This window comes from Spea bombifrons, chromosome 3, assembly GCF_027358695.1.
Source record: "Spea bombifrons isolate aSpeBom1 chromosome 3, aSpeBom1.2.pri, whole genome shotgun sequence".
Lineage (NCBI taxonomy): Eukaryota > Metazoa > Chordata > Amphibia > Anura > Pelobatidae > Spea > Spea bombifrons.
Window position 1 is genome coordinate 17,024,384 of NC_071089.1, and position 144,179 is coordinate 17,168,562.

General features: G+C 34.3%; 1 protein-coding gene across 2 annotated transcripts; it reads left to right on the forward strand.

Moving 5' to 3' along the window:
* Nucleotides 1–8,004: 8,004 nt before the first annotated feature.
* LOC128483352 (synaptosomal-associated protein 25) lies at nucleotides 8,005–48,514 on the forward strand. Of its 2 annotated transcripts, none has more exons than XM_053459520.1 (8): nucleotides 8,005–8,163; nucleotides 27,239–27,367; nucleotides 28,858–28,899; nucleotides 32,243–32,291; nucleotides 43,132–43,249; nucleotides 45,785–45,910; nucleotides 46,716–46,860; nucleotides 47,198–48,514. In XM_053459520.1, exons 2-8 carry the CDS (start codon nucleotides 27,296–27,298, stop codon nucleotides 47,264–47,266), a joined length of 621 nt encoding a protein of 206 aa, XP_053315495.1. In that variant the 5' UTR covers nucleotides 8,005–8,163; nucleotides 27,239–27,295; the 3' UTR covers nucleotides 47,267–48,514. The 2 variants fall into 2 exon arrangements, with proteins under 2 accessions (XP_053315495.1, XP_053315494.1); XM_053459519.1 differs by lacking the exon at nucleotides 43,132–43,249 and adding an exon at nucleotides 43,379–43,496.
* The last annotated feature ends 95,665 nt before the right edge of the window (nucleotides 48,515–144,179 follow it).

Genomic DNA, 144,179 nt, shown 5'->3' on the forward strand with positions numbered 1-144,179 from the left:
GTCTGTGCTGTGGCATCAGGGAGCCTTGGAATCTGCTCTATGATGTCCTTGGCTCTGATGAGCGTATTAAGCACCCTAAGTGGGCCACAAGTGCCAGTTGGTTTTCCTTCAGAAATCTGATAACATCCAGGTAAAATCAGAGAGTATATCAGTTGTAAAGAATTGGGGCTGTCCCAGTTGTCCCATTTTCAGATTCTTGTTGCTCGCTAATCCACTGGAGGGTCCTGAGCCTCCAGACAGCTGAGCCAAGTGCTCTCTTCTAGCCATTAGAGTCTTTATTAGATCCATTTATATATATATTTAATAGTACCTTCCATGCACCTTGTGTCCTTAACTCGATTTGTTCACCTTGAATCCTTATCAGGATCAAAAACTCTTGTTTTTGGATTATGAGCAGGTTTTTTTTAGACATACCCTTTCTGGCAGAAGTGGTTTAAGTATATAAAATCCAGAGGGCTCCCATCCTTACCTTTTCACTATAGTTGATTACTGACATTATCAGATTTACATGCAGGGCAGTTATTTCTTTACAGCATCAATGAGATTGAAACTGTACGTTGGTGAAACTCTCTGGCTTCTGCAATTTCACTTTGCATGCCATCTCCATAGACAAAAATTGGCAGTAGAATGGGTCGTACAGAAGAGCTCAGTGACTTTAAATGCACTGTGATTTTTCTGCCCTACTAGATCTGCCCCAGTCCACTGTAAGTGCTATTATTGTGAAGTAGAAACATTTAGGAGTAACAACAGCTCAGCCACAAAGCAGCAGACCACGCACACTCATCGAGTTGGGCCACCGAGGGCATGTAAAAATCACCTGTCTTCTGTAGCATTACTTACCACAGAGTTCTAAACTGCCTCTGGAAGCAACATCAGCACAAGCACTGTTCACCGAGAGCTTCATGAAAACGGTTTCCACGGCTGAGCAGCTGCACATAAGACAAAGATGGTTGGATATGGTTGGAGTGGTGTAAAGCATATCGACTCTGGCCTCTAGTGCGGTGGAAACGTGTTCTCTGGAGTGATGGATCATGCTTCACTATTTGGAAGTAGAGTGGACAAATCTGGAGAGAACACTAGTTGCCAGAATGCGTAGAGCCTACTGGACGTTTGGTGGAGCAGGGAATGGTATGGGGCTTTTTTTGTAGGGCCAGTGCTAGTTCCAGTGACGAGTAAATGTAATGCTTTAATATACAAAGAAATTTTAGATGTATGCTTCTAACTTGACTGTGCACAAAGCAAGGTCCATAAAGACATTATTTGACAAGTCTTGTGGGAAGGAACTTGCGTGGCCTGCACAAAGCCCTGACCTTAACACAACTGAACACCTTTAGGATGAATTGGAACTCAGACAAACCTTCTTGTCCAACATCGGTGCCTGACCTCACAAATGCTTTTTTTGGCTGAATGGACACAAATTCCCACAGACACAGTTCAAAATATTGTGGAAATCCTTCCCCGGAGAGTGAAGACTGTAATATCCCCAAAAAGGAGGAGGGGGGCAGCTCCATATTAATGCCCACGGTTGTGGAATAGGATGTCCAACAAGCTCATATACTGTAGATGTAGGTAGGGAATCGAAAAGTGGCTTGCCGTGTATTTTTATCTACACTTAAAATCTTTATTGGAAACTTTGCATATTTTGAATTCAAAGAAGTGCTTCCTGCACTGCGGAGGGTTTTTCCTCACTCTTTTGCTCATCATAATATCAGTAACTTCACTCGCATTTCTTGCATTTGAGGACCTCCTGTTCATAAATCTCTAAGCTATTATTAGTAATGACCATCTGTGGGCTAATAATGTTATTTCTTTGTGGCTAAAAAATGAAAACAAAAATGAGTTCACCTTTTTTTTGGTTACCTTATTAAAATATTTTTTTCATTGCCTTCCTTGGGATGCTCATCAGTGCAGTGATAATATTTTATTTTTTATTTTTTATTTTTTATTTTTAAGTGTCTTTGTCCCATTGCCAATGAATCCTTGGACCGTTCTAGTGTTCTCATTAAGCCTGGGCACATAAAATACTATATCTTGCCATGGGTACAGTGGATAACTGAGGAGGCATGAAAGGGCGCACCACTGAATTGTGTTTGTGTGTGGCTTTAGAGGCACTACTGATTTCGAGTCCAACAAATGAGAATTTTTATTAGTCAAATTAAAACAGAATTATATTATATAGAGTTATAGAATTATTGCTTTGTTTCTGGAGTGCCTGTTTAATTGTGTTATATTGTATTTTATGAATAGTAATTTATCTGAAAATATGGTTGTAATTGTAATGAATGAATGAATAAAATAATAAAAAAAACACTATATCTTAAACAAATAAAAAAGTAACCCAGTCACATCCACAGCCTATCCTCGTTTCCCAGTTTTATAATGTCGTTTTCTCTACTTGTTTCATTAAATTGAAACATATTGCAGGTTTAGAGCATGTGTTTCGTAGAGCTGGATAAATATTGATTCCACAGGATTTACCACAAAAAGATGACTTTTACTCCCTCTTCTGCAATAAATTGGGGACATACCCACTAGTTCCCATCCACTGATTTCACACCACACGTAACATTTCCCCTTTCTTATTGTTTTTACTAGTAGAATTTCCACAGAGATGGGCATTTTTTTGTTTGTTCAGTTCGGCTTTTGGGACATTAGTGAAAATGTCAGCGTTGCTGCTAACTAGGGTTATTTTTAACTGAACCTTGAAGAAAAAGGAGAAGAAGAACTAAACTATTCTGTATCATCCCATTCTTAATTTGTACTGCTAAATACAAAAGTTACATGTTTTCCGTTTTCGCTTAAGTATCCATAAGCGTCTTTTTTGTGTTGTATGTAAGAGTTGCCTACTTGCTGCCAAAATGTAAAATTGCTGCTTCACCCTAAGATTAAGTGGAAAAAGCTTTATAGAGATATATATAGTAACATGGTAACATAGTAACATAGTTCATAAGGTTGAAAAAAGACCAAAGTCCATCAAGTTCAACCTATATACATATTGTGTCCCTACTGTGTTGATCCAGAGGAAGGCAAAAAAACCCTTATGAAGCAGATGCCAATTGCCCCATACCAGGGGGAAAATTCCTTCCCGACTCCAAATATGGCAATCAGAATAAATCCCTGGATCAACGTTCTGTCCCTATTAATCTAATATCCATAACTTGTAATATTATTGCTTTCAAGAAACACGTCCAGGCTCCTTTTGAACTCTTTTACTGAAAGTATGTGGTTGTTAACATTCTTACAGAGTACAGAAGGTATGTTGCAAATTTCTACTGACAGTAGGGTTCCCAAGCAACGTTCTCTAATGGATTATGGGAAATGGAGGATGTTTTACATGGACGTCTGGAAAATACATTGCTTGAATACCTAAAAATATGAATATAATTATACCGTATTTGCTCGATTATAAGACGACCCTGATTATAAGACGACCCCCCAAAATCTGAATATTAACTTAGGAAAAAAAGAAAAAGCCTGAATATAAGACGACCCTAAAGGAAAAAAGTTTTACCAGTAAATGTTAATTCATGTAAACTATTTTTTTTAATAAAAGCTATGATTGAGAAAAAGATTTTTTTTGTTTTTATTCCTTGTATTTTCCAACCTGCCCCCAGTTACGCACATCTGCCCCCAGGCTTGCCACACCAATATGGCACTGTGGCCCATGATATGCCTTTTAACCCTCTATATGCCACTGTGCCCCATGGTATGCCTTTTGACCCCCTATGTGCCACTCTGCCTCCAGAAATGCCTTATACCCCTATATCCCATTCTGGCATTTAGGGGGTTAAAATGCATATTATGGGGCAGAGTGGCATATAGGGAGGTATAAGGCATTCCAGGAGGCAGAGTGGCATTAAGGGAGTTAAAAGGCATTATATAGAGCACTCTGCCTCCAGAAATGCCTTATACCCCTATATGCCACTCTGGCACTTAGGGGGTTAAAAGGCATATTATGGGGCAGAGTGGCATATAGGGAGGTATAAGGCATTTCAGGAGGCAGAGTGCACTATTAAATGCCCCCTTAACGCCACTCTGCCTCCTGAAATGCCTTATACCTCCCTATATGCCACTCTGCCCCATAATATGCCTTTTAACCCCCTAAGTGCCAGAGTGGCATATAGGGGTGTAAGGCATTCCAGAAATGCCCTACACACACACACACACACACACACACACACACACACACACTTACTTACTTACCGGTGCTTCCAATTTCCTGGTGTATTGCCGGGGCAGCGGGTTGACGTCTCATTCCGCGGCAGCCGGAAGGAGGTGGAGTTGGCAGCGGGGGTTTGTATGCGTCCGTCGCAAATACCTTCCCCGGCTGTCAGAGATCAGGAACTCTGGAACAATGATCTCTGACAGTCGGGGAAGGTATTTGCGACGGACGCATACAAACCCCCGCTGCCAACTTCACCTCCGGAAGCACCGGTAAGTGTGTGTGTGTGGGGGGGGCGACGACAGGAGGATCCAGGTCCCCTGCAGCGGTGCGGGGGATCTGGATCTTAGTCTCCTAATCAGACCTCTATTTGAGGTCTGATTAGAAGACGACCCCGATTATAAGACGAGGGGTATTTTTCAGAGCATTTGCTCTGAAAAAAACCTCGTCTTATAATCGAGCAAATACGGTAATTAATACCTAAGAATATTAAATAAATAATAACAATAACACAGATGGCACATGATTACCAATAATGAATTCAGTTATGGTTTTATCTCACATTAGAAGGTTCCTGTCAGCCAAAAGCTGTTGGAAAGTAACAAATATGAATAAAAAAAAAAACATTTTTGCAGTAAAGACTACAGAAATGCATATTTTAATTATGTGGCTCAAAGCAAATTGTTAAAAATAGAACCTGTTAAAATATGGATTTGTGTTTTTTTTTTTTTAGCAGAGACGGGTGATAGTAATTCGAGGCCAGAGTGGCCATTTGACACACCGGGTTTGCCACTCCAGTGGATACACATGGCTACATTTCACATACAAAAATATAACATGCAGACGGCGGTTCCGTGTACATCATCTGGAGGCCACTAGCCTTAAAGTGCAGTCTATATGAAAATATTACATATATATTTTATATTATGAAAAAGTCTTTACTCATATCAGCAATAGCATTTTATGGGGATCTTCTTTAGCAGCTACCTTCTTGATGTTGCTTGCCTGATATCAGTGAAATGTTATAAAATAGAATCTCAACATAGAAATTCTAAAATGTATAACAAAATGTATAATGTTGATTCTTAGGGAAGGAATGTTTTAACATGAATCCATTGCTAAAAGAGAACTCCCCCTTTCTTTTCCTCTCCCCCCCCCTCTCTCCTTCTCACTACCATTCTCTTTCTTCTCTCTTTCTTCCTTTAAACTATTTTTTACTTCTCTCCCTTCCTCCTCTCTAACTCTATTTTCTGTAGGAATGATCCAGCAGTCCCTCTCCTCCCCAAACGCTGCACTAATCTTCCTTCGGATTTCCGGTCATGCTGAGAAGAGTATACAGCGAAGGGCCGCTCATAGTACATGCCCTTTCTCCTTTTCTATGTATAGAGATTTTAACTGCCAGATGCTGTGTTTCGTTTAGTAATGTTGTTTACTTTTTTATTTAAAAGAAAATAATGCAGGAATTTTAGAAATGTTTCCAAATGAAATCCAAAAGCAAATGAAAATAAAAGATTGTGTTATATGACTAATCTGCATTTAGTTTGAGTCATCCGCTGATCAAAACACAACTGCTTGATAATGAGAGAGTAGCATAAAATTGGCAAGATGATGCTGGCAATAATTATACATCTGAAGGCATTAAACTGCATTACATCCAAGGGCACCAAATGAACTGAAGGCCTTCTACGCATTTAATTAGCCCTTTTATTGCTAGTAGTTCTTAGTGGCCTAGATAGATAGATAGATAGATAGATAGATAGATAGATAGATAGATAGATAGATAGATAGATAGATAGATAGACGAAAGAAAGAAAGAAAGAAAGAAAGAAAGAAAGAAAGAAAGAAAGAAAGAAAGAAAGAAAGAAAGAAAGAGGCAGAAATATACATGAGCCAAACATTTACAAATAACAGTAATTGAGATTTAAGTTTAGTTTCCATGTGTTTGGAATGCTAATACAGAAAGAAAATCATATATATTTTCTTTAATGTAAAGTAAATCAATAATCTAAGTTTAGCCGAGAAGGAAAGACAAAGTGGACGACATGTGTGAATATTTTATTTCCAAATATAAGCAGGAATTTATTTTACTCTTTAAATTGTGCTGGAATACTCAGTTTAAGAGACGTTCATGTTGTATAAAATACAGACGATAATTTTATGGCAGTGAGATGTCTACGTATAAAAGAATAATAATATAGATAGACAGACAGACATGTGGTCGTATTATCTCAAAAGGACATTTAGCCAATATTGACTATTTGTGTACAATATAACTTAGGAAAGTTTTACCAATTATATTGTTTGTAATTTGTAGATGTCTCTTTCAGAGTTTCACAATCATTTTGGTAAAACTGTACCTTTTGTACCTTGTATCCTGGGTAATTGCTAAAAACAGCACTATATTTCTGGTATTATCTGGTATTAATATACCTGGGAACTTTACAGGCCCCCTAGCGGTCTCCCACCGACGTTCTTTATGGGAGACAGAAGAGAACCAAGGCCAAGTCGAGGGAGGGGGGTAGGACTAGCCATGCACATAGATGGACTAACCGAAACATATATTATAGATAACAACTTCTCAATGGGCCAAGTTGGCCCTTAGTGAGTAGACCCCCTGATGTAATCGTCTTGTGGGACTTGCTACAAAGTCTTTCACGAGTTCTTCAACTTGTGGTAACCTTTTAAGACCATGGCAAAACTCAGAACCAACAAGTAAAGTAAGAAAGTTGGCCAAGGATTCTGTACGCAATAATGGGCATCATCCATACTCATCTGCTTGTTGTTGGACATCAGTTTGTTCCCATGTAATATCTGACATTATTAATATTACCAATGGAGTTACTTGATACTTTACAGTAAATAATGTAAAAATAAAGTAAAATAACTATAATCATAAAAGTCATTTTAAGAAATAAAGGGTGATTTATAAAGATGTATTGCAGTATTAAAAAGGGGATAACCCCCCCCCAAAAAAAATACAGCAACTATGATGATGTATTAATGCTTTTGTGAGAGAGAGGAGAGAGAAAGAGAGAGAGAGAGTTGATTATATGATATTACAAATTATTATACTGCAAGCATCATTGTAGGCATTAATCAACCCCATTGTGTCAGGAGCCATGCAGCAGAGACACTGTGGTCATGAAGAAAATGGTGCAGAATCATTCATTTCTAGCATCAAAGTGATGCTGAACCTCGTATTTGTAGAAAACCTTCCATATAAACAGGAATCAGCGGCCAAGGACATCTGATCACATGTGTGGTGTGACCATGCAGGTGTATGCTTAAAAGGCAAATACTAAAAAATATACTTCTATATCTTATAAAACATACCTGCTATGAAAACCCCAGCTGACTAGTATGTAATGATGGGATTTTCTAATGCTCGGTTACAGTGTTTCAGAGTGTTAACACTGTCTGGATACAATCAGGCATAATTCCTGCATTGCTCAAGCACATCAAATACATCAGGGAATAGAAAGCACTTAAGAAGCTCATCTATGTCGCCTGCCCACGTAATTTGACCATATATGGAGCGAACACGGGGCAGGGATCCCCCTTTGCACCATCGCTTTGGCGAAAAGAAATCAGTGCTGCATTCACTCATTTTATTGCTCAAAAACAGGGAAGAGAAACACAAATCAATACATTAGCTAAATGAAATTGCAGTTTTTCACTATTTTTGAATGTCCTTTTGCAGACAGCTACTGGAAACCGTACATGTTTTAAAATGCGAAGGATTGCAGCATTATACGGCAGACGATGACTCAAGCTCCCCACCGAGCCTTTGTGCCTCCCCTCCCCACCAAACCCCCCGCCCCATGATAGATGTCTATTAAAAGCTGCTGACGTCAAGAAGGACGGCCATCTTTGATGAGGGCAGAGCTCTCTTCCATTGAAGAAGAAGACTCGAGGAGGTCAGGGACGGTGGTTCTCGCCTCCTGCAGCCACAGCCTCAGCCAGGGTTATACGGCAGACTGCATCGGCTGAAGCCGGTGACGGTAAGGAAAATGATTACTTGTATCCCTCTAATTTTTCCCCCCTCATCGTTGCTATTTTTCTATACATTGAGAGGAGGAAGTGCTGGATAACGGCAGCTGCAGCCAGCAAATCCGCTCTCGCTTGTTTAACAAGAAGGCAAAGCTGCTTCTTTTTTTTTTTGCTTGCAAACGCAGGCAGCTTGGAAGCGGTGATCTGAGCAGCGGCTGCCCGGATTTATGCAGCAATCGTTGCGCTGCTCGGTGTCCCCCGGTGGGGCTGCGGGCTCCGCACGCTGATTGATGATGATCTGCGAGCAGCCGGGAGACTGTGCTGGTGGGCGGATTCAGCACCACGGACAGCGCTCCAATGCAGCGTACGTGAGATCGCCCTGCAGCGCATAATCGGTGCCTTCTACCCCTCACTGTGCGGACGGGGGCAATACCCGCCAATCTCATACCCCTCACTGTGCGGACGGGGGCAATACCCGCCAGCCTTATACCCCTCACTGTGCGGACGGGGGCAATACCCGGCCGTCTTCTACCCCTCACTGTGCGGGCGGGGGCAATACCCGACAGTCTTATACCCCTTACTGTGGTGGACAAGGGCAAAACCCATCAGCCTCCTACCCCTCACTGTGCCTAAAGGGGCAATACCCACCAGCCTCATCCCCCTCGTTGTATAAATTGCTATAGCTACACAGAATAGAAGGTGATCATATAGTGCAGATCTCTCCTGCAGTAAAAAAAAGTCAGTTGGTATTTATTGTGGTGCTAAAAATATGTGTCTGTAATATATGTGGATGTATGTGCGCGGAACACATATATGGGACGGTATGTTGGAAGCTGACTGTATTTACATACACATAGAGGTTGATAACCACAGTTCTGATTATAATAGATGTTGTCCTATGTTGGGGAGTTTCTATATGCCGTGCGCAACAATTATGTGTAATATATATATATATACATATATATATGTGTGTGTAATATACATATATAACTGGCTATAAGGACAGGATTCGTTATAGCCCATTGACTCAGTGGGAAATTACATTGCTGTTTTGGAGTCAAGAAGGAATTAACCCCTTTTGTAGGACAGTGGGTTTTTGCCTTTGGGGTCAACAGTGGGGTCGAACGTGATGAACTGTCTTTGTTGAATCTAAATTACCATGTACCAAATATTTACATCTACAGTATTTCTCTACATCGTGTTCTTCCTTCTGCAATCGGGAACTCCAAGCGCTGTAGGATTTTTGCACGTCCAGACAGTTTTGCGTATTTGCGTCAAAAGGCTGCCTTTGAAGCTGGCAGTTACGTGATGGGGCATTAGTAATTACTGCTGGTTTTGTTACCCGCTAGTGAGAAAGCAGAGGGGAGGGGGTCTGCATTACAGCTCGAGTAGGGAGGGAGGCAGGGCGCTTTCAGACCATTATCTCCAGAGGGAGCGCTGAGAGGATTCAATGCCAGCGCCTGCAGAGCTGTTTGCAAAGCTTAGGGGCTTTGCTGGGTATTCACATGAATATTATTGTTATCGTTTTTTATATAGCGCCAACAATTTACGCAGCGCTTCTTACAGTCCGTACATTCAAAGGGTCCGACAAAACCAGAACTGACGGACTAAGGCCAACCCATACATTAGGTCACGAGGGCCCTGCTCCCAGGAATAGCGGAGAAGTCCCGCAGGGCACCTCTATGTTTGTGATATTTAAAAATAAATCATCCAACTTGAACAAATTGAATTCAGGTTCTTCTAGTGGGGGTAAATATAGCATCTATATACCCCATCTATGGCGCTAATTACCTGTAATTGGTTGCAGAACCCAACTTGTAATCAGCCTACAGGGTAGTCATTACCCCAACATTAAAGAATTAGAGTTGTTTGAACGTTACCTGCTAGATGCCAGCTGTCCGCCTGCCTAGAAATGAAAAGCAAGACTGGGATATATTTACGTGACTGCAAACAGAAACCTGTGCCATGAAAAGGCTAGCACTGTGATTTATTCAGGGCAGACAGGAGAGCCGGAGAACCCCACCCCGTTACTGCGCTTCTAGAATAAGCGTACATGTTGAGGATGCAACTCCAAGGGGGGGGGTTACATTTACTGCTGCAGCATGGATCAAAAAAAGCAAAAACACCACCAAAAAGCAATTCTAATTCTTAACAAAAGTGAACGCAACAGCCATGAGCAATCATGTTTTTCATATACAGTATATATTTTATTATTATTATTATTATTATTTTTTATTTTCGTATTGATTGCCAGCCTTTGAGCCGTCATACAGCTTCATCAGCTAAGGTCAACCGTGTTGATTGGCTTATGTAACAGTTTGGATTTAATACGTAGCGATGCCGTAATACAATATATAAAATGGCATCTGTGGTTTAATAACAATCGTGAATTCTTTTGGGAAAAACATTTCGTGACGACCTTGTTGCGTCCATTTTAAAAGATGAAAATCTATATTTTTCTTGTAACGCGTGGACACATCAGCAAATTGAAAAGGTTTCTGTACCAAGATACTCGGCGAGGAGGAGGGGCTGGAAGCAAGAATAACGTTAAAATAAATGATTGACCTGAAATGGAAATGTGTAAGCGTGTAGAGACATTTTCAGTTATTTAACTAATGGGTTGTTATGAACGTGCATACATAAATCATGAGAATCCTGAAACAGATGGTATCCGTGTCAATGACAGTAAAGCTATAGGTGCTAGTCTGTATTAATGGAGGCTGTTCGGAGTGCCGCGTTATATATATATATATATATATTATTATGTTATTAAGTGGATCTATTGCAGAAACTGCTATAATTTATACCATAGTTATATGCAAATTGTTGAATTTAGATGAAAGTGCAAGATCTTTTGTTGGTTTCTCTGTCTCCAAGTCGAGATCAATAGGTCAGCAGCCTATGGGAATTCCCCGGGGTTCATTAAATTACAATAACTCAATAAATACGGGGATTGCTTTGGTCAGATAATGAATATATTATCTATAACGGTATTAAACCAAGAAGGCAAATCACAACTACCATTATTTTGGTTGTTAAATGTTAAATAACGTTTGCTTTAAACAGCAAATCTGCAGATGCAGTCTCCTGTGTTCTGATAACATTTTTCAGCTATGGTAAAGTGGACGTCTCCAACCAATATGCACCTGAGATCGGCTTCAGGTGACAAATGAAATTTTAAGGTGCTGTTCCACTTAGTCAAAGCATTCATTCAGCTCCCATTTAAGCAAATAAACCTTAGCAGCTTTTTGATTTATATTTAATCACATAGAAACCAGACTGACCTTTAAGAAGCATCATTAAGCAACCTTAATGCCCGCCTTTTTAATCACATGACAGTAAAGTGTTCCCTTAAAAATTATATGTGATGCTAAATTTTACATGATTTAAGGATTTCTTTTTTCTGGAACAGGGTATAGACAGATGCTGAACTAGAATTTTTTCTTCAAATTGTGTATTAAGCTTTACAATGAGCCAGCTAAATAATATATAATGTCTCTATAATTATAGACATGTAATGTACTGTGGGCCGGGAGTGTGTCGACACAATGTATTTGTCACCATCCTGTAATGCATTCTGGGAGCATCCAAAGGATATTATGGCTGTACACGATGATGCTTCACTAGCTGTTTATATGGATGCCTTTAAGTCCTCTTTAGGGTATACCAATGAAATGTTGGCATGAAATATGAATACATTAGTAGATTTTAACCTACCTGGTCAAGTGGATTAATGATCTAGTTCCAGTTACCTTTGTTATGATCTACACCAGGTGTAAAATGAAGCTTTCAAAGGACACACAGTGATAAAGCAGGGATAGTTTGTTGGGGGTTAGTAAATATAATTTTTGCTCTGTATTAAAGGCACGGTTTAATGTCCCTTTAAAGAAGAATTCATATTAAAGTATTCTATGGGAAAACTCTTACCTGACCTAGAAGCTGCAGCCCTGATGCTGCAGGTGATGGAGAAATGCATATTGCGGAACTCAGCATCATAGTGCAAAAGATGGCTGGAGTGTCCCTTTAAAGCATTTTTTGAAAGCTACATGACTATTTTGAGAAAACCATAATTTCCAGTCGACCCCACAGAGACTTCATGAGCAGTTGTTTTTATTGAGTGGCCCAGGCATTTTTAAAATTCATGAACTGGGGTTGGGAACCTATTGAATTAATGAATTAATGATGAGGTATGATAAAGATGTTACATTTCCTATTCAACCGGGGGGGGGAAGGTGCATTTGATGGACCACATCTACCCTTCTAGCCTGTGGAACTAACGGTATATAAATACATTGTGGCAGCACAGGGTATTGGTTTAGGAGACATGGAATCTTAAGTTACGTGTAATAGTATAATGTGTGTAATGATATTATTATATGTCTTTATCCTCGTCATAAGGATCCAATAATCCAGTTGCTCAAAATGCTTTGAAGTGATTTTAAATATTATTCCTTCTAAATCGGAAATAATTGTCAAACGTCTGCAGATCCTATTTGTGTTGCATCAGTGTAATTCAGAAAGCTAGAAAGCAATACCGTATGGGTTTCATTAGGGAATGGCTGATAATGCCCTCTCTGTTGATTTACGCATCATATTAAGATGTCAGGAAAGCAACTTCTTAAATATTTAATGACCCACATGAAAGTCATTGGAAGAACATTATCTGGAAACAGCAAAACTAAAGATTATTCTAGTTTCATGGGTCATAGCTCAGGAGCTGAATAGTGTATTAATGATATTCCTTAAAATCAAGACATCTAGTGAAAAGGAATCCGTTACTGAAACACCTGGTATTAGCTTAACGTTTCAGCAGCATGGATCGGAATATTAAATATTGGATCATATGAATCTGGTCCCACTAAGTTTTATTGACTTGTGCATCAGTGGTGGACAATTGAATTGGCAACGGAATAAAATACATATATTATATACGTTACCCAAAGATTGCCCACGACAGGACAAGCTACCAGTTTTTTAATATGGTGCCCTACTTTAAATCCAATAAGTCAAATACAAATCAATACATCATATTGATGAAAGGAACACAAACACATCTTACTGCCTCATTTGTTTTCACATTTTTAATGTAGCAGTATGATACGGAGTAAGTGTGTTTATATTATAGATTGGGAGACAATAACAGTGTTAGAAACAATCATGATGTGACAAAACCTCTTAGTTACCCTTAAGAGGGTGAATAAATGTCACATTTCAGGATCTTAACCACAGTCCTCGTAGACAATAAGGCTAAGGAACACTACATTTCAGCATACATTGCATTTTTATTTACAGGTGCACAAAAGAAAAAAATCCCCAAAACAAAATTTCTGGATATACTTTGCTGGCCCAAGTTTGCTAGCCTTAACACCCACTAATGATACCCCCTGGTAGACCCAGCTAAGCCAGGCTCTGGAAAACCACCAGAAAAAAAACACACAATTCCACGCAGGTAACACACACTTGGCTCGGGGATGTTCGGGCCTCTTCTTTCCCTTGGAGCACACGGGGACTTCCTCTCCCATCAGCAGTCCCTCCTATTGTGAGGTCTCAGGGTGTCCCTGGCCTGCATCTGTTGTAGGATTCATGGAAATCGCCTGGATCGTACAAACCCGGCTTAGGCATCCAGTCTCTTGAAAATTTGTAGTTGGTGCATTGGCCCACCCTGCTCTCCAAACGCTCCACCCCAGGGACCCATACATAAGACTTGCACATCATTTGCGCTCCAGATACACACAAACCATCTCCCTGGGGCTGTAGAGTGTAACAATGACAAATAAGCAAATATTGTGTTGCCTAAAATGTTGTTTGATGTGATAATTGTAATAGATACAGAATCATCAAACCTTCGTTATATGGACAGTCTAATGTCCCTCACACCCCCTTTAAAGAAGAATGTATACCGAAGTACTCTGTGAGTAACCGTAACCCTCTGTGAGTACTTTAATATGCATTCTTCAAAAACAAAACAAAAAGATAAAGTACTTAACCTGACACAGAAGAGGCTGCCCTGCTGCAACAGATGCCCTCCTTCATGGTCTCACCATCCACTTTGAAATCAATGGCAGCACTTTCCACACATGCGTACTGGGGTCTGAACGGACACCGCGCTTCCAGCGCTCACTAAGCCAGCACTCAGGCTGACTGGAGGTGAGTACATAACGCGTAAGGAGTTGTGTTTGTCCAAACATATCTCTCATACGGTATTTAGCCGGGGAGAGCGAAAAACGGGCAACTGTAGAATCCCCATGCATATGACGGCTGGAGTGTCCCTTTAAAAGATATACAAACAGAGCACCACTTACTTCCAATCTTAATGGTGGATCTTACAGGGTGCACCCTCAGCAACTTTCTCAAAATATAAAGTGCCCTATAGCTGCACAAGTGTTATAGTGAGGAAATGGAGAACAACAACCACACCGCTTAAAAAAAGAGACGATTAATGAAGTCAGTTCCATTAGGCACATGGAAGAAATCTCGCAATGGATGCTCTACCACATATGAGAAGGTCTGGAATGGGTGGAAAAACCTCTCGATATAACCCAGAAAAAGAAGAGTGACATGTTAACTAATAATAACGGTATTGGAGAAAGAGACAATCTGGAATGCTGTGGGGAGGTCGTGATGTATTATGTAACGCTATTTTGCATTTGTTACATTTGGATAAATACAACATAAGGAGTTATGCGCTTGAGTTATGCACCCAGTCTGTCTGGTCTATGTACTAGATAGCGTTCTAGAAAGCTTTCAGACTGATAAAAGTAAACAGATGTATATTCTATTCCCTATGGGATACAGGATGAAGGGGTTGTGGGTGTCATACATATATGTTTAACTCGATACGTCACGGAAAAAGTGTATAAGCTGATGAAATGTGTAATGCAAATCGCTTGATGTGGATTTAAGGTGTTATATTTTCTGTTCTTTTCATTTTGTATGTATGCCTTCTTTTCTCTTTGGAAAAACAAAAACAGGAAAGTTAAAAGAAAATACATCATGCCCTGAAAAGTTTGATTTTAATAAAACTCAACACAGGTGTCTAACTCCATCATTCATAACACAGAAGGCAAATTGTTTGTAGCTTGCTGTCAGAATCGTAACATCACTGGAAATGTACAGTATGAGTTCTGAAAGCATTGAGGAACTGCCAGAAAACATTAAGAATATCAACGCCGATGCATATCAAGGAGGCACATTTAAAAAGTAAAAGGTGGCCATGGTAGCCCAGAAGAAGGTACATGGAATTAAACGGATGAGGGAATGTGTACAAAGACAACTGGTTTAAATCACACAACAGAGACACAGTAAAGTGTCCGAAGACAATTAACATTTCTGTTTAGAATTAATTGCAAAATAGGACCCTCTGATGACACTTGAAAGAACGTTTTTAATCATTTAACTGATATGAAAATATTTAATAGTGAAATACTTTTATGTTTCACCACATTCTAATTTCATTTATAAATATACATTTTTACGTGTTAGGATAGATTACATGGAATAAAAAGTTGAGTTAATCAATCATTCAGCACCAGATGTTTTGGAAAATGCATTCTTTACATTTATAGAATACATTTTTTCCAAAGGAAGAAAATGGGCTGAGAATTTAAGTGAAGCCTTATAAGCTTTTTTTATGAAAACAGTAGTTTTTATGAAGCTATATGTTTTTACTGTATGTCTTAATAAGCTGATTTCTTAATCTTTCTATTTTGTTTTACTGTAAAGAAAACTGAAATAGCATGCTCTAAAATGAAAACTAGCTTGGTGTTCTTAATCACCCCGCTGTTAACATTATATCCAAGTTTTAAAGGAAACATCTGGCATAAAATTAGTAGTAATGGGTTTGTGCTCTTGAAATGCATGCACTCACAACCCTACAATCTCTACTGACATCGGCAGAAAGTCTATGTCTTTCCAGCTGTTAGGGGGATAGGTGTAAAAATATGAGAGATATTGGGTTTGACTGATCAATGCTTCAGTAAAGATGGCACATGTTTGCCACTTATCACGTTGACATCCTTTATGTCCCAAACACGCTCTATTCCTTGATGACTTAATTTAAACCCTGCTTGCTCACTACAAGGCTGTGTTGGGTAAAATGTTGGAAATGCTTTTGGGGAATAGATGGACAAATAGATAGATAGAGAGATAGATAGATAGATAGATAGATAGATAGATAGATAGATAGATAGATAGATAGATAGATGATGGATGGATAGATAGACATCGTTCTTAATACTTGGACAGTTGGCATACCATGATGTATTAGACATACCGGGCACACGCAAATTAGTTAAGGTTTAAGCTGACCTGCACATTTCCTATCAGCTTTGCCTGCACATTGTAGACTGTGGGCAATATATAATCTTTATGTTTGCTCTAATTGTGTTGTTTTCCCATGGCAGTAATTGTTGTGCATGTTTTGTTTTCAACAAATGCCTTCCTTTAATTGCATTTTATAACTAAAAAAAAAAAACTGCAATGCACGGAGAACGAAGGTCTGTCTTTGGATCTGTATAGCTTTGCCCCAGAGTACCGAAGAGCTTAGGTGTGGCGTGCGGTGGCAGGATCCTCTACAAACCTGCATTGTAATCCACTAGACACACAAACAGGCACGGATCACCTCTCTCACATTGGTCCACTTTAATGTATTTTCCTAGTTCCTCACACTTAAGACCATGAACTTAAACGTTTACTTTACCTTATCTTAGTGAATCGTCTGACAATTTTGAATGGCTTTGTGGACACTACAAATAAGCCCTTAAGTTATGATTTTAATTGGTTCAGTTAACACAAAAATGAATGCAAATTGTATAATAAGAGATATGGCATTTTAGTGCATTAATGTGTGCATTTTTTACTCTTACAATGCAGCCAGTTATTAGTTCCATAATGAGATTTTCCTTTTCATATTTTTTAGGTTAGAGAAATTAAATATGGTATTAATGAGCTTTGATTGGTTGATTTGAGATTTGCTTGAATAACATTACTACTGCGCTATAGCTACAAGAATATCCAGTCTGTGCCAAAGGTTGTCATTACAGATCATGTGCATAGAAATCATAAAATGTCTTTAAGGGGTGAAAAGCTGAATGCTACATAAAATAAAAAAGAAAACGCATCAGAGGGCTTTTCATATCCCTACACAGTATGTGCTAGTCCACCAAAAATAGCAACTTCTTAATCTCCCTGTAGCCATTCCATTGAAGTGTTACTCCTTGGACATTGTTAGTAACAGCGCACTGCTTGTGATTCTTACGAGGATTGGTATGATGGATTAATCAGGGTGCTGGTGTTTGTTTGGAAGGAATAGCAGTGGCAGGTTTTCTAATGACTACTTTTCTTGTGTTGTATTTACAGTTTTGAATTTATATTGATAATCAATCAATATGTTGATAATCTAGCTGTAGACTTAGTGCCTATTGCTATAAAGCACCCGGTTAGTATATTTCACAGGGCTTTACATGATGTGTACTGTGCGAGAGGTCAAGGAGCTAATGGTGTTGCTGGGAAAGACATTGCAGTCTTGGAGTAAGGCTTACTATTGTCTCCGTATCTTTACCTGAATTCTGGAATTTGATAGAAATAAGTCACATAATTCACACATTTGGATGCCCACAGACCTACATGCAAGTAGTCTTGTTACCAATCTCACCTATCAAAGTGTACTTCTTATTAATGGCACTTTTCCCTGTAACCCCAGTCTCTCCTGATATTGCTAAATAATCACCGTAGCATCTTCTGGGTTTGTCCTACGCATGTGACCTGGTGTTACATCCAGCATTTCAGTCCATGATGACTACATAACCCAGACACCGGCAAGTCTTATTTGTCCATGTAGTGAGCCACATTGGTAGTCTTTCGTGTGTACGTTTTATTATTCTTGTCCTCCTGGTTTTTGACCTTGCAATGCATGTTGATTTAATTTGATCTCTGTCTGCCCTGACTTTAATTGACTTCAAGTTAACATTTACCCTTAGTTCTTCGGTTCTCAAAGTGTAGCAGCTATGTCCTGGCAGTCATGGTAACTGGAGGTTTATCCAAAGAGGCACATCCAAACATCACTGTTATAGGCAGAAAACCAGCACTGTTGGGGGTTCTAGGTTCTGAGAAAAATTTCACTTCATTCCAGAAACGTAATCTATGTACCCTATAAACAAGATGTGCCACTTGATGCTAGCATCTGCCTGATACCTCTAGCACCGTCAATCATCCTTTAGACCCTTTGTTTCTCTTTTCACTTTGTGTGTTTCTTTGTGTGTTGTCTGTTCAAAGTTCCCAGATGCATCTCCCATACCCTTACTTTGCCTCATATATATATATATATATCACATCCCTTTTTCCATAACCCATGCCACATGGTATACACCTATGGAGCTAAAACAACACAAGAACAATCTAAAAATTTCATTTATGGAAATATTAATGCCGTTTAATCCCTAACACACTGGTAAGAAGTGAAGTTCTGTGCTACGATTGTGAATGCTGACTCATTTTCTATAGTAAAGCTGTAATTACAGGTAATTCAAATTCTTCCTTGTATAGCTATTTAAGGTGTGATTACCATATTAGCCGTACAATATAAAATGCAGATTAATCTGGATAATATTTACATTATTTAAATTGACATTATATTTAATATAATTCATATATTGCAGTCCCATGATTTTCTTATTGCTTCCTACAATACATACATTCAAGGAGTATAGAGGGACTGGAAAGTGGTCAATTTTTATAAACAATATATCTATATAACATGGTCTAGATGGCCAAGGGAGAGGGACCCACCTTTATCTTCAATCAGAGCGCCATTTTTCCTTTACCTCTGATATATTTAAATCCACAGAACTGTTCCAGATTCACTTGCTACCAAACATTTTACTTTATAGTTTAAGTATTCAGGCACCATGATATGCTGTGAAATACAAAGGCAGAAAATTTGTAAGGGTCTTGTGTTTAATGTCATTCGTTCATTACTGTTCAAACATTTATGGATCTCCCCTCTAGTGTTCGTTTGTATACTTGAGCGATGGGAAGAAATGCTGTAAAAGCTTTAACAATAGCGTGAGCAATAGCACGCAGTAAATGTGTTCAGCTGAACTCATCTCCTGTAAGCCAAGGAGCTGAGCCAAGGAAAGAGGCAAATTCACAGGGGTTCTCCTTAATCCCTCCATGTATTTGTAAGGTGAGAAAAAAGGAGACAAACAGCTATCATACGCGTTAAAGTGCATACAACGGATGGCGTGTATATAAAGTCTATAGGGTGGTGCTTTCTATAAAATCAGTTCTATATGTCTAATTTCTCAATAGTGTCTACAGTAGTATGGCCTGTATAGTACTGTTAATCTTTTCAGGAGAATTAAACATGCCTTGCGTGGTGACTAGTTCATTATTACTACAGAATGAGTTGCTTCCCCTAAACATTAGATTTAGTTTTATCTTTTGAATAAATTCACAGCTAGAAAAAATATTATATTTGTAACCCATACTTATGGCTAATTCAAATGTATGATTTTGCAGTCAGAAAAACTATATAGCTGTCATATAACCCCATTGCTAATGTGTTTGTTGAATAAATTAAAGATTAAGGGGTATAAATTATACTGCCAAGTTGTGCGTACTGCACCGTTCTGCAGACCTACAGTTCTAGAACAGTTTACCAGCTCTGGAATAGTTACTTGAGCGATGTACAATGAGAATTGAAGGCAACCTATATTGGACAAAGAGTAAGGAAACAAAAGTCCACGTCCTTCAAAAGTTAGTTTGGTTATGTCGAACTTTGAGTTGTCCATATGTTCAGTGTTTGATGTCGTTATCATAACGTCTTTCCCAGATGCTTAAATATAGTTGGACAAGAGGCTTTTTCTAACCAGAAATTCAACAAATATTCAGAAAAATCTTGCAGTTTGCATTGAAATATAGGTTACAAAAGCTAAAACTCAAAGCTTAGTGAATACTGTAGGTGACTTTGCCAGACTAGAATAGATGAATGTTTATTTAGTATCATTGCTGCCTTCCTTTAATGGTCCTAGTAGAAATGTTTAATAACATACCTTGTAAACGTTCTCCTACACTATGTTTCATAATATGTGCTCCCTCTTGCTAACTGGAATCATAATGTTGCAGAACATTGGCATCACACTTTAAAATCTATTTGGTGGCAAAGAACAGATAAATCAGCAGATCTATAATGCACACACCTTTTTAATGTTAAAAGTCCCATTCAAGCTATTTAATAGCTTTTTTCCACACTGGCCAAATGATGAAAGTCATGATATGGAGCTTTGACTGAAGCAATTGGGGTCTTCACTGCTGTGTGCACTGCTCAGCTGGTTTGGGTGGTGAGATCCTGGTTCCTTTAGTGTTTTCCTTCAGAGTTTGCTCCAAGTGAGATTTATGATCTGAAGCTTCAGTTAGAATGTTAAAATGAAGGTGCACTTATGGACCAAAGTGAAAGAGTCTGTACAATTTACCTATATGTCACATATCTCTAGATATTTTTGGTAGTTGTATCCAACAATTGAAATGCCTGTACCTTGATCCCAAGGCAAAAGTCAAAGCAACATAAATAAATAACTGTTACACTGACAACAAAAGCAATGTATGTTGGCACAAAAGGCTAAAGGTAATTAAAAATGGGCTTCTTATTTTATTCCAAGTGGCATCTGTTGCAGCATATGGCCAACTACTTAAATTTATACTAAGACAGTTGGTATGCATTAGAAAATTCAACATTAAACGAATAATGCTGTCATCATAGACTAGAATTGGACGTTATTAATATATTTTCCTTCAAAAAATGGCCTAAATAAGTAACTTATTGCAGATAATAAGTAGTATAAGTAATAAGTAGTATATGTGGTTGGTATTATTAGTAAAGAGTAATGCAGTTTAATGGCTTAATAATATATATGTATTTTTTCTATATGTAGAACCTGCAAAGTTTGCCATTAAACTTGAAGATATGACACAAAACTATTGACAACCCTTTCTCTGCCTGATTTAAGAAAAAGGCCACCTGCTGAAATTTCAAAAATGGCGCTCTTTCACAGATGATATTTCATAAGGAAACATCTGAAAAGATTCCTAAACCTGCTTAAAGTTAAAAAAAAAAAAACAGACCCTGATGGTTCATACCTGGAAACTTTGATAATCAGTTAGAATGAGAGCAGACAGGTGGTTGGGAACATATTATCAATAAACTCTTTTTTTATGCACTAAATTTGAATCACTAATAAATTAGTACTGCAATTTCAGTACCTTTATTTTTTACATTTGGCCACACTTAGATGAACAGTATCTTTACTTACGTAAGGGGTCAAGTCACAACATTTCCGTGTCTCAGCTGGAGTCAAGACAGGTTGCTAAATTATCAGAGGAGGACAAATAGCAGAGGTTGTCTAGCCCAAGCATGACGTTTATGATAAATAACTGGGGAATTGCTGAGAATGAGTGAAGAAATATCTAATAGTCAAAGGTGTTCTTATGGGAAAATATGATCGTAGGTCAGAAGAGATGCTAAGATTGGAAAGTAGGTCAAACAGAACACATATAGAGGAACACAGAGTGTCTATGAAGGGAAAAACAGTGGTATAATAAAGTGAGTACTCAGGAGGCTTACATCTCTGGTTGACAACCCAAGACTCTACAAGCATCAATTGTTTAACAAGACCCTTGGGGTTTGTCTTTCCAAAGAGCCTGATGATCGTGCTCAGCAGAAGACATGGAAAAAAACACCAAGTAGGCAACCCAGGAATATACAGTAGCACATCTTGTAATTTACTCTTTCGGTCACTTTAGACTCTTTGTGACTTCATGGACCAGCCCACGCCAGAGCTTCCTAGCAGATCCTGGCCCTGTATTATTTCTTCTGTCCAGCTATGTGTTGTACCTGTATACAACTGACAGTGATTAAGTATTAAATACCAGGGAAGCGATTTAGACTGATTGTTTGTGTCATCTCATCATCAGGGGACTCATTGTGAGTGGCATGACGATACAAACAGTTTCCACAAAAGAGTGAAAATTGCTAGAAATAGGAGAGATAAACCATTGGGTTAATTGGGAGAGTTGTCCTCTGCATTACTACCAATCAACTTGGTAGACAAAAAATAATGTTGACTGAGCAGAGGTATGCAAGAATGCAGTATGGTCTTGCCCCCTGGTCATCTTTAGCAAAGGACACCAGACTGCCTCCATTGCATCATTTTCTCCCCCTGCTGTTGTAGAGCACAAGGATATTATGTAAAATCCCAATGCCCAGCCGAAGGTATCATGTAGACTACGGACCTTAACTCAGGTGCAGTTGGACTGGGGTGGCGCAAGAAAGTAATTGGCCCTGGGCCCCTTTATGTTTAAAGACGGCCCAGTCTTACATGGGATCGTATTCGCAGTCTTACATGGGATCGTATGTCCCATTGACACATAGACACATTTTCACCAATGCATATTACAAAAGAAACATTAAGTATGTATATTTTGCAATATTTCTGAATGTTTGTATAGACATACTGTATGTCTGTCATCCAAGGTTCCAAGTCATATATTTCAAAATGTTCCTGTTTGTCAAATCCCTGCTAGACAATTTTAATTAATGCGCTGGTCCCTTTGCTGTCTGTTATTGAGACTATTCCAAAGAGAAGCCAATTGGGGATTCATTTAAATTAACTTTATACATGTTTACCAATAAAATCCCTGTCTTTTTTCTGTTCATTAACAATAGGCTTCTTTCTGATAACATTTCCTCTTTGGGATTTATCTTATTGTGTTAACACTTTATTAGTTGAACAAAACCAATATTCTAATGTAAACAATGTTGGAACTGTAATTAAAAATTGTAATTTATAACGCTAGACATTTTGTAGAACAGCTGAAGAACACTAGTCCAGACTTTCTGCAGGGTCATGCCAGGTTTACAACCCGGCTTCCTTAAAGGGGCTGCTCCGCATAGGGGGGGGGGGTCTTGAAATATCCCCAGATAAAATCTGCATCATCTATAGAAAAATAAAATAAATCATTTTTTATTTTGTTTTTCTCTTAAAAACTGTGTTTTAAACATTTATTGTCATTGTCATTCCACTGTGTGACCACCAGCAGCCACTCCTACCTGCCATTTCATGCTTATACATGTGAAACAGCACAACTTTACAGATCCACCTTTACAATGATGGGCAGTTACTGTGATTGTGTAAGGTGTTCTTATACGTGTAAAGAAAGTTAGTAAAAAAAAAAAAAAAGCTTACAGGTTATGCCCTTTCTGTGATGTCAGAGATGACACAAGATTCAGATGCCCCACTGAAATGTTTTTAACTAGAAAATAAAATGGAATGTTATTTAACGGCATATGCTTATTTAAGTTGCATTCCATAATAGTCAATAATAGTACATAATAATACAAAAACTAGGAATGTTGAGAAAAAAGTCGATGTGGAACAGCACCTTTAACGGTCAGTCAGTCTTGCAGTTGAAGGACATTAAAATATTTTCCTACAACCCAGCCAGACTCACATGTTCCCATCAGTATGGATCAGCCATTATTGTCGTAGGACTGCAGTAATTAAGTAGAAACTGAAGACCTATTCTACCTACACTGATTGAAAGGTCAAAACTTAGCAGCATGCTACTTTTATTCTAGAAAATTACCCCTTGATATGCACGTTCCTGAGAACTCTCTGGATTTGCTCCCATGGATCTCAGCTAACCCTTTGGCCACGAGGCCATTTTTATCTCCCACCTACTCCGTGACAAAGTCCAACTGCTTCCCACCCATTCATGGCTAGCCGCAATGTTCAATGGGGGAACCCTCTCTTCCTTCGAAGCTTAGCAAAAACAAAAGAACGATAGTGAACTCGTAAGTGCAGCATTTACACAAGTAAAGATTGCGTCTCTCACTACCTCCCGTGGTGTATAGATGAGCTATTATGTATGCACACTGTGTAAATAGAATTCAGATGATCTAGTGTGTATTAAAAAGAACTCAGGTTGATCTTGAGGCTGGATTGTTAAGTATTCACACAGCTGTGTCATTGTTATAGCTGGCTCTGGGGGAAAGCTCCATATCTGTTAACAGGTACTGTGAATGAATTAGCAATGTGCAGCTGCAAAAACATGAAAGCTATAATAGCACCCATGCTTTCCTTTACATATGATTAGTATGTGTGCAACCAAGAAATAATAGCAGTAGTGGGTACAAAAAGGTGGAATGATGGGTAACACTGTGCAGAGAGCCTGCGACAAAAATAGTAACACTAATGTATATTTATATTCTATGATAACAAGTTGTGTTATTTATAAATCTATTTTTCTAAGAATAGTAATTATATTTATTGTATAAAAAAATATAAAACAAGTGCTAAAAAAAAGGATTACCTGCATACATGGTCATGAAAATAGGAATGTTTATAGGAAAGAAAAAAATATTTACCAAAGAACAAACTATGATGTCATATTTATTGTACAAAATAATGTGGTGCTATATCAGTGTCTCTATGTATTTTGCTATCTACCGTAATTTAAATAATAAAGAAAATTGTTTATGGTTGGACGATTCCATTTCAAATGAGAAATACTTTAATTGGCCGAGGTAATCCCGGGTTACTGTAAGCACCAGGAGAAGAAGCTCCTTCCTTCAAAGGCTATAAAACGGAAAGGATTTTCTAATGTCTGATTTAATCCACAGATCACGTGACTCCTAAAGCGTAGTGCTTAAAATATCATCCAGCAAGTCACATGGAGCACTCATTTATCTGATTGGTCCATATAAACTGTGCTTCTATGTTTGAGTTCAGATAAATCCTCTTCCTTCATTCGGTTTAATCTTCGCCATGCTGTATAGTACTCGAAACAACAACGGCTAAAATTAAAAAGAGTGAATGGAAAATATTTCCAAACATTCCCCCCACACACAATTGTTGGGTAATAATTCTGTATTCATACTTAGGGGGTATGGTGCAAAATAAAGTGCAACACAATATAACTGTGTTATGAAACAATAAAGATGATTTATTGACTGCTGTAAGGTATTTGACTTCATAATAAAATGTCCATGGATTAAGTTTGTCTACAAGAGCGTAGGGTTAATATCTGATTATGAGATGTCATTTAAAAAGTTATTTGTTCAGAGATTTGTAAAAAAAAAAAAAAAAAAAAAGCAAGGGGGCAAATAGAATTTCCTTTCCGTAGTTCGGAGACAACTTTAACCTATTTAGGTCTTACGGTAGCACGTTCTGCTTCCTAATGAAAAGGGATAAAGGAGGCAGCTGAAGGCTGTTCTAAAGCCGATGTGTGGCAAGTATCAAGATTACCCTAGCTGCAGTTCAAATACTAACGTAGAAAAAATGTTGAACATGCCACGTTTCTTTTTTTCTGCAGTTTATCATATAACAAAATGAGAACCAAAGTGTTTATGCAAGGAAAAATATTTTAAAAGTGAATTATTTGTTGATCAGTATTTTATGTGTTACTTTTAAACTGAGTTAGATTCGTTGATAGATCTGAGCAGTTATGATATAGAATATTTTTATGTATTGGGGTTTTAACACAGGGGTAGAAATAATGGTTCACTAACAGAATCTTGGGTATTTTGGGTATTTTGATGTGCTAACATGACCAAGTCCTACCCAAAGTAACCCATCAGTTACACGCTCCTCTACATCTCAACTGTTGAGCAAATTAAGATTTCAACAACATGTACACAGACCAAGCATTATTTACACAGATGGTATCCCTAGCTCAGGTGCAAACAGAACTAGTCGACAAAAACAGGTCTCCAGGAGGATATACAACACATCGCCCATCAGTCCACATGATATTAATTATAGAAATTGTAAACTATCCCTTTCCTATGATTGTTTTATACCCCTGGTCTTAGGCAGCAGAGCCTAAGCCATAAAGGCACACAATGAACTCAAATTTTTAAAAACATTGCCCTGTAAAATAAATAATATGTAGTGGAAATAGTAAAAAAAATAGATAGATGTTCCCTTGCATGCCTTGAGGAAATCATTGCTTCCACCACCTGTCTGGCTCAGGATGATAGGAGTTGTAGTTTTAATGCTGGTATACCAGAATTGATCAGCTCTTGATATACAGTCAGCATAGTATACAATAATAAAGTACACTTGGATACAGCCACTATTCTTTATATGATACAATATTTATTTAAGTTTTATGATTAAAAGAGAGAAAGAGCTCAATAATGGGACTTGTAGTCCAGGTGTATTTCCAAAGCTTTCATGTGACTGTTCTAGGATAGCCCAGCCTTATTGTAGTATTTCTGTGCAGCTGTCTACTAAATAGGACTGTTCTTGTATTTCTTGTTCAAATATTTACAGAATATTCTCCATTCCTTTTTTTTAACACTGTAAAGATAGTGAATCCAGAATTAATTAGCCTGTGGTATACACGTCTGAGTATAATTACCATTGTGCTTTATGGAATGGATTGAGCAATATTTGCAATGGAATGGCGTGCTATAAGATCAGTTGCTGTGTATGTGATCTAGTGCTGCTCTGCCTATATAGTTTAAAGGGATAACATACGGTATATGCAAATATTTATTTTAGCTAGTACGGAGTTTTAATTTTTTAGATGTTCATATCACGTGCTAACTCATATATAGATCTGAATGATGTGATCGTCCTAATAAATAGAGCTTAAGGTAACAAATAAACAGATAAGATCTCAGTGCAGATGAAGTCCTAATCCTAAATGCAGCCCTATGGATAGGCATTAGGTTATCATGGTATATGTCAAGGCCAAGTACCAAGTCAGAATTGAGGTAGACAAAGTGGGCTCTAGCTGGTACGAATGGCTCTTGTTAGCTATTATATACTATGTTTCTATGCTAATGTGAAATCCAATTAAAATGCCATTGGAATTAAAATGCACAGATCTTTGAGATCATGATAGCTGAAAAACACTTTTCTGAATGTGTTCCATTGCTTAAAGAATATGCGTAGCAATCCGAGTCTCTCTGTCTCTTGTGATTCGATAAACCAGTGTATAATGTGGATGTTTATTTTTTTGTCTGATGTGCGTCACCTCAGCTACGTCATTAAATTTTAATGTCTTATATTTGTTGCATTACAGATCTGAGAATACCTGTACACAGTAATCCCCTAATCCCAAAACACACATCAGACCACCATGGCAGAAGACGCTGACATGCGCAATGAGCTGGAAGAAATGCAAAGGCGTGCGGACCAGCTGGCTGATGAGGTGAGCAAAGCAGACAAAGAAGCTTCTTGACACATTCTTGGGTTGCATATGTGGTTAAAGAGACCCCCAGTGCCCCATGCAGCCCCACAAGAATTAAAGTAATTTATCACTTTAATGCACTGACCTTTAGGAGATGCTTCATCCCCAGAGCTGCAGAGCATCTCCCCTGTCCTTGTCTCATTTCTGCTCCCATTGTGTCTTCTTCAAGTATGGAAGGAACCCCCATTGGCATTAATGGGAGCGTTTTCTGTGTATGTGTACAGGGGCTTTTGTAGACCTCCTGAAATGCTGGGGCGGGTAGGCAGCGAATAAAACACATTTGCACATTGACATGCAGGAGATATATCTGGTAGAAAGCCCAGTAGCTGAAGGTGAAGACAGAAAACAAATGCATGGGGGGATTCTGCCGAATCTATACATGCATTGGCACGTAGGGGAAATGTTTATTTAAAGAGACACTCAGTTATTATATGTATTAAAGAGGCCGAAGTGTCCCTTTAGCACTATAGACAAACTGTCATTTACATATTATATTAAATCCCATTTAAAAACATAATGAAACATATATATATACATTTATATATATATCAGCCCTTCTTCTTTGTCTCTCAATGTTTCCGTTTCTTAAGCCATAATTTACATACATTAATTTTTCTGCAACATTCTGCACATTATACGAGGATGCAGTCATGATGACTACTGTACTTTGTTACTAAGCAGTGTAAAGTAATGTAGTAATATATTTTTAAAGGTGGGATACTAATCCAAGGCACACATTTCATTTACATCTTCTGCCATGTCTGTGTACTCGACTCTATTGTCTTTGTACCAACATGTAATCAAAAAAGATTAAATTCACTGAATTAGCACCAGAAAAAGCATGTAGTTATCCCCCCAATGCAATTTACAATCCCATGTAGTAACCTATTGAAATGCAAGTTGTAATGATTTATATTAATAAATCATTGGAGTAAGAGAGAAAACAAAAATGGAAATTCTAAAGGTATGGGACTAAAAACACGCATGGAGCCTGTAATTCCACATATACCTTTGCTGCTGCATTTCAGCAGATCCCTGTTGTAAAAGATACATTGCTCCCTAGGGCGTTGCAGCTCTCTAACTTTTTTATTTATTGACAAATTAAGATACAGAACTGAAATAGAGAGCAATAAATTCCAAACACCAAAAAATCAGGAACGCTACATCCTAGAAAATCACTCGAGAAGCTGAATGCATAAAAATGCAATGTAATTGGTCTATATGACACGGAAGACATATATGATCCATTGCATGCCCACCTTCCTTTATGAGCTCCCCTCACTTTTACTTTGGGGGGGATAACTGTCTTTGAATAAGTAAAGCAATAGTATGTTTAGCATTATGTCTACGACATGTATTTTATTACTACTATTTTTTGATTAATTTACTACACTTAACAATATTTGTATTCATAGAAACATGTTTCTAATGTATAATATTTTGTTTTTCAGTCACTGGAGAGCACCCGCCGAATGCTTCAGTATGTTGAAGGGGTGAGTGATTCCTTACATTATAAAGTTTAATTGTATACCTTTTTATGTAACTACATTTTTCCTGTATGTGGTGTTAAGCGGTCGATTTCCAGTGTCTTTTATGTAAATTAATAAAATGATGATGTATTAACAATTATTTTCTTAATCCAAACAATTTCATTATTACTTAAATGAAGATTAAGTCAAATAAATGTTCGTATTATAATTAAGCTATTTTTACTTATGAAAAATAATTTATTAATATATAACATGGGTGAGTTTACAATTTTCCATGTTTCTCCTTTTTAAGCATAAGCAATAATAGGTGAAAAGCTTTAAAATGGGCACATACTATATATATATATATATATATATATATATATATATATATATATATATATATATATATAGATAGAGAGATAGCTATAGATATATACATATATCCTATGTATAAGCACATAATACATGTATGTATATACATCCTTCTAAAAGATTAAACATCATTTATCTCCGGAAAAATATCATTTACGGCATGCAGACGCTATTAAATTCTATTAACTGGAATAAAATATACAAGGCTTGGGAAATGAATCATAAAATACCTTGTTTATTACGTTATCCTGTAATTTAATCTGTTCCTATTCTTGAATGCCTTTACGTAAAAACAAAGAAGCTGATTTTATTTGATAATAATAGCCTGTCACCTGGTGGTACCATGGTCATTTGTTGTCCCACAGTTTCACCTGTGGGCCGACTCAAAGCACTATGCAAGCGACAAGAGCGTACCTTGAAAATTATGATCACGGGAAAAATTGCAGCTTGTGGCAATCTTTTGGAAAACAAAGAACAAGTTCCTACTGTGCCCTAAAATATAAGGGTTAAAAATACCTTTATAGGAAACACAATCAGTAATCTCATTTCTCTCATCTACAATTCTCCTATTTAGTAATTTTGGGCTCAAATCAAACATTTATCAAGTTTCTAGACTATTACGGCAATAAAGACAACAGGCCCTAAATTGTTACAAAAGTATTCCACTCCATGCCAATAACATGCAATAATCGTTCATCCACACATACACATTTAGCACATGGTACTTTGTATGCTCTTACAATGCAAACCTCAGGGCAGCCAATTAAGATTACAGCTCAATTAAGATAAACTAGCCCTAACAACGTTATTCTACCCCTTTTTTACTGATCCCAGCTTCTAGGTAAAAGAGTCTAAGAGTCTCTTCCTATTAAACCAAATATCTTTAAAACAATTACACTGGTTTAAAAAGCACATTTCTAATCACTTGGTTAGTCTTAATCTCACTAACTACAACTGAATTTTATACATTCTACAAACCAATTTAGCAAACTAAAGTGTAAAGTACAAAACCAGGTACCTAAAACTAGAAGGCAACATAATGACGCTGTTCTTTCAGTTAAGCTTGTTGCCTCTTAGTAATATAACCCATGTTGAATGTTTTGCTACAGGGCAATCTCAATGTGTATTTCCGTATATTTATTCATTGCCAACCATACAGTCATTATTTCCTTCTAATGGCAGATCCATAGTAGCCATCGTTATAGGCCAAAGGCATTTGCTTTCCCATACTGTTTTCTAAATTACATTGCATGTTGACTTTTATAATGTTTCTGTTGCAGTTTTTTGATGGCTAAAAAGTAATTTACTGATAAGTGGATTGCGCTGTGATTGCTTGGTAGTAGTAGTTTCTCAAGGAAACAAACATATTTTTTACTAGGAAAAGTATACACAGTATGCGTAAATGCACCTTACACATAATGTGCTGTAGGTCAGATTAAATATTCGAATTCCTTGTTACTTGAAGAGTAATAGGAGTGTTTCTTTATGTCAAGTGAATAAGGTTTTTATGATCTGGGGGGGTTTTAGGAAGGAAAATCTACTTAGTGTCTTAAAAAAAAATCTAAACATAACTATATTAGTAAATAAAAAATAATAAAAAGATCACTTATTGTGCCATTAATTGTGTACCCTGACTGATATGCTATTACATACTCTGTGGCATGGAGACTGTTGTATAGACGTAGATGTGGTAAGGGCATTGTGTAAGCTTTATGTAATATTTCATAAATACGTGTGGGGTTGTAGAAGAAGAGAGATTTAATATTCCATGTATTTCACATGTAGAAAACAAATGGTATAAACCATCAAATTACAACATTTCAATGTATGTGTTAAGGGTAAGTCATTTTCAAACCGTTCTTAAATGCACATTGAAAATGTGATGTTACTATATAAAAATGAAACACTAATAATAAACCACTAATACCTGTTATATTCAGTAAGAATATCAGTATGTACGGTATAATTGTTTAGAGTATAGGTTCCTCAGACCTTTAGCTTTCTCTTAAGGTCACTCTTGCAAGAAGAAATATTCCAGAACGTGCTGTATTGATTAGTTGAAGACTAATCATAAGACTTCAAAGAAATGCTAATAACTCGCCTGACATTTTCTGTAATGTGTCCTTTTTTGAGGTGGGCTAAAGATTTGTCCTTGGTATTGACTTACAGAAAAAACGTTTGTGTGCGCAAGGCTTTGAATAGTATAGATTACAGAATATTTATAAACATCCATTATGGAAGGTCAAATTCAGCAGTCAACATGATCTTACATGTCATCCATCACAAAGTCATCTAGGACTATATAAAAGAATATATTAACCACTCATATTTGCCAAGTGTCAGCGTTATAATCCATATCGGTAACAAATATTCTTTCTGCTGTCCAAGCATACTTTTAATTAATTAGGATATTGGTGCATGAATACTAAGAGTGTAGTAAATTAACAAAAACAGGGCTCTTTATCACTTTAATGTATACATCCTGTGCATCAACATATATTGTTGGCCTATAGCTCACATGCTGTGAGTGAGTTAGTACTCTCTACTTAATATTTGGGTAAATTCTCTGGGGATATAGATGTTTCTAGTGAATTTATGCATGCATGGGATTGGTAGAAGGATATTTTAACTTAAGAAAAGGCGAAGACGCAAATAAGGAATGCAGTGTTGCCAATCGAAGTAACATGGGTTGACTCGATGCGTGGAATAGTCACATATAACTACTAGGACACGAAATACATTCTTTTTGGCATTAATATAGGTCAATTGAAATCAATACTACTTGCTAGTGCTTGGAAATGCTATATATATACATGTTATATAAAATCCCAGGATGCAAACACTCAACATATTCATGAAGCACCCAGCAAAATAATGTGAAATGAGTCACCAATAACCCTGTCTATATTTCTTATCTTTTCAAGTTTGACTGTACTTTTTACTGATCGTTCTTTCTGTCTCTTTTCTGTTTTCTATTATTCTGGGGACATAGAGTAAAGATGCTGGTATCAGGACTTTGGTTATGTTGGATGAGCAAGGAGGTAAGTTGAGTTCTCTAGAGTACATATTATGTTATAATGTGTAAGCAACAACAATGTATTTCTATGACTGATTCCTTACTTTAATATGACATAGAAGCATGATCATGAGACTAATCTCTCACTTTAAATGGTCTCATGTGAAGTCATGAAAATAAAAATATTTTCTGAAAAACCTTTTGCTACAATCAATAGCAACCAAAGGGGGGTTGAACACTGAATCACAAAGTCATTTGTCATCCACTACTTTTCATGCAGCGTTATGAGATTTAAAACTCCTACGCGGCTTGTGGTTATAAAAAAGCTAAAAATTATTTGATTCAGGTGATTTAAAATGCCTGCTTCTGTGTTATTATGTTTTGGGGCTGAATTTGTTTAAAGCCACACTGCTGGATTCTGGGGTTACCATGACTACTGCTGGCCTAGACAAATGTTTTTGGCTTTGCTTCTGAGATTTATGTTAAAACAACCCATGGAAACTATTTGTAATACACAATTTTAATATATATACAAACAAGTCACAAAACACCTACACATTGTTGGCTTTTTCTAACTACATATTGTGTAGAAGTATAAAGTGTATCTTCTGATTCTACACTAGTTTGTACATGATTTCAAGTCATTGATGTTTTATTATAACATTTTAGAAATGTGTTCGGCCACTTGTAGTCAGGCTGGGTACATCTCTGTGAGGTAACATAAAATTCTGGTTCTCCTCTGTTTTTAACGAGGTCCTCCCTACCTATGTATTCTTTTTTGATCTGAATGGCTTAAGTGTCTTATAGAACAAATAAACCAATTTGTGCTCAAAATAAGGACAGTTTAGAGATACCTTGTATATGTTATGTAATAATATATTGACATCAACTGATTAAGGCCACTTTTTAAGGGGCCAAGAAATCTTGGTGGCCACCTAAGACCTTGGACCCCATTAGAGGGGTTTGTGTTATGCCCTTGATACATCTAAATTTTTTTCTTTTTAATATTTTTTTTTTAATAATACACATAATGAAAATGTGCTTCTAACTTTTAACATGCATTTAATATTTATTATTATTGTTATTATAGTTGAGTTATATAAATAATTATTTATATTAAATGCAAATTATTATTATTATTACACATATTCCCAGATGTCGTTTGTAAATCCATATTTACTGTCACATTACAACCATGTCAAATGGTTGGTAGAGTAATGTTATGGTCAATGGGTAACTCTAGCCACGGCTCCATTTCTCTACAAAAAAACATAAAAAACATAGAACATAAAGCTGGCCTACTCACCATACAAAAAAAACTGTTAAAAGTCACATTCGCATGATAGATCCTCGCTAATGCAATGAGATCCTGGTGTCAAGTCATTAATGAACAAGGAGGTTATTTAGTATTTAGTGATCATTCATACATCTAACTTGGTAACGCATATGTACATAATGTATAAAGATCCTTATTGACATAATTCAATGGCAGACACACGTGTTTCCAGATCTAGGAGTCACCAAGAAATGCTACCATGTGTTGTACTCAGCACCCTTTTCTTTACAGAGCAGTTTGATGGTCTCCTTCCATGCTGGTTAGCCTTTTAGGTGTCAGTGTGGTGGGAAATCCATTGTATTCCCCTCTGTCACTTATTGTAAATGGTAAATACCCTGAAACTGTTAACCTGTATCTGAATCGGTTTGTTATTCACTTCAATCTTTTTGCTCCTCTAGCTTGGTCGGAATTTTCAACACATTTTATTTCAGGCTTTCTGGGCAAAGGCTTCCTTCAACGTTTTACATCTTCACTATGCGTCTGTTTCCACATGTTTCTTGTCCCCGTAGTGTTCCTTCCACTGATCATTAATGGCTACTTTAACACAGAGCACACAATTCCATTTTATAGAAGAAATAACATTTTTATGCAATGGGAGATATATATATATATAAATATATATATATATATAGATATATATATATATATATCTATATATATATATATATATTGTAATTAAATGTGAAAATCTACACACAGTAAATAGATAAGTTACCTACATGCTGCTTGAAAATAGTCTGTTGGTTGTTTTTCTAACATATATAAAAACTACAACAACATAAAATAAATTCAACAGTTTTCTATATGTAACAGTTAAGTTTGGCACTATGTTTACTATACTTTTTGGAGAATTTTTGGATTTCTAATAAACACAAGGGACAAAAAGGAACAAGTAGACCAGAGGATACAGCTCATTTAAAATAATTCATCTCAGGGAATTTACTGCTACATTTAAATTGTCCCACAGTAGGGAGAGATCTCCAGAACAATAAATTGAACAGCGATCAATGCACGGCCAAATCATACAATGTAAAGGTACATTTTTAACCATTTCAGTTCATAAACAATTGCCCGCAATCATCATTTCACAGCATAAATACTTTCGTATAACATCTAGCTTTGTCCAATAATATAGTAAACTTCATCATGAATTGTGCACACAAAAAAATATTTTACAACCAAAAATTCAGTGCCTCAAAGCGACTAATATCTACTGAAAGTAAATATAGATTTTCAGTTTAGCACTTAAATGCAAATAAGAAAAGTCAATTATTTTTTTGTTGTTGAATTCCAACAACAGAACCTTGTGCAATTATTATTTTCTTCCATTAGAAGTAGTTACTACACAATATGTAAAGGGCATCTTGCCATCTGGAAGCATAATTACATTACAGAACATAATAGACTCTAAATTTCCACATCAATATGATCTTGCGAACAAGACACGCCGGCAAATTGCCCCATTTTTTCTGATTTTACAAAGTATGTCATGCATTATGATAACTGCTACATTGACAGCTTACACAAAAATACTTAAAGAAATGTTTGCTTCAATAAGCAACAGAACAGCCACGGGAGATTACGTTGTAGGACGTGTGCCATACAACAGAGATGTAGCTGCTCAAAAGAGCGTGTAACTCGGGGTAAAAAAATTACATTAGAGGAGTATGTGTTTTTATATGACCCAAAAATAGAGGCAAAATAAATCATTAAAATGCTACAAGAGATAATTAAAACACTCCAAAATTTTGTGGAAAGCCTTCCCAGAAGAGTGGAAGCTGTTATAGCTGCAAACAGGGAGACCAACTACATATAAATTTCTATGTATTTAGAATGCAGTGTCATGGTGTTCTACAGCCCTAAAAATCAAAATAATGTGTATAGAAACAGCAAGGAATGTGTAAGGATAGTATTTTGTGCAATTAAATACATTATTCGCACTGCCTTACAAAAATAGCTATAAAAAGTTCACAAATGAAAGCTAACCACACGTACACTCTCTCTCGCACTCCCTCATAGTCATGCTGCGCCGCCAACTACATGCTAAAAATCAAATGTACCACCCTCTGGTCATTTGAAATGCTGGGAGGTATGAAATGCGTGTAGTAACACGATACGAGTTCTGAAGTGCAGGAATATTACCTGAAGACAAACAGTGACAAATCGATTCAATTATTTGTGAGGAACTTGCCCACAAGCTTACACTTCACTGGAGTCAGCACAGTATGTGCGGTGGGTGAGAAGGCAGCTGGTTAGAGGAGGCGAGTTTTTGAGGTAATTTCGAAAACTGGGCCAGGAGCTTTGCATTTGTTCGCGAGGGAGATGGTAAATGTGCAGGCCATAGGAAGGCTAGTAACAGATTTCACACAATGCTGTGTCTAAGGAGATAAAATACTAGAATGTTTGAGCGGAGTTAACTAGCTTCATGCGCAACAAAAATTCCCAGTCATCCATCATTTTTGGCATAATGCTGCCCCAGGAACACACAAAATATGAATAATTGATGCATAGAAATTAAAAATAACTAGAAAAGGGTTGACCTTAACCAACCCCATGGCAGGAGCCAGATAGCATCACACATTTAACGAGAGAGAACAGTGTATGCTGCACTAACCCTTACGTACAAAACCGCTGTATCCTGGAAGGACAAAATACAATTCATATTCATAAGTTCTGGAGATACTCGGCAATGGAATGTGTCCCATGACTGATAGTTGTGAGCAGCTAGTTATATGCTGGCTCAAACCAATGAGGTGCAAGAGACTTTAGGGGTAAAATCACATTAGGGATGCTGGCCTTAGTAGTATGTGGCCTAAATGGGAACGTTGAGAGGCAACCACTGAACTTCTCAGAAGTTCTTTGGAATTTCTATGAACAGAAATATGGAATCCACAGTCACAACTGGGCCAGCCTATCACATGTGAAACATTTTTGAGTGACATTTTGGGGTTTGGTAAATCGATAACGGGAACAGCCATCATAACTACTTGCTCTTAGAGTGTGGATGATTATTCTACCCCATATGTTTATGGACCTGGACATTTTTACAGCTAGGTTAGCTTCATTAAACTGAATTGCTCAATTACTTTGGTCTAAATTGGTTGCCTAAAGGTTAGCTTTAATGTGCTTTTAACTGAAAATAAGGTTTATTGTGTGGCTTTTGTGCACTAAACCCATATGCAAGGTTGCACAGTAAGCACTAGCATTAATTCATTTTTTGAATGGAGCCCATGAAGTCTTCTGCAATAAGCAGGTTCACTCGCTGCACTCTTGACCTTCAGATAATATTCAAAGTAAATATCCATTTCAGATAGGAACACATGGACAACATCAAGACATTTAAACACGTTTTCCTTCATCCATGCAACAAATGTTGGTTGTACTCATATTTCCTAAAGGTTGCGTAGCAATCAGTGTATTTTTTTCTTATATATGTTTTTATTTTATTTGATGGATCCTGCATGGTTTGAAATAAAAAATAAAATAGTATAATTAGAACAGGCTGAATCGCAGAATCGTCCGCATGCAGCCAAGAGGCTATTAGAATTAACACAACACGACCACATGCTTGACAAAGCTGTTCATCTGATCAGCAAATTTAACAATAATGTGTTTCTCCTGCAGCTCGAATTATATCTACCGCTCTACATATCTAACACTTAATTCACTTTGCTCGAGATCCTGACCTGCTCAGCATTAGACAGCATTAGATTTAAAACACTTGGCAAGAACAGTGCTGAAAAAACCTTTTACAGTGTAACAGTCTGTTGATGCTTTCTAGCAAGGATAGTGACCCACATTTCTTGCAAGGCTAAAAAATAGCAGCCTTAATTTATTGCTAAACAACCACTCATATAACTCTCAGCCAGTCAATAGCCTTAAAAAAGGTGACATCCATGGGTTTTAGGATGACCTTTGGAAATGTCAAATTAGAATAACAATGTGCTAAAACTGTAGTCTATACAATTCTTCACACAAAAAAAAATAACCCAGCACATGAGATTCCTTCTCTGATGAATTTAGTGGCATTGTTAACATAATTTGTATTACTACTGAATGCCCAAACTCATCTCATTAATAATTTTACTGGAAAACATTTAATGAACGTGTGACCAAAGAGGACACTGTTACCATCATCATGGGAACAATAGGTTGCACCTTAGAAACTGTTTCAGAATTATTTTTGTTTGATCAAATGTTCAGATCTGCTAAGGTTTATTTTATTAACATACCAGAAAGCACAACTAATAATTTTTTTTCGTTAATGAATGTGGATCAGTGCATTTAAAAATCATTTTCCTTTAAATATTTAATTGCTTAAAGTGTATTTTCCCTTGCTTGAGACAAAATGGAAGCATAAAACTATAGGTATCCAATGCAGTCCTAAGAAAATCAATACAGGCCCACAGGCCCACAGGCCCAACGAGCTACAGCAATTATCTGTGTATCTGTTTCAGTGTGGTAGCAACGGAGGTAAAACAAGCGAGGCAAGGGATAAACGTACTATTTTTCATATTATGGCATAGTTCAAAATGCCAATACTATCCATCTATTAATAGTTTGTAGAGGGAACAATGCTTTAAATCTTAGAGGAATTATCGACGCAGCAAAACATGCAGACTTTAACATAACATGCGATCAATGATTTTATAGGGGGAGAGCCATTACCACTGAACCTAAACCCAGTGAGACAGTGACAGAAAATACATTTATTTATAGAGCGCCAGAACATTAAGTAGATTTTTTACAATAGGGACACATTGTAAATAATTATCGCTAAAACATTAACATAAGTTAAGACATACTGGTACAGAAAGAATACAGAGCCCTTCTCTTCCATGCTTACAATGTATTAGAAGTAAGGCCGAACAGATGACGAGCTGGCCCTGGCACTTTAAGGCCAGCGGCCGCCTGTTCATGTCATACGCAGCCGCAAGCAATGTTTTTCTGCTCACGTTTTTCTGCATGCAACCAGTCATATGCACCAAAAGAAGAGACAGATCAGACAACTGTTGGCCACTGTCTGCCCAGTATGTCAGATGGCCAGTCCAGACTAGGAGATTGAAAGGCAATGAGACAGGAGAACCCAGAGCACACCATCCAGTCCTGTCCAACACATATTGGCCAACAGGGACTACACAGAATATCTGAAAACGGAACAGAGAATGGATCCATGTCAGCGCTATCTGCAGTATGAACTCTAGACATTCTGGTAGCTATTAGTGGAACGGAAGTAAAACACGAAATAAGCCTTGAGAAACAAACACAATAAGATTTATGGCAGTTGCTTTAAACCCTGGCATCGTAGACTTCACCTATAGATTTGTGGCTCACGTAAAGCCGTATGCTGTGCCTGCTTTTTTAAAACTATTAATTCCATAAGCCAGTTTAAAAGCAATGTTCATGTATGAATTATCACTTGCCCTTTGCGAGGCGTGGTTAATCATTTACTGTTTCTTCTGCCGTCTACTAAATTTAATTGGATTTATTAATCCCCTTGAGTTTAATTTACCACAAGCAATTTGATGTAATAAATCATGAAAGAGCCATTGTACTCAAATCTGTAATTTTAATATCTTTATCCTATTTTCCACATATTGCTATTTATTGATTTATATAGCACCATCATATTCTATGACATATGCATTTGTATCAAATTCATGTTTTCCAGTTAAATATAGAGTAGCTTAACTTTCTGAACATATCTTAAACATTGTATATATGTCTTAGAGGGAGATACTGATACAGGGGTGTGTGTGCTGTGTTCCAGCCATACAATAGTTGTTCTAGGTTGTACTAAGGATAATGCTAAGGATAAGCATGGTAGGTCGGCAGTCTACCATTACAATTGGCAGTCTTCCTAACAATACATCTCTCTCTCTTCCTCTCTTGCTCCTCTAGCTCTCCTCTCTCTTCCTCTATATATACATATAAATGTACTCTTCCCCATTCTGCCAGGTATTGGGCTCCAGGCCTCAATAGCTCTGCCAGCATCTGATGGTTAATTGCCGCATATGAAGGGGGTACTTGGCCTTTTATATTGGTGGCCAAAACAGTATTATTCATTTTGCCTATTACGCTAAAAAATCAGTTTACGTTGTGTGACAATTACAACAGCTGCATTAGCCCGATAAAGCGAGATAAATATTTGCTTTCATATTGTTCTGTCGGGATGACTAATATTTTTTTTACAACAGTCTGTGTTTGAAAGGCAAAGCTACCCAGAGACTTAAATTTATTCTGAGCTCATCCGAAGAAGAGGAAAACAGCACTGCATGTTTCCACATTTTGTTTCCTCTGAATAAAATGGCCGACAGCTTACTGTACAGAGAAAAACAAGACGCGTGCGCTTTTCTAAATACAGATTCAAATTTCCTTTTCCGCCTTCCATTTCATATGTAAACAGCTTTGAGAACATTGCAGTTTTTAAGTCTCCCATTTTGTGTTTCTATTTAAAATAAAAATACTAAAATACTAAATCTGACAGCTTTTGAGGATATAAAACTATACAATGAAACCTTCATTCTACAGCATTTATATAAGAAGAATAAATTACATTTATTTTTGCAGTGGTAGCCAGAAGTCGACCTAAAAGACAATTGTCTGGATAGGACTTTTTTTTTTTAGTTGCTTCTTGAGACAGGCAGATGCATAGAGTATTAAATATATGGGTTATTTATATCTACCATCATCTAACATTTCGATCAAGTTCCTAGTGCCTAGAAATGTCTGGATTGCAGAGAAAATATGATCAGGAAGAATATTTTTATGTCTTTCCCTTGATAAAACACAAATTGTACTGGAATCCATTCCTTGGAAGAATGACCTGTTGTCTACATCAGTGTCCAAAATCACAATAGGTTTTTACATGTATTTTTACATGGGAGAGTTACATTTTTACATATATAGCTGATGTAGTTTATTGTAGTGGTGGTAGCCAAATGGTTCCAATAACCCTCCACCAGGAGTGGTGGAATCTAATACAGTGTGTGAGTTTAAACATGCATTGGATAGGCATACGACTATCTTGAATCTAAGACAAGACCGAGAAATGATTAAGGTTTGAATGTTTGCATCAGAAAAAAATTAGCAGACTAGATAGGCCCATCAGTCTTTATTCGCCGACAAATTCTGTTAATAATAATGATCTTTATTAAGTAAAAAATAACTTTATTTGGTAGAGGACTGATATATTGTGAATTATTTCACGTGCGTTCAAAATGGGATTTCAACATATCACTGAGGAAAGCTCTGCTTGAGATGCCCAGACATCATTAAATTAGAAAAAAAACATGAAAGAACCCTCTCCAGAAATTTGCCCAATCAACAAAGACAGAAGTTGATATAAAAACACTGAAGTTTAGGTCAAACTCTGAGAGTTCCATATTTCAATTTTATAAATTTATATAAACGTGTGTGAGGTTTATTCGAGACCGTCAGATTAGCACAGTCAGATTTTGGTTGTCTCTCCATCTCTGTGGAGCATGCATCTTTTCAATTTCTTACCGAGATTTTCTACAAAGATGTCACTAATGACTATGTAACTCAACATATTTAATTATGGGAAATGGGATTCATAACAGATGTTTTGCATGTACACCTAACAACAAATATGTCACTAAGTGATTATGATCGCTCCATGAAAGTCAGTCGCAGTGACAGCAATAGTATTTCTAAGAAAATACATGTCATAGTCATTTAAGAATAAATGGTAACTAATTTAATGATATTTTTAGTAAGTGATGTGTTTCAATTTAAAATACGGCATACGTGTCTTATTTGTTAAACACGTCTTACTAATGATGAATCTGTCATAACAGCAGGACATCATCATGAGTAGATGTGTCTGGCTGAATCTGCCCATTAAATACAGAGCATTCTATCAAACAGAAAGACAAGGCCTCCATATTGCCAAATAATCAATTGAATATTACCTTCATTATGCTATATAAATAACATAATTACAAAAATGGCTTAATTTTTTTGGAAAAATAAAGAAGAAAAAAAAGTTTTGTAATCAAATTAATTTAATTTAATAAACACAATAACCTTCAGTAAAACTAGATGATTTCAAAATAAATATCTGAATGAGGGGCATGCCATAAATGCCAGGATCAATAGCTGATTCGGAGAATACCGTGCTACAGAGTCCTGGAAAAGATGGAAAAGATTAGAAATATTTTAGGAAAAACATCTTTAATTATCTTTAACATAAATCTTTAAATGCATAGCCCAAGAATGAATGTATAAAATAAACATTATACCCCCCCCCTGAATTTTATATAGAAACATACAAATTGATGGCAGAGAGGAACTATTCGGCTCAATTTGTCTACCCATTTTTCACTTACACAATATCTAACTACTAATTGTAACCACGCTTAAATGTACAATTTCTGTATTTAAGAATTTTGCAATAATAAAATAACAACTCAGCATTTTAGATAAACACCTGTAGTATACATCTGGTGAATTTATGTTGGTCAGTGTATTAGGAATAACTCAAGTTAGTGTCCTCAGCCTAGCATTATCAACTTGAAGAGTACTTCTTGTGCATAGTGCAGGGATATGACTTCATATACCCAGTGCTTTGCATTACTTCATACAGAAACAATACTATGCAAGCATTCGTAGTACAACTGGAGCAAGCTCAAGAGAAATCTAGCCCACCAACTGGTCTATTGTTAGGCACATCTGGTGACGCTACTGCCCCCAGATCTGGGAAGTCGGCCGAGCCCAGACTACACCATTGCTTATAAGCATCTTTCTCTTTTGCTGGCCTTGGCTTGGTATTCAATTTGGTCAGAATATCCCCATCTAATTCGGTTTTCCTGGCAAGTAATTTTGATTGTTATGATTACTTAGGTTTCTTAAGGAATTAGGAATCTGGTAGATAATAGTAAATTCAGTTGTCTGATAAGCACAGTCGGGTTCCTTGTACTGGTAGGATATATATTCTTACCCAATTATTTCCATAACATGTAATATGTCTTAGTGTTGTATGGTACAAAATAAAGAATTTGGTAAAGGACCCCATAACAAAAATAGTAGAACACTCCTAAAATATACATCAATCTCATATCTAGTTACAGGCATAAACATTGCCAGAAAGGATTAACATTTCTCTCTTGCAGGATTTTTTCTTTATTTAGAAATATTTAACTGATATGATCCACCAGCACCTACACACAGAACCTCTGAACCTCTGGATGTTGTGGAGTCCATGTCGATAAACTGTGTTTTTGAATGACCATTTCTGGATTGAAATAATGTTTCCATGCCGTTACATGTGTTAAAAAAAAACAAAAGTATTAATGCTCATGTTATCATTTTTTCAATCATTTTACTTCTTTGTAAACATTTGTTTTCATTAAAAGACATCTAAGACCAGCGTCTTCTCAACACCAATGCATCCCTTCCTGTAATGCATTGAAATACCATAATAATTCCACGTACCTAGTCCTATTTCATATTCTGTTCAAGACAAAATAAAATTCATTCCACACTGTCATCCCTTTGTCCTGACCAGAACAACTTGATCGTGTTGAAGATGGCTTGAACCATATCAACCAAGACATGAAGGAGGCCGAGAAAAATTTAAAAGATTTAGGGAAATGCTGTGGCCTTTTCATATGTCCTTGTAACAAGTAGGTACTGGGTACCGACTCTGTAATGTCCAGTTTTTGTCACAGTGAATGTCTTAAGTTTTTGTCTTTCTTCTTTGTCCTTTTCCATCTGCTTCATTCTGTGGGGATATAATGCTTGTATTTAATCAGAACAACTGGAGCGCATCGAGGAGGGAATGGAACAAATCAATAAGGATATGAAAGAAGCAGAAAAGAATTTGACGGACCTAGGAAAATTCTGTGGTCTATGTGTCTGTCCATGTAACAAGTAGGTGCTGCCTGCCTGCCTAAGTCTTTGAGCACCAGAGGCTTATTTAAGCCATGCAAAGATCATCCCTGCTAGACACATGGGATGAGCATGTAGCATGCAGAGAGATTGATACTGGTGATATCTCATCCATCTCATAGACTAGACTATCGAGTGGAAATTCTGCGTGTTAAAATCAGGCATTCTGCAGTGTCGTTTACACTGCATTCCCCCAGTAAACGAATAATTCAACATTTCTTTTAATGTGCACGGTAAAAAAAAAAAAAAAAAACTGATTAGAAATTTGAAGTAGCGAAGCTAAAATTCATTATTTGCTGTACATTTTAGCTAACAGGACACTTCACAGACAATTTCAAAAACTATGTTAAATCCTATGCAACTTTGATTTATATACGTGCACTGACAGAAATGTTGAAATCTGATCTTTTGCATGATAATCAATCAACCCCTCCCCCAAATTCCAATAGGTCTTTATTAAATGACACAATAGTTTCATTAATTTTCACGAGCAGTGAAATATAATAAATCTAATTACATGACTAATTCTGTGCATTTAACAATCAATGAATAGACTAAGCTGTAACCTGATGATAATCATCAAATTATCAAAAAGCTATATTCCATTACCCTTCACACTCTCCATGCATTATAGTACATCAGTTATTTTATTGTATTATTTAATGTTTTAATCACTAAGTCAGCATGGGGTTGGAGAGAGTATCCAGCAGCCATTGGCACATACCTAAAAACAATCTAGTATTACCTAGTAGTATGTTACGCTTAGTCTATTCAGTCTGAAATGCCAGTTAGAGATCGTTTTTGGCATGTAATGGGGACTTGTACAGTGATATAACTAACAGGTTATGTGCAGCATGGTGGGGAATATATTTTGGGGGTTTTTTTACAGGAGAAAGTCTATGACCCCTTTGTATATAAGTTACGCCCAAACTTACAAAACCCACTAAACTGGGCTGCCACCTTATTATGTAGGAGGACTATGGATTACTTAGACCAAGACTGGAGAGAAGCAGGCGTCAATAGCTACATTAATTTTTATTATGTGGCTATTATTTTTGGCCAGTAAATGTGCAAATGTACATGATACAGTCAAGATTAACAGGTCCACATCTGAACTCTGTATGACAACATGTAAGACGTTCATAATAGCCATTAATTACACAGCGGCATTTTTGCCGGTTGCTGTTGCCTAGTCAGTCTTCATGCCACAGCAGAAGAATCCTTTACTATGATGGTTATTGTGGGTTACGGTGAGGCGTAAAGAAAAGATTAAATAGGGATCATGATCAAATTAATAGAATAACATCCCAGATAATGCTGTACATTTTAACATCTGCCACTGCAGGCATGCCTAGATTTTAATGTTTCTTGCTATGGCAACTCAGTCAAAAATGGCTCTGCAATGGCTTGGTTGAATGCCAAAGAAGCAGCCTTCGCTTTTGTTACGTGGGGCTTCTTAGGAGATCCACTTTTGACTGGCTTGGGCTCTTCTGTGACAGCTGTTACTTATGGTGCATTAACTAGTGAACCAGTGGAGCAGTCGTGTTTAGTGAAAGTGCCTCACCCCTTTCCATGCCAGCAGCTAGTGCATGAACAAGGTGAATGGGATTATTTGGCATCAGTGCTAGAATGCTTGTATTATTTGCTCTCGCATTCATTCCACTTTGGCTGTTCTACTTTGTGTCTGTGTTGACAAAGGTTTGTACATCAACTCTCGATGTATGGCTACTGTTTTCAAGTACCGATATATTATCACAAAATTTGAAATGAAGAAAATAGGAGCCCTGGCTGCTTCTTACATTTTTACTGCAAGAAACAATTGACTACATAAGTCTATGTGCTATGCAACTTGAACAGTAATGCACTGTTGCAAAGCGCTGATAGAATGTGGCCGGAGTGACATATCACACTGATGGGGGCATGTTAATGTGATGTGATGTACACACTAAATGTGGCAGTTACGTTCTATGTGTGTCTGCCGGTATGTTTCCTTTCTTTTTTTTTTTTTCCTGTGTGTTCCATGTAATCAAAAATTCTTGATGTTTTCAAAATGTAACTGAAAGAAAAAACTTAAATAAATTAAAAGTAATTACCTTAGGGTCAAAAAGGCAGCTCATTATAATTAGATTGGGTTCATGATATATCGGTATACCACAACATCCTTGTTAAAAGCTCATTTGCCTGATTCAGCTCTTACCATGATTACCATGGAGAATTTTATGTTTGCTAAAGACCGTCTGTGTTGTGTTGTTAACAATGTTTTTTGATAGGCTTAAATCAAGTGATGCTTACAAAAAGGCTTGGGGCAATAATCAAGATGGCGTTGTAGCAAGTCAGCCTGCACGTGTTGTGGATGAACGTGAGCAAATGGCCATTAGTGGTGGCTTTGTCCGTAGGTGAGTAATGACCAGAACACTCATGATTTCCTTGTATGCCAAAACACAAATATAGGGCCTTCAATTGTGACCTTCATCTATTGTTGGACATCAACTAAACAATCCTCAAGCAAGCGGGTGGCTTTCTCATGTTAACTGAGCTTTTGATGTTGAGGGATATGCATAAAATATAAGGGAAATGTTCTCTCTAGTATTATATGGCCCTGCAGCCCAATTCTATTGGTCTGGTGAATCTTAATTTGGGACAACATGTCTGTCATACTTTGAATGTATATTTGATATCATGAGCCCCTCATCCATCTTTAGTTAGAAGGAAGCACTATTAGCTTAACATGGCTCAGCATTATCCTATCTATAAGCCCAACAGAGGGTGTTAGAGTAAATTTAGTATGGTGATTATCCCTAAAAAAACTTAATATTTATATAATGTCATCCACCATGGAGGCAGTACCAATTGCTTGTTCTATATGATTACAGAATAGAGACATTATTCATGATCAGGTTATTTGCATTGTATAAAAGCATATCAAGTTTTCAGGTAGCCATATATTAGTAAAGCACCTGAAACATTTGTCTTAGGGGATCATAGAAAGTGCATTCTAATTATATGTTTTGCAGTTGATATTGTTTATTGATTTGTCTGATACCTTAGTTCCTCTCCAATCTACGTTTATTGGAAAAGTTTACACTCTCATAGATTACCTTCCGTTACAAATGATGTTCTGTCAACATTATAGGGAATATATATTTTCAGTTTCCTACTCATTGCCTGGACCTTAATCATTCGCTGTTCTGTTCTCCTCAGGGTAACAAATGATGCTCGAGAAACAGAAATGGATGAGAATCTGGATCAAGTCAATAGCATTATTGGAAATCTTCGCCACATGGCTCTTGACATGGGCAATGAGATTGACACGCAAAATCGCCAGATTGACAGGATCATGGAGAAGGTATGGGAGCATTTTTCAGGAAAAGGGATTGGACATTTTGAGATTGTTCTAAGGGTTATTATAATAAACTGTTTCTAGGAAGGGAACCAGGCAACTTATCTCATTGGAAAGAGTCCCATGTTTTTAGAGCACAGTTAATAAGCTATGAACCATGGAAAAGCAAGAAAGCAGTAGTAAACATTGACAATAGTACTACAACACACTGGGACATGTCTTCATGGGCTATATGCCACTATTGTGTTTAGTCCCTGTCCTAAAAAATAGATGTAAGATGCTTCTGAGTGAAAGAGCTGGACCATAACCGGGTAATATTTCTTTCCTTCTGTTTTTTAACCAGGCTGATTCCAACAAAGCCAGGATTGATGAAGCCAATCAACGCGCTACAAAGATGCTGGGCAGTGGTTAGAGGACACAAAGTATATTTGAAACCCCAAGCTGTCCCACCAGACAGCACTTTCATGCTTTTATCATGGTATTTCAATACTAGGTTTGCACACATGCACATATCAGCCCCCAATGTAAATGTTGTCCTGTGTAGTATGTCAGCTTTCCAAAAATTATACTTATTTCTTTTCTAGATATCTTCCTTTCCAAAGGTTGTATATATATATATAGTGATATAGCTCACTATTACATTTTTTTGTTTATTTTTTTTTATGATGTTTGCTGAATGACAACAATGTAGGAATGTTAAACGTGCTGTTGTCCTTAAACTATACAGTATTGTTCTTGTAAAACTGTGACATTCCACAGAGCTACTGCCGTCTTCTTATTTTGACGTCATAAATAATAATGCTGTTGAACTTGCTGTCATCGGTTCTCAATGGCTTCCGTTTGTTATGATTTCATGAATAGAACGTGGAACTATATAACTATAATAAGCATTGCAACACAAGTGATGTGAGTTATGCAGTTATGCATGAAAATAATAGACATTTAGATGCCTACAAAAGAGATCTCTCCATGGCAGTAGCACATCTAATAAAAGCATGCTGAGTATTTAAACAATGTCGGGACTATGTTATACCAGCAAGTTTTGCAGTAGTGCCACCTTTCTGTCGATATTTATCTTCATATTTATACATGATCATGCTTTTTATTGTTTGGAAAAGAAAGACTTGGCACATGTTCCCAGCAAAAATGTGCTTTTTTTTTTTTAATATGTATATTTTTTTGCTGGTAATATATATAATACTAAAACTAAAGGTTGTAATATAGGGTTTGGATAATGTTTTTGAAGATCCTCTTTTGGAGGAAATGACTTCAATTTTAATCCATTGAGTGCTAAAGGGGCGTGCAAGGCATTCGCACTCAATGTATTATGTGCCTCTCTGGCAGTCAAAAGGTTAAAGGGTTAAAAAAAAAAGACATGTAATTTTTATAAGGCTGAGTCTTGTTAACCACTTAATCTCCACGTGGTTTCTTTTAAGTAAAGTTCTCTGTTGCTTACCTAGAGCTATGCACACTAAATCGCTGAGATGTTTAAGTAGATTTAAAGTCATTACAATAACTTAATGAATTGAATGAAATCTAGATAAACTGTGATCTCGATATCATTGCAGCATGTACTATTAAATTCCTCCTGTCTCCTGTCGGTTTGTGAAGTGATTGACATTTTGTAGCTAGTTAAAAACAATTAAAATTATAAATTTAACCCTGAGTGGTTTGTTTTATTGCTTCTTTTTTTGTATCTACAAGCAGAATTGAAGCAGGGATAGTTTTACATCACAATTGGTCCTTGGCATTAAAGACCAATCTTCTATTCCACATTGTAATAACATTTTTTTTTGAGAAACAGATTGGGTGGCCAAATGGGTGGAGCATGGCAAAATGGGTGGGGTTTAATGTCATAAAGCCATACCCACTTTTGTTTGGTAGCACCAAATTTGCCCAGCCTGTGTTTTGGGAGGTCTGCCATTGGAAGGTTTCCTGGTGAGGATGGTGATGCAGAGTATGATGAAATGTGAGCATGCCATGCAAACAAAAGCATATCTCTTTGCCAGGGTTCAATTTACAATCCAGATGCAGAAAGAAAGAAAGAAAGAAAGAAAGAAAGAAAGAAAGAAAGAAAGAAAGAAAGAAAGAAAGAAAGAAAGAAGGAAAATACTTTGTAGTAGGGTAAATATAGTGTGAACAAAATTAAGAAATACATTTAAAAGCAGATGAAACCTAAGTTGAAGCTTGAGTCAAAATGATTACTTAACCATTCAGCTAGTCTGTCTTATGTAAGACTTTTGTAGAGAGGTTGAGCTTTCAGATCCCTGCTGCATCACCAAGGTCACAGCCCCTTGCAATTTTTATACTGTTGTTAATAAATGAACATTTTTGCAGATGGAAAGACTAAGCTTTTTATATAACAATTTAATTTGCTTCTAGTATAGGAAAATCCCCAAAATGCAATATCTTAAGACTAACCAGCACTTATTTTTCAGTGTTAATTTAGAGTGACTCTCACAATATGTATTTTAGTGTATATGTATATAGACATATAGTATCTTTTTATCTTTAAAAAAAAAAAAACGGTAAATTTAAAAGAAAAAAATAGATGTTTATTCCTCCTAGCTATTTAATGGTTTATTCCCCATGATGCTCCAATAGGATTTCACAATCCTAATAGCAGGTCTCATGTTACAGTCTGCTATTCATGAGTACTCATGAGTGACAACATAATGTGATAAGACACCTAGATCTTCTCACAGCTTCACTGTTTAGTCTCATCTACCCAAAGACACAAAGTGAGGTGGAAGTGCTGTGCTTGCAATGCTGGGTGTGCAGTCGATCGTATATAATGGTAGCACAACTGTCCTTTGCAACTGAAATACTCATTGATAATTTTTTTTGCCAATAAAACATGTTTCATTCATTAATGCTGCAAAATAGAGAAAACACTAGAAAGGTATATAAAAAAATCTTGTACCAGGGGTGTCACTAAAGCTTCAGACGCTCAAAGCAAAAACCATTATGGGGTCATCTAGAATGCAAGAAATGTGTCTAATTACGAACTGGGGCAATCTGTATGACTGTATTTGCATATTGCACATGCCCACGTTTGGATCTATTCAGCTTCAACCTAAAATTAGCCACAAATCTGACCGATCCTGAGCAGAGTTTTGCAGAAAACAGCCTAATAAACACCAGAACATAATCCATTGATTTCTTGACCTTGCTTGACTACTAATCTCTTATTTTTCTACCCAAGCTGGATGCTTAACCCACAGATAAATCAATGCGTATTAGTCATAGTGCATTTCCAGCACTTAATAGTTGTAAGAATGAGTCAGTGCTTCAGCTTTACATACAGAAATTTACATTTCTGTCCCGTGCAGCCTCACCAACAAATAATGCATGTTAAACACTTGTTTGCATTTAAAGATCTTAAGGTCTTTAAAAATCTCTCCAAGTGCGCAGAAGTGATATCCCAGTTGTGCGTACCTTATACCGTATTTGCTCGATTATAAGACGACCCTGATATTAACTTAGGAAAAAAAGAAAAAGCCTGAATATAAGACGACCCTAAAGGAAAAAAGTTTTACCAGTAAATGTTAATTCATGTAAACTATTTTTTTTAATAAAAGCTATGATTGAGAAAAATATTTTTTTTTTGTTTTTATTTCTTGTATTTTCCAACCTGTCCCCCAGTTACGCACATCTGCCCCCAGGCTTGCCACACCAATATGGCACTGTGGCCCATGATATGCCTTTTAACCCTCTATATGCCACTGTGCCCCATGGTATGCCTTTTGACCCCCTATGTGCCACTCTGCCTCCAGAAATGCCTTATACCCCTATATCCCATTCTGGCATTTAGGGGGTTAAAATGCATATTATGGGGCAGAGTGGCATATAGGGAGGTATAAGGCATTCCAGGAGGCAGAGTGGCATTAAGGGAGTTAAAAGGCATTATATAGAGCACTCTGCCTCCAGAAATGCCTTATACCTCCCTATATGCCACTCTGGCATTTAGGGGGTTAAAAGGCATATTATGGGGCAGAGTGGCATATAGGGAGGTATAAGGCATTTCAGGAGGCAGAGTGCACTATTAAATGCCCCCTTAACGCCACTCTGCCTCCTGAAATGACTTATACCTCCCTATATGCCACTCTGCCCCATAATATGCCTTTTAACCCCCTAAGTGCCAGAGTGGCATATAGGGGTGTAAGGCATTCCAGAAATGCCCTACACACACACACACACACACACACACACACACACACACACACACTTACCGGTGCTTCCAATTTCCTGCTGTATTGCCGGGGCAGCGGGTTGACGTCTCATTCCGCGGCAGCCGGAAGGAGGTGGAGTTGGCAGCGGGGGTTTGTATGCGTCCGTCGCAAATACCTTCCCCGGCTGTCAGAGATCAGGAACTCTGGAACTCTGATCTCTGACAGTCGGGGAAGGTATTTGCGACGGACGCATACAAACCCCCGCTGCCAACTTCACCTCCGGGAGCACCGGTAAGTGTGTGTGTGTGGGGGGGGGGGGCGACGACAGGAGGATCCAGGTCCCCTGCAGCGGTGCGGGGGATCTGGATCTTAGTCCCCTAATCAGACCTCTATTTGAGGTCTGATTAGAAGACGACCCCGATTATAAGACGAGGGGTATTTTTCAGAGCATTTGCTCTGAAAAAAACCTCGTCTTATAATCGAGCAAATACGGTACATTTAATAAGCCAACATTCATAAAGTAAGATATTGAGTTTAAAGGATATCATCTGGGGCTCTGATTATTAACCCCTGTTTATTCTTTCACAATTACGATGGAAAGAAACAGACGTTCTTGCACCACAGATGGAATAAAATGAAAGAGAGAGATGAGTGCAGCAAGCGCAGCATTCTGAATAGTTGATATGTCATAATAGTCTCTTGCACTCCAACAAATAATGAGTGTTGATTTATTTAATCTATAAAAGACACTGATATAATACCGAAGAGTCTTTGACTTGTTAAAAGGGGCTATCACCTTCATAATTTGCTCTTTTGATCATGGTAATTGTTTTGTTCTAATTTGGTTCGGATGTAAATGCATAATCCAGAGAGAAAATATAGTAAAAATGACATCACAAGTTACATTTCATATACTGTAATTGTGTCAACTGTGCCTTTCCCCTTCTAAGACTAAATAAACGGAATAGCCTCCAGTAATGTGAAGGAGTTAATGAAACAAAGAAACATTCAATTTGACAGCAGATAAGAACCATCCATCCCATGTAGTCTGCCCATTTTTTCCTGATATAAAGACTCAGACCTTAATCAGTCCTTGACTCCATACCAGTAACAGCTTTATGTTTTAAGTCCCTCACTGTATTAACCCCTGCCACTTCTGTCTGATGTCTGCTCAATTTATCTAGCACCCTCTCAGTAAAGTAAAGCTTACATCTTAACCTCTGACCATCTAGTTTTAGATTGTGAGTCCTTGTTCTTAGGGGACTTAACCATATACCAAGTCAGGGGCATAACTAGAGACCACAGAGCCCTGGTTCAAACATTGCCACGGAGTCTCCCAAAAGCTGGTCTGTCACATCATTGCCCCAAACAACTTGTCTGTACCTTCTATGCCCTTTGCCCACCCATCCAACATACACTCTGGCACAAATATGTAAACACACTTACAAAGATTACACACACTCATACTCACTAACACACATACACATTCATTCTAACACACACTCCATCTCACCCCACTTACACATCCATGCTCACACACACAATTACACATGCATGCTCAAATGATAAGGTCGGAAGGCCCCTGTCTAAACTATTTTGAATGGGTATGATGCGACCGCTGCAACCCCTGTAGTTACGCCAGTGACTTAAGTCCTACATGTTGTAAGGTGACCGTATCCATGGTATTTTCCTAAGGTGCTTTCTATGATGCTTATATTGCTATGAAATATTAAATGTAGGATTGGATAACGGGGCAAAGGGCACTCTAAAAATAATGTATGTATATATATATATATATATATGTTCTAAAATGTTCCGCAAACCCCTCTGAATCTTCTAGTGTTTTTATCCAGGAATAGCTTCAGCGAGGCATTCAATTGCTGGTGTCATGTAACAAAAATTAAGAAGCAAGGAAATGCTTGGCACTGCAAAATTTTCTTCCATTGTCCTGCTTTCTAGACAGATGTTCTCAGTATTTGCTGACTTTTCATAAGAGCCGCATAATAACATCTTCATGGTGCGACCTAAAATCCTCTGTATCCCAGCGAAGTACTTACAATAACAAGCTCAGCTCATTACAGTAACCGATAAGGCTTTCACGGCCTTGTTTTATTGATTTGTTATATCCTGAGGAAAAAAAAACTAGGCCAATTTGTGAGTGTTTTTAAATTTATACAGTTTAGCCGATTAATTGTATTATTAATGACTGAAGCAAGTCAGTATATAATCTTCTACGCATGCCTATAATTGACCTGGACTGTGTTCCCTTATTGTCATATTTGCTGGTCTAGTGTCTATCAGCAAAAGATGATAATGTAATAGAAAGAATGTAAAACAGATCAACAGATTAGTTTATTATGAAATACTGATGAATTCTAACAATTCCATACAGGAGATATAAATAGAGTATATATTCTTAAATCTACCATAATTTGTATTTTCTTAAGGTTCATCTTGAATAAGCCTCTCAAATGTCATCTTCTGGGGCCCCATAGATTAGGCAGCACCTCCAGTTTGACTGACCATGTACACACAGGGTTCTAAAAAGATTGTTTATCCATGGTACAGCTCTGTAGTATATGATGGAACCATATAAATAAAAAAATAATACAAATATTAATATTTTGATGAGTATTATTGCAGTTGGAATATCTTCATTGATTATGTTGGATACCCAAAGTCTGCTTTGAAATGTGTCTTTAATTAAATCAGGTTTCACATCCTTATTTCTTTCAAAGATAGATTTATTTAACTCATAGTCTTCTAACATAAAGAAAGGGACCCAATAATCCTCATCACTTTGCCACTGTGGCAGATAAATATTCCTGTGCAAATTGTGAGTTTTAAACAAAAAAAATAAAAAGGGGATTGGATGAATTTTCTTTTCTTTTTAAACAGGGAATATCAGCTATTACTTATTTAGGTCTATTCACTAAACTGCAAGTGTATGCAGTGTAGAAATGCACAAACTCAGTTGAGATCAAACTTGTAAGTTCACTAACGATTTACAAAAATTCACTGAGAACTCCAGGGCCAGACTGGCGATGAAGAGGCAGCCGTTGCACTTTTAAGGCCCTCAGCCACCTGATGAGGTAAGTGGGGCTGTTTTTATGCCTGCATGGCATGCGACCGGGTATATCCAGCCGCTGGCCACACACTTCAGCACCCCAGGTCTAATGCTGGAGTGGCAGACTGGGTGTGAAGTCCAGTCAGTGGCCCACCAGGCATTTGCATATACTCGACTACAAGAGAGTTGAGAAGATGTGCATTGACCCCCCCAAAAAAATAATACAACAGATTCTTTGAATTATTGGCAAGTTGCAAAAGCGAGTTGGAACACGAATGGGTCTGTGAGGTGCGAGATGTTTTACATGGCCAGACCAGTTTTACGTGTAGCATTGTAGAGTAGGCACATGCCCTAATCTGGCTCTCTGGAACTCACATTTTTAATTATGACTTCATGATTTATAAAGATCATATTCAGCGACACCTTACAATATCAGTTAATCGAGAAGATACAATGTAGATAGAAGATAGAAGAGTAGATATGAAACTGACAACATTCTGTAGGTTGCAAATATGTTTCAACACCAGGCCCAGACTGGCCATCTGGTGCTGACTGGGTGTTGTAGATATGCACAGCCGCATGCTATGTAAGCATAAAAGCGAAGTATGCAACCGTGCATTTCCATCAGTCGGCCACACCTATGTCATTAAGCAGCTGCCAGTCTGGCCTAGTACAACACCGACTAAAATTACCAATCCAAATTTGAAGTTACTCTAAATAATAGCCAATATTTGTTTGTTGATAGGAACCTAAAAAATCAATGTGTAACTGTTGAGATACATAATAGGCCATTTTGGAACTTACAGTTAAGAATATTGGAATACTATCAATAAAATGCAGTAATTTGAAAAATACATCATTAGATACGGTTGGCGGACAGTATATTGGTGCTTAATAAATCTTACATGTAAAAGGACAGAAGTATAGGCTACCTCCAAGGTTGTTCTATACAGAGATGCGCTAAGGCACACAGAGTGTGAGCTGCACAGATGGGAGTGGAGAGTAGTAGTGTTTTTGTGTGTTATATAGTGTTAGATTCAGCGTGTGTGTATATGTAGAGTGTTAAAGTCAGTGTATGGTGTGTGTGTGTATGTGTTACAGTGTATTGTGTTAGCATGCATGTGTTTTACTGTGTTGGTACTAGTACTTAGTGTATGGTGTCAGAGTGTGTGTGTATGTCAGTGTATTGTGTTAGCATGAGTGTGTGTCTGATAGTATTTGGTGTAAGCATACGGTATTAGAGTGTCAGGGGTGAGCCTTAGGTTAGTAGAGAGGGAGAGGAGGAAGAGCAGGAGAAAGATGTGTGTCTATCTGGGAGTATAAATGCACAGTGTTAGAGTCAGTGGGTGTTAAAGGGGGTGTGCATTTTAGTATTTGTTTGTGTTAGCTACGGGAAAGGCAAATAAATACTGCACCCGGTCATCTTGGTTTAACATCTGTAGAGAATGCAAAAATGAGTGTTTACCAGGACAAAAATGGGAATTGGATACTCATGAAACTAAAGGATACCAGGATTTCAGACAAAGCTTGCCAAAGCATTTCCGTTTGATTGAGTCCCAGGGGTTAAATTAATAAAACAAATTGGAAACTGACAGCTTTGCTTTTAAATGCTAAACTAAGTCATTCTGATCTTACCTATCCCGGGGACATTTTCTGTCCAGCAATTAAGGCATCCTTATCAAGCTGATTTCATAATATGATGAACCTTTTTCATCAAAAGCCTAAAATTAACATAATAGTTCATTGGTTAAAAGATTTACAGGTTTTATGGAATATTTATGTTTTTTTTATACATTTTACATAAGCAATGAAATTAAAAATAATCTGTTGTGTTTGATATGTTGCAGTTAAACTAACATAGATCCTGCAAGGCAGTGACCCGAAAATGCACGTATATTTAAGTGATACTAGAGTGTTAAATAGATAATATATTAAATTATAGGCATTATAGGGCATTAAATATTTGAAGCATTGTTGCATTGTTATTGCTGTAAATTATGTTTTATTCAATGATGTTCTTCATCGTGGTAATCATATCTGGCAATGCTTCAGGTTCGAACGAGATTCTCTAAGTAAATATGGGATAGTGATGGTAGGGGATGGAAATTTTGGTGGTTGGGGGCTGGGGGATTGTGGTGGAGGCTGTTAAAGAATTATGATGTGGGGTATGATGATGGTCAGGGACAAATATATACATACACAAAGATACAGGAATTTTGAGTTTCATGCAAATGCATTTGAGTTCAATGGGAACTTGCATATACTCATCTGAAACTTGCTAAACTCCACCTGTTACATTTATTTAAATAAATAAATGAGGGGAGATGGTTGCTGGCGGAGTGGGGGTAATTAAAGTACTTTGGGGGCTAAAGACGCACGATACCCCATTTCCTGCCAGTAGGGACAGAACAGTATTAAAAAGTAGTAAAATCTCTATGGGAGAAATGGACCCCTTGTTGTGCCTCCAAACCCCCCCATTTCACCCTTGTTCAAAGTCATCATTGAGCTCCATAGACTTGAAAGCGGTCCATTGAAGTTAATGAGGGGTGAAATAAAGACATCCAACACTAGACACAGGACATAAAAACACTTCCGTGCTGCTAACAGCCATTTTTCTAATACATGCCATTAGGCAAAGATGGATTATATTTTTGCAAACACTGGTGACCAATCGCCAGAAGGGTCCTTAAAAAAGGGTAAGTGACTAGTGTTTTTTTTTACTGGTGGAACCATTTTGCTGCGAACATCATGGCACCCAAAGGAGATTCTTAGTTAATCAAAGGAGAGGCAGTAAAGACTTGATTCAGTGAATGCTCAAAAGAAATAGTGGGTGCTTTTGTAGCAAATATAGGCATTCATGGTTATAACAACTGAACTTTAGCATAGGTAATGTTGATCCTGGAAAAAATCTAATTGTCTTTGAAGTATTACTTTTTTACCTCTTGGCACAATATTGCACAAAAGTCTCTGTTATGGTTATGCCCCAGCCCGCATTCACAGGTCTGAAAATTGCTCATCAGGGTCGTGACTGGCACAGGACTTGAGTCTCCCATCTTCAAGCAGGCTCTCAGTTAGGCTGCTGATCCATTTTATTGCAGTTACCTGCCTTCTCCCCTGTATTTTTTAGCACACTCAGAGTATTTCCACCTGCAGCTACTGATAACTGAGTACTGATAATTTGCACCAGATTAGTAGGATATTTAAACCTACCCTGTTTTCCTTGCTTAGCTCCTTCCTTTCTTCCTTGCTCTGCCTGTTGAGCTTGTGCTGTGGCCAGTTTTATTGGATCCGATTTCTTGCCTGTTTACCTAATTACGAACCCGTGCTGACTGCCCCTTAACCTGGACTGTCTGACACTGGTTTATGCTTCTGTACCCTGCCCCTTGCCCGGGCTATGTGCCTACACATGTCCTTGTGTGATTTGGGGCCTGCAAGATTGTGTTTTGCAATGATGTGCATTCCCTGCAACTGGTCTCCACTGAGTCATCGTGTAGGACCCAGTCTCTTTTTGTATCTTCTTATGGATCAATAAATATGCGTGAATGTGTAAAACAAAGACTTTAGTTGATGTTGATACTTTGTATTAGGCCACCATAGAAAAATTATGTAACGCTTCAAGAGCTTTCAGGTCCTTAGAGGTCTCTTCTTCAGATGGAATAAGAAGACCTATAGAGCCCCTAAAGTTTGTATCACTTTACATCTCTATATTGGCAGAATAAAGTCTCAATTTTCCCTTTAGTGAATATGGCAATATTTGTTTTTTTTATTAATGTCTAATATACGCACAGTAAAGCTACCCCTCCAGTGCTATAAAGGTTACAATGCAAAGAACAGAACCATGCATGCATTGTTTTTGTATGGATCCTTCAGATCTTCTTGCAACTCAGATCACTTTGAAAGAACCTCATGAATCATCATTTGTCAAATAAGGAAACAATGCTCCTTACTCCCATGTTATTCCTACTCAAATGCAGAAGAGGTCTGTATTATTTAAAAGTGCTTCCTTCGTCATTTCACTAAGGTCAGCAGCACTGATTTATAGTGAGAAACATTAGCTCTGCCATAGAGCTGCCATCACATGGACTTATCTACATGATCTTCCGCATTTGGAGTTCATCCAGCAAAGAACATTCATTGCCAGATAATCCATTAATTTTGGTTCACTAAGACTTACAAAAGGAAAAGTAAAAACATCTAACTCTCATGAGGCAGATAATATTACGTTATTAAATACTTCCGCATGGGTCCGCAGTTTACCTCTGTGTTGCTGACACACTATAAAAGGGAGTTTGTTTGCACAGTGCGAGTGGCACAGAGATATCTGTTAGTGAGGTTAGAAGGAAGAGTATGTGTGAATAAGTGAATATGTGTAAATGCATATGTGTGAATGAGTTAATGAGTATGTGGGAATGAATGAGGAAAATATGGCACCGACAAGCTGTTTGGGGGCAAAGATGACACAGAAAAGCTGTTTGGGGACAAATGATGGCAAGTCCTATGGATTCAATCTGGGTATTGGGTAGGTCCTGTGAATGCAATCTGGGTTCTGGCTGGCCTTTGGGCGATAAATATTTGATCTATATCTTCAATGCTGAAGTTACATGTGATTTTCAGTTGATCTATACCTGCAAGAATAGGTTTGTGTGGTATTCAGTTGCTCAATACCTGCATGTGTTATTTAATAATACCTGCAAATACAGAGTTTGTGTGTCTTATTCATCTGTACCTGCAATGCCGTGGCTCAATGTGTTGTTTATTTGTCTACACCTGAACTACATGAGGGAAGAAAAAACACGTGGCACAGTTGAGGGGACAAATGGACTCTGGGAGTGGTGATGGACAGGGAACTCCACAACAGAGGGGGCACCATGGTTGCCTGCCCAGGACGCCTGAACACCTAAAGCCAGGCCCTAATAGTGACTTGCACATCCGTTTCAGGTCACTCGCTGGACCGCACTATTCATTTGCTATGTATCGGCATAGTATTGCGCCCCTCCCCTGCCTGTGTGGTGTGAGTACATCTCATATGGAGTCATGCTAGGGTCAGAAGGAGCGAAGTCTGCCCTGACTCTGACAGTCTCTTCCTAATCTGCAGAGTCAGTGCGGAAAATATATATATATATATTTTTATGGCAGCTTTCCTGCTGCCCTAAATGACATGAACTCATATTTGTAACTTCTAACCCTGGCATGACTAAACACACATATATATCAAATATGTAAACCTCCAGCCATTTACTACATGAGGCTAATATATCAATTGGGAGTGTTAAATTATATATTATTCCTATTATATTATTCTTCTGATATTATTTTAGCTGTCCACCATAGTAGACCTTTTTATTTTCTATTTATATGTTGTACATATGAATATGTTCCGAAAAATTGTACCTGTCTATAATTAACCATGAATGAACAGATGAATTGATGGATTAATGGGTAGGTGAGTGAGTGTTTTAGCAAGAACTAATCAGAAAAGCAAGGGAAAGGAACTGATGCAAGCTCCTTCTGTAAGAGGCATCTGACAATACCAGAAAGTAAAACTGAAGCTGGGGCAAAGCCATACATCCAAGGATAATTATCAGGAAGACCTGAGGTTTAAAACATTGTCTGTTCCTAACACCCAAGTTGTCAGGGCAGACTAATTTAAGTCACTGTTTACTTTAATTTCATTTTTTGTTTTATTGTCTGAGATTCTGGAAGCAATTCAGAAGTACATAATACTATGGTTTCTAAGCTTAAAAAAGCTTGGAAGGGCAGCCTGAAAACTGGATTAGCCCTTAATTTTCCTCTGTTTATCACCTTCAATCAAATGACTGTAACAGAGCTGCGGAATCTGCAGGCGCTTTATAAATAAATATAATGTAATGTAATGAAAATAGAGAAGAAGGTAAATCAATACCTCAGGCATTACATTTGCTGATTAATTTATGAGCTACTTGATGGGTGACTTGGTCAGCTAAGGTGGAATACATTTGCGACAATCTTACTCAAACATTAATCATTTTAACATTTGTTTGTCTGCTGTAACTTTTCATGCCAAAGTTAAAACTCTTCTAAAGTACCTTTCTTAGATCAATATGCTGAAGGAGTACAAACACATATTCTGACACATTCACATTTCCGTTTACCTTACCTTTTCAAAACCGAAATAAATGGCCGAAGGAACTTCAGCGTAAAATTTATTTGGTCATACTCTCCTTCTTCTAAGTGTCAGAACTGTGGTGTTCATGAGCATTTGGCACCTTTGCAGCCCATTTTATTAACATACTTTTAAGTTGGGAGTGGAGCCATACATAGCCTGAGACCAACCTTTGCAACTCTGGTCTGGGTTGACTGAATTACCTCTGACAACTTTATCGCACAAGTCCTTCCTCAAGTGTGTGTCAGTAGTTGTGATATTATTATCTTGTGATTTCTGATTTGAGATTTATTATTTTGTTTATGAGGTCATTCTTTAGTGGTTTACTGTTTTTAATACATAATAGTTTATATATATCAACCCTTTTTACTGCAATGTGAACCTAACAAATGATATCCTGACCTAAAACCATCATTAGTCATGGCTAGCATTTAGTAGTATGATTACAACAATTATGTGATAGAAAAGATTGTGCGTCTATATGTTTGTTATGTTTTATAGACGTAAACATTGCAGGGAACATTTTTCATAATGTTTATGTCTGCTTACATTACCTTCTGGGTTTTCGCAGCATTTTTACTAGAAGAAAATTATTTCAAGTATTGTTCGTGCTGAAAACATCTTCATGACCCACTTATACTTTCTGAAGTTTGGAAACAGGAATTTATTTCATGCAATCAAATGCAGATTTTAACATTTATTTTGGTTCTGTCAGATATTGCTGAATAATAGATCACAGCTATAGCAGTGGGTAACAATTGTATATGAGGTGTCCTAATGTAACCACAATAGGCACTCTGTTTTTTTCTTTCTTTCCTTAAAGTGTTGTACGTGTAAGGACAAGTATCTTTATAATAGGAGGAATTTATATCATTAACAGATACTTTCATCTCTTGTAATGACGGTTGTAATAACTTTTCATTTGGAAACCAACTTGGTTTTGCTACTGGCTTTGCTCTAAAACAGCATTTCTTAAATTATAAAATTTATATAAGCATGTGATCCAAATATGTCAAAAATTATATCATAGTGATGAGTCGATTCACCAAGAATAGAACTACTTATGTGATATTCCAACAGACTGCTGCGGAAATGTTTAAATTCCTTTGATATTGACACGGTGTGATGTATTATTCCACAGGCTTTTTTTGGGACAAACACATCAAAATCATCACAATTTGTTTTTGAGGGGAATTAATTTTTATTAACAGCTGTTGGGAGATGGCAAGCAGTTCTGAGCTGTTCCTTGGGGCTCCATGGTGAGACTGAGCACCAAGACTGTTTTGCTTGTGGGACCTAAGCTGAAAACTTAACTCATTTGAAATCTTCCTGTATGGTGATGGACTCATATTGCTGCATTTTTAACTCTGACTTTTTGTATAATACATCTTAACTTAATTATTGAATCTAAATTCAGTGGATGTTTGCCATATAAGGTTGACATTATGTTACATTATGGAATATGTTTCTTGACATTTACCATAGGAGCCTATTATTGATGTATGGCTTGTGTTGAGGAGTTAATATGTATTATTGATGAAGTCACTGATGTCGAAATGAACATTCATTGCTCATGTTCATGCATGATATATATGTGCACTCAACTTCTTTGGTCGACCATGGCGAGGCCTGTTCTGAGTGGAACCTGTCATGTGAAACCGCTGTATGTTCATGCCCACTATGCTGCAGCTCTGTTTCAGGGTCTTGGCAACCTTATTATAGCCTAGGCCATCTTTATATAGAGGCACAATTCTTTTTTTCAGATCCTCAGAGAGTTGTTTAACATGAGGTGCCATGTTGAACTTCCAGTGACCAGTATGAAAGAGTGTGAGAGCGAAATTTATCAAATTTATCACACCTGCTTCCCATTCACACTCACAATTAACAAGTCACATGAAACCAGGGAGGGGAAATGGCTTATTGGGCCCAATTTTCACTTTTTCACTTAGTACTCACTTTTGTTACCAATCTTTTAGACATTAATGTGTTGAGTTAATTTGAGGGGACAGCAAATTTACACTGTTATATAGGCTGTACACTCACTACTTTACATTGTAGCATAGTGTCATTTCTTCAGTGTTGTCACATGAAAAGATATAATAAAATATTTATAAAAATGTGAGGGGGGTACTCACTTTTGTGAGATACTGTGTATCTATATATATATATATAGAAAATATAGGAAAGTTTATATGGAAACATATCTTTTATTATACTGGAATCCATTTTGTATGGATCCTGGTGCATGTTATGTATGTGAATTGTAGCGAATTCAAGTGTTCGTTAGTTATCTGAAATTTATCTGAAATAGAAAGTGAGACTTCATGTACTGGGAACCCACACTTTCAGCAGTATATACACAGGGATATCCACTCGAATCAGATACCGCTACCAGTGAGCCCAGCAGCACTCCCCCTGTAAACCCTGCCTCTGATATGTTGTGATGCAGGTTGTCCTGTGGCATCAGCATCATAGATCTTTCTGTTCCTGCACCCCATGGGTTTCAAGAGACACAGTGAGTAACTTGGTGCTGTTGTCAAGACACTGGTGACCCTGATGTGCCACCATATACTATATATGTTGGAATGCAGCACTCAGTACTGAAATGGTGCACGAGCCAGGGTACCACCAAGTCCTTATATAAATCCAAAATAAAGAAGCAGAGTCTCAGCACTCAAATGATAAGGTGAGTTTATTTCACGCAGGCAACGTTTCGACACACAGGTCTTTCTCAAGGCTTGAGAAAGCCCTGTGTGTTGAAACGTTGCCTGCATGGTTTTTTTTTGGCAAACACCCACATATAAGATTTTTACACATTTTACAGAAGATTAGCTTCTAGAATCTAAATGTAAAGGCTGTTTAGCCTGTGTTTGTGGGAGCATTTAGGCATTCACTGTACTTTCTGCTTCAAGGTTAGGTGGTTTGGGGTGGAAAAGGAGGGGACCGGGCATTTCATACATTGGGGCACTAATAGGGATAGAGGGAGAGAGCAGAAATGTAATACTTCGAAGCTTTCATGGAGGGGGCAGGGCATTTCATACTTCTGGGTATTTATATGGGGGAGCAGTTGCTTTGAGTGTCCTAACCCTTGTCCCCCCTGGTTAAATTTCTATTTTTTGCTTTTAGATTGGCTTTCTCTTTCCTATCCCTTTTCCTTCTTCTTTCTAGAAGGCAGGCCCTCTATCCCTACCTAGGTGGCATTTGTAGGTCTAGGCACACCTCCTACCTCCTCAGGTGCATTCACTCGAATTAGACCCTTACCACAAATATATCTTTATATTTTAAAATATGCAAATGTATAACATACAACCATGTAATTACTTATTTAGTGAACTGTATTAATTTAAGATCCTTATGGATGTTATTGCTGTTTTATGCAGAATTCTATGATGAAATTTGACTTTTTATATAAACCCAACCAAAACTAATTGCATATTTATAAAATGGATACTGATCAGTCTTCATGTGTACCTAAGGTTAAACTCCACATAACTTCAATCTAGATGCCAATGGCCATGGAGAGTCATGAACAATAAAAACCACAACAATCAGGCAAATCATTTAATTAAAACATATTTATTTAATTTATAACATTTAGGCTGCCTAAATCCAAATTAAGTAAGTGTCAAGGCTGCCCACAATGACTACCTCTGGGCTCACAAAGAGTCATCCTTCAGCACTCAGGAGAGGAAAAACCCCTGGGGGGAAACCTCTGGGGAACCATGGCTGAAAGGATTGTCCTTCCCTCAAGACACTAAGAGGTTAATTCTGTGTTAAGACCTGTGGAGGAGTATAAAAGTAAAGGATGATTAACCACATACTGAACACAGGAACACAAAGCTTTGGTATATGACTATACACAACCCTCATACTGACCCTGCAGAATCCTGGAGCTAATTATTTATACATATATGTAGACATGTATTTAATATAAATTATACTACTTTTTAACAATATATATCTTTAAACATCTACCTCTCTGTGGTAATTCTCGCATGAAATTTAAGTGCATAATATTTTAAACATTGGTTAATGAAGACATTGCTACATTCATCCATTAACTGAAATAAATTGTGTTAAAAAGGGGTTAAAACAATGAATTTTCAGACTTTTTTGACGTTGCTCTCCTTCAATGCAGCTGTAAAGAATGCAACACATACATGCAACTTGTTAAATATTTCTATAATGCTACAATATTTGCATTAATAATCCCACAAATAGCTTTACTTTAAAATATATTAGCATCCTTAATCACCTTAAAACAGGTCTTAAAATTGAAGAATACATAATTACCGGGGTCTGTCAAGGGTAGGAGTCAGTAAAATAATACCCAAATAATATTTAATCTGATACATAGAATTAATCAGCAACAACTAGTTATGTCTAGCACCAGAAGGTGAAAAAGCCTTTGGTTAAATGGAAATTTTCAGACATAGTATTGGAAATATTTCAGATTATTTAACCTTTTAAGAAAAATATGATTCTTGATTCAAATATATATATGCACAATCATTTGGTCCTGTGATCGAATAGGATTGGTTCTCTATCAAAAATGGCAAGAGACAACAATGCCTGTTAATACCATTATATATATAATGACCATTGAACCTTTCATTTTAATGATTATGCAAAATCTAGACGTACAGGGGCTTCAAAGGAAAACTTAAAATCATATAAAAACATTGTCTGCACATGATGTCCTCCTATCTCTGACAAACCTCGTACAATTGAGTCCAGCTGATTATATAACCAGGCTCAAAATTGAAGAACAGAGAAGAAACACTATCTGGGATAGATACTACACTTTATAAATATCAAAGATCAGAGAGGATATACACTGAAAATATTATGAGAAAATAAAAATAGCAATTCTATATGTAAAACAAAAGGTATTTCAACAATAATAGGATAGGAACATTTTAACTTATTAACTAAACTAAAAATAAGACAATAAGAAGAATTATAGTTGGCGATAAAAGTTTTTTGTCACCCAAAGAGATCTCAAGTGCCTTTGCAGATTACCATATGTCTTTGTATAATGGACAAGATAAACATTTATCAGATGATATTAGTTTTTAGATAAATGAATTGTCAAAAAAAAATAACTAAGGAAAAACTAGATATGCTAAAAAGATATTCTTTGTTCAAAATTAAAATTACCGGTATTATTAAATGCACCAGGCCTGAGTGACTTTAAACCTGCTTTTATATAAAAAAAGATAACATTAATGTATCCTTATTAAACAAAAAAACAAACCCTTTCTTTATAATTCTATACCTTAAGAGATTCTATATGCTACATATACCCAATATTAAAAACCGGAAAAGGCAATACCTCTAATTATCATCCTATTTCATTAATAGCCTAAAATCTTAAGATTTTCTCAACAAATTTGTCTGGGAGATTGAGAACGGTGATCTCAGACATTATACATAATGATCGGGGTTTGTCTAAGGGAGGAGTTTATCAGATACTATCCGATAGGTATCTAATCTGATACATCAAGTGAATCAGCAACAAACTAGATGTGTCCTATTACCACTAGAAGCTGAAAAAGCCTTTGATGAGTTTTTAGACATAGTATTGGAAATATGTCATATTATTTAACATTTTAAGAATAATACAATGATTCTCTGTTCAAATTCATGTGCAAAAGTAGTTGGTCCTATGATTGAATCTGATTTGTTTGCTATAAAAAATATCACTAGACATCAATACAACAAAGCACCATTATATATATTATGACCATTGAATCTATACAAAATCTAGAAGTTCAGGGTTTAAATGGATACTCAAAATCAAACAAAAATAATGTATGCAGATAATGTCCTCCTATCTTTGACACATCGCATACACTTTAAAGTTCAGCTGTTTATAAAACTAGTCTCAAAATTGAAGAAGAACAGGGAAGAGACCCAATCTGATTCCTATCTAAAAGTTGCTAAAGCTAAAATGTTAAAATCAGGGTCGCATACTTTGGAAATATCAAAGATCAGAGAGTATAAACAGTAGGAAAATGATATGACGATAGAAAATAAATTATAGAAAATAAATAAAGCAAATTAATATCTAAAACAGAAGTGGTATTTCAATAATAGGATAGGGAAATTTGTACAAATAAACTAACTAAAAATAAGGAGTTGAAGAAGTATAGTTGGTGATAAAAGTTTTCTGTCACCCAAAGGGATGGCAAGCACCTTTACAGATTACTATAGATCTTTCTATCATTTATGAGAGAAAGATTGTCATATGATATTGTTAAGTTTTGACAATTTGAAACTTCCAAAAATTAGATATTCTAAATAGACCCCTTTCTTTGTTCAAACTTAAAAATATTATTAAAAATCTTAAAAATGTCAAGGCTCGAGACCCGGGTGGCTTTACATCCTCGTATTAAACAAAAAAATTATTGCACCATTATGAATGAAAACCTTTCTTTATAATGCTATACCTATATGATATATGCTAGCTTTAACCATTCACAAGCCTCTAATTATAATCTAATTTCATAAATAAATTTAGATCTTAAGATTTCCTTAAACATTTTGTCTGAGAGATCTTTCACATAATAATCGGTGTTTGTCCAGGGTAGGAATTTGTCAGATAATACCCAAAAGATACATAAAGTATACATAAAATAAAATCAACAACAAACTAGATGTGTCTTACTACCAAAAGGACTAAATATAAGGTTAAATGGAAGTTTTTCGACATAGAATTGGACATATTGGATATGTTTTCCCTTTTAAGAATAATACAATAATGCTTTATTCAGATCCATATGCAAAAATATTAGGTCCTATGATTCATTTGGATTTGTTCTTTATCAAAAATGGCACTAGGCAATAATGCCTGTTAGGACCAGTATTGTGTATTATGACCATTGAACCTTTAGCCTTAATAATTATACAAAATCTAGAAGTTCAGGAGGTTCAAAAAGAAACTCAAATGATGTCCCCCTAGCTCTGACTAATCCCGTACAATTGTGTCCAGCTACTTATAAAACTAGACTCAAAATTAAAGAAGAATAAGGAAGAGACTCTATCTGAGATATATATTAAACTTCTTAAAGCCGAAAGGTTAACTTTAGAGTTCCTTACTTTGGACCTATAGAGGATCGGAGAGAACATACAGGAGAAAATTGATGAGAAAATGAATAAAGCAATAGTATATCGAAAGCAAAAGCTGTATTACAGCAACAATAAGAAAGGCAAGATTTTAACTAATAAATTAACTAAGCTTTGCACATTACTATAGATATTTGTTTATTTTATAAGACAAAAATTTTTAATTTGATATTGGTAATATTTTTGATAAATTAAACTTTCAAAAACAAATAAGGAAAAACTAGATATACTAAATAAAGAGTTTCTTTATTTACAATTAAAAATATTATTGAAAGCTAAAAAAATAGAAAGGCATCAGACTCGGATGGCTTTATAATTCTATACCTCAAGTGATGCTATATGCTTCCTAACCCTAGCTTAAAAACTGGTCAAGACCCTTCAAATGCCTCTAATTATCATATAATTTCATTAATTTGTTTTAAAAAAATTTAGCTGAGAGATGGAGAACTGTGATCTCAGACCTTCTACATAATGATCGAGGTTTGTTAATGGTAGGAGTTTGTCAAACAATACCCGAAAGATATCTAATGTGATACATAAAATTAATCAGCAACAAACTAGTTTTCTCTTACTAACACTAGAAACTGAAAAAAACTTTTAATAAGGTTTTTTTACATAGTATTGGAAATATTTAATATCGGTTTCCCTTTTCAGTATGATACAATGAATCTGTATTCAAATCTATATGGAAAAGTAGTTGGTCCTTTAACTCAAAATCATATGATAACATTATACGCAGATGATGTCGTGCTATCTCTGACAAACCCCGTACACTTAAGTCTAGATGTTTATAAAACTAGGCACAACATTGAAGAAGAAAAGGGATGAGACTTTATCTGAGAAACATATTAAACTTGCTAAAGATGAAAGATTACCATCGCAGTTACATTCTTTAGAAATATCAAAGATTGGAGAGGATATACAGCAGAAAAGTTACGAGAAAATAAATAAAGCAAATCTAGATCTAAACCAAAAGCTGCATTACAGTAACAATAGGGCAGTGAATTCTTTAACTAATAAACTAAAATTAAAAATAACATAATTTGGAAAATTATAGTTGGTGATAAAAGTTTTCTGTCACCCAAAGGGATGGCATGGGGCTTTGCAGATTACTATAGATATTTGTATGGTTTATAAGACAAAGATTGTCATATGATATTGGTAAGTTTTTGATTAATTAAGACTTCCAAAAATCACTAACAAAGAACTAGATATGCTAAATGCCTTAAATACTATAATACTACATTAAATAATATCTCAAAAATGGTAAAGACCCTTCACATGCCTCTAATTATACTCCTTTCCTTTAATAAATTTAGATCTTAGGGCTTTTTAAAAAAAATGTCTGATACATAAAGAATGGTGATCTCAGACCTTATACACAATGATTGGGGTTTGTCCAGGGTAGGAGTTTGTAGGGCAGGGTAAAAAGTTTATGTCCCCCAAAATGATCGCTAGTGACTTTAGAGATTACTAGAGATCTTTGTATATTTTACGAGACAAAAATTCATCATCATGTGATATTGGTCATTTTTTTGATAAAGTAAAACTTCCAAAAATAACTAAAAAAAAATTGATATGAAAAATAGAGCTTTCTTTTCTCAAAATTAAAAATATTATTAAAAATCTAAAAATATGGACAGACACCAGGTCTGAGTGACTCTAAAGCCTCTTTTTATATATATAAAAAAAGTGAAAACATTAATGCACCATTATTAATAAAAACCTTTCTTTATAATTCTATACCTCACAAGATGCTATATTCTACCTTAATCCCTATGTTAAAAACCGGCAAAGATCCTTCACATTCCTCTAATTATCATCCTATTTCATTAATGCATTTAGATGTTAAGATTTTCTCAAAAATGTTGTCTGAGAGATTGAGACCTATGATCTAAGACCTTATACATAATGATCAGGGTTTCTCGAGGGTAAGGATTTCTCAAATAATACTTGAAAGATATTTAAGAATTAATCAGCAACAAACTAGTTCTTTCTTATGAGCACTAGAAGCTGAAAAAGCCTTTGATAAGGTTAAATAGAAGTTTTTAGACATAGTATTGGAAATATTTCAGATTATTTTAGCTTTTATAAATAATACAATGAGTCTCTGTTTAAATACATATGCAAAAGTATTAAATTGGATTTGTTTCTTATCAGAAATGGATCTAGACAACAATGCCTGTTAGCACCAGTATTATATATTATGAGCATTGAGCCTTTAGCCTTAATGATTATACAAAACCTAGTTCCGGGGGTTCAAAAGGAAACTCAAAATTCATATAAAACATTTGAGGCAGATGATGTCGTCCTATCTCTGACAAACCCCGTACAACTAGGTTCAAAATTGAAGAAGAACAGGGAAGACACCCTATATCAGATATATATTAAACTTCCTAAAGCTGAAAGGTTAACATCAGAGTTGCTTACTTTGGATCTATCATCAGGTGAAAATTGATGAGAAAACTAATAAAGCAATTCTATATCGAAACCAAAAGCTGTATTACGGCAACAATAAGATAGGCAAGATTTTATCTAATAAACTAACTAACCTTTGCACATTACTATAGATATTTGTTTATTTAAAAGATAAAAATTTGTTATTTTATATTGGTAATAATTTTGATAAAACTTTAAAAACAACTAAGAAAAAACTAGATATGCTAAATAGATCCCATTTTTTATTCACATTTAAAAATATTATTAAAATCTAAAAAGAAAATGGAAAGGCACCAGACTTTACAACCTCCAATTATACAGAAAAGTGATAATATTATTGCACCATTACTAACAGGGCCGGCCCAAGACTTAATGCCGCCTGGGGCGAAGTTTAAAATGCCACCCCCACTGCCGACGCTGGGGTGGCAGCATTTTAAACTTTGCCGACATCATTATCTACCCTCCCTCCCTATTATCTACCCTATCCCCCCCTTTTGTACTTACCTTAAAACAGTCCTGTGGCGAGTCTCCCTGCTCTGCCACGGTGCCAGCTTGTAATGCTGAGCGCCGGAAATTGACGTCACTTCCGGCACTCAGCATTACAAGCCTTCAATTGCCCCACTTGGCTCCATTGTAGGACCGGCCCTGATTACTAATGAAAGCCTTACTTTATAATTGCTATATGCTACCTAACCCTAGCTTAAAAACTGGTAAAGACCCTTCACATGCCTCTAATTATCATATAATTTCATTAATAAATTTAGATCTTAAAATGTTTTAAAACATTTTGGCTGAGAGATTGAGAACTGTGATCTAAGACCTTATACATAATAATTGAGGTTTGTCAATGGTAGGAGTTTGTCAAACAATACCCGAAAGATATTTAATTCGATATATAAAATTAATCAGCAACTAGTTTTCTCTTACTAGCACTAGAAGCTGAAAAAACTTTTGATAAGGTTAAATGGACGTTTTTTGACATAGTATTGGAAATATTTAATATTGGTTTCCCTTTCCAGTATGATACAATGAATATGTATTCAAATCTATATGGAAAAGTAGTTGGTTCTATCATTAAAACCAATCAAAAAGGCACTAAAAAGGATGCCTGTTAGCACCATTATTATTTATTACCTTTAACCTTAATGATTACACAAAATCTAGAAATTCAGGGGGCTGAAATGAATACTCAAAATCATACGATAACATTATACGCAGATGATGTCGTCCTATCTATAACAAACCCCATACACTTAAGTTTAGATGTTTATAAAACTAGGCACAACATTGAAGAAGAAAAGGGAAGGGAACCTATCTGAGATACATATTAAACTTGCTAAAGCTGAAAGAGAGTAACATCAGAGTTACTTTCTTTGGAAATATCAAACATTTGAGAGGATATACAGCAGAAATTTATGAGAAAACAAATAAAGCAATTACATATCTAAACCAAGAGCTTTTGCAGATTACCATAGATCTTTGTATAATTTATAAAATAGATAAATTAAATCTTCAAAAAGTAACTATGGAAAAGGTAGATATGCTAAAAAATGGACAGGCACCAGGCCTGAGTGGCTTTAAACCTCCATTTATAAACAAAAGTGATAACATTAATGCACCATTATTAATAAAAAAAAACTTTCTTTAGAATTATATACCTCAAGAGACATTATATGCTACATTTGCCCCTATATTAAAAACCGGAACTGACAATTCACATACCTCTAATTATCATCCAATTTCATTAATAGTATTAGATTTTAAGATTTTCTAACCCATATCCAAAAGTAGTTGCTAAAACTTGCTAAAATTGAAAGATTAAGATCAGGGTTTCATATGTTGGAAATATCAAAGATCGGAGGGGATATACAGAAGAAAAATTATGAGAAAAATGAAAACAAATGCTATATACAGCAACAATAGGATGGTCAATATTTTAACGGCTAAACTGCTAAACTAAAAATAACACAATTTGTAGAATTATAGTTGGCGATAAATGTATTCTGCCACCCAAAAGGATCGCAAGTGCCTTTGCAGATTAGGATAGATCTTTGTATAATTTATGAGACATGACAGTGTTATATGAGGTTGCTACATTTTTTGATAAATTAAAACATCCCAAAATAACTAAGGAAAAATTAGATATGCTAAATAGAACGCTTTCCTTATTCAAAATTAAAGATATCATTAAAAATCTAAAAAAAAAATGGACACCCGCCAGGCCCAGGTGGCTTTACAGCCGCCTTTCATAAAAAAAGTGATAGTGAAAACCTAATGGACATAATGAAAAAAATCTTCACCTGAAAAGACTTAATCCCCTTTACGTGCCTCTAATTATCATTCTATTTCATTAACAAATGTAGAGTTTAGGATTTTTTTAAGAATTTAACAGAGCGATTAAGAATAGTGATCCAGAGACATACATAATGATTGGGGTTTGTCCAGGGTAGGTAGTTTGTGAGATAATACCTGAAAGATATTTAATCTGAAATATAAAATTAATCAGCAATAAACTAGTTCTGTCTTAGTAGCACTAGAAGCTGAAAAAGTTTCTGTCCCAAAAGGATTGCTAGCGCCTTTACAGATTACTAGAGATATTTGTATATTTTACGAGACAAAAATTTGTCATCATTTGACATTGGTAATTCTTTTCATAAAGTAAAACTTTAATAACTGAGTAATAACTGAGAAAAATCTAGATATGCTAAATCGAGCTTTCTTTGTTTAAAATTAAAAATATTATTAAAAATCAAAAAATATGGACAGACACCAGGCCTGGGTGGCATCAAAGCATCTTTAAAAAAAGTTACAACATTAATGCACCATTATTAATAAAAATCTTTCTTTATAATTTTATACCTCAAGAAATATTATATGCCACATTTACCCCCATGTTAAAAACCGGTAAAGATCTTTTACATTCCTCTAATTATCATCCTATTTCATTGATAAATTTAGATGTTAAGATTTTCTCAAAAATGTTGAGAGATTAAGACCTATGATCTTATACGACATATGACCTTATTCTATGACATATGACTTTATACGTAATGATCAGGGTTTCTCAAGAATAGATATTCCTCAGATAAAACCCGAAAAATATTTAAACAAATATATAAAATTAATCAGCAACAAACTAGTTCCGTATTACAGGCACTAGAAGCTGAAAAAGCCTTTGATAAGGCTAAACGGATGTTTTAGACATGGAATTTAAAATATTTCATATAATTTTAATGATTGTGAAAGTAGTTGGACCTATAATTTAATTGGATTTGTTCCTTATCAAAAATGAAGCTAGACAACAGTGGCTGTTAGCACCATTATTATTATATATTGTCATTATTTGACCTTTAGCCTTAATTATTATACAAAATCTAGTTGTTGAGAGGGTGCAAAAGGAAACTCAAAATCATATAAAAACATTGTACGAAGATGATGTCCTCCCATTTCTGACAAACCCTATAGAATTGAGTCCAGATGTTTATAAAACTAAGCTCAAAATTAAAGAAGAAAAGGGAAGACATCCTATCTGAAATACATATTAAACTTTCTAAAGCTGAAAGGTTAACACCAGAGTTACTTTCTTAGGAACTAACAAAGATGGGAGAGAGCATACAGACATTTTTTTATGAGAAAATAAAGAAAAGCAATTCTATAGCGAAACCAAAAGATGTAACAACAGAAAAGACAAGATTTAAGTAATTAACTAACTAAACTAAAAATAAGACTAAAAAAATGTAAAAAAAATCCTGGGTGGCTTTAAACCTCCTTTTATATAAAAAGTGATAACATTAATGCACCATTATTAATAAAAACCTTTCTTTATAATTCTATACCTCAGGAGATACTATATGCTACGTTTACCCCTAGGTTAAAAACCGGAAAAGACAATTCACATACCTCTAATTATCATCCTATTTCATTAATACACTTAGATCTTAAGATTTCCTCAAACATTTTGGCTGGGAGATTCAGTACAGTGATCTCAGACATTATACATAATGATCGGGGTTTGTACAGAGAAGGAGTTTGTGAGATAATATCTGACAGATATTTAATTTGATGCATCAAGTTAATCAGCCACAAATTAAACATATATTACTACTACTAGAAACTGAAAAAGCCTTTGATAAGGTTAATTGTAAGTTTGGAAATATGTCATATTATATAACATTTTAAGAATAATACAATGATTCTCTATTCAAATCCATGTGCAAAACTTGGTCCTATGATTAAATCAAATTTGTTCCCTATCAAAAATGGCAAAGATGCCTGTTAGCAATATAATTATATATATATAGCTAATTGAACCTTTAAACTTAATGATTATACAAAATCTAGAAGTTCATGGGGCTCAAATGGATACTCAAAATCACGTATGCAGATGATGTCCTCCTATCTCTGATAAATCCGATACACACATTATAAAACTAGCCTCAAAAAAATAACAGGGAAGAAACCCATTGTGAGTCCTATCTAAAACTTGCTAAAGCTGAAATATTAAAATCAAGGATACAAACTTTGAGAATATCAAAGATTGGGGAGGATAAACAGGAGAAAAATGATTAGAAAATAAATAAAGCAATTCAATATCTAAAACAGAAGTGGTATTTAAACAACAGTAGGATAGAGAAATCTAAACTAATAAACTAACTAAACTAAAAATAAGACATTTGAAGAATTATAGTTGGCAATAAAAAAAAATTTTGTCACCCAAAGGGATTGCAAGCGCCTTTGCAGATTTATATAGATCTTTTTTTATATTTTACTAGAAAAAGATTTTCATATGATATTGGTAAGCTTTTGATAAATTAAAACTTCCAAAAACAACTAAGAAAAACCTAGATATGCTAAATAGACCTCATTCTTTGTTCACAATTTAAAATATTATTACAAATCTAAACAAAATGGAAAAGCACCAGACCTGAGTGGCTTTACAGCCTCCTATTATTCAAAAGAGTAGTTATTGCAACATTATTAAGGAAAACCTTTCTTTGTAACTCTATACTTCAAGAGATGCCATAACCAAATGGGTAAAGACCCTTCACATGCCTCTAAATATCATCTAATTTCAGTAATACATTTGGATCTTAGGATTTTTGGCTGAGAGATTGAGGACAGTGATCTCAGACCTTTTACATAATAATTAAGGTTTGTCAATGGTAGGAGTTTGTCAGACAATACCCGAAAGATATCTAATTTGATACATAAAATTAATCAGCAACAAACTTGTTTTGTCTTACTAGCACTAGAAGCTCAAATAGCTTTTGATTAGGTTAAATGGAAGCTTTTAGACATAGTATTGGAAATATTTGTTTTCCATTTTAAGAATAATATAATGATTCTTTATTCAAATCCATATTCAAAAGTAGTTGGTCCTATGATTGAATCGGATTTGTTCCCTATCAAAAATGGCACTACAGAAGGATGCCTGTTAGCACCATTATCATATATTATGACCATTGAACTTTTAACCTTAATGATTATACAAAATCTAGAGGGTTCGGGGGCTCAAATTGATACTCAAAATTAAATGTTAACATTATATGCATATGATGTCCTCCTATCCTATCTTTAACAAACCCTGTACTGTAAAGACCAAATGTTTATAAAACTAGGAAGAAGAAAGAAGAAGAAGAAGAAGAAGAAGAAGAAGGAGACCCTATCCGAGATAAACATTAAACTTGCTAAAGCTGAAAGAATAATATCAGAGTTACCTTCTTTGGAAATATCAAAGATTTGAGAGGATATACAGCAGAAATGTATGAGAAAATAAATAAAGCGATTACATATCTAAACCAAGAGCTTTTGCAGATTACCACAGATCTTTGTATAATTTATGAAATAAAAATTATAGATAAACTAAATCTTAAAAAAATAACTATGGAAAAAGTATATATGCTAAAAAATGGACAGGCACCAGGCGTGAGTGGCTTTAAACCTCCATTTATAAACAAAAGTGATAACATTAATGCACCATTATTAATAAAAAAAACTTTCTTTAGAATTATATATCTGAAGAGACATTATATGCTACATTTGCCCCTATATTAAAAACCGGAACTGACAATTCACATACCTCTCTAATTATCATCCAATTTCATTAATAGACTTAGATTTTAAGATTTTCTAATCCATATCCAAAAGTAGTTGCTAAAATTTGCTAAAGTTGAAAGATTAAATTCAGGGTTACAAACGCTGGAAATATCAAAGATCGGAGGGGATATACAGAAGAAAAATTATGAGAAAAATCAATAAATCAATTCTATATCTAAAACAAATGCTATATACAGCAACAATAGGATGGCCAATATTTTAACGAATAAACTGCTAATCTAAAAATAACACAATTTGGAGACTTACAGCTGGCAATAAATGTATTCTGCCACCCAAAAAGATCGCAAGTGCAGATTACGATAAATCTTTGTATAATTTATGAGACATGACAGTGTCATATGAGGTTGCTTAAAACATCCAAAAATAACTAAGGAAAAACTAGATAAGCTAAATAGAACACTTTCCTTGTTCAATTTAAAAAAAAAATTATGAAAAATCTAAAAAAAAATAGACAGCCACCAGGCCCGGGTGGCTTTACAGCCGCCTTTCATAAAAAAAGTGATAATGAAAACCTGATGAAAACCTAATGAAAAAAATCTTCACCTCAAAAGACTTAATCCTATCTTTAAACACAGTAAAGTCCCTTCATGTGCCTCTAATTATCATTCAATTTCATTAACAAACGTAGAGTTTAGGATTTTCTTCAGAATTTGACTGAGAGATTGAGAATAGTGATCTCAGATGTTATATATAATGATCGGGGTTTGTCCAGGGTAGGTAGTTTGTGAGATAATACCTAAAAGATATTTAATCTGAAATATAAAATTAATCAGCAACAAACTAGCTTTGTCTTAGTAGCACTAGAAGCTGAAAAAGTTGTATAGTTGGGGATAAAAAGTTTGTCCCCCAAAAGGATCCCTAGCGCCTTTACATATTACCAGAGATATTTGTATATGTTACATTTGATATCGGTAATTCTTTTAATAAAGTAAAACTTCCAAAAATCAATGAGAAAAAAATCTAGATATGCTAAATCGAGCTATCTTTGTTTAAAATTAAAAATATTATTAAAAATCCAAAAATATGGACAGACACCAAGCACCGGTAAAGATCTTTTACATTCCTCTAATTATCATCCTATTTCATTGATAAATTTAGATGTTAAGATTTTCTCAAAAATGTTGAGAGATTAAGACCTATGATCTTATACGACATATGACCTTATTCTATGACATATGACTTTATACATAATGATCAGGGTTTCTCAAGAATAGATATTCCTCAGATAAAACCCGAAAAATATTTAATCAAATACATAAAATTAATCAGCAACAAACTAGTTCCGTATTACAGGCAGTAGAAGCTGAAAAAGCCTTTGATAAGGTTAAATGGATGTTTTACACATAGAATTGAAAATATTTCATGTAATTTTACCGTTTAAGAATAATAAAATGATTTTCTATTCAAATCCATATGCAAAAGGGTTGAATAAGATTAGTTCCTTAGCGCCATTATTATATATTATGACCATTGAGCCTTTAGCCTTAATGATTGTACAAAAATCTAGAAGTTCAGGGGGTTCAAAAGGAAACCCAAAAATCATATAAAACACTGAGATACATACTAAACTTACTAAAGGTAAACAATTAAAATCAGGGTTGCTTACTTTGGAAATATCAAAGATCTGAGAGCATATACAGGAGAAAGATTATGAAAAAATAAATATAATAATTCTATATTTCAACCAAAAGCGGTATTATAACAACAATAAGATAGGAAAACTTGTACTAATAAACTAACTAAACTAAAAATATGACAATTAGGAGAATTATAGTTGGAGAGGAGAGTTTTCTGTGACCTAAAGGAACCGCACGTGTTTTTGTGGTTTGTTATAGATTTTTGTATAATTTATGACTTTTGTCATATGATATCAGTACATTTTTTGAGAAATTCAACCTTCCAAAAATAGGTAAGAGCTAAAAAAGCGACCATTATTGATGAAAACCTTTCTTTATAATTATACCTCAAGAGATGCTACATGCTATGTCTACGCCTCTCTAAAAAAAACGGTAAAGACCCTTTACATACCTCTAAATATTTTCATTAATAAATTTAGATCTTAAGATTTTTTTGATTGAGAACTGTGATCTCAGACCATATACATAATGAAATGCTTTTGTCTAGGGTAGCAGTTTCTCAGATAATACCTCAAAGATATTTTATCTGACACATCAAAAATAAAATTAGTTAGATTTTAAGATTTTTTTAAAAAGTTTGTCTAAGAGATTAAGAACGGTGATCTCAGCCCTTATAAATAATGGTCATAGTTTGTCCAGGGTATCAGTTTGTCAGATAATATCCGACAGATATTTCATCTAATACTTAAATTAATAAGCAACACACTAGTTTTGTCATACTAATAGCGGAGCCTGAAAAAGCCAAACTAAACTAAAATTAAGACAATTAGGAGAATTATGGTTGGCGATAAAAGTGTTCTGTCACCCAAAGGGATTTCTAGTACCTTTGCATTTTACCAACAATCTTTATATAATTTACGAGATTAAACCTTCTCAGATGATATTGGTAAATGTTTAGATAAATTAAATCTTCAAAAATAACTAAGGAAAAACTAGAAATACTAAATAGACCCCTTTGTTTGAAATTTAAATTATTATTAAAACGCTAAAGAAAATGGACAGGCAACCTCCTGTTTAAACCTCCTTTTTATGAAAAAAAAATCGTAACATAAATGCACCATTATTATGAAAAAATGTTTCTTTATAATTCTATACCACAAGAGATGCTATTTGCTATTTTTTCCTCTATATTAAAAACCGGAAAGGACAATTGACATACTTCTAATTAAATTAAAAATAACCTAATTTGGAGAATTAAAGTTAGCGATATTTTCTGTCACCCACAGAGATGGCATGGTCCTATGCAGATTACTATAGATCTTTGTATAGTTTATATGACAAATATTGTCATATGATATTGGTAAGTTTTTGATTAATTAAAACTTCCAAAAATCAGTAAGAAAAAAATAGATATGCTAGATACCCCTTTCTTTGTTCTTTACAGCCTCCTTTCCCAAAAAAATTATAATTAAAACATTTACCTTCAAAAGATGCTATATGCAACATGTAATCCTATCTTAAAACCAAAAAAAGACCATTCAGATACCTCAAATACTATAATACTACATTAAATACTATCTCAAAAAATGGTAAAAACCCTTCACATGCCTCTAATTATAATCCTTTCCTTTAAATAAATTTAGATTTTAGGATTTTTTAAACAATTTGTCTGAGAGAAAAAGAATGTTGATCTCAGACCTTATACATAATGATCGGGGTTTGTCCAGGGTAGGAGTTTGTCAGATAAAACCCGAAATATATTTAATCTGATACCTAAAATTAATCAGCAACAAACTAGTTCTGTATTAGTAGCACTAGAAGCTGAAAAAGTTGTATAGTTAGGGATAAAAAGTTCCTGTCCCCCAAAAGGATTGCTAGTGACTCTACAGATTACTAGAGATATTTTTATATTTTACGAATTTTTTACAAAAATTCATCATCATATGATATTGGTAATTTTTTTGATAAACTTCCAAAAACAACTAAGAAAAAATTAGATATTATAAATAGAGCTTTCTTTTCTCAAAATTAAAGATATTATTAAAAATCTAAAAATATGGACAAGCTCCAGGTCCGAGTGGCTCTAAAACATCTTTTTATATAAAAAAAAGTGATAAAATTAATGCACCATTATTAATAAAAAAAAAAGCTTTCTTTAGAATTTTACACCTCAAGAGACATTATATGCTACATTTGCCCCAATATTAAAAAACAGAACTGACAATTCACATGCCTCTAATTATCATCCAATTTCATTAAAAAACTTAGATTTTAAGATTTTCTAAATAATTTTGGCTGGGAGATTGAGAATGGTGATCTCAGATAATAGCAGCTCGATAATATCCAACAAATATTTAATCTGATACATCAAGTTAATCAGCAACAAAGTAGATGTGTTTTATTACCACTAGAAACTGAAAAAGCCTTTGATAATGCTTAATGTAACTTTTTAGACATAGCGTTGGAATTTTACCTTTTAAGAATAATACAATGTTTCTCTATTCAAATCCATGTGCAAAATTTGGTCCTATGATTAAGTCCAATTTGTTTCCTATCAAAAATGGCACTAGACAAGGATGCCTGTTACCAATATAATTATATATATAATGATAATTGAACCTTTAAACTTAATGATTATACAAAATCCAGAAGTTCGGGGGGCTCAAACGGATACTCAAAATCATATAAAAATATTGTATGCAGATGATGTTCTCTTATTCCTGATAAATCTGATACACTTAATTTTAACTCTTTATAAAAATAGGCTAAACAAATCTAAACAAATAAACTAAACACGCTAAAAATAAGACTTGATATGCTATATAGACCCCTTTCTGTCTTCACAATTTAAAATATTATTAACAATCCAAACAAAATGGAAAGGTACCAGACCTGATTGGCTTTATAGCCCCATATTATACAAGAAACTGATTATTATTGCACAGTTATTAATGAAAACCTTTCCATATAATACTATAACTCAGGAGATTCTATAACCCTATCTTAAAAACCGGTAAAGATATATCAAAATATATCTAAGTTGATACATAAAGTTAATCAGCAACAAACTTGTTTTGTCTTACTAGCACTAGAAGCTGAAAAGGCTTTTGATTAGGTTAAATGGAAGCTTTAAGACATAGTATTGGAAATATTTGATATTGTTTTCCTTTTTAAGATTAATACAATGAATCATTATTCAGATCCATACACAATAAGTAGTTGGTGTTATGATTCATTCGGATTTGTTCTCTATCAAAAATGGCACTAGAGAAGGATGCCTGTTACCACCATTATTATATATAATGACCATTGAACATTTAACCTTAACGATTATAAAACAATCTAAAAGCTCAAGGAGTTCAAAAGGATACTCAAAATCATAAGAAAACATTATACGCAGATGATGTCCTCCTATACCTGACAAACCCCCTACAATTGAAGAAGAAGAAAATGGAAGAGTCTCTATCTGAGATACATATTAAATTTGCTAAAGATGAAACAATAACATCAGGGTTACTTTCTTTGGAACTATCAAAGATTGGAGAGGATATACTGCAGAAAATGTATAAATCAATTGTATATCTAAACCAAAAGCTGTATTACAGCAACAATAGAACATGCACATTTTAACCAATAAATCAACTAAACCAGGGCTTGACAAATTTGTTGTGAATCTAGGCGCCAGGTAAAAAAGTTAGGAGCCAGGATTTTTTTAAACTAACAGTTGGTCAGGAGGGATCCGATCATCATCAGCCCACTTACTAAACTCACAGCGTTTGACCTGGAAGCACCCTGGACTTTCAGGTCACTGCTGTTTGTTTTTTTTTAAAATACATTTTTTTTCATTTTTTTTTAACTCTTTCGATGCTGATGTTCCATTGGAGCACAGCATTGACAGATATTTAGTCCCCACAAGCTTGTGGGGACAAATGTTAACCCCTGCAATGCCACGAATGTGTCATACACAATTGTGGCATTGAAGGGGTTAACGCTGCACTGTCGCTCTCATGGAGTGATCAGGCAGCAGGGGGGTGTTGGGGCTGCTCTCCACACTCATGTGGAGACCGAAGAACCCTCTCCCCTGTCCCTGAAGCTGCCTCTGGCAGCTGGGACTCAATTGCTGGTGTATGGACCAGCCATTGCAGAGGGAGTCTCTTTGATGACTGCTGTAGGCTTCCATACCTACAGGAGTCATCAAAGGGCTTGTGGGGGCTCGTTTTTACTGTTGCTGGTCTGCCTGGGCTTCCAGGCAGACCACCAGCAGCAAAGCCCCCAAAACGGGAATTAACCCCTAAATGCCGCGATCGCGGCATTGAAGGGGTTAACACTGCGCTGTCGCTCCCATGGAGCGATCAGGCAGCTGGGGGGTGTTGGGTGAGGTCCCCAGACTTGTGTGGGGACCCAATCAACACACAACCCCCTTCCCTGAGGCTGCCTGTGGCAGCTGAAAACACGATTGCTGCTTTTCCAGCAACCGCGTTTTCAGCCTACAGGATCACTCCGTGGGAGTGATCTCAGGCTCGGGGGCGGGCTCGGAGTGGCTGTGCTGTCTGCCCAGACTCCTGGGCAGACAGTAGCAGCAGCGCCCCCGTGTGGTGACTCAGCCTCTTACATCCACAATTTTTTCTGGATGTAAGAGGCTGACAAAACCTAGGCGCCAGGACAAAATTCTCTGTCGCCATGGCGACCTGGCGCCTGGGATTTGTCGAGCCCTGAACTAAACTAATAATTATTATATATTATGACCATCGAACATTTAACCTTAATGATATACAAAAGCTAGAAGTTTAAATGGATACTCAAAATCACATAAATACATTGTATGCAGATAATGTCCTCTTGTCCCTGATAAATCCGATACACTTAAGTTAAGCTGTTTATAAAACTAGGCTCAAAATTTAAAAAGAACAGGGAAGAAACTCATTCTGAGTACTATCTAGAAGTTGGTAAAGCTGACATTTTAAAATCGGGGTTGCATACTTTGGAAATATCAAAGATCGGAGAGTTGTGCGCACAATTTTTGGACATGTGCGCTCTCTAAAAAAGCTATGTGCGCGCGCACAAGCGCACAGCTTAGAGGGAACACTGGACATGACATTGTCATATGAGTTAGAATTTGTTTTGATAAATATTGAAAAGGCCGAAAGATAGTTGATCTAATACATAAAATTAATAAGTAACAAACTAGTTCTGGAATACTAGTAGTAGAACCTGAAAAGGCTAACTAAGGCTAACTAAACTAAAAATTTATAATAATTATTAATAATTAGGAGAAAAAGGAAAAACTAGACATGCTAAAAAGACCCCCTTCTTTGCTCGACAATAAAATTATTATAAAAACGCTAAAAAAAGGACAGGCACCAGGCCTAGGTGGCTTTAAACCACCATTTATGAAAACATTAATGCACCATTATTAATTAAAAAAAAACTTTCTTTAGAATTCTATACCTCAAGAAATACTATATGCTACATTTGCCCCTATATTAAAAACCGGAACCGACAATTCACCTCCCACTAATTATCATCCAATTTCTGAAGCTGAAAAAGCCTTTGATAAGGGTAAATGTAAGTTTTTAGACATAGTATTGGAAATATGTCATATTATATAACATTTTAAGAATAATACAATGATTCTCTATTCAAATTTGTGTACAAAAGTAGTTGGTCCTATTATTCAATCTGATTTGTTTCATAAATGGCACTAAACAACAATACCTGTTAGCGCCATTATTATTATATATTATGACCAAATTTAAACTAATAAACTAAACTAAAAATAAGACATTTGAAGAATTATAGTTGGCGATAAACGTTTTCTGTCACAGGGATGCCAAGCGTCTTTGCAGATTACTACAGATCTTTCTATAATTTATGGGAGAAAGAATGTTATATGATATTGGTAAGTTTTTGATAACTTAAAACTTCCAAAAACAACTAAAGAAAAACTAGATATGCTAAATACACCCCTTTCTTTGTTCAAACAATAAAATATTATTAAAAATCTTAAAAAATGGAAAGGCACAAGACAAAAAAGTGATAATATTGCACCATATATTAAATAAAATATTATTAAAAAATAATTATTAATTATTTATTAAGGAAAACCTTTCTTTATAATTCTATACCTCAAGAGATACTATATGCTACCTTAAACCCTTTCTTAAAAACCGGTAAAGACCCTTCACATGCCTCTAATTATCATCTAATTTCATTAACAAATTCAGATCTTAAGAAAAAAAATTTTGTCTGAGAGATTGAGACCTGTGATCTCAGACCTTATACATAATGATCGGTGTCTGTCCAGGATAGGAGTTTGTCAGATAATACCCAAAAGATATTTAATCTGATACATAAAGTTAATCAACAACAAATTAGATGTGTTGTTCCTTATCAAAAATGGAGCTAGACAACAATGCCTGTTAGCACCAGTATTATATATTATAACCATTGAACCTTTAGCCTTAATGATTATACAAAAACCTAGAAGTTCGGGAGATTCACAAGGAAACTCAAAATCATATAAAAACATTGTATGCAGATCATGTTATATCTCTGACAAACTTCATACAATTGAGTTCGGCTGTTAATTACTTTGGAAATATCAAAGATTAAACAGTACTTACAGGAGAAAAATTAATAAAGCAAATGTATGAGAAAATAAATAAAGTAATTCTATATCTAAACCGAAAGCTGTATTACAACAGTAGGATAGACATGATTTTAACTAATAAACTAACTAAATTAAAAATTAGACAATTTGGAACATTTTAGCTGGTGATAAAAGTGTTCTGTCAACCAAAGGGATCGTTAGTGCCGATCTTTGTATATATTTTTCAAGACAAAAATGTGTCATCATATGATATTGGTAATTTTTCTGATGAAGTAAAAAATTCAAAAATAAATTAGGAATAATTAGATATGCTAAATAGAGCTTTCTTTGCTCAAAATTAAAAATATTATAAAAAAATCAAAAAATATGGACAGACACCAGGTTAAAAGCCTCTTCTTATTAAAAAAAGTGATAACATTAATGCCCAATTATGAATAAAAATCTTTTTTTTATAATACTATACCTCATGAGATCCTATATGTTAAATTAACCTCTATGTTGAAAACCGGTAAAGATCCTTCACATTCTTCTAATTATTATCCTATTACATTAATAAGAGATTGAGACCTTGACCCAAGACCTTATACATAATGGCCGGGGCTACTCGAGGGTAGGGATTTCTCAGATAATACCAGAAAGATACTGAATCTAACACATAAAATGTATCAGCAACAAACCGGTTTTACAAGCACTAGAAGCCAAAAAGGTTTTGATAAGGTTAAATAAAAGTTTTTGGGAATAGTATTGGAAATATTTAACATTATTTTCCCTTTTAGAGTTATACAAGAATTCTGTATTCAGATCCATATGCAAAAGTATTTCGTCCTTTGATTCATTCAGATTTGTTTCTTATTAATAATGGAGCTAGACAACAATGCCTGTTAGCACCAGTATTATATATTATGACCATTGAACATTTAACCTTAATGATTCTACAAAATCTAGAAGTTCTGGAGGTTCACTCAAAGGAAACTCAAAATCATACAATAACATTATACGCAGATGATGTCGTCCTATCTCTGACAAACCCCGTACACTTAAGACTAGATGTTTATAGAACTGGGCACAACATTGAAGAAGAAAAGGGATGAGACTCTATCTGAGATACATATTAAACTTGCTAAAGATGAAAGATTACCATCGCATTCTTTGGAAATATCAAAGATTGGAGAGGATATACAGCAGAAAAGTTATGAGAAAATAAACAAACAATTCTAGATCTAAACCAAAAGCTGCATTACAGCAACAACAGGGCAGTGAATTTTTGAACTTCTAAACTAACTAAAATCAAAAATTACATAATTTGGAGAATTACAGTTGGCGATAAAAGTTTTCTGTCACCCAAAGGGATGGCATGAGGCTTTGCAGATTACTATAGATCTTTGTATAGTTTATAAAACAAAGATTGTCATATGATATTGGTAAGCTTTTGATTAATTAAAACTTCATAAAATAACTAAAAAAAAAACTAGATATGCTAAATAGACCCCTTTCTTTGTTCATTACAGCCTCCTTTCACAAAAATTGATAATGAAAACCTTTCTTTACAATTCTTTACCTCAAAAGATGCTAAATGCTACATGTAATCCTATCTTAAAAACAGATAAAGACCATTCAGATACCTCAAATACTATAATACTACATTAAATACTATCTCAACAACCGGTAAAGACCCTTCACATGCCTCTAATTATAATCCTTTCCTTTAATAAATTTAGATTTTAGGACTTTCTAAAAAATAAAGAATAGTGATCTCAGACCTTATACACAATGATCAGGGTTTGTCCAGGGTAGGAGTTTGTAAGATAATATCCAACAGCTATTTAATCTGATACATAAAATTAATCAGCAACAAACTAGTTCTGTCTTAGTAGCACTAGAAGCTGAAAAAGTTGTATAGTTAGGGATAAAAAGCTTCTGTCCCCGAAAAAGATCGCTAGTGACTCTACAGATTATATCTTTGTATATTCTACGAGACAAAAATTCATCATCATATGATATTGGTAATATTTTTGATAAAGTAAAAATAACTAAGAAAAAATTAGATATTATAAATAGAGCTTTCTTTTCTCAAAATAAAAATATTATTAAAAATCTAAAAATATGGACAGGCAACAGGTCCGAGTGACTCTAAAGTCTCTTTTTATATATAAAAAAAGTGATAACATTAATGCACCATTATTAATAAAAACCTTTCTTTATAATTCTATACCTCACAAGACATATGCTATGTTAATGCCTATGTTAAAACCCGACAAAGATCCTTCACATTCTTATAATTATCATCCTATTTCATTAATACATTTAGATGTTAAGGTTTTCTCTGTTATCTGAGAGATTGAGACCTATGATCTAAGACCTTATACATAATGATCAGGGTTTCTCGAGGGTAAGGATTTCTCAAATAATACTTGAAAGATATTTAAAAATTAATCAGCAACAAACTAGTTCTGTCTTACAGGCACTAGAAGCTGAAAAAGCCTTTGATAAGGTTAAATAGATGTTTTTAGACATAGTATTGGAAATATTTCATATTACTTTACCTTTTTAAAAATAATACAATGATTCTCTACTCAAATCCATTTGTGAAAGTAGTTGGTCCTATGATTATATTGGATTTGTTCCTTATCAAAAATGAAGCTAGACAACAGTGGCTGTTAGCACCATTATTATTATATATTGTCATTATTTGACGTTTAGCCTTAATTATTATATAAAATCTAGTAGTTGAGAGGTTTAAAAGGAAACTCAAAATCATATAAAAACATTGTACGAAGATGATGTCCTCCCATTTCTGACAAACCCTATATAACTGAGTCCACTTAGCTCAAAATTAAAGAAGAAAAGGGAAGACACCCTATCTGAAATACATATTAAACTTTCTAAAGCTGAAAGGTTAACAGCAGAGTTACTTTCTTAAGAACTATCAAAGATGGGAGAGAGCATGCAGATTTTTTTATGAGAAAATAAACAAAGCAATTCTATATCGAAACCAAAAGCTGTAACAACAGAAAAGACAAGATTTAAGTAATTAACTAACTAAACTAAAAATAAGACTAATGCTAAAAAAAAAAAAAACGCTAAAAAATTGACAGGCACCAAGCCTGAGTGGATTTAAACCCTCATTTCATAAAAAAGTGATAAAATTAATGCACCATTATTAATAAAAACCTTTCCTAGACAATTCACATACCTCTAATTATCATCCTATTTCATTAATAGACTTAGATCTTAAGATTTCCTCAAACATTTTGGCTGGGAGATTCAGTACAGTGATCTCAGACATTATACATAATGATCGGGGTTTGTACAGAGTAGGAGTTTGTGAGAAAATATCTGACAGATATTTAATCTGACACATCAAGTTAATCAGGCACAAATTAAACGTATATTACTACTACTAGAAGCTGAAAAAGCCTTTGATGAGGTTAATTGTAAGTTTTTAGACATAGTATTGGAAATATGTCATATTATATAACATTTTAAGAATAATACAATGTTTCTCTATTCAAATCCATCTGCAAAACTTGGTCCTATAATGAAATCAAATTTGTTTCCTATCAAAAATGGCAAGGATGCCTGTTAGCAATATAATTATATATATAAAGCTAATTGAACCTTTAAACTTAATGATTATACAAAATGTAGAAGTTCATGGGGCTCAAATGGATATTCAAAATCACGTATGCAGATGATGTCCTCCTATCTCTGATAAATCTGATACACACATTATAAAACTAGCCTCAAAACTGAAGAAGAACAGGGAAGAAATCCATTCTGAGTCCTATCTAAAACTTGCTAAAGCTGAAATATTAAAATCAGAGATAAAAACTTTGGAAATGATTAGAAAATAAATAAAGCAATTCAATATCTAAAACAGAAGAGGTATTTAAAAAACAATAGGATAGAGAAATCTAAACTAATAAACAAACTAAACTAAAAATAAGACATTTGAAGAATTATAGTTGGCAATAAAAAAAAATTCTGTCACCCAAAGGGATTGCAAGCGCCTTTGCAGATTTATATAGATCTTGTTTTATATTTTACTAGAAAAAGATTTTCATATGATATTGGTAAGCTTTTGATAAATTAAAACTTCCAAAAACAACTAAGAAAAACCTAGATATGCTAAATAGACCTCATTCTTTGTTCGCAATTTAAAATATTATTACAAATTTAAACAAAATGGAAAAGCACCAGACCTGAGTGGCTTTACAGCCTCCTATTATTCAAAAGAGTAGTTATTGCTACATTATTAATGAAAACCTTTCTTTGTAATTCTATACTTCAAGAGATGCCATAACCAAACTGGTAAAGACCCTTCACATGCCTCTAAATATCATCTAATTTCAGTAATACATTTAGATCTTACGATTTTTTCCAACATTTTGGCTGAGAGATTGAGGACAGTGATCTCAGACCTTATACATAATAATTAAGGTTTGTCAATGGTAGGAGTTTGTCAGACAATACCCGAAAGATATCTAATTTGATACATAAAATTAATCAGCAACAAACTTGTTTTGTCTTACTAGCACTAGAAGCTCAAATAGCTTTTGATTAGGTTAAATGGAAGCTTTTAGACATAGTACTGGAAATATTTGATATTGTTTTCCATTTTAAGAATAATATAATGATTCTTTATTCAAATCCATATTCAAAAGTAGTTGGTCCTATTATTGAATCGGATTTGTTCACTCTCAAAAATGGCACTAGACAAGGATGCATGTTATCATATATTATGACCATTGAACTTTTAACCTTATTGATTATACAAAATCTAGAGGGTTCAGGGGGCACAAATAGATACTCAAAATTAAATGATAACATTATACGCATATGATGTCCTCCTATCCTATCTTTGACAAACCCTGTACTTTAAAGACCAAATGTTTATAAAAGTAGGAAGACGAAAGAAGAAGAAGAAGAAGAAGGAGACCCTATCCGAGATAAACATTAAACTTGCTAAAGCTGAAAGAATAATATCAGAGTTACCTTCTTTGGAAATATCAAAGATTTGAGAGGATATACAGCAGAAATGTATGAGAAAATAAATAAAGCAATCACATATCTAAACCAAGAGCTTTTGCAGATTACCATAGATCTTTGTATAATTTATGAAATAAAAATTATAGATAAATTAAATCTTCAAAAAATAACTATGGAAAAAGTAGATATGCTAAAAAATGGACAGGCACCAGGCCTGAGTGGCTTTAAACCTCCATTTATAAACAAAAGTGATAACATTAATGCACCATCATTAATAAAAAAAAACTTTCTTTAGAATTCTATACCTCAAGAGACATTATATGCTACATTTGCCCCTATATTAAAAACCGGAACTGACAATTCACATACCTCTAATTATCATCCAATGTCATTAATAGACTTAGATTTTAAGATTTTCTAATCCATATCCAAAAGTAGTTGCTAAAATTTGCTAAAGTTGAAAGATTAAGATCAGGGTTGCATACGCTGGAAATATCAAAGATCGGAGGGGATATACAGAAGAAAAATTATGAGAAAAATCAATAAATCAATTCTATATCTAAAACAAATGCTATATACAGCAACAATAGGACAGCCAATACATTAACAAATAAACTGCTAAACAAAAAATAACACAATTTGGAGCAATAAATGTATTCTGCCACCCAAAAAGATCGCAAGTGCAGATTAGGCTAAATCTTTGCATAATTTATGAGTCATGACAGTGTCATATGAGGTTGCTTAAAACATCCAAAAATAACTAAGGAAAAACTAGATACGCTAAATAGAACACTTTCCTTGTTCAATTTTAAAAAAAAAATTATGAAAAATCTAAAAAAACATAGACAACCACCAGGCCCGGGTGGCTTTACAGCCGCCTTTCATTAAAAAAGTGAGAATGAAAACCTAATGAAACCTAATGAAAAAAATCTTCACCTCAAAAGACTTTCTTAAAAAACAAACTAGCTTTGTTTTAGTAGCACTAGAAGCTGAAAAAGTTGTATAGTTGGGGATAAAAAGTTTGTCCCCCAAAAAGATCGCTAGCGCCTTTACATATTACTAGAGATATTTGTATATTTTACATTTGATATTGGTAATCCTTTTAATAAAGTAAAACTTCCAAAAATCAATGAGAAAAATCTAGATATGCTAAATCGAGCTATCTTTGTTTAAAATTAAAAATATTATTAAAAATCTAAAAATATGGACAGACACCAGGCCTGGGTGGCATCAAAGCATCTTTAAAAAAAAAAAAAAAACCTTGTTAAAAACCGGTAAAGATCGTTCACATTAAGACCTATGATTTTATACGACATATGACCTAATTCTATGACATATGACCTTATATGTAATGATCAGGGTTTCTCAAGAATAGATATTCCTCAGATAAAACCCGAAAAATATTTAATCAAATACATAAAATTAATCAGCAACAAACTAGTTCCGTATTACAGGCACTAGAAGCTGAAAAAGCCTTTGATAAGGTTAAACGGATGTTTTACACATAGAATTGAAAATATTTCATATAATTTTACCTTTTAAGAATAATAAAATGATTTTCTATTCAAATCCATATGCAAAAGGATTGAATCGGATTTGTTCTTTATTAAAAACGGTGCTAGACAACAATGCCTGTTAGCGCCGCTATTATATATCATGATCATTGGGCCTTTAGCCTTAATGATTATACAAAATCTAGAAGTTCAGGGGGTTCAAAAGAAAACCCAAAAATCATATAAAACACTGAGATACTAAACTTACTAAAGCTAAACGATTAAAATCAGGGTTGCCTACTTTGGAAATATCAAAGATTGGAGAGCATATACAGGAGAAAGATTATGAGAAAATAAATATAATAATTCTATATCTCAACCAAAAGCGGTATTTCAACAACAATAATAAGATAGGAAAACTTATACTAATAAACTAACTAAACTAAAAATATAACAATTAGGAGAATTATAGTTGGAACCGCACGTGTTTTTGCGGTTCAACCTTCCAAAAAATAGGTAAGAGCTAAAAAAGTGACCATAATTGATGAAAACCTTTCTTTATAATTATACCTCAAGCGACGCTATATGCTATGTCTACGCCTATCTAAAAAAACGATAAAGACTCTTAAGATCTTAAGATTTTTTTGATTGAGAACTGTGATCTCAGACCATATACAGAATGAAATGCTTTTGTCTAGGGTAGTAGTTTCTTAGATAATACCTCAAAGATATTTTATCTGACACATAAAAATTAAAATTAGTTAGATTTTAAGATTTTTTTTAAAAAGTTTGTCTGAGAGATTAAGAACGGTGATCTCAGCCCTTATAAATAATGATCATGGTTTGTCCAGGGTGTCAGTTTGTCAGATAATATCCGACAGATATTTCATCTAATACTTAAATGAAAAAGCAACACACTAGTTTTGTCATACTAATAGCAGAGCCTGAAAAAGCCAAACTAAACTAAAATTAAGACAATTAGGAGAATTATGGTTGGCGATAAAGTGTTCTGTCACCCAAAGGGATTTCTAGTACCTTTGCATTTTACCAATAATCTTTATATAATTTACGAGATTAAAATTTGTCAGATGATGTTGGTAAGATTTTAGATCAAATCTTTCTATAATTTATGAGCGCTGTACAATGGGGTTAACATCAGAGTTGGTTACTTTGGAAATATGAAAGATCAAACAGTACTTACAAGAGAGAAATTATGAGAAAATAAAAAAATCTGTTTAATGAGAAAATAAATAAAACAATTTTATATCTCATCCAAAAGCTGTATTACAGAAACAGTAGAATAGACTTTAAATTTTAACTAATAAACTAACTAAAGTAAAAATAAGACAATTTGGAAAATTTTAGCTGATGATAAAAGTGTTCTGTCAACCAAAGGGATCGTTAGTGAATTTGCAGATTACTATAGATATTTGTATATATTTTTCAAGACAAAAATCTGTTATCATATGATATTGGATATATTTTTGATTAAAAAAAAACCTCCAAAAATAAATTAGGAAAAACTAGATATGGTAAAAAAAATCTGTTTGAAATTAAAAATATTATAAAAAATTCTTAAAATATGGACAGGCACCAGGTCTTCGTGGCTTTAAAGTCCCTTGTTATAAAAAAGTGATAACTTTAATGCACCATTACGAATAAAAACCTTTCTTACCTCACAAGATCCTATATGTTACATTAACCTCTATGTTGAAAACCGGTAAAGGTTCTTCACATTCCTCTAATTATTATCCTATTACATAAATACATGCAGATGTTAAGATTTTCTCAAAAATGTTGAGAGATTGAGACCTTTGATTATTTCTCAAATAATACTTGAAAGATATTTAAAAATTAATCAGCAACAATTTCTGTCTAGCACTAGAAGCTGAAAAAGCCTTTGATAAGGCTAAATAGAAGTTTCTTACATGGTACTGAATCATATTTGACATTGTATTCCCTTTTAAAATAATACAATAATTATTAATTCAGATCCATATGCAAAAGTATTTGGTCCTATTTGGTCTTTATCAAAAATGGCACTAGACAACAATGCCTGTTAGCAGCAGTATTATGTAGTATGACCAATGAACTTTTAGCCTTAATGATTATACAAAAAGTTCAGGAGGTTCAAACGGAAACTCAAATAACGTCCTCCTATCTTTTGACTAATCCCGTATAATTGTGTCCAGCTATTTATAAAACTAGGCTCAAAATTAAAGAAGAACAGGGAAGAGACTCTATCTGAGACATTTTAAACTTCCTAAAGCTGAAAGGTTCACCTCAGAGTTTCTTACTTTGGACCTATCATCAGGTGAAAATTGATGAGAAAACTAATAAAGCAATTCTGTATCTAAACTAAAAGCTGTATTACGGCAACATTAAGATAGGCAAGATTTTAACTGATAAACTAACTAACCTTTACTATAGATATTTGTTTATTTTAAAAGACAAAAATTTGGTATTTGATATTGGTAATATTTTTTTAACAACTTAAAAAAAAAAAAACTAAGGAAAAACTAGATATGCTAAATAGACCCCATTCTTTACTCACAATTAAAAATATTACTAAAATGGAAAGGCACCAGACTCGGGTGGCGTTACAGCCTCCAAATACAGAAAAATGATAATATTATTGCACCATTATTAATGAAAACCTTACTTTATAATTCTATATATCAAGAGTTGCTATGTGCTACCTAACCCTAGCTTAAAAACTGGTAAAAACCCTTCACATGCCTCTAATTATCATATAATTTCATTATTAAATTTAGATCTTAAAATGTTTTATGGCTGAGAGATTGAAAACTGCGATCTCAGACCCTATACATAATGATCGAGGTTTGTCAATGGTAGGAGTTTGAAAAACAATACCCGAAAGATATCTAATTTGATACATACAATTAATCAGCAACAAACTTACTAGCACTAGAAGCTGAAAAAAACTTTTGATAAGGTTAAATTGATGTTCTTTGACATAGTATTGGAAATATTTAATATTAGTTTCCCTATTCAGTATGATACAATTAATCTGTATTCAAATCTATATGGAAAAGTAGTTGGTCCTATGATTAAAACCGATCAAAAACGGCACTGAAAAAAAGGATGCCTGTTAGAACCATTATTATTTATTATGACCATTGAACCTTTAACCTTAATAATTATACAGAATCTAGAAATTCAGGGGCTCAAATGAATACTCAAAATCATATGATAACATTATACGCAGAAGATGTCGTCCTATCTCTGACAAACCCCGTTTGTCATCATATGATATTGGTATTTTTTTAATAAAGTAAAACTTCCAAAAAAAAGAAAAAAATTAGATATTATAAATAGAGCTTTCTTTTCTCAAAATTAAAAATATTATTAAAAATCTAAATATATGGACAGGTACCAGGTGTGAGTGTCTTTAAAGCCTCTTTTTATATATATAAAAAGTGATAACATTAATGCACCATTATTAATAAAAACCTTTCTTTATAATTCTATACCTCACAAGATGCTATATGCTATGTTAATGCCTATGTTAAAAACCGGCAAAGATCCTTTACATTCCTCTAATTATCATCCTATTTCATTAATACATTTAGATGTTAAGATTTTCTCAAAAATGTTGTCTGAGAGATTGAGACCTATGATCTAAGTCCTTATACATACTGATCGGGGTTTCTCGAGGGTAAGGATTTCTCAAATAATACTTATTATTTAAAAATTAATCAGCAACAAACTAGTTCTGTCTTATTAGCACTAGAAGCTGAAAAAGCCTTTGATAAGGTTAAATAGAAGTTTTTAGACATAGTATTGGAAATATTTCATATTACTTTACCTTTTAAGAATAATACAATGATTCTCTACTCTTCTTCCTTATCAAAAATGAAGCTAGACAACAGTGGCTGTTAGCACCATTATTATTATATATTGTCATTATTTGACCTTTAGCCTTAATAATTATATAAAATCTAGTAGTTGAGAGGTGTAAAAGGAAACTCAAAATCATATAAAAACATTGTACGAAGATGATGTCCTCTCATTTCTCACAAACCCTATAGAATTGAGTCCAGCTGTTTATAAAATTAAGCTCAAAATTAAATAGAAAAGGGAAGACACCCTATCTGAAATACATATGAAATTTGCTAAATCTGAAAGGTTAACAGCAGAGTTACTTTCTTAGGAACTATCAAAGATGGGAGAGAGCATGCAGACATTTTTTATGAGAAAATAAACAAAAGCAATTCTATATCGAAACCAAAAGCTGTAACAACAGAAAAGACAAGATTTAACTAATTAATTAACTAAACTAAAAATAAGACTAATGCTAAAAAAAGCTAAAAAAAAAAACAAAAGCTAAAAAAATGGACAGACACCACGCCAGAGTGGCTTTAAACCTCCTTTTATAAAAAAAAAAAAAAAAAGTGATAAAATGAATGCATCGTTATTAATAAAAAACCTTTCTTGAGAATTCTACACCTCAAGAGACATTATATGCTACATTTGCCCCAATATTAAAAAACGGAACTGACAATTCACATACCTCTAATTATCATCCAATTTCATTAATAGTCTTTAATTTTTAATTTTCTAAATAATTTTGGCTGGGAGATTGAGAACGGTGATCTCAGATATTCTACATAATGATCGGGTTTTTTCAGGGCAGCAGCTTGATAATATCCAACAGATATTTAATCTGATACATCAAGTTAATCAGCAACAAACCAGATGTTTTATTACCACTAGAAACTGAAAAAGCCTTTGATAAGGCTTAATGTAACTTTTTAGACATAGCATTGGAATTTTACCTTTTAAGAATAATACAATGATTCTCTATTCAAATCCATGTGCAAAAGTTGGTCCTATGACTAAGTCCAATTTGTTTCCTATCAAAAATGGCACTAGACAACGACGCCTGTTAGCTATATAATGATAATTGAACCTTTAAACTTAATGATTATACAAAATCTAGAAGTTCGGGGGTTCAAACGGATACTCAAAAATCAGATAAAAACATTGTATGCAGATGATGTCCTCTTATTCCTGATTAATTTAATGACTTAATTTCAACTGTTTATAAAAATAGGCTAAACAAATCTAAACAAATAAACTAAACACGCAAAAAATAAGACATCTGGAGAATTATAGTTGGCGATAAAAAAATTCTGTCACAAAATGGGAAGGCAAGGACCTTTGCAGATTACTATAGATCTTTTTATATTTTACAAGAGAAAGATTTTCATATGATATTGGTAAGTTTTTGATAAATTAAAACATCCAAAAACAACTAAGGAAAAACTTGATATGCTATATAGACCCCTTTCTGTCTTCACAATTTAAAATATTATTAACAATCCAAACAAAATGGAAAGGTACCAGACCTGATTGGCTTTATAGCCCCATATTATACAAAAAAGTGATTATTATTGCACAGTTACTAATGAAAACCGTTCTATATAATACTATAACTCAGGAGATTCTATAACCCTATCTTAAAAACCGGTAAAGATATATCAAAATATATCTAAGTTGATACATAAAGTTAATCAGCAACAAACTTGTTTTGTCTTACTAGCACTAGAAGCTGAAAAGGCTTTTGATTGGGTTAAATGGAAGGTTTAAGACATAGTATTGGAAATATTTGATATTGTTTTCCTTTTTAAGATTTATACAATGATTCTTTATTCAGATCCATACACAAAAGTAGTTGGTGTTATGATTCATTCAGATTTGTTCTCTATCAAAAATGGCACTAGAGAAGGATGCCTGTTAGCACCATCATTATATATAATGACCATTACACATTTAACCTTAACGATTATAAAACAATCTAAAAGTTCAAGGAGTTCAAAAGGATACTAAAAAACCTTAGAAAACATTATACGCAGATGATGTTCTCCTATACCTGACAAATAAATATACCCTACAATTGAAGAAGAAGAAAAGGGAAGAGTCTCTATCTGAGATACATATTAAACTTGCTAAAGATGAAACAATAACATCAGGGTTACTTTCTTTGGAACTATCAAAGATTGGAGAGGATATACTGCAGAAAATGTATAAAGCAATTGTATATATAAACCAAAAACTGTATTACAGCAACAATAGAACATGCACATTTTTAACCAATAAATTAACTAAACTAAAAATAAGACAATTTGAAGAATTACAGTTGGTGATAAAAGTTTTCTGTCACCTATAGGGATGAACGGAGCCTTTCCAGATTACTATAGATCTTTGTATAGTTTACGAGTTTACTATTATATTGGTAAGTTTTTAATTAATTAAAACTACCAAATTTAACTAAGGAAAAACTAGATATGCTAAACAGACCCCTTTCTTTGTTCAAAATAACAAAATATTATTAAAAACTAAAAAAATGGAACGGCACAAGACTTGGGTGGATTTACAGCCTCCAATTATACGGAAAAGTGATAATATTAATGCACCATTATTAATGAAAAAAATGCCACCAGGCTCCTTTCATAAAAAAGTGATAATGAAAACATTTTCTCTACCTCAAGAGATGCTATACGCTAGCTTTAACCTTATCTTAAAAAAACGGTAAAGATCCTCCACATGCCTCTAATTATCAACTTATTTAATTAAACAATTTAGTTGTTTTTTTTAAAAAAGATTGATAAAGGTAATCTCATCAGGGTTTGTCAAGAGTAGGAGTTTGTCAGATAATACCTGAAAGATATTTAATCTGATGCATAAACTTACTCAGCGAAAAAACTAGTTTTGTCTTACTACCACTAAAAGCTGAAAAAAGATTTTAGACATAGTATTGGAAATATCTGATTTTTTTTAGAACAATACAATAATTATTTATTCCAATCCATATGCAAAAGTAGTTGGTTCTATGATTGAATCGGATTTGTTCCCAATCAACAATTGCATTAGATAAGGGTGACTGTTAGCATCATTATGACCATTGAACCTTTAGCCTTAATGATTATACAAAATTTTGAAAATTCAGGGGGTTCAAATGGATAAACAAAATGATAAGATAACAACATACGCAGACAATGTCCTCCTCTATCTGACAAACCCCGTGCACTTGAGTCCAGCTGTTTATAAAACTAGATTCAAAATTCAAGAAAAACAGAGAAGAAATCCCATCTTACATCTCTCTAAAACTTGCTAAAATTGAAAGATTAAATTCAGGGTTGCATACGATGGAAATATCAAAGATCAGAGGGGATATACAGATGAAAAGTTATTAGAAAATGAATAAATCAATTCTATAGCTAAAACAAATGCTATATACAGCAACAATAGGACGACCAATATTTGAACGAATAAACTGCTAAACTAAAAATAACACAATTTGGAGAATTATAGTTGGCGATAAATGTATTCTGCCACCCAAAAGGATAGCAAGTGCCTTTGCAGAATAGGATAGATCTTTGTATAATTTATGAGACATGACAGTGTCATATCAGGTTGGTACATTTTGTGATGAATTAAAACATCCAAAAATAACTGAGGAAAAACTAGATATGCTAAATAGATCACTTTCCTTATTCAATATTAAAAATATTATTAAATATCTAAAAAAAAATGGACAGCCACCAGGCCCGCGTGGCTTTACAGCCGCCTTTCATAAAAAAAAGTGATAATGAAAACCTAATGAAACCTAATGAAAAAAATCTTCACCTCAAAAGACTTAATCATATCTTAAAAACCGGTAAAGTCCCTCTAATTATCATTCTATTTCATTAACAAATATAGAGTTTAGGATTTTTTAAAGAATTTAACTGAGCGATTAAGAATGTTGATCTCAGACGTTATACATAATGATCAGGGTTTGTCCAGGGTAGGTAGTTTGTGAGATAATACCTGAAAGATATTTAATCTGAAATATAAAATTAATCAGCAACAAACTAGATCTATCCTAGTAGCACTAGAAGCTGAAAAAGTTGTATAGTTAGGGATACAAAGTTTCTGTCCCCCAAAAGGATCGCTAGTGCAGATTACTAGAGATATTTGTATATTTTACGAGACAAATTGAAATTAAATTTTTCATCATTTGATATTGGTAATTCTTTTCATAAAGTAAAACTTCCAAAAATAACTGAGAAAAATCTAGATATGCTAAATCTAGCTTTCTTTGTTTAAAATTAAAAATATTATTAAAAATCTAACAATATGGACAGACACCAGGCGTGGGTGGCTTTAAAACATTTTAAAAAAAAGTTATTACATTAATTTACCATTATTAATAAAAATCTTTCTTTATAATTCAATACCTCAAGAAACGCTTTACGTCACGTTTACCCTCATGTTAAAAACCGGTAAACATTTTTCACATTCTTCTAATTATTATCCTATTTCATTAATAAATTTAGATGTTAAGATTTTCTAAAAAAGGTGGTTTGAGAGATTAAGACCTATGATCTTATACGACATATGACCTTATTCTATGACATATGACTTTATATATAGTCACATAAAGGTTTTCTGGATGGCAAGCGCCTTTGCAGAATACTATAGATCTTTTTCTATTTTACAACACAAGGAAAACTAGATATGCTAAAGAGGCCCCTTTCTTTGTTCAAAATTCAAAATATTATTAAAAATCAAAAAAAAAAAAAAAGGCACCAGACCCGGGTGGATTTTCCTATAATACAAAAAGTAGGGGGTTCAAATAGCTATTCAAAATGATAAGGTAACTGTACACAGACAATGTACTCCTCTCTCTGACAAACCCCGTACACTTCGAGTCCAGCTGTTTATAAAACTAGGTTCAAAATTCAAGAAGAAAAGAGAAGAAATCCCATCTTACATCTCTCTAAAACTTGAAAGATTCAAATCAGGGTTGCATACGTTGGAAATATCAAAGATTTGAGAGGGTATACAGGAAAAAATGTATGAGAAAATAAATAAAGCAATTCTATATCTAAAACAAGCGCTATATTACAGAAACAATAGGATAGCCTAGATTTGAACTAATAAACTTACTGAATTAAAAGTTATACAATTTGGAGAATTATAGTTGGTGATAAATATTCTCTGTCACCCAAAAAGATCACAAAAAACTCTAAAGAAAATGGACAGGCACCAGGCCTGGGTGGCTTTAAAACACCATTTATGAAAAAAAAAGTGAAAACATTAATGCATCATTATTAATAAAAAAAACCTTTCTTTAGAATTCTACACCTCAGGAGATACTATATGTTACATTTGCCCCTATATTAAAAACCGGAACTGACAATTCACATACCTCTAATTATCATCCAATTTCATTAATAGACTTAGATCTTAAGATTTCCTCAAACATTTTGCTGGAAGATTCAGTACAGTGATCTCAGACATTTGTGAGATAATATCTAACAGATATTTAATCTGATACATCAAGTTAATCAACCACAAATTAAACATATATAACTACTACTAGAAGCTGAAAAAGCCTTTGATAAGGGTAAATTCTATAACATTTTAAGAATAATACAATGATTCTCTTTTCAAATTTGTGTACAAAAGTAATTGGTCCTATGATTCAATCTGATTTGTTTCATAAATGGCACTAAACAACAATACCTGTTAGCACCATTATTATATATATTAAGACCAAATTTAAACTAATAAACTAAACTAAAAATAAGACATTTGAAGAATTATAGTTGGCGATAAAAGTTTTCTGTCACAGGGATGCCAAGCGTGTTTGCAGATTACTATAGATCTTTCTATAATTTATGTGAGAAAGATGGTCATATGATATTGGTAAGTTTTTGGTAACTTAAAACTTCCAAAAACAACTAAAGAAAAACTAGATATGCTAAATACACCCCTTTCTTTGTTCAAACTAAAAAATATTATAAAAAATCTTAAAAAATGGAAAGGCACAAGACAAAAAAGTGATAATATTGCACCATATATTAAATAAAATATTATTAAAAAATTATTATTAATTATTTATTAAGGAAAACCTTTCTTTATAATTCTATACCTAAAGAGATACTATATGCTACCTTAAACCCTTTCTTAAAAACCGGTAAAGACCCTTCATATGCCTCTAATTATCATCTAATTTCATTAACAAATTCAGATCTTAAGATCTCTTTATAAATGTTGTCTGAGAGATTGAGACCTGTGATCTCAGACCTTATACATAATGATCGGTGTCTGTCCAGGATAGGAGTTTGCCAGATAATATCCAAAGGATATTTAATCTGATACATAAAGTTAATCAACAACAAATTAGATGTTTTGTTCCTTATCAAAAATGGAGCTAGACAACAATGCCTGTTGGCACCAGTATTATATATTATGATCATTGAACTTTTAGCCTTAATGATTAAACAAATTCTAGAGGTTCGGGAGGTTCAAATGGATACTCGAAATCATTAGATAACATTGTATGCAGATCATATTATATCTCTGACAAACTTCATACAATTGAGTCCGGCTGTTAATTACTTTGGAAATATCAAAGATCAAACAGTACTTACAGAAAAATTATGAGAAAATAAAGCAAATTTATGAGAAAATAAAGTAATTTTATATCTAAACCGAAAGCTGTATTACAACAGTAGGATAGACATGATTTTAACTAATAAACTAACTGAACTAAAAATTAGACAATTTGGAACATTTTAGCTGGTGATAAAAGTGATCTGTCAACCAAAGGGATCGTTATTGCCTGTGCAGATCTTTGTATATATTTTTCAAGACAAAAATGTGTCATCATATGATTTTGGTAATATTTTTGATAAAATAAAACATTCAAAAATAAATTAGGAATAATTAGATATGCTAAATAGAGCTTTCTTTGCTCAAAATTAAAATTATCAAAAAAAAAATATGGAGAGACACCAGGATAAAAGCCTCTTCTTATAAAAAAAATGATAACATTAATGCCCAATTATGAATAAAAAAATTCTTTATAATTCTATACCTCATGAGATCCTATATGTTACATTAACCTCTATGTTGAAAACCGGTAAAGATCCTTTACATTCCTCTAATTATTATCCTATTTCATTAATAAAAGATTGAGACCTATGATCCAAGACCTTATACATAATGGCCGGGCTACTCGAGGGTAGGGATTTCTCAGATAATACCAGAAAGATACTGAATCTAACACATAAAATGTATCAGCAACAAACCAGTTTTACAAGCACTAGAAGCCAAAAAGGCTTTGTTAAGGTTAAATAAAAGTTTTTGGACATAGTATTGGAAATATTTAACATTATTTTCCCTTTTAGACTTATACAAGAATTCTGTATTCAGATCCATATGCAAAAGTATTTCGTCCTATGATTCATTCAGATTTGCTTCTTATTAATAATGGAGCTAGACAACAATGCCTGTTAGCACCAGTATTATATATTATGACCATTGAACCTTTAACCTTAATGATTCTACAAAATCTAGAAGTTCTGGAGGTTCAAAAGGAAACTCAAAATCATATAATTACATTATACACAGATGATGTCGTCCTATCTATGACAAACCCCGTACACTTAAGTCTAGATGTTTATAAAACTAGGCACAACATTGAAGAAGAAAAGGGATGAGACTCTATCTGAGAAACATATTAAACTTGCTAATGATGAAAGATTACCATCGCAGTTACATTCTTTAGAAATATCAAAGATTGGAGAGGATATACAGCAGAAAAGTTACGAGAAAATAAATAAAGCAATTCTAGATCTAAACCAAAAGCTGCATTACAGCAACAATAGAGCAGTGAATTTTTGAACTTCTAAACTAACTAAAATAAAAAATAACAATTTGAATTACAGTTGGCGATAAAAGTTTTCTGTCACCCAAAGGGATGGCATGGGCCATTGCAGATTACTATAGATCTTTGTATAGTTTATAAAACAAAGATTGTCATATGATATTGGTAAGTTTTTGATTAATTAAAACTTCCAAAAATAACTATGAGAAAACTAGATATGCTAGATACTCCTTTCTTTGTTCTTTACAGCCTCCTTTCACAAAAATTGATAATGAAAACCTTTCTTTACAATTCTTTACCTCAAAAGATGCTATATGCTACATGTAATCCTATCTTAAAAACCGGTAAAGACCATTCACATTACTCTAATTATAATCCTTTCCTTTAATAAATTTAGATTTCAGGACTTTCTAAAAAATAAAGAATGGTGATCTCAGACCTTATACACAATGATCAGAGTTTGTCCAGGGTAGGAGTTTGTAAGATAATATCCAACAGCTATTTAATCTGATACATAAAATTAAGCAGCAACAAACTAGTTCTGTCTTAGTAGCCCTAGAAGCTGAAAAAGTTGTATAGTTGGGGATAAAAAGCTTCTGTCCCCGAAAAAGATCGCTAGTGACTCTACAGATTATATCTTTGTATATTCTACGAGACAAAAATTCATCATCATATGATATTGGTAATATTTTTGATAAAGTAAAACTTCCAAAAATAACTAAGAAAAAATTAGATAGTATAAATAGAGCTTTCTTTTCTCAAAATAAAAATATTATTAAAAATCTAAAAATATGGACAGGCAACAGGTCCGAGTGACTCTAAAGTCTCTTTTTATATATATATAAAAAAAGTGATAACATTAATGCACCATTATTAATAAAAACCTTTCTTTATAATTCTATACCTCACAAGATGCTATATGCTACGTTAATGCCTATGTTAAAAACCGGCAAAGATCCTTCACATTCCTCTAATTATCATCCTATTCATTAATGCATTTAGATGTTAAGGTTTTTTCTGTTATCTGAGAGATTGAGATCTATGATCTAAGTCCTTATACATAATGACCAGATTTCTCGAGGGTGAGGATTTGTCAAATAATACTTGAAAGATATTTAAAAATTAATCAGCAGCAAACCAGTTCTGTCTTACAGGCACTAGAAGCTGAAAAAGCCTTTGATAAGGTTAAATAGACGTTTTTAGACATAGTATTGGAAATATTTCATATTACTTTGCCTTTTAAGAATAATACAATGATTCTCTACTCAAATCCATTTGTGAAAGTAGTTGGTCCTATGATTGAATTGGATTTCTTCCTTATCAAAAATGAAGCTAGACAACAGTGGCTGTTAGCACCATTATTATTATATATTGTCATTATTTGACCTTTAGCCTTAATTATTATATAAAACCTAGTAGTTGAGAGGTGCAAAAGGAAACTCAAAATCATATAAAAACATTGTACGAAGATGATGTCCTCCCATTTCTGACAAACCCTATATAACTGAGTCCACTAAGCTCAAAATTAAAGAAGAAAAGGGAAGACACCCAATCTGAAATACATATTAAACTTTCTAAAGCTGAAAGGTTAACACCAGAGTTACTTTCTTAAGAACTATCAAAGATGGGAGAGAGCATGCAGATTTTTTTATGAGAAAATAAACAAAGCAATTCTATATCGAAACCAAAAGCTGTAACAACAGAAAAGAGAAGATTGAAGTAATTAACTAACTAAACTAAAAATAAGACTAATGCTAAAAAATAAATAAAATTAAAAAACGCTAAAAAATTGACAGGCACCAAGCCTGAGTGGATTTAAACTTCCTTTCACAAAAAAAGTGATAACATTAACGCACCATTATTAATAAAAACATTTATTTATAATTCTATACCTCAGGAGATACTATATGCTACGTTTACCCCTATATTAAAACCGGAAAAGACAATTCACATACCTCTAATTATCATCCAATTTCATTAATAGATTTAGATCTTAAGATTTCCTCAAACATTTTGGCTGGGAGATTCAGTACAGTGATCTCAGACATTATACATAATGATCGGGGTTTGTACAGAGAAGGAGTTTGTGAGATAATATCTGACAGATATTTAATCTGATACATCAAGTTAATCAACCACAAATTAAACGTATATTACTACTGCTAGAAGCTGAAAAAGCCTTTGATGAGGTTAATTGTAAGTTTTTAGACATAGTAATGGAAATATGTCATATTATATAATATTTTAAGAACAATACAATGTTTCTCTATTCAAATCCATGTACAAAACTTGGTCCTATAATGAAATCAAATTAGTTTCCTATCAAAAATGGCAAGGATGCCTGTTAGCAATATAATTATAGTTGGCAATAAAAAAAAAATCTGTCACCCAAAGGGATTGAAAGTGCCTTTGCAGATTTATATAGATCTTTATTTATATTTTACTAGAAAAAGATTTTCATATGATATTGGTAAGCTTTTGATAAATTACAACTTCCAAAAACAACTAAGAAAAACCTAGATATGCTAAATAGACCTCATTCTTTGTTCACAATTTAAAATATTATTACAAATCTAAACAAAATGGAAAGGCACCAGACCTGAGTGGCTTTACAGCCTCCTATTATTCAAAAGAGTAGTTATTGCTACATTATTAATGAAAATCTTTCTTTGTAACTCTATACTTCAAGAGATGCCATAACCAATTATTATCTAATTTCAGTAATACATTTAGATCTTAAGATTTTTTAAACATTTTTGGCTGAGAGATTAAGGACAGTGATCTCAGACCTTTTACATAATAATTAAGGTTTGTCAATGGTAGGAGTTCATCAAACAATTACTGAAAGATATCTAATTTGATACATAAAATGAATCAGCAACAAACTTGGTTTGTCTTACTAGCACTAGAAGCTCAAATAGCGTTTGATTAGGTTAAATGGAAGCTTTTAGACATAGTATCGGAAATATTTGATATTGTTTTCCATTTCAAGAATAATATAACGATTCTTTATTGAAATCCATATTCAAAAGTAGTTGGTCCTATGATTGAATCGGGTTGGTTCCCTATCAAAAATTGGCACTACAGAAGGATGCCTGTTATCATATATTATGACCATTGAACTTTTAACCTTAATGATTATACAAAATCTAGAGGGTTCAGGGGGCTCAAATTGATACTCAAAATTAAATGTTAACATTATACGCATATGATGTTCTCCTATCCTGTCTTTGACAAACCCTGTACTGTAGACCAAATGTTTATAAAACTAGGAAGAAGAAAGAAGAAGAAGAAAAAGAAGAAGAAGAAGAAGAAGGAGACCCTATCTGGGATAAACATTAAACTTGCTAAAGCTGAAAGAATAATATCAGAGTTACCTTCTTTGGAAATATCAAAGATTTGAGAGGCTATACAGCAGAAATGTATGAGAAAATAAATAAAGCAATTACATATCTAAACCAAGAGCTTTTGCAGATTACCATAGATCTATTTATGAAATAAAAATTATAGATAAATTAAATCTTCAAAAAATAACTATGGAAAAAGTAGATATGCTAAAAAATGGACAGGCGCCAGGCCTGAGTGGCTTTAAACCTCCATTTATAAACAAAACTGATAACATTAATGCACCATTATTAATAAAAAAAACCTTTCTTTGAAATTCTATACCTCAGGAGACATTATATGCTACATTTGCCCCTATATTAAAATCTGGAACTGACAATTCACATACATCTCTAATTATCATCCAATTTCATTAATAGACTTAGATTTTAAGATTTTCTAATCCATATCCAAAAGTAGTTGCTAAAATTTGCTAAAATTGAAAGATTAAATTCAGGGTTGCATACGTTGGAAATATCAAAGATTGGAGGGGATATACAGAAGAAAAATTATGAGAAAAAAACAATAAATCAATTCTATATCTAAAACAAATGCTATATACAGCAACAATAGGATGGCCAATATTTTAACGAATAAAATGTTAAACTAAAAATAACACAATTTGGAGACTTATAGCTGGCAATAAATGTATTCTGACACCCAAAAGGATCGCAAGTGCAGATTAGGATAAATCTTTGTATAATTTATGAGACATGACAGTGTCATATGAGGTTGCTTAATACATCCAAAAATAACTAAGGAAAAACTAGATATGCTAAATAGAACACTTTCCTTGTTCAATTTTAAAAAAACAAAATATGAAAAATCTAAAAAAACATAGACAGCCACCAGGCCCGGGTGGCTTTACATAAAAAAAGTGATAATGAAAACCTAATGAAACCTAATGAAAAAAATCTTCAGCTCAAAAGACTTAATCCTATCTTAAAAAACGGTAAAGTCCCTTAATGTGCCTCTAATTATCATTCTATTTCATTAACAAATGTAGAGTTTAGGATTTTTTTCTGAATTTGACTGAGAGATTGAGAATAGTGATCTCAGACGTTATACATAATGATCGGGGGTTTGTCCAGGGTAGGAGTTTGTGAGATAATACCTGAAAGATATTTAATCTGAAATATAAAATTAATCAGCAACAAACTAGCTTTGTCTTAGTAGCACTAGAAGCTGAAAAAGTTGTATAGTTGGGGATAAAAAGTTTGTCCCCCAAAAGGATCGCTAGCGCCTTTACATATTACCACAGATATTTGTATATTTTACATTTGATATTGGTAATTCTTTTAATAAATTAAAAATTTCAAAAATCAATGAGAAAAATCTAGATATGCTAAATCGAGCTATCTTTGTTTAAAATTAAAAATATTATTAAAAATTTAAAAATATGGACAGACACCAGGCCTGGGTGGCATCAAAGCATCATTAAAAAAAAAAAAACCTTGTTAAAAACCGGTAAAGATCGTTCACATTAAGACCTATAATTTTATACGACATATGACCTAATTCTATGACATATGACTTCATACGTAATGATCAGGGTTTCTCAAGAATAGATATTCCTCAGATAAAACCCGAAAAATATTTAATCAAATACATAAAATTAATCAGCAACAAACTAGTTCCGTATTACAGGCACTAGAAGCTGAAAAAGCCTTTGATAAGGTTAAATGGACAGAATTGAAAATATTTCATATAATTTTACCTTTTAAGAATAATACAATGATTTTCTGTTCAAATCCATATGCAAAAGGATTGAATCAGATTAGTGCCTTAGCGCCACTATTATATATCATGACCATTGGGCCTTTAGCCTTAATGATTATACAAAATCTAGAAGTTCAGGGGGTTCAAAAGGAAACCCAAAAATCATATAAAACACTGAGATACATACTAAACTTACTAAAGCTAAACGATTAAAATCAGGGTTGCTTACTTTGGAAATATCAAAGATCGGAGAGCATATACAGGAGAAAGATTATGAGAAAATAAATATAATAATTCTATATCTCAACCAAAAGCGGTATTTCAAAAACAATGAGATAGGAAAACTAATAAAAAAATATAACAATTAGGAGAATTATAGTTGGAGAGAAGAGTTTTCTGTGACCTAAAGGAACCGCACGTGTTTTTGCGGTTTGTTATAGATTTTTGTATAATTTATGACTTTTGTCATATGATATTAGTACATTTTTTGAGAAATTCAACCTTCCAAAAATAGGTAAGAGCTAAAAAAGCGACCATTATTGATGAAAACCTTTCTTTATAATTATACCTCAAGTGATGCTATATGCTATGTCTACGCCTATCTAAAAAAACGGTAAAGACTCTTAAGATTTTAAGATTTTTTTGATTGAGAACTGTGATCTCAGACCTTATACAGAATGAAATGCTTTTGTCTGGGGTAGGAGTTTCTTAGATAATACCTCAAAGATATTTTATCTGACACAACAAAAAAAAAATTAGATTTTAAGATTCTTTTTAAACAGTTTGTCTGAGAGATTAAGAACAGTGATCTCAGCCCTTATAAATAATGATCATAGTTTGTCCAGGGTATGAGTTTGTCAGATAATATGCGACAGATCTACACATCTAACACTTAAATTAATAAGCAACACACTAGTTTTGTCATACTAATAGCGGAACCTGAAAAAGCCAAACTAAACTAAAATTAAGACAATTAGGAGAATTATGGTTGGCGATAAAGTGTTCTGTTACCCAAAGGGATTTCTAGTACCTTTGCATTTTACCAACAATCTTTATATAATTTACGAGATTAAACCTTCTCAGATGATATTGGTACATTTTTAGATAAATTAAATCTTCAAAAATAACTAAGGAAAAACTAGAAATACTAAATAGACCCCTTTCTTTGTTTGAAATTTAAATTATTATTAAAACGCTAAAGAAAATGGACAGGCAACATGCCTTTTTATATAAAAAAAAATCGTAACATAAATGCACCATTATTATGAAAAAATATTTCTTTATAATTCTATACCACAAGAGATGCTATATGCTATTTTTTCCTCTATATTAAAAACCGGAAAGGACAATTCACATACTTCTAATTAAATTAAAAATAACCTAATTTGGAGAATTAAAGTTAGCGATAAAAGTTTTCTGTCACCCACAGAGATGGCATGGTCCTTTGCAGATTACTATAGATCTTTGTATAGTTTATATGACAAAGATTGTCATATGATATTGGTAAGTTTTTGATTAATTAAAACTTCCAAAAATCACTAAGAAAAAACTAGATATGCTAAATAGACCCCATTCTTTGTTCTTTACAGCCTCCTTTCACAAAAAAATGATAATTAAAACCTTTCTTTACAATTCTTTACCTACAAAAGATGCTATATGCTACATGTAATCCTATCTTAAAACCAAAAAAAGACCATTCAGATACCTCAAATACTATAATACTACTACATTAAATACTATCTCAAGAAATGGTAAAGACCCTTCACATGCCTCTAATTATAATCCTTTTCCTTTAAATACATTTAGATTTTAGGACTTTTTAAACAATTTGTCTGAGAGAAAAAGAACGGTGATCTCAGACGTTATACATAATGATCGGGGTTTGTCCAGGGTAGGAGTTTGTCAGATAAAACCCAAAATATATTTAATCTGATACCTAAAATTAATCAGCAACAAACTAGTTCTGTTTTAGTAGCCCTAGAAGCTGAAAAAGTTGTATAGTTAGGGATAAAAAGTTCCTGTCCCCCAAAAGGATCGCTAGTGACAGATTACTAGAGATATTTTTATATTTTATGAGACAAAAATTCATCATCATATGATATTGGTAATTTTTTTGATAAAGTAAAACTTCCAAAAACAACTAAGAAAAAATTAGATATTATAAATGGAGCTTTCTTTTCTCAAAATTAAAGATATTATTAAAAATCTAAAAATATGGACAGGCTCCAGGTCCGAGTGGCTCTTTTTATATAAAAAAAAAAGTGATAAAATGAATGCACCATTATTAATAAAAAAAACCTTTCTTTAGAATGTTACACCTCAAGAGACATTATATGCTACATTTGCCCCAATATTAAAAAACAGAACTGACAATTCACATACATCTCTAATTATCATCTAATTTCATTAATAGACTTAGATTTTAAGATTTTCTAAATAATTTTGGCTGGGAGATTGAGAACGGTGAGCTCAGATATTCTACATAATGATCAGGTTTTTTCAGGGCAGCAGTTTGATAATAGCCGACAAATATTTAATCTGATACATCAAGTTAATCAGCAACAAAGTAGATGTGTTTTACCACCACGAGAAACTACAAGAAGCCTTTGATAATGCTTAATGTAACTTTTTAGACATAGTGTTGGAATTTTACCTTTTAAGAATAATAAAATTATTCTCTATTCAAATCCATGTGCAAAATTTGGTCCTATGATTAAGTCCAATTTGTTTCCTATCAAAAATGGCACTAGACAAGGATGCCTGTTAGCAATATAATTATATATATAATGATAATTGAACCTTTAAACTTAATGATTATGCAAAATCTAGAAGTTCGGGGGGCTCAAATGGATACTCAAAATCACATAAAAACATTGTATGCAAATGATGTCCTCTTATTCCTGATAAATCCGATACACTTAATTTCAACTGTTTATAAATCTAGGCTCAAAACTGAAGAAGAACAGGGAAGAAATCTAAACAAATAAACTAACCACGCTAAAAATAAGACATTTGGAGAATTATAGTGGAGATAAAAAATTTCTGTCACCCAATAGGAAGGCAAGGACCTTTGCAGATTACTATAGATCTTTTTATATTTTACCAGAGTAAGATTTTCATTTGATATTGGTAAGTTTTTGATAAATTAAAACTTCCAAAACCAACTAAGGAAAACCTAGATATGCCTCTAATTATCATCTAATTTCATTAATAAATTTAGATCTTAAGATTTTTTAAACATTGTGGCTGAGAGATTGAGAGCAGTGATTAGGTTAAATGGAGGCTTTTAGATGTAGTATTAGACGTAGTATTGGAAATAATTGATATTGATTTCCTTTGTAAGAATACTACAATGATTCTTCATTCAAATCCATATCTAAAAGTAGTTGGTCCTATGATTGATTGATCGGATTTGTTCCCTATCAAATATGGCACTAGACAAGGATGCATGTTAGCATCATTATTATATATTATGACTAATGAACCTTTAGCCTTATTATACAAAATTTAGATTTCAGGGGGTTCAAATACATATTTAAAATGATAAGATAGTAAGCTTGCCATTCCCCTTGAATATAAGTATTGCATTAAGCGCTATATAAATAAAAGATAATAATAATGATAACAATGTACACAGACAATGTCCTCCTATCTCTGACAAATGCAGCACAATTAAGTCATAAAACTAGGCTCAGAATTGAAGAAGAACAGGGAAGGCACCCTATCTGAGATACATATTAAACTTGCTACAGCTGTACGATTAACATCAGAGTTACTTTGGAAATATCAAAGAATCAGTACATACAGCAGAAAATGTATGAGAAAACAAACAAAGTAATTCTATATCTAAACCAAAAGCTGTATTACAGCAACAATAGATAGACAGGATTTTAACCAATAAACTAACTAAACTAAAAATTAGACAATTTGGTACATTTTAGCTGGTGATAAAAGTGTTCTGTCAACCAAAGAGATCTTTAGTGCCTTTACAGATTACTATAGATCTTTGTATATTTTTCAAGATAAAATATTTGTCATCATATGATACATTTTTGATAAATTAAAACCTCCAAAAAATATATAAGGAAAAACAAGATATACTTAATAGACCACTTTTATTAATTCTAATTTGTATAATTCTATACCCCAAGAGATGCTATATGCTATGTTAACTCCTATCCAAAAAACGGTAAAGACCCTTCATATTACTCTAATTATTATCCTATTTCATTAACAAATTTAGATGTTGAGATTTTCTCAAAAAATGATGTCTGACAGATTGAGAAACATGTCTGGGTGACTTTAAACCTCATATTTATATAAAAAAGAGAAAACATAAATGCACCATTATTAATAAAAAAAACACCTTGCTTTATAATTCTATACATCAAGAGACGCTATATCTTACGTTTACCCCTATATTAAAAACCGGAAAAGACTATATGCTACATTTGCCCCCGCATTTAAAACCGGAAAAATTGTGGCTGGAAGATTGAGAACGGTGATCTCAGACATTATACATAATGATCGGGGTTTGTACAGAGTAGGAGTTTGTCAGATAATACCCGCCAGATATTTAATCTGATACATAAAATGAATCAACAACAAACTAGATGTGTCTTACCATCACTAGAATCTGAGAAAGCTGATAAAGTTAAATGGAAGTTTTTAGACATATAATTAAACGTATTTGATATTGTTTTCCCTTTTAAGAATAATACAATAATATTTTATTCAGAGCCATATGCAAAAGTAGTTGGTGTTATGATTCATTTGGATTTGTTCCCTATCAAAAATGGCACTAGAGAAGGATGCCTGTTTCCATCATTATGACCACTGAACCTTTAGCCTTAATGATTATACAAAATGTAGAAAATTCAAGGGGTTCAAATGGATAAACAAAATGATAAGATAACAATATACGCTGACAATGTCCTCCTCTATCTGACAAACCCCGTGCACTTGAGTCCAGCTGTTTATAAAACTAGATTTAAAATTCAAGAAGAAGAGAGCAGAAATCTTGTTATGCTATATAGACCCCTTTCTTTCTTCACAATTTAAAATATTATTAACAATCTAAACAAAATGGAAAGGTACCAGACCTGATTGGCTTTATAGCCCCATATTATACAAAAAAAGTGATTATTATTGCACAGTTATTAATGAAAACCTTTCTTTATAATTTTATAACTCAAGAGATTCTATAACCCTATCTTAAAAATGGGTAAATATATATCAAAATATATCTAAGTTGATACATAAAATTAATCAGCAACAAACTTGTTTTGTCTTACTAGCACTAGGAGCTGAAAAGGCGTTTGATATTGTTTTCTTTTTTAAGATTAATACAATGATTCTTTATTCAGATCCATACACAAAAGTAGTTGGTGTTATGATTCATTCAGATTTGTTCTCTATCCAAAATGGCACTAGAGAAGGATGCCTGTTAGCACCATTATTATATATAATGACCATTGAACATTTAACCTTAATGATTATAAAAAAAAAATCTAAAAGTTCAAGGAGTTCAAAAGGATACTCAAAATTTTCTGTGACCTAAAGGAACCGCACGTGTTTTTGCGGTTTGTTATAGATTTTTGTATAATTTATGACTTTTGTCATATGATATCAGTACATTTTTTGAGAAATTCAACCTTCCAAAAATAGGTAAGAGCTAAAAAAGCGACCATTATTGATGAAAACTTTTCTTTATAATTATACCTCAAGCGACGCTATATGCTATGTCTACGCCTATTTAAAAAAACGGTAAAGACTCTTAAGATTTTTTTGATTGAGAATTGTGATCTCAGACCTTATACATAATAAAATGCTTTTGTCTAGGGTAGGGGTTTCTTAGATAATACCTCAAAGATATTTTATCTGACACATAAAAATTAAAATTAGTTAGATTTTAAGATTTTTTTTAAAAAGTTTGTCTGAGAGATTAAGAACGGTGATCTCAGCCCTTATAAATAATGATCATGGTTTGTCCAGGGTATGAGTTTGTCAGATAATATCCGACAGATATTTCATCTAATACTTAAATTAATAAGCAACACACTAGTTTTGTCATACTAATAGCGGAACCTGAAAAAGCCAAACTAAACTAAAATTAAGACAGTTAGGAGAATTATGGTTGGCGATATAAGTGTTCTGTTACCCAAAGGGATTTCTAGTACTTTTGCAGATTACCAACAATCTTTATATAATTTACGAGATAAAAATTTGTCAGATGATGTTGGTAAGATTTTAGATCAAATCTTTCTACAATTTATGAGCGCTGTACAATGGGGTTAACATCAGAGTTGGTTACTTTGGAAATATGAAAGATCAAACAGTACTTACAAGAGAGAAATTATGAGAAAATAAAAAAAGCTGATTTATGAGAAAATAAATAAAACAATTTTATATCTCAACCAAAAGCTGTTTTACAGAAACAGTAGAATAGACTTTAAATTTTAACTAATAAACTAACTAAACTAAAAATTAGACAATTTGGAAAATTTTAGCTGATGATAAAAGTGTTCTGTCAACCAAAGGGATCGTTAGTGAATTTGCAGATTACTATAGATATTTGTATATATATTTTCAAGACAAAAATCTGTTATCATATGATATTGGTAATATTTTTGATTAAAAAAAAACCTCCAAAAATAAATTAGGAAAAACTAGATATGGTAAAAAGAAAATCTGTTTGAAATTAAAAATTTTATAAAAAATTCTAAAAATATGGACAGGCACCAGGTCTTTGTGGCTTTAGAGTCCCTTGTTAAAAAAATGTGATAACTTTAATGCACCATTATGAATAAAAACCTTTCTTATCTCACAAGATCCTATATATTACATTAACCTCTATGTTGAAAACCGGTAAAGGTTCTTCACATTCCTCTAATTATTATCCTATTACATTAATACATGTAGATGTTAAGATTTTCTCAAAAATGTTGAGAGATGGAGACCTTTGATTATTTCTCAAATAATACTTGAAGGATATTTAAAAATTAATCAGCAACAAACAATTTCTGTCTAGCACTAGAAGCTGAAAAAGCCTTTGATAAGGCTAAATAGAAGTTTCTTACATGGTACTGAATCATATTTGACATTGTATTCCCTTTTAAAATAAGACAATAATTATTAATTCAGATCCATATGCAAAAGTATTTGGTCCTATTTGGTCTTTATCAAAAATGGCACTAGACAACAATGCCTGTTAGCACCAGTATTATGTATTATGACCAATTAACTTTTAGCCTTAATGATTATACAAAAAGTTCAGGAGCTTCAAACGGAAACTCAAATAATGTCCTCCTATCTTTTGACTAATCCCGTATAATTGCGTCCAGCTATTTATAAAACTAGGCTCAAAATTAAAGAAGAACAGGGAAGAGACCCTATTTGAGATATATATTAAACTTCCTAAAGCTGAAAGGTTAACCTCAGAGTTCCTTACTTTGGACCTATCATCAGGTGAAAATTGATGAGAAAACTAATAAAGCAATTCTGTATCTAAACTAAAAGCTGTATTACGGCAACATTAAGATAGGCAAGATTTTTACTGATAAACTAACTAACCATTGCACATTACTATAGATATTTGTTTATTTTAAAAGACAAAAATTTGGTATTTGATATTGGTAATATTTTTGAAAAAACTTTTTAAAAAAACCAAGGAAAACCTAGATATGCTAAATAGACCCCATTCTTTACTCACAATTAAAAATATTACTAAAATGGAAAGGCACCAGACTCGGGTGGCATTACAGCCTCCAAATACAGAAAAATGATAATATTATTGCACCATTATTAATGAAAACCTTACTTTATAATTCTATATATCAAGAGTTGCTATGTGCTACCTAACCCTAGCTTAAAAACTGGTAAAGACCCTTCACATGCCTCTAATTATCATATAATTTCATTAATAAATTTAGATCTTAAAATGTTTTATGACTGAGAGATTGAAAACTGCGATCTAAGACCCTATACATAATGATCACGGTTTGTCAATGGTAGGAGTTTGAAAAACAATACCCGAAAGATATCTAATTTGATACATACAATTAATCAGCAACAAACTTACTAGCATTAGAAGCTGAAAAAAAACTTTCGATAAGGTTAAATTGATGTTCTTTGACATAGTATTGGAAATATTTAATATTAGTTTCCCTTTTCAATATGATACAATTAATCTGTATTCAAATCTATATGGAAAAGTAGTTGGTCCTATGATTAAAACCAATCAAAAAGGCACTAAAAAAGGATGCCTGCTAGCACCATTATTATTTATTATGACCACTGAACCTTTAACCTTAATGATTATACAGAATCTAGAAATTCAGGAGGCTCAAATGAATACTCAAAATCATACGATAACATTATACGCAGATGATGTCGTGCTATCTCTGACAAACCCCGCACACTTAAGTCTAGATGTTTATAAAACTAGGCACAACATTGAAGAAGAAAAGGGAAGAGACTCTATCTGAGATACATATTAAACTTGCTAAAGATGAAAGATTACCATCGCAGTTACATTCTTTAGAAATATCAAAGATTGGAGAGGATATACAGCAGAAAAGTTACGAGAAAATAAACAAAGCAATTCTAGATCTAAACCAAAAGCTGCATCAAAGGGATGGCATGGGTCATTTACAGATTACTATAGATCTTTGTTTAGTTTATAAAACAAAGATTGTCATATGATATTGGTAAGTTTTTGATTAATTAAAACTTCCAAAAATAACTAAGAAAAAACTAGATATGCTAAATACCCCTTTCTTTGCTCTTTACAGCCTCCTTTCACAAAAAATTATAATGAAAACCTTTCTTTACAATTTTTTACCTACAAAAGATGCTATATCCTACATTTAATCCTATCTTAAAAACAGATAAAGACCATTTAGGTGCCAGGGTAGGAGTTTGTCAGATAAAATCTGAATGCTATTTAATCTGATACATAAAATTAATCAGCAACAAACTAGTTCTGTCTTAGTAGCACTAGAAGCTGAAAAAGTTGTATAGTTAGAGATAAAAAGTTTCTGTCCCCGAAAAAGATCGCTAGTGACTTTACAGAATACTAGAGATCTTTGTATATTTTACGAGACAAAAATTCATCATCATATGATATAGGTAATGTTTTTGATAAAGTAAAAATTCCAAAAATAACTAAGAACAAATTAGATATTATAAATAGAGCTTTCTTTTCTCAAAATTAAAAATATTATTAAAAATCTAAAAATATGGCCAGGCACCAGGTCCGAGTGACTCTAAAGTCTCTTTTTATATATATAAAAAAAGTGATAACATTAATGCACCATTATTAATAAAAACCTTTCTTTATAATTCTATACCTCACAAGACGCTATATGCTATGTTAAGATCCTTCACATTCTTATAATAATCCTCCTATTCATTAATGCATTTAGATGTTAAGGTTTTCTCTGTTATCTGAGAGATTGAGACCTATGATCTAAGACCTTATACATAATGATCAGGGTTTCTCGAGGGTAAGGATTTCTCAAATAATACTTGAAAGATATTTAAAAATTAATCAGCAACAAACTAGTTCTGTCTTACAAGCACTAGAAGCTGAAAAAGCCTTTGATGAGGTTAAATAGAAGTTTTTAGACATAGTATTGGAAATATTTCATATTACTTTACCTTTTAAGAATAATACAATGATTCTCTACTCAAATCCATTTGTGAAAGTAGTTGGTCCTATGATTTAATTGGATTTGTTCCTTATCAAAAATGAAGCTAGACAACAGTGGCTGTTAGCACCATTATTATTATATATTGTTATTATTTGACCTTTAGCCTTAATTATTATATAAAATCTAGTAGTTTAGAGAGTGCAAAAGGAAACTCAAAATCATATAAAAACATTGTACGAAGATGATGTCCTCCCATTTCTGACAAACCCTATAGAATTGAGTCCACTAAGCTCAAAATTAAAGAAGAAAAGGGAAGACACCCTATCTGACATACATATTAAACTTTCTAAAGCTGAAAGGTTAACACCAGAGTTACTTTCTTAGGATCTATCAAAGATGGGAGATAGCATAAAGATATTTTTTATGAGAAAATAAACAAAAGCAATTCTATATCGAAACCAAAAGCTGTATTACAGCAACAACAGGAAAGACAAGATTTAACTAATTAACTAACTAAACTAAAAATAAGACTAAAAAATGCTAAAAAAAAAACCGCTAAAAAAGCCTGGGTGGCTTTAAACCTCCTTTTATATAAAAAAGTGATAACATTAATGCATGCACCATTACTAATAAAAACCTTTCTTTCTAATTCTATACCTCAGGAGATACTATATGCTACATTTACCCCTGGGTTAAAAACCGGAAAAGACAATTCACATACATCTCTAATTATCATCCAATTTCATTAATAGACTTAGATCTTAAGATTTACTCAAACATTTTGGCTGGTAGATTCAGTACAGTGATCTCAGACATTATACATAATGATCGGGGTTTGTACAGAGTAGGTGTTTGTGAGATAATATCTGACAGATATTTAATCTGATACATCAAGTTAATCAACCACAAATTAAACGTATATTACTACTACTAGAAACTGAAAAAGCCTTTGATGAGGTTAATTGTAAGTTTGGAAATATGTCTTATTCTATTATAACATTTTAAGAACAATACAATGTTTCTCTATTCAAATCCATGTGCAAAACTTGGTCTATGATTAAATCAAATTTGTTCCCTATCAAAAATGGCACTAGACAAGGATGCCTGTTAGCAATATAATTATATATATATATATATATATATATATATTTATTATATATATATATATATATATATATATATACATATATATATATATATATATATATATATATATATATATATATGGCTAATTGAACCTTTAAACTTAATGATTATACAAAATCTAGAAGTTCATGGGGCTCAAATGGATACTCAAAATCACGTATGCAGATGATGTCCTCTTATCTCTGATAAATCCGATACACACATTAAAAAAATAAGCTCAAAAAAAGAACAGGGAAGAAACCCACTGTGAGTCCTATCTAAAACTTGCTAAAGCTGAAATATTAAAATCAGGGATACAAACTTTGAAAATATCAAAGATTGGGGAGGATAAACAGGAGAAAAATGATTAGAAAATAAATAAAGCAATTCAATATCTAAAACAGAAGTGGTATTTCAACAACAGTAGGATAGAGAAATCTAAACTAATAAACGAACTAAACTAACAATAAGACATTTGAAGAATTATAGTTGGCAATAAAAAAAAATTCTGTCACCCAAAGGGATTGCAAGCGCCTTTGCAGATTTATATAGATCTTTTTATATATTTTACTAGAAAAAGATTTTCATATGATATTGGTAAGTTTTGATAAATTAAAACTTCCAAAAAAACAACTAAGAAAACCCTAGATATGCTAAATAGACCTCATTCTTTGTTCACAATTTAAAATATTATTACAAATCTAAACAAAATGGAAAGGCACCAGACCTGAGTGGCTTTACAGCCTCCTAATATTCAAAAGAGTAGTTATTGCAACATTATTAATGAAAACCTTTCTTTGTAACTCTATACTTCAAGAGATGCCATAACCAAACTGGTAAAGACCCTTCACATGCCTCTAAATATCATCTAATTTCAGTAATACATTTAGAGCTTAAGATTTTTGGCTGAGAGATTGAGGACAGTGATCTCAGATCTTTTACATAATAATTAAGGTTTGTCAATGGTAGGAGTTTGTCAAACAATTACTGAAAGATATCTAATTTGATACATAAAATTAATCAGCAATAAACTTGTTTTGTCTTACTAGCACTAGAAGCTCAAATAGCTTTTGATTAGGTTAAATGGACGTTTTAGACATAGTACTGGAAATATTTGATATTGTTTTCCATTTTAAGAATAATACAATGATTCTTTATTCAAATCCATATTCAAAGGTAGTTGGTCCTATTATTCAATCAGATTTGTTCCCTATCAAATACAGCACTAGACAAGGATGCATGTTAGAATCATTATCATATATTATCACCATTGAACTGTTAGCCTTAATGATTATACAAAATCTAGAGGTTAAGGGGGTTCAAATTGATACTTAAAATCATAAGATAACATTGTATGCAGATCATGTTCTCCTATCTCTGACAAACCTCGATCCAGGTGTTTATAAAATAAGACTGAAAAACAGGGAAGACACCATATCTGAGATACATATTAAACTTGCTACAGCTGAAAGATTAACATCAGAGTTACTTACTTTGTAAATATCAAAGATAAAACAGGACATACAGGAGAAAATGTATGAGAAAACAAACAAAGCAATTCTATATCTATGCCAATAGCTGGATTACAAACTAGTTCTGTCTTAGTAGCACTAGAAGCCGAAAAAGTTGTATAGTTGGGGATACAAAGTTTCTGTCCCCCAAAACGATTGCTAGTGACTTTACAGATTACTAGAGACAAAAATGTTTCATCATTTGATATTGGTAATTCTTTTAATAAAGTAAAACATCCATAAATAAATGAGAAAAATCTAGATATGCTAAATCAAGCTTTCTTTGTTTAAAATTAAAAATATTAAAAATCTCAAAATATGGACAGACACCAGGCCTGGGTGGCTTTAAAGCATCTTTTAAAAAAGGGGGCGATGGCGGTGACGTAGGACGCACGTACCGGAGGCGTGGCTGAGTGTTGAGGGGTCAGGAATGGCGCGAGGAATGGCGTGAGCCTCCTTAGATTTTTGAGCGGCGGTTTTCTTCTTTTCTTTTGCGGCGGCTTTTTGCTTTTTTTTTTCCACCCACCAACCCATAACGCAGTGAACCCACCAACAGCTTTCTGTAGTGGTAGTGGCGAAGCGGTGAACCGGCGAACGGTGAAGGTCGGATTTCGGGCGGATTTCGCAAGACGAGACTCTCTTACTAATTTGGGTCGCGAGATGTGAAAGAGGTTACGAGGCGGGAGCGAAGGGAAAGGAAGGAAAAGGAAAGGAAAAAGAAAAGAAAAGAGGAATAAAGTAAGGAGAAAGCAAAAATAAAGTAAAAATGTGGATTTAAGCAGCGGAATCACGGCAGAATCATCTAAGTGGGCCTAGGCGGGCTCTGTAATCATCAAAAGTGGAGAAATTATACCACAATCTATAATCTGTTTATACAAAGGCATATATTTTCTTTATTTTTTTGGACTTTCCATGACAGAGAGTTTGATACAAAGCTATATATCTCCTTTACTTCTGGACTTTGATAGAAATCTTGAGATAAGGAGAGTCTGGATAAAACTTTATTGCAACCTATAATCTGCATATATAAAGTTTTTTTTCTTCTTTTTTTTTTTTTTTTTTTTGTACTGCTGCACTGATTTGCTCAAAACGCTGAAACTCAATTGTATACTATTATATATATTACTATTACATTCGACCACATCTGAGAGTTATGAGATATAGTTTCTCTATTTGGTCTCACCTGGCGCTTTAAAGGCTATTTTTGATTATAATTCATTGTTGCATTGATCAGACACAGCTCTTATATTTGTTTCATCTGGAGTTTTAAAGGCTATACTATACTTGAGTATAATTCTTTGAGCAATATACCAATCTTAAGAAGTTAATCTTATACCTTTTCTATAATGCCACCTACAAAGGACAAAGAAAAAGAGAGGGATAAAGAAAAGCTTCAAAGTACTAACTCAACGGCAATGAGTGCAATAAGTGGATATTACTCTCCAAAAGCTGCGAATATACTCAGGAAATCGTTACCTGGACTGATGGCAACTCCTGAGAGAACACATCTTGAAAGCTCTGGAGACGCCATGGAATTAACTTTTAATGATAGCCTAACAAAAGCTTTGGAAACTCTCCATGAACAAATCAAAGCCGACCTTAAAGAAAATATGTCAGATCTCAAGCAAGAGATCCATTTAATTTCAGAAAACATGAGTAGACTTTCGACTGAGACACAAGCCTTGAGGAATGAAGTAGAACAACTACATGCGTATAACAAACTTTTGAAAGCAGAATTAAACAATTTAGAGATTAAAGTAACAGATATGGAAGATCGATCAAGGAGAAGAAACTTACGTATAAGAGGCATTCCTGAGGATGTCTCTAACGATCGGTTAGAGTTATTTTGTAAAAATTGGGCCTCATCAGTGATCAAAGAGGAGAATCTGGGAAATTTCCCATTTGAGCGTATCCATAGATTACCAAAACCAAGAAATCTCCCCAATATGGAGAAACCAAGAGATGTGATCATATGCTGTAATAACTATAAAAATTAGAGATTTACTGATGAAGGCGGCCAGAGTTAGACAATTTCCGGACCCGTATAAAGAATTATTGCTGTTTCCGGATTTATCCTTGGCAACAAGAAACAGTAGATGTAAATTTTCAGATGCAACGACGATACTGAGAAAGATGGTATTACCAACCAGACTATTTTTTTCATTTCGACATCAAGAACATATTTTTGAAGACCCAGAAAAGGCAAAAGTTTTTTTAGTACAGGCTGAAGAACACAATTAACAAAATGGAAGCTGCATTCTGTTTTGATACGCTCGAAAAGTATATATATATATATATTTTTTTTTTCTTTTTCTTTTTTTTATATATAGAATATGACACAATATACACAGACCAAATATTATATAAAGTGGATATTTAAAGCACGGATGTATAGTGATCGGTTCATGAATAGAGGGAATTTATATACTAGATTATAGCTTAATAACTATGGAACACTACATAGGGGATATTGATATTGCCATTATATCTTAATATATTTAACAGTAATACGTTCACATTATAATTGATAATATAGATTTGCACTCTATGAATTTTTTTATTTTTTTTTATTAGGAATATATAATGTTACACAAAGTGGCTATATAAAGCACTGAAATATAGTGATTGGTTGATGAATTGGAGAGTTAGATACAGTAAGGGAACACATATTAGATTACAGATTATCAATCTGTGAACATGATACAGGTGATCACTATAGTATTTATTTATGTACTAATAATAAAATTATTATAGAGCACTAGTGTATGAAGTGGTATCAATGCGCACTAATTTAATTTATTTATCTATTAAAAATTTTTTTTTTTTCTTTTTTCTTATGACTCAGACTTTTTGCCATTTCTCTATCCCCTCACGTCTCCACTTGATTGTGCTCTGATTTTATGCTGGTATCAGAGCTGGAGATGCATAATTCTCTGTATCTCTTAAGTATGAAAGTTATGTTTGTAAATTGTCGTGGCGGTGGGTCGGTGGCAGATGGTTATTTGTCGATCGGGAGAATTTTGACCAGACACCATGGGGTGAAGTTTAAATAAAATGGTAAAGATTAACTTAGTTACTATAAATGCCCAAGGCTTAAATACACCTCAAAAGAGGATATATTTATATGAAACCTTAATTAGAGAAAAGATATCGATCTGCTTTGTTCAGGAGACTCACTGGGATGATAAAGGACCTACATACTGGAAATTTAAAAAGTACCCTATTATTTATTCATCTAATTTATCAATCCAAAAAAAAAAGGGGAGCTGCGATAATCTTGGCTACTAAAATGAAGTTTGATTATATATTTCATGAGACTGACCCTTTTGGGAGATATGTTATATTGATATGTAAATTAAACGATGTAATCTACACATTGGTTAATTTTTATGCTCCTAATGATTATCCGGTGAAATTTCTGACGTCACTTATTAAAAGAACGGAGGAAGTTAAAAGGGGCATCTTATTGTTTGGAGGAAATTTGAATTGTGTTTTAAATGTGGATCTAGATAAGAGATTAAGAGATAGTAGATCTTCTGACAGGGCCGCAGGGACCATGGCTCGGAGATTGTCCACACTTATTGAAAATTATAATTTATTTGATATCTGGAGGACTCAACACCCCTCAGAAAAAGATTATACATTTTTTTCTAATCGACACCTCTCCTATTCAAGGATTGATGCAGTCTATACTAATTTAGTATCTTTAAAAAATTGTATTTCATCTAGTATTGGGAATATTTCCTGGTCCGACCATGCACCAGTTTTTTTTTTCTTTGAATGACCAACTTAGATATAATGCTAGACCGGGATGGAGATTGAATGAGCTTAATTTTAAGTCCGACCTATATAAAAAAAAATCTTCTTAAAGAAGCCCAGCAATTTATGCAGATAAATGACAATGGCTTAGTTCAAGATTCTACTTTATGGGAGGCATTTAAATGTACAATAAGAGGGTATTTAATAAAAACTGACGCCTTTATTAGTAAGCAAAAAGGTAGAACTATGTCTGAACTATATATAACATTAGCAAAGGTCGAACGTACTAATAAATTAAACCCCAGTCCGGATCTGACTAATGAAATAACAATGATCCAGAGGGAGATTAAAATTAAATTGGATGAGAGATTAGAGCGAGCCATCTCGTATTCCAAACAGAGGTGGTATTTTATGATAATAATCGCCCGAATAAGTGGATAACTAATAAAATGAAGTCAGTAACTCAGAGGCATAGAATAAAAAAATTAATAGTAAACAATAATGCACTGTTGGACCCTTCACAAATTGCAGAAGCCTTTAGAGATTATTATAAATCTCTTTATAATCTTAGATCAAGAGATATCTCGCTTACTCGTATTGAATGTTTTTTGTGTAATCTTCCGATTCCGAAACTATCCAGAGAAAAAGCTGAACATATTAATAGACCTTTCTCATTATCTGAAATAAGAGAAGCTATTTTAAATCTAAAGAATGGGAAATCACCTGGCCCAGATGGATATACAACAATTTTCTATATGTCTTTGGATTCTTTGATTTCTTCTCTCTTGTTGAGGGTCTTTAATAAGATCGGAGAAGATGGTATAGCCATCAAAGACTTTCTCCAAGCTTCCATCTGTCCAATCCCAAAGACAGGGAAGGATCCCTGTTTTCTCTCAAACTACAGACCGATCTCTTTGATAAATGTAGATGCAAAGATCTACTCTAAAATCTTAGCAAAGAGATTAAGTAAAGTAATAACAGATCTGATTCATCCAGATCAATCAGGATTTATTAGTGGCAGAAATGGGGAAGATAATACTCGGAAATTATTAGATTTGATTGCGCAGGTGCACTGTACTCGTACCCCGTCAGTGTTCTTGGCTTTTAATGACGAGAAGGCATTCGATAGGGTAAACTGGAACTTCTTGAGTGCAATTTTGGATGCGGCAGGGATTACGGGACTTTTTAAATCAAGTACAATGGCTTTATATAGTAATCCTACCACTAAAGTCACAGGGCCTGTTTTAAATTCTACATTTTTTGATATCGCCAATGGCACTCGACAGGGGTGTCCGCTGGCACCTTTGCTCTATGCGTTAACAATTGAACCCTTGGCGATTCAAATTAGATCACTGCAAGATATGGAAGGGATTAGTATTAAGGAACAATCCTTTAAAATAACATTATATGCAGACGATATTATACTCACTTTGACAAATCCAGAGATATCAGTCCCTGCGGCCCTGTCAGCTATTCGAGAGTTAAGCTTGTATTTGAATTATAAATTGAATTTTGCAAAGACACAGGTGATCTCAGCATATATTTCTTCTGCCCAAAAGATTTTTTTTGCTGAGCAATACCATCTAGATTGCTCAAAGGAGTCGGTGGACTATCTTGGAATTAAATTATTGTTTAATTAAAAAAAATTAATATCTTTGAATTACGAAATTGTACTGAATAATCTTGCCTCGTCTATAGAAAAATTGAAATCAATAGAGTTATCGTGGCTTGTCAGAATTAATATGGTAAAATCTTATTGAATCCCTAAAATTATATATCTTTTTAGGACAATACCTCTTCGAGTTTCGGGTTACATTCTGGATAAACTAAACTTTATGAACCTGATCATAGTGGACGCATTAAAAACAAGTTATAAGATTAGATCAGTTGAAAGTACAGATATGGAATTTACAACCTTTACTCCTTTGAAGGTACTTAAATATTATATCCAGAATGTTGATTTTATAAATTGGACTTCAAATAATATTAGTATACTAGGAGATTTACGAGTGAATGATGCACTCCTCAGCTTTTCACAGTTACAATCTAAATTTAAGCTTCCTAATAAAGAATTCTTTTTATATATTAGATTGAAACATTTTTTGAATTCCAAGATCGTCCATCCTCCTTTAGAATTAGATTTAATAATTAATAAACATCATAAAAAAAAAATAATCTCTGTGATGTCATCTTATCTTGATATGCAAAAAACGATATAATACCTTCCTCCGTAGAAAAATGGCAAATTGATTGTGAGATTATATTTCCTATAGAAAGCTGGGCCGACATCTGGTCACAAGTCAGGAATGCGGTGCATGCAATTAATATCCAAGAGATGTTTTTTAAGTTGCTACACCGTTGGTACTTAGTTCCTTCCCGTCTAAGTAAATTTTCAAATCTAAACTCCAATTTATGTTGGAGATGTGGCTTTTCCATCTGACCCTTCCTCCCTCAGATAGCGCATATAAATTACTGGCAGTTAACATCCTATTAGCTATTAAAATATGTATCGCTAGAGCATGGAGGAAAGCTGAACCTCCTACTTGGAAAGAAATAACTGATCAAATAACCCAGCAAGCTAAAATAGAGAAATATTTCTATTTGATGAATCAAAATCTTCCTAAATATAATCATATATGGTCTTTGTGGTTTAATTATACTACGGATACTCACTTAAATTATTTTGTCTCTTCTACATAGTAATTTTCTTTTGGGTGCTAATTTTAGTTTCCTTGAGTCTTCCCATATTTGTTTTATATCCAAAATAAAGAAGCAGAGGCTCAGCTATATTTGTTTTATACACTTAATGCAAATTAAATATTGAGGGAAACAATTTGACTCTACTTCTTAGATATCTCTTTAGATTGGAGTAAAATCTAAGCTCCTTGAGTGGATAGTATTAGTTACCTTTGAAATGAAAGACCCCAATGGGTATAGTGTCTTCGGAGTACATTATAGTTACCGATACTTATTTTTTCATTTTTTCCTTCCCATCGCCACCCTTGATTGTTTGCGTCCTGGTGCGTATCTATGTATGAATGTAGGGTATTATGAAGGATGATTTAAATATCATTCATTACTATTTAAGGATATTTAGATCTATTTGAAGTGGACCTGAAGTTCATTTTCATCCCTTAATTGTAATGGTTTTGCATAAGCAAGAGTTGTAACCCTTGTTTACTAATGAAACTGGTGTATATATTCTTCATATGTTTTTTGATATGTGTTTTTATATACTAAAAAATCAATAAAATATTTTTTTAAAAAGCATCTTTTAAAAAATTATACCATTAATGCACCATTATGAATAAAAATCTTTCTTTATAATTTTATACCTCAAGAAATGCTATATGCCATGTTTACCCCCATGTTAAAAACTGGTAAAGATCCTTCACATTCCTCTAATCATCCTATTTCATTAATAAATTTCGATGCTAAGATTTTCTCAAAAATGTCTGAGAACTCTTTCCATATTACAGGCACTAGAAGCTGAAAAAGCCTTTCATAAGGTTAAATGGATGTTTTACACATAGAATTCAAAATATTTCATATAATTTTACCTTTTAAGAATAATACAATGATTTTTTATTCAAATCCTAGAAAAGGATGTCTGTTAGCAACATTATTATACATTATGACCATCGACCATTTAACCTTAATGATAGACAAAAGCTTGAAGTTCAGGGGGTTTAAATGGATACTCAAAATCACATAAATACATTGTATGCAGATAATGTCCTCTTATCCCTGATAAATCCGATACACTTAAGTTAAGCTGTTTATAAAACTAGGCTCAAAATTGAAAAAGAACAGGGAAGAGACCCATTCTGAGTCTTATGTAAAAGTTGCTGAAATTTTAAAATCAGGGTTGCATACTTTGGAAATATCAAATAAATAACTAGAAAATAAATAAAGCAATTCAATATCCAAAACAGAAGTGGTATTTCAACAATAGCAATAGGGAAATTTAAACTAATAAATTAAAAATAAGACATCTGGAGAATGATATGTTACAGCACACAAATTTGTCATCATATGATATTGGGAAGTTTTTGATAACTTAAAAATCCCCAAAACAACTAAGGAAAAACTAGATATGCTAAAGAGGCCCCTTTCTTTGTTCAAAATTAAAAATATTATTAAAAATCTAAAAAAAAAAAAAAAAAAAAAAGGCACCAGACCCAGGTGGATTTAAAGCAATTCTATATCTAAAACAAATGCTGTATTGCAGAAACAATAGGTAGCCTAGATTTGAACTAATAAACTTACTGAACTAAAAGTTAGACAATTTGGAGAATTATAGTTGGTGATAAATATTCTCTGTCACCCAAAAAGATCACAAAAAAACGCTAAAAAAAATCACAAGTGCCTTTGTAGATTACTATATATCTTTGTATAATTTATGAGACATGACATTGTCATATGAGTTAGAATTTTTTTTTGATAAATATTGAAAAGGCCGAAAGATAGTTGATCTAATACATAAAATTAATAAGCAACAAACTAGTTCTGGAATACTAGTAGTAGAACCCGAAAAGGCTAACTAAGGCTAACTAAACTAAAAATTAATAATAATTATTAATAATAAGGAGAAAAAGGAAAAACTAGACATGCTAAAAAGACCCCTTTCTTTGCTCGACAATAAAATTATTATTAAAACGCTAAAAAAAATGGACAGGTACTAGGCCTAGATGGCTTTAAACCACCATTTATAAAAAAAAAAGTGAAAACATTAATGCACCATTATTAATAAAAACCTTTCTTTATAATTCTATACCTCAGGAGATACTATATGCTAAATTTGCCCCTATATTAAAAACCGGAACTGACAATTCACATACCTCTAATTATCATCCTATTTCATTAATAGACTTAGATCTTAAGATTTCCTCAAACATTTTGGCTGGGAGATTCAGTACAGTGATCTCAGACATTATACATAATGATCAGGGTTTGTACAGAGTAGGAGTTTGTGAGATAATATCTGACAGATATTTAATCTGATACAACAAGTTAATCAACCACAAATTAAACGTATATTACTACTACTAGAAACTGAAAAAGCCTTTGATGAGGTTAATTGTAAGTTTTTAGACATAGTATTGGAAATATGTCATATTCTATAACATTTTAAGAATAATACAATGATTCTCTTTTCAAATTTGTGTACAAAAGTAGTTGGTCCTATGATTCAATCTGATTTGTTTCATAAATGGCACTAAACAACAATACCTATTAGCTCCATTATTATATATATTATGACCAAATTTAAACTAATAAACTAAACTAAAAATAAGACATTTGAAGAATTATAGTTGGCGATAATTTTCTTATAGTTGGGGATAACATTCTCTATAATTTATGGGAGAAAGATTGTCATATGATATTGGTAAGTTTTTGATAACTTAAAACTTCCAAAAACAACTAAAGAAAAACTAGATATGCTAAATAACCCCTTTCTTAAAAATATGGAAAAGCACAAGACAAAAAAGTGATAATATTATTGCACCATATATCAAATAAAATATTATTAAAAAAATAATTATTAATTAATTATTTATTAAGGAAACCCTTTCTTTATAATTCTATACCTCAAGAGATGCTATATGCTACCTTTAACCCTTTCTTAAAAACCGGTAAAGACCCTTCACATGCCTCCAATTATCATCTAATTTCATTAACAAATTCAGATCTTAAGATCTCTTTAAAAATTTTGTCTGAGAGCTTGAGACCTGTGATCTTAGACCTTATACATAATGATCGGTGTCTGTCCAGATAATACCCAAAAGATAGTTAATCTGATACATAAAGTTAATCAACAACAAATTAGATGTGTTGTTCCTTATCAAAAATGGAGCTAGACAACAATGCCTGTTAGCACCAGTATTATATATTATAACCATTGAACCTTTAGCCTTAATGATTATACAAAAACCTAGAAGTTCGGGAGATTCAAAAGGAAACTCAAAATCATATAAAAACATTGTATGCAGATGATCTCTGACAAACCCCGTATACTTAAGGCACAACATTGAAGAAGAAAGGGATGAGACTCTATCTGAGATACATATTAAACTTGATAAAGATGAAAGATTACCATCGCAGTTACATTCTTTAGAAATATCAAAGATTGGAGAGAATATACAGCAGAAAAGTTATGAGAAAATAAAGCAATTCTAGATCTAAACCAAAAGCTGCATTACAGCAACAATAGAGCAGGGAATTTTGTAACTAATAAACTATAGTGGGCGATAAAAGTTTTCTGTCACCCAAAAGGATGGCACGGGCCTTTACAGATTACTATAGGTCTTTGTATATGACAAAAATTCATTATTATATATTATGACCATTGAACCTTTATCCTTAATAATTATAAAAATCTAGAAGTTCTGGGGGCTCAAATGGATACTCAAAATCATATAAAAACATGTTACGCAGATTCTCTAGCAAACCACGTACTCAGCTGTCTTAAAGACTATAGAAATGTATAGTACATACAGCAGTTATACAATAAAGCCAATTAAAACACATTTTGATGGCCTTTTGACAATCTTAGATCTAGAAATCCTTAAAAGCCAATATCACTTTAACCTATAATTTGTTAGAATTGAGAGAATTTAATAATCTAGATCTATTAAAGATATTTGAAAAAGAATTGGCCTTATGGAGGTTTGGAGAGTTCATGGCTTGGCCGAATCAATACGATAAATGCCTAGAATCGTACCTTACATTTAACTATTCTTACTCAATTTCAAAGTTTTTTCAGATTATATTTGGCTGTGGAAGAAATTTATTTTAAAAATATTTGTGAAGGAAGGGTGGCATACCACAGTTTCAAGTTAGTTTAAAATGGAAAGAGTTGACTATTTCCCATACCAACCTTCTTATGGTGTATGGTCTAATATAAACATTTTAATTTTCAAATCCCATAGTTTGTGATCCATTTACTACGAATTTGGTATAACTGCAAGCTTATCCAATTCAACACCTCTAGAGATTTTATATTAAGACATGATACATTAATTTAGCAATTCCCATATAGAGTACCATCATACAACTCTCAGATATTTTGAAACAAACTTTTGACTTTTCCATAACTTCAACTTAAATTTGGACAATAATCTAGAGATCTGTTTCCATATTTAAGCATTAAAAACCTTTTGACGACAAAAAACATAACATTAGATGTCATCGCTAGAGCATCACTGTTAGATGGTCTTAATTTATCAGATAAAGCGTCTCCTCTTTTGTAATGGGAAGGAGCCATTACTGAATCCTTCCCTGTAGAAGATTGGTTTCATAGAATAACATTAGTCAAAGAACATATACATTCTATATCCTTGCTGGAACTACAATACAAAATAATTAATCGATTGTATCTGGTTCCTTATAGGCTTAAAAATTCCGATTTATGTTGGCGGTGCTTATCGAACAAAAGTCAAATTCTTTACATTTGGTGGTAATGTGATAAACTGAATACTTTGAAAAAACAACTTTTAACTCTTGAAAACAAATTATTTAAATCTGTCACTTGTATATCCACTCGGGCATTTCTCATTAGATTTATCCCATCTAGTAACAATCATAAAAAGATTTGTACAGCTAGAAATTGGAACAACACATTGGTCTGAGATTAGGGCTGCAACTAACGATTATTTTAATAATCGATTAGTTGGCTGATTATTTTTTCGATTAATCGATTAATGAAATCTGGTTTCTACTCTTCTAAAGGTCAATATGAAATTTTGAAAGACATATGGCAACCTTGAGCTTTATATTAAAATTGTTTTTCTTAAAAGTTTAACATCTTAGTTAACTAAATTTACTTAACCAATTATGAACAATATTGACTTATGTATAGGTGAGAATAGCATTGTGTATTTTTAAATATATAATAATAAAAAAATCAGTATCACGTCGCAAGGACCAATTTCAAAGCATATGTGCTAGCCTACAACTAAACATTCACATTAACAAAACTTACACTGTATTTTTGTATCTATTTCTGATAAAACAAGTGGATTTCTAAGTGAACCCAAGCTTTGAACTGTAGTGTATACAAATATAAGTACACATATACATTCCTTGTTGGATGATATATTGGCTTTCTTGCACCACAGCAGGATCTACGGTAACTGAAAAGCCCAGAGTTCTCTCTCATTTCTGCAATTATGTACCGGTATTATCAAATAGACAAAGCAAGTATATTCTTTTATACATATTATTTGATAATTACCTTATATCAATTATAAGCAGTTAGCAGACCTAATATATATATATATATATTCATATTAATTGCAAACATTATTACATTTAACATTTTACAAATGGATATTACATAGCATATTGAGTTCATATTTATAATACAAAACCATTAAAGAGCCCCAATGAGGTACAGGCTGCATGGGGAATACTTTTTAAAGCCTGTTGATATCCCATTACACCTAGACCTTTCTCCTTTAATGGGTTAATATAATGCCCCATACAGCCCCACCAAATAACAATGCATATAACACTCAGGCACATGTGTTAAAAATTATAAAATACATCCAAACATTACAATTTAGTTAAAGGATTTTCAGAATCTGGAAAAATGTTAATTTTGCAATTTTTTTCCTTACCAAACACTCCTTGAACCTGCTGAAAGAGAAGGCTGCAGTTATTAGTATAGTTACCCATGTGTTGTCCCAATCAAGGTATCTTCAGTCATCCGAGTTCCCTTTGCTCGTGTTGGCGGCACTGTGGAGGGTTAATCTACATTTTAAAAACCATAAAGGCATGATGTCTAGAGAAGCTTCTTTTAGATGTTGTGCCTGAGAGATGTGCAGAGCCGAGTGTGTTTGTGTATAAAGAATTATGCTGAGGCATTGTTGCATACGGTGAGCATTATGACACGGTATGACATCACTAGCATGCCTCAATATCCCAGAATGGTGGAAGAATAATGTTGGTGATTCAGTTACAAATATTTCTGTAAACATGGATCCAAATGACTTGAATGGCAGGGGAAAGGTTCTTATTAAAATGACAGTTTGGCCAGACTGTGTTGTCTTTTGCATCAGCAGATACCTGTGTACTATGTATTGTATATGTTATAGAGCAGTGGGAAGCAGCAGGCAAACACACTGTCATTCAAAAGTTTGGGGTCACATAGCTGTTTTCATGGAAAACAAGGAATTTCTAGCTGTAACATAATTGCAAAAACGGGTTTCTAATCATCAATAAGACTTTTAAACTTAAACTTGGATTAAAGAACACAACGTGCCATTGTAACCCAGGTGTGATAAAAATCCTCTGTACATATGAAGATATTCCATTAAAAATCAGCCATTTCCAGCTATAATAGTCATTTTCAACATTAACAATATATATGCTGTATTTCTGATAAAACAGGGGGATTTCTAAGTGACTCCAAGCTTTTGAACTGTAGTGTATACAAATATAAGTACACATATACATTCCTTGTTGGATGATATATTGGCTTTCTTGCACCACAGCAGGGTCTACGGTAACTGAAAAGCCCAGAGTTCTCTCTCATTTCTGCAATTATGTACCGGTATTATCAAATAGACAAAGCAAGTATATTCTTTTATACATATTATTTGATATATAATTTATATAAATTATTCATTCCTTACAAGTGGCTTTAGTAAGCAGACCTTATATATATATATATATATATATATTCACATTAATTGCATACATTATTACATTTAACATTTTACAAATGGATATTACATAGCATACTGAGTTCATATTTATAATACAAAACCATTAAAGAGCCCCAATGAGGTACAGGCTGCATGGGGAATACTTTTTAAAGCCTGTTGATATCCCATTACACCTAGACCTTTCTCCTTTAATGGGATAATATAATGCCCCATACAACCCTACCAAGTAACACTGCAAATAAGACTCAGGCACATGTATTAAAAATTATAAAATACATCCAAACATTACAATTTAGTTAAAGGATTTTCAGAATCTGGAAAAATGTTAATTTTGCAATTTTTTTCCTTACCAAACACTCCCTGAACCTGCTGTGTCCCAATGTGTTGTCCCAATCAAGGTATCTTCAGTCATCCGAGTTCCCTTTGCTTGTGTTTGCAGCACTGTGGAGGGTTAATATACATTTTAAAAACCATAAAGGCATGATGTCTAGAGAAGCTTCTTTTAGATGTTGTGCCTGAGAGATGTGCAGAGCCGAGTGTGTTTGTGTATAAAGAATTATGCTGAGGCATTGTTGCATACGGTGAGCATTATGACATGGTATGACATCACTAGCATGCCTCAATATCCCAGAATGGTGGAAGAATAATTTTGCTGTTTAGTTACAAATATTTCTGTAAACATGGATCCAAATGACTTGAATGGCAGGGGAAAGGTTCTTATTAAAATGACAGTTTGGCCAGACTGTGTTGTCTTTTGCATCAGCAAATACCTGTGTACTATGTATTGTATATGTTATAGAGCAGTGGGAAGCAGCAGGCAAACACACTGTCATTCAAAAGTTTGGGGTCACATAGCTGTTTTCATGGAAAACAAGGAATTTCTAGCTGTAACATAATTGCAAAAACGGGTTTCTAATCATCAATAAGACTTTTAAACTTAAACTTGGATTAAAGAACACAACGTGCCATTGTAACCTAGGAGTGATAAAAATGCTCTGTACATATGAAGATATTCCATTAAAAATCAGCCATTTCCAGCTATAATAGTCATTTACAACATTAACAATATATATGCTGTATTTCTGATAAAAAAGGGGGATTTCTAAGTGACTCCAAGCTTTTGAACTGTAGTGTATACAAATATAAGTACACATATACATTCCTTGTTGGATGATATATTGGCTTTCTTGCACCACAGCAGGGTCTACGGTAACTGAAAAGCCCAGAGTTCTCTCTCATTTCTTTTTTTTTTTTTTTTTTTTTTTTCTCTCATTTCTGCAATTATGTACCGGTATTATCAAATAGACAAAGCAAGTATATTCTTTTATACATATTATTTGATATATAATTTATATAAATTATTCATTCCTTACAAGTGGCTTTAGTAAGCAGACCTTATATATATATATATATATATATATATATATATATATATATATATATATATATATATATTCACATTAATTGCATACATTATTACATTTAACATTTTACAAATGGATATTACATAGCATATTGAGTTCATATTTATAATACAAAACCATTAAAGAGCCCCAATGAGGTACAGGCAGTGGCGTCTCCAGCTTTCATATTTAGGGGGGGCACATGAGGGGCCAGGGACCAAAGTAGGGGGGCCAATTATAAAACGGTACATATACACTATATTAGGGCTGCAACAACGAATCGATAAAATCGATAATAATCGATTATGAAAATCCTTCTATAATCCGATCTCAAATAGAGATCGGATTATAACTCTAGAATCCAGACCCCCCGCAAAGCTGCAGGAGACCTGGATCCTGCCTGCCACCCGGTGAGGGTCTGTGCAAAACGCGCAGACATCCTCCGCTTCTCCCCTCCCCTTCCCTTCCGCTTCTCCCGTCCACTTCCGCCGGGACTTCTATTACTGAACCCGGCGTCACGTGACCTTCCGGTGCGGCTTCCATCATGGAAGCCCCAACGGAAGCGGAGGGGAGAACCAGCTGTCTGCGCGCATCGCACAGACTCCTACCGGCTGCCAGAGAGGATCCAGGTCCCGTGCAGCGCTGCAGGGGGTTTGGATTTTAGTGCTGTGTACTGTGTACTGCCACCTGCCCCACCAGGGGTTAATATATCAACAGAAGAAAAACAGCACAAGTAAGCAGCAATGGGTAAGTATTATCTTTATTTTTATGCTCATTTGCCCTGTGTTTCTTCTGTTGATATTTTAACCCTTGGTGGGGCAGGTATAATTTTTGCGGGATCTATTAATTATGTGCATTCTTTAATTTGTGTTTTTTTATTTTTTGATGTCTGTAATATTTGATTTATTGTTTATATTGTCCATATATTTATATTGTATTGTGTATTTTTTTGTCTATATATATAATAAATATAAAAAAACTATTTTAGCGATGTCAGTTTTTCTTATATGGGGGGCATAGGACATATCAGGGGGCACAGTGGCATAAAGGGGCTATAAAGCGTATCAGGGGGGACAGTGGCATAAAGGGGCTATAAGGAATATCAGGGGACAATGGCATAAAGGGGCTATAAGGCGTATCAGGGGGGGACAGTGGCATAAAGGGGCTATAAGGCATATCAGGGGGGACAGTGGCATAAAGGGGCTATAAGCCGTATCAGGGGGGACAGTGGCATAGAGGGGCTATAAGCCGTATCAGGGGGGGGACAGTGGCATAGAGGGGCTATAAGCCATATCGGGGGGGGACAGTGGCATAAAGGGGCTATAAGGCGTATCAGGGGGCACAGTGGCATGAAGGGGCTATAAGGAGTGTCAGGGGGCACAGTGGCATGAAGGCGCTATAAGGCATATCAGGGGGCACAGTGGCATCTCTGGCATATAGGGGTAAAAGACATATCAGGGGCATGGTGGCATATCAAGGGTAAAATGCATATCAGGGGGCATGGTGGCATATCAAGGGTAAAAGGCATATAGCGGGCTATAAGGCATATCAGCCGGGCACTGTGGCATATCGGGGCACTGTGGCATATATGGGGCTATAAGGCATATCAGGGGGCACAGTGGCATATAGGGGGTATAAGGCATATTAGGGGACAGAGTGGCATATAGGAGGTATAAGGCATATATATAAGGGCAGAGTAGCATATAGGGGGTATAAGGCATTTCTGGGACAGAGGGGAAAGCTGGGGGTGAGATGTGCATAACTGGGCAAAAATAGTTTACATGAATATTTACTAGTAAAGCTTTTTTTGGTATTTTTGGGGTTCTTCTTAAAATATAGCTTTAATTATTATGTCAGTAAAATAAGAAGGCAAATCGTTAGGGCTGAAACAACTAATCGATAAAATCGATAATAATCGATTATGAAAATCGTTGTCAACGAATTTCATCATCGATTAATCGGATCGATTTTTATCGATTATAAAAAGAGGTTTTTTTCAGAGCAAATGCTCTGAAAAACTCCTCTCTTTATATAATCCGACCTCAAACAGAGATCGGATTATAACACCGGAATCCAGATCCCCCGCAACGCTGCAGGGGACCTGGATTCTCCTCACTGTCGGCCGGTCTCTCACTTCCGTCTCTCTCCCCCCTCCCATAGACCCCTCTGACTCCTCCCCCCTCCCATACGTCACTCTGCCTCTCTACCCGGCACCGTTACTGAAGGCACTTTCCCTGCAGCTCCATAGAAGCCTCAGTGTAAGTGAAGGTGAGTAACGGAGTCTGTCTGTGCGATGCAGACCCCCACCGGCTAACAGAGAATCATCCTCTCTGATGGCCGGTGAGGGTCTGCATCGCACAGACAGACTCCGTTACTGCACTTCACTTACACTGTGGCTTCTATGAAGCTGCAATGAAAGTGCCTTCAGTAACGGAGCCGGGTAGAGAGGCAGAGCGGTGTATGGGAGGGGGGAGGAGTCAGAGGGGTGTATGGGAGCCACCCTCCAATACACCACTCTGGCTCCTCCCCCTCTCATACGCCACTCTGCCTCTCTACCCGGCACCCTTACTGACAAGCACTTTCCCTGCAGCTTCATAGAAGCCTCAGTGTAAGTGAAGGTGAGTAACGGAGTCTGTCTGTGCGATGCAGACCCCCACCGGCTGACAGAGAATCATCCTCTCTGATGGCCGGTGAGGGTCTGCATCGCACAGACAGACTCCGTTACTGCCCTTCACTTACACTGTGGCTTCTATGAAGCTGCAGGGAAAGTGCCTTCAGTAACGGAGCCGGGTAGAGAGGCACAGCGGTGTATGGGAGGGGGGAGGAGTCAGAGGGGTGTATGGGAGCCACCCTCCAATACACCACTCTGGCTCCTCCCCCTCTCATACGCCACTCTGCCTCTCTACCCGGCTCCCTGGTGTCTTGTCAGAAACGGAGGTTCACAGGAGGCAGAGTGGAGTATGGGAGGGGGGAGGAGGCAAAGTGATGTATGGGAGGGGGAGGAGCCAACGCGATGTATGGGAGGAGGCAGAGTGGAGTATGGGAGGGGCCAGAGTGATGTATGGGGGGGAGGAGGCAGAGTGGTATATGGGAGGGGGAGGAGGCAAAGTGATGTATGGGAGGGGAGGAGCCAGAGTGGTGTATGGGCGGGGGAGGAGCCAGAGTGGCGTATGGGAGGGGGAGGAGCCAGAGTGGTGTATGGGAGGGGAGGAGCCAGAGTGGTGTATGGGAGGGGGAGGAGCCAGAGTGGTGTATGGGTGAGTTATAGTGGTGTATGGGGGGTATTATGAATTTTTAGGGCATATAGGGGGTATAAGGCATATGGATATTAGGCATATCAGGGGGCATAAACATATCTGGGGGTAAAAGGTATATCAGGGGGCTCAGTGGCATATAGGGGGTATAAGACATCGATATTAGGCATATCAGGGGGGCATAAAACAAATCTGGGGGTAAAAGGTATATCAGGGGGCTCAGTTGCATATCACTGGCATATAAGGAGTATAAGGCATATCAGGGGCACAGTGGCATATCAGGGGGCACAGTGGAATCTGGCATATAAGAGGTATAAGGCATATATGGGGGCAGAGTGGCAAGCTGGGGGTCAGATGTGCATAACTGGGGGCAGTTTGGTAAATAAAAAAATTTAAACAAGGCTTTTTTCTCAGTTTTTATTAAATATGAAAAATAGTTAACATATGAATTAATATTTACTAATAACTTTGTATTAAAACCTAGTTTGAGAAACACCTTGTTTGGGTTCTTGTAGCTTTTATTATTATGTCAGTAAAATAAGAAGGTGAATAGAGAGAGGCCATTACAATAAAGAGATGAAAGTGTAAATTGTACGTTTTTTATTGCGATTTTTCTTCAATTTAAAATAATGTATTTTTTTATCCGATTAATCGATTAATCGAAAAAATAATCGGCCAACTAATCGATTATTAAAATAATCGTTAGTTGCAGCCCTACAAATCGTGAAATGCCATTGTAAATTATAAGTTTTTTAAACGAAAAATTTGCATATTTGTTTTTTTACCCGATTAATTGAAAAAATAATCGGCCAACTAATCAATTATGAAAATAATCGTTAGTTGCAGCCCTACACTATATATATATATATATATATATATACATACATACACACGTTAGATGTGCATTTTTAACTATGTATTTGTATTAATATGTATTTATCTCTTTGAAGGAAAGACTGTGATTAAAATATGATTTCAAAACAACAGCTAAAGTGACAGTTATTTTTCATTCTTTAATATTAGCCCCTACTGACAATATATATAAATATTAGACCCTGCTGCAGATATATAGAAATATTACACCTTGCTTCCGATATATATTTTAATAAAAACCCCTGCTGCGGATATATATTAATATTAGCCCCTGCTGCGGATACACACTAATATTATACCCTGCTGCCGATTTACATAGAAATTATACCCTGCTGCCAACATATATTAATATTAGCCCCTACTGCCAATATATATTATTAGTCCCTGCAGCCAATATATATTTATATTAGCCCCTGCTGCCGATATATATAAATATTAGTCCCAGCTTCCGATATATATTAATATTAGCCCCTGTAGCCAATATATATTAATATTAAACCCTGCTGCCAATGTATTTGCCACACTGACTGCAGATCAGGGGAAAACAGTGAGAGTCAGTGCAGTGTTCCCTCCTTCTGACTGCACCGTGACAGTGAGAGGTCCTCTCCCCTGTAATCATCCCCACAGTCCCTTTGTCCCCTCATTCACTAAACCATACTGCTCTTTTACTTACACCCTGTAGTTCAGGTATAGATCAAATAAACAACACATGGAAACAGCACACGCAACTGAATGAGATTAAAAAAAACCTGTATTTGCAGGTATACATAAATAATGTATGGAAACTTAGCCGATACAGATCAACAGAATTTGACACACTATTTGACATCCAAACAACTATAAATCATTCTTTTTTATCACATTATTAAAATCCCAGAAATCAAAAAAGTTAAAAGGCCCAAATAAATTAAGGAGATTAGACATAATGGAAACTTCAACAAAACTTTTAGCCATTAATGCATCACAACCATCTTAGCTCTGCGTCACCAAATGAACACCTCATAACAGATAACACAATGCATACAGCTGCATATAACTAAGCTGAGTACCGCTTGGTCTGTGAAGGCCTGTGAAACCAAAGGGGAATAGCGTCCTGTATACTGTAATCAAGAATTGAGTTTCACAAACTCTGAACCAACATCTACGTTTCTTTTTAATAATATATTCAGATTGAAATAGGAGTAAATAACACAAAACCTTTACTTTTCCTCTGATTTTTAGGCCTAGAAAGTTTTGTCCTCTGAAGTGACCACAAAATCTGAATAAACAAAAATTACAAAGTTCTATTTAACCCTCTACAGCAAGTAAAGTGCCAGGAAACAGATGACCAAACTCATATCAGGACAGGGTCTGCCACACTGACACCCAAATACATACCCCAGGACAGGCTCTGCTGCCACATGGACCCCCACATCAGGATGGGATAACCATATAAAATGCCTTCCACATTGCTTTGCTGTTTGTGTGTATTGACCCTTGTGTATCTGTGCCCCCCAGCCACCCCCCTTTGTGCATTTTTGCAATACACCCTTGTGTATTGATTTATTTGATGCCCCCAGCCAGCCCCCCCTCCCTTGTGCATTGATTTATTTGATGCCCCCAGCCAGCCCCCCATCCCTTGTGTATTGATTTATTTGATGCCCCCAGCCAGCCCCCCTCCCTTGTGTATTGATGCACCAACCCCTTGTACTGGTTAATATAATGGCCCCCATACCCATGTGTATTAACCCCCCCCCCGTTTGTGTATTGATATATGTGACATCCTTCTAACCACCCTGATGTGTAATTATGTCCCCAGCCACCATCTTTTTGTATTATTTAATTTTCCCAATGCAGCCCCCCCTTGTTAATGTCCCTCCTTCTGTCACCTCCACTATTTATTTAAAATAAAATACTTTTTTTTGCTGGCCTTCATTCTTCCATGGTAACACAGCAGACTGCTCTTCTCCCTGTCAGGCAGTGACAAGCAACTGTTCCGTAAGAGCCCGCCCCCTTCAAAGGGGCGGGACGAAGAGCCTCAGTCAGTGATCGGCATGCCGGCAAGCCACTAAGCAGCCAGTGGAGGTGGTTTTACAGCAGCTTTGAAACTGTCAGCCGCATCGGCTGCAATTAAGAGCTTAGTGTTCCGGCACACCGGGTCAATTGTATAGCGTTTCAATTGGGGGGGCACACTGGGGGGCACAGCATAATGTAGGGGGGCCATGGCCCCCTCTGCCCCCCCTGGCGACGCCACTGGGTACAGGCTGCATGGGGAATACTTTTTAAAGCCTGTTGATATCCCATTACACCTAGACCTTTCTCCTTTAATGGGATAATATAATGCCCCATACAACCCCACCAAGTAACAATGCATATAACACTCAGGCACATGTATTAAAAATTATAAAATACATCCAAACATTACAATTTAGTTAAAGGATTTTCAGAATCTGGAAAAATTTAAATTTTGCAATTTTTTTCCTTACCAAACACTCCATGAACCTGCTGTGTCCCAATGTGTTGTCCCAATCAAGGTATCTTCAGTCATCCGAGTTCCCTTTGCTCGTGTTTGCAGCACTGTGGAGGGTTAATATACATTTTAAAAACCATAAAGGCATGATGTCTAGAGAAGCTTCTTTTAGATGTTGTGCCTGAGAGATGTGCAGAGCCGAGTGTGTTTGTGTATAAAGAATTATGCTGAGGCATTGTTGCATACGGTGAGCATTATGACATGGTATGACATCACTAGCATGCCTCAATATCCCAGAATGGTGGAAGAATAATTTTGCTGTTTAGTTACAAATATTTCTGTAAACATGGATCCAAATGACTTGAATGGCAGGGGAAAGGTTCTTATTAAAATGACAGTTTGGCCAGACTGTGATGTCCTTTGCATTAACAGATACCTGTGTACTATGTATTGTATATGTTATAGAGCAGTGGGAAGCAGCAGGCAAACACACTATCATTCAAAACTTTGGGGACACAAAGCTGTTTTTATGGAAAACAAGGAATTTCTAGCTGTAACATAATTGCAAAAACAGGTTTCTAATCATCAATAAGCTTTTTAAACTTAAACTTGGATTAGAGAACACAATGTGCCATTGTAACCCAGGAGTGATGGGAGTTATAAAAATCCTCTGTACATATAAAGATATTCCATTAAAAATCAGCCATTTCCAGCTATAATAGTCATTTACAACATTAACAATATATATGCTGTATTTCTGATAAAAAAAGGGGGATTTCTAAGTGACTCCAAGCTTTTGAACTGTAGTGTATACAAATATAAGTACACATATACATTCCTTGTTGGATGATATATTGGCTTTCTTGCACCACACCAGGATCTACGGTAACTGAAAAGCCCAGAGTTCTCTCATTTCTGCAACTATGTACCGGTATTATCAAATAGACAAAGCAAGTATGGTCTTTAATCAACCATTCATTCCTCACTAGTGGCTTTAGTAAGCAAACCTAATATATACATATATATATATATATATATATATATATATATATATATATACACACACATTTATTGCATACAGTATTACATTTAACATTTTACAAAAGGAGATTACATAGCATATTGTACTCATATTTATAATACAAAACCATTAAAGAGTCCCAATAAGTTACAGGCTGCGTGGGGAATACTTTTTAAAGCCTGTTGATACCCCATCCACCTCAACAATGTTTTGCATACTGGTGCCTTTAATCAGTCTATTCTTAAATATGCCCCACTCACGTTCCACCTGTTTCTTACTCTGCCCTTCCTACACCTATGGGTTGTCTTTTTATGTAAATGGCTTCTGTAAAGGAAATCTAACTCTGATTTGGAGGCCAAACACGGTAGTGTAAAACCCCTGTTCCATAAGTTTAAAAAAATAACATAATGGCTTCCTCTCTTTTAAGAGGCCCAACTATACTTTTCTATGGATTTGCATTTTCAAACATTTTGAGGTAGATGAGGAGAAACAATGCAGCACTATATATCTGCCCCCTGATATGCCTTAAACCCCTATATGCCCCCACCCCGGACTTCCCTAGACTTGTTCCCCGTGCTCCAGACTCCTTGGTGTCAAGTAGGGGCTACTGGTGGATGTCTGCGCAGGACGTCACGTTAGCCGGTGCTCAGTCATAGAAGCCCCGGGGGAAGTGACGGGTAGTAACGGAGGTTGTGTGCGCGTATCGTTCGGACGTCCACCAGAGAGGAGGAGATGAGGATCCAGGTCTCCTGGAGCGATGCAGGGGATCTTCCTCTCTGGTAGCCTGGGAACGTTGTGCAATGCGTGCAGATAACCTCCGCTGCTGCTTGCCGGTATAATCGAGAAGAGGGAACCAGCAGGTATTAGCATCAGCAGCGCTCTGTCTGTTATACATCATACAGTGCTTATTTTGTGAAAATATTATAAATTAACGGTACACCAGAATTCTCTCTATGCATTTGCTCTGCAGCATATATATTTTATCCTTCCAGTTAGAAAATGCATATTTTATTAAGTATTTATTAAGAACTATAATAAACATTGTTGGCAGGTGAAGCTGCTTGGGGCAAATCAGACATTGCCATTGCCATAGAAACTGAAAAAGCTTTCAGAAAGTTGTGTGTGTATATGTGCAACATTCAGGAAGGAATACCATTCCATAGTAATAGGTTTTCATCCTGGAACATTTTGCCAATTACTGTCCAAGCGCTTTTGCGGAAACTTACTGTTTAATACTCCGTGTTCTAGATAAATCTTATGTTTTGGAACCTGGCCTTAAGATGTGAGTGGATCATCTTAAAGGGATTTATATAAAGATTGTGGGATTGTCATGGTATAAAAAAAACCCACTAAACTATATTAGTACTTTATCTCGTGTTTTTTTTCCCTCACCCATACTAAGAACTATATTACAAAACCTATTTTGTGTATTATTATTATATACATATGCGCACCATTACTTGTTTTATATTATATTTCACATCTGCATGGTGGTATTTAAAGGGATATACACCAAAAGTGTTTTTTTTGCTGAATTTAATGAGTTTCTAATTTGAGAGCGCACACACTTATTCCTACTTACCGAAAGATGAAAGGAGTCTACCTGGTTTAGCCAAAAGGAACCATGCATGGTCAATTGCTCCATAAATTCTGAAAAAAAGGTTTGCAGAAAGGGAAGTCTATTTTGAAATCTTACAATTAGTATAATCTACGCGTATTCCGCTTTCTGTACTTAAAAGTTTGATGGTTGCTTTCTACCATATGTTGGGTATATATAATTTCAGCTTGTGGCTCATATTAAACAGACATACAAAAAAAAAATCCACAAAAATGTAAATTTGTTTATACTTGCAGAACATGCAATGATTAAAAATGCAACCATAATAGAGCAGCCACTACCATTATCATGGGTATTCACTAGACTGGGAGTTTGCATGAGAATTGAACATCTCCATCAAGCGTGTTAACTGCATAATGCATAGTTAAATCAGCCAAAATATTAATCAGGCATCAAAACCAGGCCACCTCCCCGTCCCCAACTATTTTGTGCGCAGAAGATGTGTTCAACAGAGCAAATTTTGAT

Excerpts from the sequence above, each read along its gene's own strand:
- LOC128483352 (XM_053459520.1), top strand. The coding sequence starts at position 27,296 with ATGGCAGAAGACGCTGACATGCGCAATGAGCTGGAAGAAATGCAAAGG. Across the intron at positions 27,368-28,857 it reads CGGACCAGCTGGCTGATGAG|TCACTGGAGAGCACCCGCCG; the intron begins GTGAGCAAAGCA and ends TTTGTTTTTCAG. Across the intron at positions 45,911-46,715 it reads AGTGGTGGCTTTGTCCGTAG|GGTAACAAATGATGCTCGAG; the intron begins GTGAGTAATGAC and ends TGTTCTCCTCAG.